This window comes from Thalassophryne amazonica, chromosome 15 (assembly GCF_902500255.1).
Source record: "Thalassophryne amazonica chromosome 15, fThaAma1.1, whole genome shotgun sequence".
NCBI classification, from domain to species: domain Eukaryota; kingdom Metazoa; phylum Chordata; class Actinopteri; order Batrachoidiformes; family Batrachoididae; genus Thalassophryne; species Thalassophryne amazonica.
Genome location: NC_047117.1, coordinates 1,553,836 through 1,685,847, shown reverse-complemented (window position 1 = coordinate 1,685,847; position 132,012 = coordinate 1,553,836). Strand labels below are relative to the sequence as shown.

Here is a 132,012-nt window from a genome sequence, read left to right as displayed (position 1 = left end):
TTTTTTTTGTCTTTTTAAGGTTGGTGACGGGGCATGTTTTTTTTTTTTTTTTGTCTTTTTAAGGTTGGTGGACTGGGATGTGTTTTTTTGTTTTTTGTTTGTTTTTTAAGGTTGGTGGACTGGGATGTGTTTTTTGTTTGTTTTTTAAGGTTGGTGGACTGGGATGTGTTTTTTTGTTTGTTTGTTTTTTTAAGGTTGGTACTGGGATTTGTTTTTTGTTTGTTTTTTAAGGTTGGTGGACTGGGATGGTGTTTGTTTGTTTGTTTTTTTAAGGTTGATACTGGGATTTGTTTTTTGTTGTTTTTTTTAAGGTTGGTGGACTGGGATTTGTTTTTTTTGTTTGTTTGTCTTTTTAAGGTTGGTGGACTGGGATTTGTTTTGTTTGTCTTTTTAAGGTTGGTGGACTGGGATTTGTTTTTTTTTGTTTGTTTTGTCTTTTTAAGGTTGGTGGACTGGGTCCCTGCGTAGTTTTTTTTTTTTTTTTTTTTTTTTTTTTTTTTTAAGGTTGGGGGTGGGTCCCTGCGTAGTTTTTTTTTTTTTTTTTTTTTTTTTTTAAGGTTGGTGGACTGGGTCCCTGCGTAGTTTTTTTTTTTTTTTTTTTTAAGGTTGGTGGACTGGGTCCCTGCGTAATTTTATTTTATTTTTTTTTTTAAGGTTGGTGGACTGGGTCCCTGCGTAGTTTTTTTTTTTTTTTTTTTTTTTTTTTTAAGGTTGGTGGACTGGGTCCCTGCGTAGTATTTTTTTTTTTTTTTAAGGTTGGTGGACTGGGTCCCTGCGTAATTTTATTTTATTTTTTTTATCTTTTTTAAGGTTGGTGTACTGGGTCCCTGCGTAATTTTATTTTATTTTTTTTTTAAGGTTGGTGGACTGGGTCCCTGCGTAGTTTTTTTTTTTTTTTTTTTTTTTTTTTTTAAGGTTGGTGGACTGGGTCCCTGCGTAGTTTTTTTTTTTTTTTTTTTTTTTAAGGTTGGTGGACTGGGTCCCTGCGTAGTTTTTTTTTTTTTTTTTTTTTTTTTTTTTTTTTTTAAGGTTGGTGGACTGGGATTTGTTTTTTTTTGTTTTTTTTTTGTCTTTTAAGGTTGGTGGACTGGGATGTGTTTTGTTGTTGTTTTTTAAGGTTGGTGGACTGGGATGTGTTTTGTTGTTGTTTTTTTAAGGTTGGTGGACTGGGATGTGTTTTTTTGTTTGTTTGTTTTTTTAAGGTTGGTGGACTGGGATTTGTTTTTTGTTGTTTTTTTTAAGGTTGGTGGACTGGGATGTGTTTTTTTTTGTTGTTTTTTTAAGGTTGGTGGACTGGATTTGTTTTTTTGTTTTTTTTGTTTTTTGTCTTTTAGGTTGGTGGACTGGGATGTGTTTTTTTTTGTTTTGTATTTTTAAGGTTGGTGGACTGGGATTGTTTTTTTTTTTTTTTGTCTTTTTAAGGTTGGTGGACTGGGATGTGTTTTTTTTTTTTTTGTCTTTTTAAGGTTGGTGGACTGGGATGTGTTTTTTGTTTGTTTTTTTAAGGTTGGTGGACTGGGATGTGTTTTTTTTTTTGTTTTTTTTAAGGTTGGTGGACTGGGATGTGTTTTTTTTTGTTTGTTTGTTTTTTAAGGTTGGTGGACTGGGATGTGTTTTTTTTGTTTTGTTTTTTAAGGTTGGTGGACTGGGATGTGTTTTTTTTGTTTGTTTGTTTTTTTTAAGGTTGGTGGACTGGGATGTGTTTTTTTTGTTTGTTTTGTCTTTTTAAGGTTGGTGGACTGGGATGTTTTTTTTTTTTTGTTTGTCTTTTTAAGGTTGGTGGACTGGGATGTGTTTTTTTTTGTTTTGTCTTTTTAAGGTTGGTGGACTGGGATGTGTTTTTTTTTTGTTTGTTTTTTTAAGGTTGGTGGACTGGGATTTGTTTTTTTTTTTTTTTTGTTTTTTTTAAGGTTGGTGGACTGGGATTGTTTTTTTTTGTTGTTTGTCTTTTAAGGTTGGTGGACTGGGATGTTTTTTTTTGTTTGTCTTTTTAAGGTTGGTGGACTGGGATGTGTTTTTTTTTTTTTTGTTTTGTCTTTTTAAGGTTGGTGGACTGGGTCCCTGCGTAGTTTTTTTTTTTTTTTTTTTTTTTTTTTTTTTTAAGGTTGGTGGACTGGGTCCCTGCGTAGTTTTTTTTTTTTTTTTTTTTTTTTTTAAGGTTGGTGGACTGGGTCCCTGCGTAGTTTTTTTTTTTTTTTTTTTTTAAGGTTGGTGGACTGGGTCCCTGCGTAATTTATTTTATTTTTTTTTTTTAAGGTTGGTGGACTGGGTCCCTGCGTAGTTTTTTTTTTTTTTTTTTTTTTTTTTAAGGTTGGTGGACTGGGTCCCTGCGTAGTATTTTTTTTTTTTTTTTAAGGTTGGTGGACTGGGTCCCTGCGTAATTTTATTTTATTTTTTTTATCTTTTTTAAGGTTGGTGTACTGGGTCCCTGCGTAATTTTTTTTTTTTTTTTTTTTTTAAGGTTGGTGGACTGGGTCCCTGCGTAGTTTTTTTTTTTTTTTTTTTTTTTTTTTTTTTAAGGTTGGTGGACTGGGTCCCTGCGTAGTTTTTTTTTTTTTTTTTTTTTAAGGTTGGTGGACTGGGTCCCTGCGTAGTTTTTTTTTTTTTTTTTTTTTTTTTTTTTTTTTTTTTAAGGTTGGTGGACTGGGTCCCTGCGTAGTTTTTTTTTTTTTTTTTTTTTTTTTTTGTCTTTTTTTCTTTTTCTACGGTTGGCTGGACTGGGTCCCTGCGTAATTTATTTTATTTTATTTTTTTTATCTTTTTTAAGGTTGTGCGACTGGGTCCATGCGTAATTTTATTTTATTTGTTTTTTAAGGTTGGTTGGACTGGTCCATGCGTAGTTTTTTTTTTTTTTAAGGTTGGTGGACTGGGTAACTGGTAGTTTTTTTTTTTTTTTTTTTTTTTTTTTTTTTTTTTTTTTATTTTTAAGGTTGGTGGACTGGGTCCCTGCGTTAGTTTTTTTTTTTTTTTTTTTTTTTTTAAGGTTGGTGGACTGGGTCCCTGAGTAGTTTTTTTTTTTTTTATCTTTTTTAAGGTTGGTGGACTGGGTCCCTGCGTAGTTTTTTTTTTTTTTTTTTTAAGGTTGGTGGACTGGGTCCCTGCGTAGTTTTTTTTTTTTTTTTTTTTTTAAGGTTGGTGGACTGGGTCCCTGCGTAGTTTTTTTTTTTTTTTTTTTTTTTTTTTTTTTTTTAAGGTTGGTGGACTGGGTCCCTGCGTAATTTTATTTTATTTATTTTTTTATCTTTTTTAAGGTTGGTGGACTGGGTCCCTGCGTAATTTTATTTATTTATTTTTTTTAAGGTTGGTGAATCGGGATTTGTTTTTGTTTTTTTTTTTTAGGTTGGTGCACTGGGTCCCTGCGTGATATTATTTATTTATTTATTTATTTTTAGGCTGGTGGACTGGGTCCCTGTGTGTGGTTTCCAGTCATCCTCTGGTATCATTTCCTTCCTGTGTTCATGTTGTCTGAATGTGACGTCGTGGGGAATCACTGCTCAAAGGGCCTATTTACATGAAACTGCATATGTAAATGGGCGTGGCCAGGGAGGAGTTTGATTCCACGCTCAGTTCCACTTTCAGTGGGACATACAAACGGAACGTGTGTGCATTCATGGCTATGCACACTTTGACACATCTGAATATGAAAGTCCACGTTAGTCTTTGTATATGAGGCCGCCGCTCAGGTGTCATATAATAAAATAAATCCTCTAGGATTCGATCACACTGCTTCAAACACTAAAATATCATCAAAGGTTCAGAATGATTTATTTTGGAGGATTTCACTGGCAGTTTTATTGTGAAATATTGCAGAGAAATGCAGATCTTTGTAAACAAGGATGTGACGTTTTGTTTCACGTCTGGTTCGGCCTGCGTGCTGGACTTTGTGTGTTTCAGACGTGTATGGGTAAAGACGTGACGCTGCACGTGTCGGCCAGTAATCCCGCCATGCTGCTCTACCAGAAGTTCGGTTTCAAAGCCGAGGAGTACATCCTGGACTTCTACGACAAATATTACCCCGTGGAGAGCATCGAGTGCCGCCACGCCTTCTTCCTGCGTCTGCGGCGCTGATGTCCTGTCCCATGTCCGTCGGGGGGATTTTACGACCCAGAAGGTTTCCTGCTCTGAACTCTGTAACCAGCCTTTGCAGGATGGTGCCTTGCTCACAGGCTCCTGGAGAGTCTCCACTGCAGTGTTGTGTGACAGCAGGAATCCATCCAGCAACCTTCACATTACCAAAGCGCCATCTGTTGGAGCAGAGCAGCACTGACACTCAATGCAGGATTAAAATGAGTCCCTTGTTGTCGTTCCAGCTTCATGCGTCTTTAGAAGGAACCACATCGGTTCCACTCCCAAACTTAACATTCCAACAGTACGTCCATATGATGTTTGTTCGTTGTCTCACCGCTGTTCAGCCTGTAGAGGACTTCCTGTCTGTCTTCAGAGAAAACAACATAATTGGGTAGAAGTTTGCAGGTTCAAGCCCCTGCTGGGAACTGCCCGCCTCTCACTTTGTATTTATTAAAACTTTGATCGTGCGATTCTTTTTTCTCTCTCCTTCTGCCTGTTTAAAATCAAATTAATAACGTGAATTATTCCTGCACGCTTGCAGACAAGGGGCGGGGTTTGTGTCAGACCTATTGGCCAAATAAAAACACTGGTTTACAGATTTGATTTTGGGCTCACTGAACACATGATTCAATATTGAACATCCAAAAGCTCTACTTTTTAAAAACAGGTTTTCCTTTGATCTCTATTACATCATAAAACCTTCAGTCTCCACCCACAGATCTGTACCAGGGCCCCGTCTGTGGTTACACAATGCTTTTGTGAATCCACATCGTCCTCAGAGCTTTGCTAATGATCTTTTCTTCTGTGCTCCAGTTCTTGTAGGACGTCACAAGCACAGATTAACGTGCCGTCAGGCTGAGACAGGAAGTCCTTCATTCCCATGTGCAGTGAATAATATGTATATGACACAGACATGAATGAGTGAAGCTCGTCAGCATCTCGCCATGTCATGTAGATCCTTCAGACTTTATTTTGAGTAAATGCTTCAGGGGAGCATTAGCATGGCAAAAACCTTTTAGCTTCAGGGGGAGCTCCGCCCCCCAGACCCCCCCGCCATTTTAAGCATTTTCCTTATTTTGCCTTTCAGCTTCTGGAGGGGCTCTGCTCCCCCCCATACCACCCACCTTTTTAAGCATTTTTCTTTTCTTTCTCTTTTTTTTTTTCTTTTCAGCTGACCCCCCCCCCCCCCCCCTCATTACAGCCCTCTTAACCCGCTGCCACTTTAAGCTTTTTTAATTTTATGTAGATGTAAATTAATATTCAAAGTTTTCAGCTGTTTGACAGTCAGGCTGTACAATATGGTCAAATGATCATATCAATATTTTCATATCAATATGATATATGATATGACTGATTTGACACAAAGTGCAGCAACAGTGAAAATTAAACCTTCTTAAACCAAACAGTAATAATTCCACACTCATCATAAGGTTAGGATACTGTTCCCTCCAAAAGGATTGGAACACTTGGAATTTCACACATTTTAATTTGTTTATGCCATTTTAAATACAAGAAATACAAAAAAAAAGAATAAAAATTTCTAAAATTATCTTCCTCAAACTCAAACTGAAAGCAAATCTCTAAAACTTTTATTGCCAGTTTTCTTCAGACAAGTCAGGGGATGGAAACATGAACATTTCCGAGTCACTGAATATGTCTTGGACTTTATTTACATCAATTATGAAGAAATACAAAAGTTTTTTTTTACCAAAACATCAAATCTAGTCTTTCATCTCAAATGTACTTTCTGTCAGATTGTAGCTGAACTTTCAGGTCTTCTTTTGAAGAAAATCCTCCTCTACACCACTTCATCAGGAAGATGGATTTTAGATTTTTAATTCATTTATGTCAAGTTGTACAGATTTGCTTTCAGTTTGAGTTAAGGAAGATAATTTTAGAAAAACAGTATATTTGAAATGGAATAAACAAATTAAAATGTGTGAAATACCAAGTGTTCCAATACTTTTGAGGGCAACTGAGAAACAGTGAGGAGCAACATCTTACATCTCATATATAGTGCAGCAGATAAGAGAATATTTAGAGTGGAATCCTGAAAATGGTGATACAAACATCAAATTCAGCACAAATAATCCATAGACATGAACTCTTTAAAAAAAAAACTGATTGGCCACTTGAATTTTCAATAGTCAGCCAGGAAGAATTACACAGGGGTCAAAATTGAAAGATGCTCCAATCATATAGAAAACTACACATTATTTGTCTGATCATAAAGATTCCAAAAAGGTACAGTTCAGACAATCTGTGACTGAATGTTAAGTTATGAGGTAAAAGCAGCAAGAATGGTGACAAAGGTCAGTTTCAGTTTGTACAGGCGTCAAAGCTTGTATCACCATTTGAAGAACTGTTTCAGTTATCTGCTGCACTAATAAGCCAACAGAGCATGAACCAGCTGCTATCTGTTAGCTTAAACGTGTATATAAGACAACCTGAATTAAAGGCGAAATGCTGCTTTTAACAACCTGGACCTCATTTCTGACATAAACTACGGTCGCTTACTCACCAATATAAGTTTGGTGTGATTACAAGTCCATAGTTCAAACGACATGTTCAGTTCAAATCTGGAGCAAACATTTTTCTTCTTCAACTAAGGTGGATTAGAACTTTTTGTGGTACACAGCACCAACTACTGGACAGGAGGAACCGAGCAGTCAATGTGACTGCAGGTCTTTCAACCAGATGTGTGGTGCTGTGGCATGTCAATCATCTGTGTCCAATCAGATTTCAGGAGAGTCCAGTGAAATCCCGGCGTCCGCTCTAGCTCCACCCATGCCAGGAAGTGTTTGACATTTGAACATTTCCTGTTTCACTGTGACTGAGAATTTGGTACTTCTTGTTTGAGTGTGAGCTTGCCACTGAGTTTCCGCAAGATTCCACAGGATCTCATCTGTCAATCCAGGAAGTGTTTGACATTTGAACATTTCCTGTTTTACTGTGGATTTGAATTTTGGCACTTCCTGTTTAGGATGCCCTGTACCATGAGTGAGCTTCGCGCCGCTGCACGCTTCGCTCATATTAATGGTGTCAAGCAGGTGCTGCCTGATGAGGGTTTGGACAGACGTACGAGCGTGTGACCAGTATTACGTTCGCCTGAACGCTGCCCCTCAGTATATTTCACTAAGATGTCTACGTTCATCAGAAATAAGTCACCCAGCGGGGCGGCACAATGTGGCACAGATGCAGCCAAAACTGTTTAAAATAAAAATGGATATTGAGCTATCATGAATTGTCATCATGGTTACCATGGCAACCAATCTTCAAAATTAAAACATAAAAATGCTCCAGTCATATTGAAAACTGCACCACATTTGATCATAAAGATTTCAAAACGGTATAGTTTGGAATATCTGTGACTGAATGTTCTGCAGTTAGGAGGTAAAAACAGCAAGAATGGTGACAAAGGTCAGCTTCAGTTTGCACAGGGGTCAAAGGTTAAAGTTGCTCCAGTTTTGGGGAAAAAGTGATGCAGATTAAACATTGCGTGCACCTGTAAATAATAGCAAGTAAATAGTTTTCCCCGTGCAAAACAAGTAGTTGTGGGTCACATCAGGTCTATTTGCAGAATTTAGGAAAGATCAGCGCACACTGATGATGTCATCACAGGAGCGACGAGAAAATCTTTGAGGTTTGATTGGCTGATTTCCAGTCTGATATTTCCCATATCAGATTGTTACCATGACAGTTGGTCCAGATTCTGTATCACATTTGTTACAAACCAGAAAGTTATAAACACGATGAGAAAAACCAAGTCGGACATGAACATACTGAACAGAATTATATTTTGCTTAAAGCTGAATTAATTTGATTTGATACAAAAATGGATTTACCGTGTGGAATTTATTAATGTGGTGTGTGTGCCCAGTCTGGATCGTCTGATATTTTGCCTTCATGTCTGCAGAATTTGGAAGCTGGAACATATCAGATCTGTGTAAACTTTCAACACTAAAATACAATAATCATTTCATAGCCGATAACGCGTTTCCTCTCAGAACGTGGCTGATGAAACCAACTCTCATGGCTCAGAATCACAGAGAAAATATTTACAGCTGCAGGTTGTCTCGTCAGTGTCGCCTGGCGGAAAACGCATTTGGAATCATCTCAAAGGTAATTATTTATAATATACAGCAGAGCATCTGAACGATAATAGCGAGATGTTAAATCTATAATTGTAGTGACTCAGCTGGGTTCAGTTGAGCTCCCAGGCTCAGAAATTATCCCGTCGAGTTGAGCTCCCAGGCTCTTAAAAGTATCCCGTCGAGTTGAGCCCCCAGGCTCTTAAAAGTATCGTGTCGAGTTGAGCTCCCAGGCTCTTAAAAGTATCGTGTCGAGTTGAGCTCCCAGGCTCTTAAAAGTATCCCGTCGAGTTGAGCTCCCAGGCTCTTAAAAGTATCCCGTCTTTGTCTTGTTGAAACATCCATTTCAAGGGCATGTCCTCTTCAGCATAAGGCAACCTGACCTCTTCAAGTATTCTGACATATCCAAACTGATCCATGATACCTGGTATGTGATATATAGGCCCGACACCATAGTAGGAGAAACATGCCCATATCATGATGCTTGCACCATCATGCTTCACTGTCTTCACTGTGAACTGTGGCTTGAATTCAGAGTTTGGGGGTCGTCTCACAAACTGTCTGTGGCCCTTGGACCCAAAAAGAACAATTTTACTCTCATCAGTCCACAAAATATTCCTCCATTTCTCTTTAGGCCAGTTGATGTGTTCTTTGGCAAATTGTAACCTCTTCTGCATGTCTTTTATTTAACAGAGGGACTTTGCGGGGGATTTTTGCAAATAAATTAGCTTCACACAGGCGTCTTCTAACTGTCACAGCACTTACAGGTAACTCCAGACTGTCTTTGATCATCCTGGAGCTGATCAGTGGGTGAGCCTTTGCCATTCTGGTTATTCTTCTATCCATTTTTATGTTTGTTTTCCATTTTTTTCCACGCGTCTCCGGGGTTTTTTTTTTTTGTCCATTTTAAAGCACTGGAGATTATTGTAGATGAACAGCCTATAATTTTTTGCACCTGCGTATAAGTTTTCCCCTCTCCAATCAACTTTTTAATCAAACTACGCTGTTCTTCTGAACAATGTCTTGAACGTCCCATTTTCCTCAGGCTTTCAAAGAGAAAAGCATGTTCAACAGGTGCTGGCTTCATCCTTAAATAGGGGACACCTGATTCACACCTGTTTGTTCAACAAAATTGACAAACTCACTGACTGAATGTTACACTACTATTATTGTGAACACCCCCTTTTCTACTTTTTTTTACTAATAGCCCAATTTCATAGCCTTAAGAGTGTGCATATCATGAATGCTTGGTCTTGTTGGATTTGTGAGAATCTACTGAATCTACTGGTACCTTGTTTCCCATGTAACAATAAGAAATATACTCAAAATCTAGATTAATCTTTTTAGTCACATAGCACTACTGTTATTCTGAACACTGCTGTGTATTGTATATGAAACATTTCACATCTGGGCACTTGGTCAATATTTTGACCAGCTTCAAAATGGCAAGTTGCCATTTGTGTGGTTGCTCTCTGTGAAGGCACTGGGACTGCGCTCTATAGTACTCATACATCTCTATGGTCATCCACACACTGCCACCCACTGGCCAGCCCCTGTAAGTGCAACACAAATTTCACAAACCCTGACATGGTGATCAGCTCAGGAACCCTTAAAATCTGGTAACTACCAAAGAGGAATTTAGCTGTAAAACTTTCCAGGTATTGATTACCCACAGGGAGGAAGTTGATTAATCGTGTCCACTAATCTGGACTCTAGTTTCAGTAAAATTCATCTGCAGTCACTTTCAGTTGATTCATGTGATCAGATTGGAAGCTGCAGGTATTGAAGGTGATGAACCACTTGACAGAGCTCACCAACAAAAACGCAGAGACACGTAGATGTGATGCTAGTGTGAAAACATGAAGTTGTCAGAGTCATGAGAAACATCAGAGACACACTGATGAACATTTAACACACCCATGTGTTTGCAGTTATATGGATGGATATAAAAACTTGCATAAAATGGCGCTAACAGTGCCTGCGTTAGCATTGTTAGAGGACCTTACAAATGGTGCAATCTAACGTGAGCGAGTATTCAGGGAACTCGAGGATGTACTTGTAAATGAGGATAGGGTTTCCTGGCTCAGCGGCATTCCTGCGGGAGCTCACTGAGCAGTCAGGAGTGTGCCAGTCAACCTTGTTCCACCAGCTGTGTGGAACACAATCATCTGAATGTCATCCAGGTGCATCACATTCCAACATTACAGCACATTTTGCAGCGAGAGCCGGTTTCCCAAATGTAATTGGAGCTACTGACTGCGCACATGTTGCTATAAAGGCGCCATCACATGATGAATTTGTTTTTGTTAAAGTAGACCTGCGTTGAAATAAATGTAGTCAGACCAAAAAATGACTTATATTTACACATAAGATCCTTCTGAATGTAGTAAAGTAAATCTGCCCAGATCTGTCATTCAACAAAGAAATCTTCATTTAAAAAATGACAAATTTACAGTTAAATTTGGCCCTTCGCAAAACTGTCATCACATCCGGAATGTTGCCGAGACGCAAGAGAGAAGACACTATCCCAGCATGCATTCCGCGCGCCAACTGTAATTTGTGGATTTACGTCAGTTTGCATCTCTTACAAAAGCACCTTTTTATTGTCTTATGCAGAAGGATCGACTTGTCTGCGGTTCTGCCTAAAATGTGAAGATAAAACAGAGTTTGAAGGGGAGGAGGGACAGAGTGAGACACTGAGGGACAGACAGAGGACTGGAAGAAAACATGTTTATCATCATTAAAAATCCACATGATTTATAGATTTCACATAATGTGTCTTTTTATTCATTCATTGATTTTTCTAGTTAAAAACTCAAACACATCATCACCTCAGTGGACATGTAAAAAAAAGTGTTTTTTAAAAGAAGTTCAAACTTTTTTCTTTTCATGCCCAAAGAATAAAAACGTCATAATTCATGCACGGAGGGTTAAAATATGGCATTACTTGAAACACTTTTTCTAATAGAATATTTCTTATAACTGCTCTGAGGCTAAAACAGGGTGGTTGAACCCGGGTGGGGGTCACCTGACAGCCAGGTCCGGTCTGGGTTGTCCTAGTTTGTCCAGCATGTCGCGACCTGTCCCAGCGGCCAGCAGAGACACCATGGCGTCGCAGCCGGAGCTCAGCGCCACATCATATGGTGTCTGACCTCTGGCGTTCCTCAGCCTCACACTGGCCTTACAGCTGGAATCACATGACCTGATTGTTACTTTAGCACATTAGCTTACTAATACAGCATTGTATGTATAGCGATTATTAGCATGTAATGCTAATGTTGATCTGAGAATCTAGAGTGGAAATTCAGTATTTGAGGTGATAAAGTGGTGCTGATGAGTAGAGCTCCATGTACACAAGTATTAATGTAGTACTACTGTAGTACTAGCTGAGTACAGACATGCTAAAGGTTTCAGTTATTTAAAGTTCTCATTTTGTTGCTTCACCTCAAACGAACCTGTTCACTCTGAGCTTTAAAACTAGATGTGATCATGATCATTCTTTAAATGAGTAACTGCTGAATCCATGTGGGCCTCTTACGGGCTCTGAGCCCTTTCTCCTGTGTAGGGGGAGAAGACCTTTGTGTCCAGGCTGGGAAGAGCTGCTGCTCCTCATCAGAGGCCCAACCAGGAGCTCGAGCCGCACGGGAACCGAGCAGCAACGATCTCAAGCTGCGGTTTAACACGGGATGAAGTGGAAACACAAAGCAGACCCTCAGCCATGCCGAGTGTTACTTTGACCTCTGCCAGTGGGTCCTCCTGAACCTCCTGATTCTGGGGCCACACATTAACGCCCCTCTGCATCATAAAGTCTGACCACCTAAACTGGCTCCAGTCAGGCACACATGGACCCCAACAGTCTCTTCTTCCACCTTTGCGTGTGATTAGTAGACCAGGGATCGGATCCGGCGCCACGAGGGGGCGTTTGGGGGCGACGCCCCCTCACGTCATCAACCTTGCCCCCTCGGATGTGAGTGTTATCAAAAAATAAAAATACAAAAAAGAAAAAGAAATACTGGAAAATATAGCAAAATATTATTTATTCAATAATATTACGTATTTAACAAATAAACCAAATTAATTTACTAAAGTAATTAATTTTAAAACAAACATGGCGTGTGTCTGTGTTCAAGCGATTTGATAGGTTGAGGGTTGCGCTTGTCAGTGCGGCAGAGGGCAAGGATCCTGAGTCCAGCGATTATGGCAAGGTGGACGAACTAAAGCATGCTCGATTTATTCAAGCAGTGTCAGAGCTGGAGTTCCTGGTCAAGTCCACCAAGCAAAAGGCAGATCATGTAGCACGACTCACTTGGGGAGGGTGTTAAGATTTTGCACACGAGTGTAAAAAGCCTAATGATCACAGACGCAGCATGCTGCATGAACGAAAGGCGAACTTAATAAGGCTGCCATTTCAGAATGACCTAACCAGGAAATTCAAGGGAGAGTGGCGAGATGTCCTTCTCAGAAGATTCAACGCGGCATCCAACCGAAGGCTTCAACTCTTCTGAGGTAGGCTAGCATCCAGTTTCCACACAGAATTTTATGTTAAGATATGGACTTTTATGGTAAGATAAAAGTTATGTATTGTTGTAAATACAGTGGTCTCTCGCTATAACGCGGTTCACCTTTCATGGCCTCGCAGTTTCGCAGATTTTTTTTAGTCCAATTTTGCATCCTTTGTTTTTTTTTTGTTTTTTGTTTTTTACAGTGCATTGTGTTCTGTGTCCTCATCAAGCAGCCGGTCACAGCACCGCGAAGGGAGAGTACGCGCATTGTGTTCTGTGTGTCTGTTTATAAGAATCTTCTCGCCCAGAAGAAAAAAGAGCGCCAACAACTACCCATAACTGTGTTCTTCACTCGGAAAAAGACACCTGCAGCGAGGTGTCACTCAGTGGAAAAAGGCGCGACAGTGGTGCGGCGCCAGGACGCAGAGGCGCGATCAGAGTAACTGTGAAATACTGGTCAGTCACTATTAATAATTTCTTATGTGTCCAACCTCGTAGGTTGATCGTTAAAATTAAATTCGTTAGTTCTAAAAGTCATCATAATTATTTATAGGAAAACATTCTATTTTTATTTCCAAACAAATGTTTGGGCCTGAAAACAGGTTGGTCTTATTTTTCTACTCAAGTTTGAACTTTGAGAGTGTTTACACACAAGAGAAAAGTGAGAAAATGTTCATGCCTGATTGAGAAAAGTGTATAAAGTGTGTAGTGAGGGGTTTTACAGCCTTAAAATGTCTATAATAATTGTAAAAAATAACGCTGTCTACTTCGCAGATTTTGCCTATTGCGGGCTATTTTTAGAACGTAACTCCCGCGATAAACAACGGACCACTGTATATCTACATGAAAGGTTTATCTTTGACCCGTTGTGTGACTGTCATGCCCAGTTGCGCTGTGTTTGCGCTTGTGATGGAGGGCTGTATGTGGGGTTAATCTACTGTCTCGTGTCGTTTCTCAGATCAGTTGTTGGTTTGGTTTTATGCAGGAGATCACTTGACCGAGGGTCTATACGTTCAAATAATAATTTAAAAAATACTGTCATCACTCTTTACTCTTAGTCAGTCTCTTACAACGGTGTAGCCGAAATACACGAGCTTTCTAGGAGCGCACCCAATTCATTACGCACGCTCAGAGGCACGTACCCTCCGGTGCACACTTTTTTTGGGGGGGGGGGGGGGGGGCGCAACCCCGCCCCCTGTGATAAACTCATCACCCCCTTAATATATTTTTTTTCTGGCGCCAGGCCTGCCAGGGATCAGGGATTTTTTACAATTAAGTACAACACATTTATATGAAATAAATGGAAGACATTTGCACAGGAAGTGAGCACAGTATAACTCCTCCCACTTCTGCCACAAGTACGAAAGACCTCCTGTGGCGTTCTGTGGTGCACCTCGGTGGTCTCAGTCTGTGGCTGAAGGTGCTCTGACAGAACATCAGTGTGGCATGCAGGGGGTGGGAGGTGTTGTCCAGGATGCTGAGCAGTTTCCTCAGCATCCTCCTCTCTGATACCTCCACCACAGACTCCGGTTCCACCCCCCAGGACCGAGCCGGCTCTCCTGATGAACTTGTTGAATCTCTTCATGTCTGCTGCCCCAGCACACTACAGCATAGAAGATGATGCTGGAGACCACAGAGTGATAAAACATCTGCAACATGTTTCTGCAGACATTGAAAGATCTGAGCCTTTTGAGGAAGTACAGTCGGCTCTGACCTTTCTGATACACAGCATCTGTATTTACAGTCCAGTCCAGTTTGTTGTCTCTGTGGACACCCAGGTACTTGTAGTTATCCACAATGTCCACCTCAGTTCCATTAATGATAACTGGGTTCGGACGGGTCTTCCTTCTTCTGAAGTCCACCACCAGCTCCTTCGTCTTAGATATGTAGAGCTGCAGGTGGTTGAGTCCACACCACTCCATAAACCTGTCCACCACACTCCTGTACTCGGCCTCCTGGTCACTGCCCACAATGACAGAGTCATCTGAGAACTTCTGCAGGTGGCAGGACTGTGACCAGAACCTGAAGTCTGAGGTGTACAGTGTGAACAGGAAGGCCGTCGAACTGCAGGAATGTCAAGTGGCTCTAAATAGTCCAGGTTATGGTCCGCTTTGCTGAGTTGGGGGGGGCTGTGGCACTGTGTGCTTCCTTGACATTAGCGTACAGCAGGTCTATAGTCTTACTGTCTCTGGTGTTACAATCAACAAACTGCCTGTAAGTGGGACGGGCAGAAATGGCACTTAAAGCACTGGGGGGTGCAGCGTCTGTACTAGCCTCGCTGTCGTGGTGATATCGTCGCAGGCCCACAACCTGTCTGCAACCAGTAGGATGTTCTCTGTTTCTCAAATAAAGTGAAGACTCATGAAATTAAAAACTGGTCTTATTCTGGACTCCAGGCCTCCCTGGTCGGGGGGAAGGGGGTTAGGAGCAGACCCTTGTCATGTGACCGGACGGCCCGGTGGCCTGGGCTCAGTGACTGTTGGGTCACGTTTGTGGACATGGGGTGATGTTCCTGAGGACGAGGCAGCAGCATCCTCGATGGCTGTCTGTTTGCTGATGATGTGTCTGCTGTGTACGACACTAAGATCTGAACTTTCCAGAAAGCCAATCTGGAACATTCCAAGACACAACCTTTCTTCTAACACCACGTTTCCTCTTGTGAGAAACATATTAACTCTACGTTCATTCCTTGATGTTGGCATGTTAGCATGCTAATGCTAATGTTGGATGACTCTTGAGTTGTGGTGAGTTGTACCTGAGCAGGATCTGAGCGCTCTGCAGGCCTTCAGAACCCAAAGCTGCTGCTTGGTGTAAAGCCGTGTTCTTCATCCTGAGGTGGAGGTGGAGGAGGAGGAGGAGGAGTTGTTCACCTTCATCACAACAGGAGGAATGTAGTTAGCATCGCCTCATCTTACCGTCCTGACCGCTGGTTCACGTCAGCGCCCCGCTGCACCAGCACAGGGATGATGTCATGGTGACCATTCTCCACAGCAACCACCAGAGCGTGGCTTCCATCACTGCTGCAGCAGGAGGGATCTGCCCCCTGGTGGTAATTTTTAACAAACACATGTCTGAGTACATGTTTTTTTTTCCCCATTTATTTAATTTTATATCACACCATATCCCAACAAAGCTGTCTCAAGGGGCTTCACACAAGCAAAGAAGGTTGGTGGCTGCACAGGTTCCTACCTGATCCAGGATCTGTGCGATGACATTGATCTGGCCCCGGTTTGGACCGAGCTCCTGCAGCAGCTGGAAGCAACAGAGAAGACAGTTTAGTTCCTCTATGATGTAATCGTGATGTCACTGAAGCTTCTGAAGCTTGACTGAGCTCACTGGAGGTTTAGGTGTCTGGACTGGTTTCTGGGGTTTGCCGAGTCCTGCGGACTGACCATTTCCTGTCGGACACAAATGACACCAGTCAGGAACTCTGATTCGTACTTTAATTCCAGGTGTATTCACATGACTCCAACGTTAGCATCTGTTTAAAATCAACAACATGAAACTAAAGTAGACTTTAGAAATGACCGGGAGGTCTGAGACCCGTCAGAACTTGTCCCTGGAGTCTGTAGCACGAAGCAGACGAGAGGCTACAACTCCCCCTGGAGGCAACACCAGCCAAGCTTACTTCCTCTGATGATGCTGGTACCCATTTCCAGCTGGGTGAACTGAGACCCGTGTCTGTGTCAAATCCAGATCTACATGTTGGTAGTCTGACTCCTGCTCATCCACCTGCTCTGCTCAGTTCTGACACCAACCTGCAGGTTCCACAGCGCCCCCTACAGCATCCATCTGAAAGGGAAGGAATGAAGTTCTGTTATGTCCCTATGAATCAGAACTCTGATTACAGACACACAGTTTAATGAGGTCCACATCACAGGACAGAGTCTCTTCAACAGGTCAAAAGTAACTGGACATTAATTCTTTAACAGCTTTCCACAGCTCTGTGGATGACACTGGAGCAGTGAGGGACAAGGCTGGGTAGGATTACTTTGAAATGTAATCCAAAAGTAATCAGATTACAAGTAATCCAAACATATGTACATACATACACGTAATCCACATGTATTCTTTCAAAGTAATTCTACCCAACCTTGGTGAGGGAAGCCACAAGGCAGCTCTGACCTAGAGGATTTAAGAGACTGGGTGGCCATGATTGGACAGACTACCCTTACCAAAAAAGTAGTACATGCAAGTATGTTTCAAGTATACTTCCAGTTTACTTTTTATATACTTATCAGTACTATTTTTTTGGTAAGGGTATGCTTATGACCTTTGACCCTCCGTTACGTGACAAAATCCTTTATGCTGTAAATAAATAAATAAATAAGCCGCTCTTAGACTTTGGATCAGTCTGGAACAGTCAAACAGACCTGGGGTGTTTCCTGCCTGGCTGACAAGAAGCTTATGGTCAGACTAACTTCATGTTGGTCCTCCTGAATCACGGCTGAAACCATCTGAGAAGACAAACGCCACAGAGCATTGAGTTCAGATGTCCTGTCTCCACTAGGGGGCAGGTTATTGTTCTTTTCTTCTGACAGGAAGACCTGATCTATGAACGTTTAGTGCGCAAAACCTGCGGGTGGTTTCTGTTATACTGCCCCTAGTGGTTCAAATGAGTACAACAGCTGGTGACAAAATGGAAAAATCCAACATGTTTCAAAAGGTTTACTTTACAGTAGTGTGTTGGCTGTAACTTCATCTTACTGATTTTGAGACAATTATCTTTACTTACGGTACGTCCAGAAAGTATTCACAGCACTTAATGTTTTCCACATTTTATGTTAGTTATTCCAAAATGGAGTAAGAACCCCCCCCCCCCCCAAAAAAATTCTACTCACAACACCCCACAATGACAACATGAAAAACGTTTTCTTCAAGGTCAAGGTTCAAGGTCTGACTTACAAGTTACTGCCACAAGTGTGAAAAAAATTCTCAATGTGATATAAATAGACAAAACTAATAATCATGTCTACGTAGAGCAAAAAATGTTTTCTTTCCAATAGTATGTGTAAAAAGTATGTATGATGCATTTTTGTACTAATGAATTGGCAATTTATGCCAAAAACAAGTGAAAAATTGCATTTTGCACTTCATGATGTCAGGAGGTCTTATCACACAGCATCAAAACATTGATGTATTTTAGGGTTTTAACCTATTGTGTATAAGATCTTGTTTTGCACGGGATCTAGTTTTTAAGGATTCCTCTAACTTTCCGGTTTCTAAGTGACCTGGTGTCTCATAATGTCTGGTGACAAAAGTGGCGACGAGTTTTCCAAACAAAGGTAAGATTTACTTGTATTGCTAATATATGGCACTAAGTATGGTACCGACATGCATGTGTTACAGACCATTTTAATCAACAAAACAACATAAAGCAGATAAGCCATTGGGAAGTGCTGAATCCCCAGTTTTGTAAAAGCTGGAGTCCAAATAGTGACTCCACCTACTGTGCAATGCAAATATGTGAAAAAATAAGACATTTTCTAAAACAAAACCCTTGCATTTTGCCCATTTTTATTGTAGATGCCTGAAAGCCTAACATGATGAGCCCAATAATATGCTGCATCACAAGTTAGAATATTGTTTTGTTTTTTGTTTTTTTAAGAATTGAACTTTGGGTCCTGGCACCACCTGAAAAATCACAATATACAGTATGTCCTACCATTAGTATCTCACACATTGTGCTAAGAAACATAAATCTCTTTGGGAAGAAGTTTAATGAATCAGTTGTGAAGTGGAACAGGGAGGAAAGATTCAGTAGGAAGGATGTTTCTCTGCTGGATCATCTGTGGGAGAATCATCTCGTGCATTCAAGTCACACATGTTGCTGTTGTATGAAGAAGCAGCTCTGTCTGATTTAACAATGGATTAACTCTTTTTTTTACCTAATGTTTACTGTTACTTCTCTTCCTCTATCAAATGCCATAAATGTGTGTCTAGTTCTCATGTATTGGTAATTATTATTGATCTAAAAGGAGAGATGTGTATTTACATTTGTTATGTTTGAGCATTGTCAGTGCCTTTAATTTTTCAATTAAGTTTCCAATTTATTTTCATTTATATAGCGCCAACTCACAACAGAGCTGCGGGTGACCTCAACTGCTTGGGGTGACCCTCTGCTTGGGCCATGATACAGACACAAATTAAAGAACAATTCACAAAATGAATATACAGGAAATGCAGTTGGTGCACAGGCCAGGAAGGTCTCCAGCACAAATATCACACCCATCTCTGGATGGAGCTGCACCTTAAACAGAGAGAAAAAAAAACAATCAGGCATCAGAGACACAAGAAACATAGTATAATTTGTCAGCATTAAACAACAAGAAAAACAAGAAATACTAAGGTGATTGCCAGCCACTAGCCCTAAACTTCACTAAAAGATCCAGAATTTAGGTTAAGTTGAGGCCACGGCACGCTCTAATTACTAATAAAATGAATTAAAAGAGTAAAAAGTGTAAAACAAAACTATGTCAGTATGCTGCCATATGAAAGTGAAAATAAGTGCATCTGAAGTCTGGACTTGAAAGTCTCCACAGAATCTGACTGTTTTATTGATGCAGGGAGATCATTCCACAGAACGGGCACGATAAGAGAAAGCTCTGTGACCCACAGACTTCTTATTCACCTTAGGGACACAAAGTAGTCCTGCACCCTGAGAACGTACAGCCTGGGCCGGTACGCAAGGTTTAATTAGGTCAGCTAGGCAGGGAGGTGCCAGTCCATGAACAATTTTATAGACGAGTAGTAGAACCTTAAAATCTGATCTCACTGAGACAGGAAGCCAGTGAAGAGACGCCAAAATGGGTGTAATGTGGTCAAACTTTCTGCTTCATGTCAAAAGTCTGGTGGCAGCATTTTGAACCAATTGGAGACCCCTAATGCTGGACTGCGGTAAACCAGAAAATAGAACATTGCAGTAGTCCAATCTAGAAGAGATAAACGCATGGATCAGGGTCTCAGCATCAACCATAGACAGGATGGGACGAATCTTTGCTATATTTCGCAGGTAGAAGAAAGCAGTCCTAGTAATATTTCTAATGTGGAGGTCAAAGGACAATGTAGGATTAAAAATTACCCCAAGGTTCCTCACTTTGTCAGTATGATGTAAGACACTCGAGCCTAGCCTAAGTGCTAACTGGTCAAATTGATGTCTATGTCTCACTGGACCAAGAACCATCATTTCAGTCTCATCAGAGTTTAAAAGTAGGAAGTTTCTAGACATTCAACTTCTCACTGCTGCTAGGCAATCTTCTAAGGATTTTATGTGGATGAGATTACCAGCAGTTATCGGCATGTATAACTGAGTATCATCTGCATGGCAGTGAAAGGTAATCCCTAAACGCAGCAATATGTGCCCAAGGGGGGCTATATAAAGGGAGAAAAGCAGGGGGCCTAAGACAGACCCTTGTGGAACCCCAAATTTCATGTCACTAAGGTTAGAGGTAGTGTTACTGTACAAAACACAGTGAGAACAACTGAAGTATGATGTCAGCCATGCAAGGGCACTCCCAGTAATCCCAAAATGATTTTCCAGCCTATCAAGTAGAATATGATGATCCACTGTATCAAACGCAGCACTGAGATCCAACAGCACCAGAACCGTAGTGGTGTCCAAATCCATTGGAAGCAGAAGATCATTCACCACTTTAGTGAGAGCCGTCTCTGTGGAATGATATTTTCTAAAAGCAGACTGCAGTGGCTCAAAGAGATTATTCTCAGTAAGATAGTCTACGAGCTGCCGTGACACCACTTTTTCCAGAATTTTATAGAAAAATGATAGATTTGATATCAGCCGATAGTTTTCAATACACTGGGGTCAAGATTAGGTTTCTTAAGTAATGATTTAATCACTGCAGATATGAAACATTTAGGAACAGATCCAGAAGTTAAAGAAAGATTAATAATTTCCAGCACAGTCGGCCCAAGAGTGGACCACAGGTCCTTAAACAGTTTTGTTGGTATAGGATCAAATAAATAGGTTGTGTTTTTTGTAGATGTTACGAGTTTTGTCAGCATGTCTAGTGAGATACTATCAAATTCTGTAAATCTAGGTAATACCTCAGTAATGACGCCCACCTCAATAGCAGGGTGTAGTGGCTGGATTAAGGCAAGCTGGGATATGTTTAACCTGATGTCTTCTGTTTTCTTCTCAAAGTAATCCAGGAAATCTTGTGCTGTAAAAGGAGAGCGAACTACAGGTGGTTGTCCATGCTTATAGTCTAAGACAGCATCACGCCATGCAAGGTGGAATACTTCTAATTTTGAACTACACCATTTCTTTAATAAATCCTTCACGGCTATTAAACTATCAACATTTTTGCTTTTTGCTTTTCAGATCTGAATTCCTGAAAAATGGTTACTTTAGAATCAATGAAATTTTATTGAATTTGTAATGTTGAAAATTTGGCCACTTTGGCAGTCAAATCTATGTCAGCCCTTGAACCTTTTAATAAGTATTCACAGCCTTTGTTCAATACTTTGTTGATGCACCTTTTGGCAGCAATTCCTCAAGTCTTCTTGAATGTGATGCCACAAGCTTGGTGCACCTATCTTTGAGCAGTCTGGTCCATTCCTCTTTGCAGCACCTCTGAAGCTCCATCAGGTTGGATGGGGAGCGTCGGTGCACAGACATTTTCAGATCTCTCCAGAGATGTTCAGTCAGATTCAGGTCTGGACTCTGGCTGGGCCACTCAAGGACATTCACAGAGTTGTCCTGAAGACACTCCTTTGATATCTTAACTGTGTGCTTAGGGTCATTGTCCTGCTGAAAGATGAACCGTCACCCCAGTCTGAGGTCAAGAGCACTCTAGAGCAGGTTTTCATCCAGGATGTCTCTGTACATTGCTGCATTCATCTTTCCCTCAATCCTGACTAGTCTCCCAGTTCCTGCTGCTGAAAAACATCCCCACAGCATGATGTTGCCACCACGCTTCACTGTAGGGATGGTGCCTGGTTTCCTCCAAACATGACGCCAAAGAGTTCAATCTTTGTCTCATCAGACCAGAGAATTTTGTTTCTCCTGGTCTGAGAGTCCTTCAGGTGTCTTTTGTCAAACTCCAGGTGGGCTGCCATGTGCCTTTTACTAAGGAGTGGCTTCTGTCTGGACAGTCTACCATACAGGCCTGATTGGTGGATTGCTGCAGAGATGGTTGTCCTTCTGGAAGGTTCTCCTCTCTCCACAGAGGAATGCTGGAGCTCTGACAGAGTGACCATCAGGTTCTTGGTCACCTCCCTGACTAAGGTTCTTCTCCCCCGATCGCTCAGTTTAGACAGGAGGCCAGCTCTAGGAAGAGTCCTGGTGGATCTGAACTTCTTCCATTTCCAGATGATGGAGGCCACTGTGCTCAATGGAACCTCAAAGCAGCAGAAATGTTTCTGTTCCCTTCCCCAGATTTGTGCCTCCAGACAATCCTGTCTCAGAGGTCTACAGACAATTCCATTGACTTCATGCTTGGTTTGTGCTCTGTCAACTGTAGACAGGTGTGTGTCGTTATAAATCATGTCCAATCAACTGTACATGTGATTTCTTTGTTTTTTAATTTTTCATAAATTTACAAAAATCGGAAAAAATTTCAAGAATTTCATCGATTTTGGAATAAGGCTGTAGCATAAAATGTGGAATAAGTGAAGTGCTGTGAATACTTTTAGGATGCACCGTATTTGCATAAAATGTGCAGTTTCACATAAAAGTCAATTTACCTACAAAACAAACTGACAATAAAACAGGAGCTCAGTGGGCCACATTATTTATAACCCAAAGCACCTAGCAACAGGATCTTAGCCAATGAGAGCACTCTGCATTATTGTACAAGCAGCATGATCTCTTCATCATCAGTGGAATTACATGATTTTTTTAATTCATAAAAACTGATGAATTCATCCACTAAGTTCTGATGCTTGAGGTCAGGTATTGCGTACCCGGCCCAGCCGGGGCTCTCCCAGCAGAGCCCTGAAGGGGGCGTTGTTCTGGGCATAGCTCCTCAAATGGGCGCACACGTGATCCAGCTGCTTCCTCCAGTAACCTGCCCCAGAAACACAGGTACTAACGTGTTATATTTGCCAGACACACACTGCAGTAGTTCTCAATAATATGAGCCGTGGTCCAGACTACAGGATCCCTGAAACGGAATATTGATTTCCCCCCAAAGCCAGTGAGGCGTGACTAAATCCAGGGCAACACAAGCAAACTTTATTCTCCTGGTTTGAACTCCAGCAGCAGCATTTTGAATCAACTGAAGTTTGTGACAAACCAGAAAGTAAAACTTTAACAATCATCAGTTCAAGATGAAATTAAACCGGTTCCTCTGCATCAGCCAAAGATCACAACACCACTCCATCACTTAAAACTTGAAGGATTATTAGAGTACCTCTGCCTGGGCTGATGGCGGTCAGCAGCAGGTGGCCGTCTCTCATGTGCTGCTTCCTAATGAGCTCTAGCGCCCTCTGTTGTTCCTTCCTCTCCAGCTCAGTGGATGACGGGTAGAAAAGTCCCACAGTCTGTGTCTGCTGGTCGGCAGTGGGCAGGGCCATGTTGATGACTCGGTGGGTGGTGTGCCAGGTGGTGTCACAGGAAGGCCCCTTGAGTGTTCTGATGCTGCTAGAGCAGTGTACCTGGTTGTGAGTAATGGCGCCCCCTGTGGACTGACTGCCTTTGGTGCATGAAGTAGGTGAAACTGGTGCTTCCAAAAATGCGCCGCAGGCTGCACAGTGGAAGGCGTATGGGTGTTCACTCGCTCCACAGCGGCAACACGTCACACGGTTGACTGCATGTCCAGGCTGCATATAGACAAATCAGTGTTTGCCTCAATGCTTCACACCACATGCTAACAGAGTCGTGAACCCTCGCTGGCTGCACTGTTTGTGGTTTGGCTGATGACAGTTACAAAGTCTACACTCTGATCACACATTAAAAACATTATTTGTTCCCATATCTAACACCTCTGATGGGATTGACTACATCCCTGATTATAGGCATTGTCTCCTGCACCAGGTTCATTTTCAGTTGTCCGATAGCGGGTTTAAACCTCACGTACAGTTTGAACCACTGGAAGGAGCTTTAAAGGTGTAGTAAAAGTTTTTCTTCTACTTCCATCAAAAGTAATCTTCCCTCTTCAGCCTCTCCTCCCCAACCCTCCCTCCTCTGCATCCAGCTGAACAATGGCACCTGGAGCCTCTCAACAGTACCCTGTGTGGGAAACAGTCACATGTACGTAGACTTTATTCCAACCACATTCTTGGTCAGAGTACTGCTGTCTCTTTGTCACTAAAAGTGCATATGCAGTCGCAGAGAGTGTAAAGCTCAGAGCACAGAGGGAGTGTTGCTTCATTCTCAGCATAGGACGACATTCAGCTGATTGTCCTATTTGATACTGACGTGTAAAATCATGTCATGACAAGTTTATATCTGTCTTAGAATTCAACATGTCACACATCAGTAGTCCTCACTCACTCATTTTCAACCGCTTATCCTGGATCGGGTTGCGGGGTCAACCGCTCCAGCAGGGGACACCAGGCCAGTGTGGAGATACGAGGGCTGTCAATAAAGTAACGGTCCTTATTTTTTTCAAAAACTATATGGATTTCATTCATATGTTTTTACGTCAGACATGCTTGAACCCTCGTGCGCATGCGTGAGTTTTTCCACGCCTGTCGGTGACGTCATTCGCCTGTGAGCACTCCTTGTGGGAGGAGTCGTCCAGCCCCTCGTCAGAATTCCTTTGTCTGAGAAGTTGCTGAGAGACTGGCGCTTTGTTTGATCAAAATTTTTTCTAAACCTGTGAGACACATCGAAGTGGACACGGTTCAAAAAATTAAGCTGGTTTTCAGTGAAAATTTTAATGGCTGATGAGAGATTTTGAGGTGATTCTGTCGCTTTAAGGACTTCCCACGGTGCGAGACGTTGCTCAGCGCTCTCAGCCGCCGTCGTCAGCCTGTTCAAGCTGAAAACCTCCACATTTCAGGCTCTATTGATCCAGGATGTCGTGAGAGAACAGAGAAGTTTCAGAAGAAGTCGGTTTCAGCATTTTATCCGGATATTCCACTGTTAAAGGAGATTTTTTTTAATGAAAGACGTGCGGACGGATCCGCGCGTCGGGACGCAGCCGACGCGGTGCGGCGGCACAGGAAAAACACCTCCGTGTTGATAACCATTTGTAAAATCCAGGCGGCTTTTGATGGCTTTCAGTGGAGTGAGTATATGAGAAATTGTTTAACAGGCAGGACATGTTCCAACTTGTCCTTAAGGCTTTCAACAGAGGTGTTTTTCCTGTGGCGGAGCGTCGCGTCGGCTGCGTCCCGACGCGCGGACCCGTCCGCACGTCTTTCATTAAAAAAAATCTCCTTTAACAGTGGAATATCCGGATAAAATGCTGAAACCGACTTCTTCTGAAACTTCTCTGTTCTCTCACGACGTCCTGGATCAATGTGGAGGTTTTCAGCTTGAACAGGCTGACGACGGCGGCTGAGAGCGCTGCACGTCTCGCACCGTGGGAAGTCCTTAAAGCGACAGAATCACCTCAAAATCTCTCATCAGCCGTTAAAATTTTCACTGAAAACCAGCTTAATTTTTCGAACCGTGTCCACTTCGATGTGTCTCACAGGTTTAGAAAAAATTTTGATCAAACAAAGTGCCAGTCTCTCAGCAACTTCTCAGACAAAGGAATTCCGACGAGGGGCTGGACGACTCCTCCCACAAGGAGTGCTCACAGGCGAATGACGTCACCGACAGGCGTGGAAAAACTCACGCATGCGCACGAGGGTTCAAGCATGTCTGACGTAAAAACATATGAATGAAATCCATATAGTTTTTGAAAAAAATAAAAAGGACCGTAACTTTATTGACAGCCCTCGTATAAGCTCTCCACCTAGTCCTGGGTCTTCCCCAGGGTCTCCTCCCAGATGGAGGTGTCTGGAACATCTCCCTAGTGAGGTGCCCAGGAGGCTTCCTTACCAGATGCCAGAACCACCTCAGTTGGCTCCTTTCAACATGAAGGAGCAGCGACTCTAATCCGAGCTCCCCACAGATGACCGAACGTCTCACCTTATCTCTAAGGGAGACACCAGCCATCCTCCTGAGGAAGCCCATTTCAGCCGCTTGTACCCGTGATCTAGTTCTTTCGTTCATGATCAATATTTGGTTTCTGTTTTGTTTTGTTTTTCACTTCACAGATGCCATAATTTCACAATATCCATCTTATCTGACTCTGGAAAACAACATCAGCATTCAGCTGCAACCTGGCGACACTGGAGATGATTATGAGCATCAAGAAGAATAAAAAATTTGCCTTGTCACTGGTTTGTGCCGAGTGTGAATATTGCTCATAGTGTGTGTGTGTGTGTGTGTGTGTGTGTGTGTGTGTGTGTCGTGCCTTTTTGTGGCTGAATATGCGTGTGGCTGCTATGGATGTGGGTGTGGCTGTTGACCTTGAAGCCGCACCAGTTGCAGTATCTGGCATCCCTGTGGTTCAGGCGTTTACATTTGGAACACAAAAGCATTCTGTTATCTCCTGAGGTGGCACAGGGGGTGCTGTTACTGCAAGACACTGCCTGTAACAGACAGCAGAGTCAAACTATCACACTTACCAACAGGGTGCACTGCACACCAACAAGCTCATCTCATGTTTCTGTCATGATATGATGGTAATTTGTACAATGGGACATAATCGCCTGAGGACATGACCAAAAGTCCACAGAGACACAAGCTTGAAGCAGTCATGTTGGAGCTAGCGGCGGGGCGGTAAACACGGCTTAGGTCAGAGCTGGCGGCAGGGGCGGTAAACACGGCTTAGGTCGGAGCTGGCGGCGGGGGCGGTAAACACGGCTTAGGTCGGAGCTGACGGCGGGGCGGTAAACACGGCTTAGGTCGGAGCTGACGGCGGGGCGATAAACACGGCTTAGGTCGGAGCTGACGGCGGGGCGGTAAACACGGCTTAGGTCGGAGCTGACGGCGGGGCGGTAAACACGGCTTAGGTCGGAGCTGACGGCGGGGCGGTAAACACGGTTTAGGTCGGAGCTGGCGGCGGGGCGGTAAACACGGCTTATGTCGGAGCTGGCGGCGGGGCGGTAAACACGGCTTATGTCGGAGCTGGCGGCGGGGCGGTAAACACGGCTTATGTCGGAGCTGGCGGCGGGGCGGTAAACACGGCTTATGTCGGAGCTGACGGCGGGGCGGTAAACACGGCTTATGTCGGAGCTGACGGCGGGGCGGTAAACACGGCTTATGTCGGAGCTGACGGCGGGGCGGTAAACACGGCTTATGTCGGAGCTGGAGCTGACGGCGGGGCGGCAAACACGGCTTATGTCGGAGCTGACGGCGGGGCGGTAAACACGGCTTATGTCGGAGCTGACGGCGGGGCGGTAAACACGGCTTATGTCGGAGCTGGAGCTGACGGCGGGGCGGCAAACACGGCTTAGGTCGGAGCTGACGGCGGGGCGGTAAACACGGCTTATGTCGGAGCTGACGGCGGGGCGGTAAACACGGCTTATGTCGGAGCTGGAGCTGACGGCGGGGCGGCAAACACGGCTTATGTCGGAGCTGACGGCGGGGCGGTAAACACGGCTTATGTCGGAGCTGGCGGCGGGGCGGCAAACACGGCTTATGTCGGAGCTGGCGGCGGGGCGGCAAACACGGCTTATGTCGGAGCTGACGGCGGGGCGGCAAACACGGCTTATGTCGGAGCTGACGGCGGGGCGGCAAACACGGCTTATGTCGGAGCTGGCGGCGGGGCGGTAAACACGGCTTATGTCGGAGCTGGCGGCGGGGCGGTAAACACGGCTTATGTCGGAGCTGGCGGTGGGGCTCACCGTTGGAAGGCGGCTTTCACAGCTCACACAGCTGGACAGGTGTGTTGGATTTCCACTTCCACAGCAAACACATATCACATGACCCTGAAAACACATGGAATCACGTCAAGACGCCTGTAGAAATCCACTTAACTTTGTAACTTTGGGGCTGTGGTGGTGCACAGTTATCTCAGACTATAGAAAGACTATTTTAAGCAGGTTATAAGGAAATAACAAATAAGTCCTCTCGAGGCTCCGAGACCCACTGGTGCCAGGACATATCTCCAGGATCCAGCCTGAAGAAGAAGAGAGTCCACGAAATCCCCCTGGAGAGCCTGGACAGAGACCATGTAAAGCAGGGGTGGGCAACTTGTTCCAGAAAGGGCCAAGAGGGTGCAGGTTTTCTTTGCAGCCACTGACTCCACCAGGTGATTTCAATGATTAACTGATTCCATCTGTTCAAAGTGATAATCAGTGAAATCACCTGGTGGAATCACTGGCTGCAAAGAAAACCTCCATCCTCTTGGCCCTTTCTGGAACAAGTTGCCCACCCCTGATGTAAAGTCTCAATCCCCCGCCCTTCACCCTATCACTTCACCCTTTCCCAAATTTTGCATGGTCCTTGTCCGCAGACACAGACAGGGAGCATGCACGGGATGATCAGGTGAGACAGGAGTTTTATTTTAAATATGAGATCTTAATGTTGTTGGAAGCAAAATAACCCAAATTAATGAGATAAAGTTTAGAAGGTTGTGGAACTGAAGTCTGAAACTGATTGAGTTCTGAGACCTGGATTCTGATGATACCTGTACAGTGAGGCCAGCTTGCTGCTGAAGATCAGGAGTGATGAAGGACTCACAGATTACACAGCTGCCACAGCTGACTGGAACTATGGTGTGACAGCTGGCACAGAACCCCGTCTGCCAACAAAATAACAAAATTACAACTGAGTACCATTCTGGCAGCACATGGCTTAGTGGTTAGCACTGCTGAAGGTGCCAGGTTCTCTCCCCACCTGTGTCCTTCCTGTGTGGAGTTTGTGTGTTCTCCCCAACCCCATGTTTGTGTGGGTTTCCTCCAGGTGCTCTGGCTTCCACCCACATCTAAAGACCTTCAGGTTAGATGGACTGGAAACTTTAAGTTGTCCGTAGGTGTGAATGTGTTTGTTTGTCTGTGTGTGACGCTGTGACAGACTGGCGTCCTGTCCAGGGTGAACCCACCTCACTCCCTGTGATTGCTGGGATAGGCTCTGCCCCTGACCCTTAACTGGAGTAAGTGGGTATAGAAAATGGATAGATAGCTATTTGTGATGTCACAAGGTGAGAGTGCTTAAGAAAGAGATCAAAGGAAAATCCAGGAGAGGATCACCAACATTTGGTCAAGATCCGCCTCACCCCACAGTGCTGCTGGTGACACAATACAACCCCTGGCAAAAATGATGGAATCACCGAAGAAATCAAGAAAAATAATTGTGGCAGTCAGTAACGGTTACTGTTTTAGACCAAGCAGAGGGAAAAAAAATTCAGAGGAAAAAATGATGGAATCATGAAAAACAAAAGAACGCTCCAACACATCACTAGTATTTTGTTGCACCACCTCTGGCTTTTCTAACAGCTTGCAGTCTCTGAGGCATGGACTTAATGAGTGACAAACAGTACTCTTCATCAATCTGGCTCCAACTTTCTCTGATTGCTGTTGCCAGATCAGCTTTGCAGGTTGGAGCCTTGTCATGGACCATTTTCTTCAACTTCCACCAAAGATTTTCAATTGGATTAAGATCCGGACTATTTGCAGGCCATGACATTGACCCTATGTGTCTTTTTGCAAGGAATGTTTTCACAGTTTTTGCTCTATGGCAAGATGCATTATCATCTTGAAAAATGATTTCATCATCCCCAAACATCCTTTCAATTGATGGGATAAGAAAAGTGTCCAAAATATCAACGTAAACTTGTGCATTTATTGATGATGTAATGACAGCCATCTCCCCAGTGCCTTTACCTGACATGCAGCCCCATATCATCAATGACTGTGGAAATTTACATGTTCTCTTCAGGCAGTCATCTTTATAAATCTCATTGGAACGGTACCAAACAAAAGTTCCAGCATCATCACCTTGCTCAATGCAGATTCGAGATTCATCACTGAATATGACTTTCATCCAGTCATCCACAGTCCACGATTGCTTTTCCTTAGCCCATTGTAACCTTGTTTTTTTCTGTTTAGGTGTTAATGATGGCTTTCGTTTAGCTTTTCTGTATGTAAATCCCATTTCCATTTCCCATTTTTAGACACAGCTGACTGTGAACAACCAACATCTTTTGCAACATTGCGTGATGATTTACCCTCTTTTAAGAGTTTGATAATCCTCTCCTTTGTTTCAATTGACATCTCTCGTGTTGGAGCCATGATTCATGTCAGTCCACTTGGTGCAACAGCTCTCCAAGGTGTGTTCACTCCTTTTTAGATGCAGACTAACGAGCAGATCTGATTTGATGCAGGTGTTAGTTTTGGGGATAAAAATTTACAGGGTGATTCCATAATTTATTCCTCAGAATTGAGTGAGTCCATATTTTTTCCCTCTGCTTGGTCTAAAAAAGTAACCGTTACTGACTGCCACAATTTTTTTTTCTTGATTTCTTATAGTTTTTCTTAAAGCCAGAAAGTTGCCATTTGAAATGACTTTAGTTTTGTGTCATGTCTGTGATCTGCTTTTTTTTCTACAAAATTAAACAACTGAACGAACATCCTCCGAGGGTGGTGATTCCATAATTTTTGCCAGGGGTTGTATGAATCTGGATGATTAAATCCCAGTCAGGTTTGATGAGCAGTACCTGTCCACGCTCAGCAGGGGGCAGTCTCTGTTCAGGAACTGGAGGAACCACAGCGCCACACTGAGTGCAGAAATGAGCATCAGGGTCTGCAGGACGATGAGACAAACACTTGGCACACCTGCACAGACAGACGAGTCGTTGCTGAAGGTGTTCCTGCTGTAAAGTATACGCTGACATCACTTAACCTTCTTTGTACCGCAGGAAGCCTGACTGCCGAAGGGTACGTGATGTTTTCACGGTGCTAAGCTCTTTGAGGAAACCTGAAATCTGTCAGACACAAAAAAGGAGATAAATCAGGTTTGATGGAGCTGTGGCATTAATGTTGCCACTCTTGAACACTTCTTCCTTTACCGCTGACAGAGATGCTCCGCAGGAACCAAGTTTGGGTTTAGGGGTCTGACTGCCCAGTCGGCTACTCCGGAATGGAAGTTGAGATGGAGTGGAACTTTTTCCTCTCATCTCTGGCTCTAAGAACAAGACAGGAAGCAGGAAGCAATGACACTTGATTAGCACCAGGTGGAGACAGCTTCTAATGCTGGAAACCTACTACACATGACTCAATACATTATCCACAGAATGTAGTCATGTATCAAAGTCAGCGTATCACATAAGAAACGTAGAACAACCTACACCTACGGTGCACGTCCACATCCGTACAGCGAAGGACAAGGAGCTCCGTGAGGATGCCATGTTACACTGAACACTAAAAACTCTACAGTGGACACAGACTGTTTGATGTTTCTGTCTTTATCACCGTATGCTTGGTTGTTTCTGGATTTATCACTGTCAAGAATTCATTCAGTTACTTTAAAAGTTACCAAATGAATCAAAGCTACAGTATAGCTGTGTGAGCTGAACTCTCGGGTACCTATCAGCACTGGACCTGGGAGCTGGAACGAAGAACCACCAGAGTTCTCAGCCAACCATGAGGTTCCTTCAGGCAAACACTGTTTGACAGGGAAGGAATGAATGAAGTGAAAATTAGCCTTAATTGGGTTTTAAAATTCTGTGTCACAGTGAATAAAGATCAGACATTTTAATGACCTTATGGTTCCTCTGCAGAGGGTTCTCCCTCATTTGTATCTGGGTCTCAGGTTCTACAGCTTCAACAGAGAACAGTTTGGTCACTGTGGCGCTTTCTCTGCCGTCGCTGCACACAGATGAGAATCAGAGGTTAATAAAGTGAATCTTTATTTCTGCAGATCTGTTTGCGGTCATCAGGGCTAACCACAGCCGCTGAAACCTGTTAGCTAACTGGATAATACATGTGAATAATTTTAATATTTTATTTATCAAAACAACTAATCCCAAATTCTTTTTGAATTCAAAGTAGAAAGTGTTGATGTTGCGATAAAGCTGCAGGTCACTAACTTACGTGTGAAACGTGACGATGTAGCTGCAGCGTTATCACATACGGGGTTTATGTTCCACAGATGTTTTTGGGAAAATGCAAAACATGCAGATTTTTTATTTTTATTTATTTTTTTGATACAGTCAAGCTAATGCAGCACAAATGCACTGTGTATCTGTGTAAATTAGGTTGTGTCAGGTCGATGGTGCACATATGCCAACAGGAAGATTGTTTTGTGATTTTTCTGTTTGTTTTGGCTGCAATTTTTGTCAAAGAAGCCAAAATGCAGATGCCTTTGAAGCCATTAACTCCAAACGGTTAACTCTACACAGTTAACTCTACACGGATAACTCTACAAGGTTAGCTCCAAACAGTTAGCTCCACGCAGTTAACTCTGCACAGTTAACTCTACAAGGTTAGCTCCACACGGTTAGCTATACGCAATTAGCGCCACACAGTGGCCACTTTATTTTCAGAAGGGCCGGTAGTTAGAAAATCAGATGGGCTTCAGTAGAAAAACTTCTGAACAATAACAGTGAAAAGTAGAAAATGTCTTCAGCTTTATTTAAAATAGAATTTAAAAAAATAAAATAAACACCAGCCTGAATGAATAGCATAAAAACATGTACTTATCTCAACATTGCAAGCACAGATAACAAACCATGAACAACAGCTACATTAGCCAACAAAACATGTCCTCCAACACCTTTTCTATAACATTATTACTGTAAATTGTTGCACAATGTTCAGTGGCAAAAATAGTTTCTGAAAAACATATAGATGTATTGTAGTGACCAAGGTAAGTGTTTGAAACACAAATGAAACACAAACAGCTTTCAGTCAGAAGTAATTTCACCGTCTTTTCCTGCCTGCTACACAAAGCTGTATCTGATGCAAATTAATGTCTGCCGACACAACTCCTACTTTATCCATGTTAATCCCTTTTCATGTCCCAGGTCCGGTGTCGCCGACTGAACAGTTCCCCCCTAAAAATTGGTCTGCCTTGCTTCACTGCGCATGCATCATTAGCCGCGGGTTTCTGCTTCAAACTGCGCTCCAGTCGTCATCTATCTCAGCGACAGATATCTGAAGCTTTTGTAATACAACAATCATTTCCACATAAATTCATCATTATTTCAGAATAAAAGATGGGTGAAGCCATCAGAGCCCTGCAGCTACACATGCTGCTAGCTGATGCGTTCACTGCGCGTCGGTCAATTCAAAGTGTCATCAAGTTTCGCCTCATTTCTGCTTAAAACGGCCTCCTTTCTGCTTAAAACTGACTTTAGAATTGTTAGATAATATCTGTGCTAATTCCTTATTTTATATTAGTGATCAAGTATTTGCTTTTGTTATTTGATTGGAAGTCTCTGAGATCTGGTTTAAAGTTTAAACATAGCATAATATTAGATACATCTGTGAGAGCCAGTAACATTAGAATTGTGAGACTAAACCACACCCACTGTAACGCCCACAGTGTATAAAAGTGTTGTGCAAGCTACGCTCGTGGTCCCCTCACAAGATGGGGCAGTACTGTACATAAAGAACCGGGAGAAATTACAGAATGATTTAAGAGGTTTTACTTTGTCATCTGATGGTTAATAATCACATTAATCCCATTTGATTGCTTTGGGTGAAGAGAGTCAGACTCAGAGAGTCAGACTCAGACGAGCTCCTGAGCTCCTAAATGACGCATGCGCAGTGAAGCAAAGCGGACCGATTTTTAGGGGGGACAGTTCGGTCTGCAACACCGGCAGCGAGTGTTTGCACACTGAGGTGCAACGCATATTTGATCCAGACATTAAAATTCTCTTTCATGTCCCCAAGAACTGCAGGTGCCAAGCGACCACCTGTTGTCATTCACATACAAATGATCAACGGTTAGATCAAAGCCTGTTCCAAGTCTCACCATCTTTCCTTTGCTGACAAAAACAGTGTTTCCTACTTACTTTATACAGTTATAGACTTTTGATTTCGGTGTACCCGTGATTATGCAGACCGCATAATCACGGGTACACCGAAATCAAAAGTCTACAACTGCTTTATTATATGATAAACAAGAAAACTGGGAGTTTGTCAAACATACTAAAACTGAAAAATCAATCTCAAGTTTCAACTCTTTATTATTACTGTCAAACTGCACCAACTGACATCCCATCGATTGACTGGAGATGCCTGTTAAGTCCGTGACGAAGAGTCACCAGGCTTGTTTTCGAAAGTTCGCCATTCGCCTGTCTAGCTTCTGCGTAAAATCGACCGAGTACTCCGTCAAGCATCCGTCTGTCATAAGTTTCAAAGTTGGGCGCATGTCCCTTTTTAGTAACGTACTTGTGAAACAGGTTGGCTGCTGTGTATTTCTGCAGGTGTTCACATCTTTTTCGTGTATAATTCATTTTAAGTCAGCGTTGCTAACAGATGCAATCCTGTCTTCTGCCATCTTGGCAACAAACTGACAGTCAAAGTAGGTGTTGTATCGCGTTATCTGATTGGTCATTATCGATAGAAGGCGTTGCTCGATTAGTTAGCGCTATGCTGCACGCGAGGTGTACTTGTTTGGCATGCGTGGTTTACTTGGCTCCACCAGCGGTCAACACAGCATGTGGTACAGCTCAGAAAGTGGAGAATAGGCCAATCAGAAGTTGGCAAAATCCCATACCATATAATCAGGTTGTTTATCAACTTGTATAAATGCTGTACATGTCTTGTTCAACAGCATGCTGCTGGTCGCCAGGGCCCTGCCTCCAAAGCTCCACACTGGTGACACCACGACCTCCACTCTGACCCACGACTTCTACAGTATGAACAAAACACTGAGCCTGAGCTAAGCCTTTTGCTATAAGCACGATTACTGTAAAAAGAGCAAAGATTACTGTGCAAAAGAGTCAGGGGCCCCCCAGTAAAAAGTATGGAATCCCCCAACAGACACATTTTCTGACTACTGGGTCTTCTGATAACAGGCCTGAAAAAAGCGCCGGATGTGGCCTTGGTGGCTACTATGTTGCTATATTACATTCCTAATCCTTATGTATTGATTTCTAACACAAAACTGTCAAAATGGCGTATAAGTGGGCAATTCTACGGTAACGGAATTACAATCTGAGCTGTGGTGTTTAGATGCCATATGTCCAGATTTTGCTGCTGTTGTAATTCCGTTACCATAGAACTGCTCAAATATAATAAGTATAAAGATGATTGAGTTCTGGCTTTACATGTTATTAATATTGCTGATGGTTTGGGCTCTTGGAAATTAGAAAAAAACAAATCAAAAGCTGCGATTACCGTTTGCCTTTCACTGCTGAACTTACCTTTGAAATTTTCATCCACTTCAAGTTCTGGATCACTGCCACTGACTCAGAACTTGAAGTGGATAAAATTAATTTTATATGATATCGGAATACTGTAGAACTCATAATATTTGCAAATTCTGCTTATTTTAGTGATAATTCTACTCTGATTTGTGGAAAAAAAAACAACGCATTTCAATGTCCTAATTACAAATAAAAGTGTGTTTATTATGTTTATTAGACATAGCAATATAAGTGTAGGAATGACAATCCACTACTTCTTTCCATAAGAATCAGCATCAGCACCTGGTGGGAATAACCGCACACATTCACAGGGTCAGTGCTGGTGACCGATCCTTTAACTGCTCTGATTATATACTCAGTTACCTTTGTACTCATATTTATTCCTCCTTTTGACAGTTTTGTGTTAGAAATCAATGAATTAGTAATGTAATACTGTTGTGAACGTTGTGCGTGTGTATTGACTGGCTAGTTACAGCTGGATATTCCTATCCTCTGTCAGGAGGTACTGGAGACTTGAGATGAAGTCTTATCCACAGCCTTTGGGTTCCAGGACTTTATTAGGACGTGCAAGTAATAAGTGTTTGTGTGTGTGGTTTCTGTAAAACAATAAAAGGAAAAAATAATTACAATTGAATGAATAATCATAATACAATCTAAATCTACATGTGAAACCAGCATGAAAAAAACACACTCAAATTCAGGCCACTCATAAGTGGTAGAATACCGCCCTCTTCTGGACAAAAAAATGTACTACCCTACTAAGAAAGGAATGTAGACATCTTTACTGAGGGCTCCTTATTCTGGTTGAAGACTGTATGGGTGCCGCCATTATGGTCGAACGCCCCACGGCCAAATAAACACCATAACCAAACTAACACCGCGCAAACTTAACAACTACATTATGCAGTGCAGTATTAAACATAGCACATGTAATGACAATAATATACAGGATACTCACGTTAATATTCACGCACACACACGGCACACATTCGGAGCAACAAACAATCAATTTGCAGGTTCAACAAGGCACAAAAGGTCTGGACAAGTCAGAGGCAAAGTGGGATGTACCATTTTACCATAACCTGGAGGGTGGGCGGAACAGCCCAACTAGTCCAGTCACAGGGGGTTTTATACAAATACAGTGACATAACAGCCACCAAAGCGCTTTTTCAGGCCTCCTGCCACCCTGGTGACATTGTTAATCCTCCCAGTTCTTATTGTAGATACTGTCCTTTACAAAGAACAAAACTGATATATTCCTCAGTTTGAATTTATTGAAAGTCACGCTGAAAACCAGGCCCAGGTCCCCAGAGACGCAGCCCACACAGGGACTCCATCTTCTGAGAGACTCCGAACATGGATGACAATTGGTTTTATTCAAGACAATGAAGGGGGGCGGGGTGGAGTGGGTGGGTTTTTAGTCTCACAATCCTAATCTTACTGGCTCCCCACAGACAGGGGGAGCCCTCCCTTTATCTGAAACTTGCATATCCATAATGGAAGTGAAACTTAACTCTTCTGTTGAGAGTTTGAACCAGGTTTCAGGCACTTCTAAACAGATAACAAAAGCAAGTACTTGATATCTATTATAAAATAATAAAATAAGGAATTAGCAGCAATATTATCTAACATTTTTTGACCTCCTGTGCCTTTCAGTCCACCCAGCTCCACCAGTTAGCTCCACCAGCTTGGTACCAGGAACATCTCCTGGTCCATGCTCTGCACATGGTGGTACCTTCAAAATTACACTGAAAAATCCAGTTAATTACATAAAAAGCAGCCCTTTATACATGTAATGGTGCAGAACCAACGTTCAATAGTCACAAAATGTACGCCGTTTCTTCTGCACATTCACAGGGTCTGTATGTGACCATCTTAAAATCCATCAAATTAAACTGCACATAACAATCAGCCTGGTGTTATTTACGAGAAATCATGCACTCCTCACTGCTGGACTCTTATTTTCTGGCCTGTCTCAAGTCTTTTATGACTTTGTGTGATTCTCTGCAGTCTGAGGGTTTATTGTCGTGCTCTGACCTTCACAAGATGGAAGTGGGGTTAACCTGTGTGTCACCTCTACTGATACATCAAATATGCACATAAAGATGTTGGCTCATGGTGGTGAATGGTACCAGGTGACAGCCACAGCTCGGACGGTCACATGGCCAGGTGGCAGCAGCACCGGTCCATTGTACTTCCTGCTGCTGCCTGCAGAGTGGCGCAGTGGTGCTGCCGGCTTTGACCCATCTAGACTGTAGTAGATCAGGACATCAGGAGTGTCTGAAGAGAAGACAGCATCGCTCAGAATACTGAAGACCCGCTCCACAATCCACCAAACCTCTGATACCGTACCTGTACCAACCACAGAGGCTGACAGAAGAGCTTCTTCTTTCAGCCTTTGTGGTTTCAGCACAGTTATCATAACTTTCAGATATTTATAGAAGAGCATGTGTTTGGAGAGCACAATGGGGCCTGCTAGCCATAGATGGAGGCCTGATAATCAACCACTGGGCCCAGAAGATCATGTTATTATTACTTACATGCACAAACCTCATCCACTGTCACTCATCAAACACAGAACATCTTAAAAGGAAAAACATCAACTGACAGTGATAATTTTGATAGGTTTTTGATTAAAAATATGATTGTATTATTAAACCCTTAACCTATATTTGTAATTTGTCACTAAGGACATTTGTCACTATTTCCCAAAATGAAAATAGCTAGGTGATACCATTGTTCAAATATGGTGACAAACGTCTTTTCAAAATACAGGCCAATCTCATTGTGACCACAGCTTTCAAAAATTATGGAAAAAATATTTGTAAAGAGGTTGAATGATTTTATAACTAAACATCATATACTCAGCAAACAGCAGTATGGCTTTAGAAAAAAATCATACTCCTTCATTGGCTTTAATTGATTTTATTGAACAAGTTACAAATGCAGTAGAGATGACGCAATACACTGTAGGGTTTTTCTTTGATTTACAGAAAGCATTTGATACCATAGATGATACTTTATTACTGGACAAATTACAGAATTATGGTATTAGAGGACTGGCCCTTGATTGGACAGCTAGTTATTTACATAATAGTATTAGTGTGTTTATTTTAGTGGGGTAAATTCTGAATTTTTGACGATTACATGTGGGGTGCCCAGGGTTTCAGTCCTTGGGCCGTTGTTGTTTTGTTGTATATTAATGATATAGGTTTTGGTTTCTAAGTCTGTGAGTTGTATTTTGTTGCTGATGATACAACTGTGTTCTGTAGTGGGGATCATTTGGGACAGCTCCTGGACATGATGGAGAGGGAATTACAAAATTTTAAATACTGGTTTGACTCAAATAAATTATCACTTCATCTTGGTAAAACAAAGTGTATTATATTCAGAAATAAGCCCAGGAATTTAAGTAGAAACTTATTATTGAATAATGCTGAAATTGAAATTGTATCCTAAACCAAATTTCTTGGAGTTTTTATTTATGATAAACTAAGCTGGAAAACTAAACTAAAATATGTTAAATCTAAAAAGTTATTGCGATTCTATATAAAGCACAATACTTCCTCTCCCAGCATTCATTGGTTATGCTGTATCATTAATTTCTTGTCCCATTCATGACCTACTGCATTGAGGTTTGGGGAAAAACATAAAACAAACACAAATCCAATATTTCTGTTACAAAAGAAAGCTATAAGAGTGATAAGTAAAAAACCATATTGTGAACCAATGAATCCATTGTTTGCTTGTTTTCACATTGTGAGATTTGGTTGATTATTTTACAATACAGACCATGTATAAAGTTAAAAATGGACTCTTGCCTCAACATGTCCAGGAGCTGTTTAAAATGAGGGAGTCCTGTTATCGGGACTCCTAAGGGGAGGTGATGGTCTAGTGGTTAAGGTGTTAGGCTTGAGACCAGAAGATCCTCGGTTCAAATCCCAGTCTGACTGGAAAATCACTAAGGGCCCTTGGGCAAGGTCCTTAATCCCCTCATTGCTACCAGTGTGAAGTGAGCACCTTGTATGGCAGCACCCCGACATCGGGGTGGATGTGAGGCATTATTTGTAAAGTGCTTTGCACGTCTGATGCAGATGGAAAAGCGCTATATAAATGCAGTTACCATTTATCATCTGTAAGGAATACTGGTATTTGATATAAGAAAGATTCAGATTACTGTAAAAAGTCATTGCGTTTCTGTAAAAGGTGTTAAACTCTGGAAAATTGTTCTGATAGTATTAAATTATCTGCTACACAGGCTTACTTATGAGTACTTCTTATAGTGCAAAAAATTAGGTGAACTGACTTTGTGGCTGTTCTGTTTATTTGTGTGTTGTATTACTGTTTGTTTTAGTGTGTTCAGATACTTTATGTCACTGATTGGTATTTGTTGTTATGAGTGTATTTATATGTGTGTATAGTAACTGGTGTAAGGGGCGGGCATTTATAAGTTTCTGCTTCAGCCTACGCCCTTTCGGCCGCACTAGACTGGGTAATTGTTTATGAGTTTTTGTTTTATTTTCTTTGTTTTCTTTTGTTTTGTAAATGACGACAAAATCCCATTGTCACGTTTTCCAAAGAGGAGGCGTGGACTGGGGACTCAGAGGCGGGCTCGTCCATCGCCCGGGCCGAGGTCGCTGAGGTGGTTGGAGGGCTCCTCGGTGGCGGGGCTCCTGGGGTGGATGGGGTCCCTCCTGGGTGCCTTGGGTCTCTGGATGTTGTGGGACTGTCTTGGTTGACATGCCTCTGCAACATCGCGTGGCGGCCGGGGACAGTGCCTCTGGATTGGCAGACCGGGGTGGTGGTCCCTCTGTTTAAGACTGGGGACCGGAGAGTGTGTACCAACTACAGGGGGATCACACTCCTCAGCCTCCTCCGGTAAGGTCTATTCCAGAGTACTGGAGAGGAGAATTCAACCGATAGTCGAACCTCGGATTCATGAGGAGCAGTGTGGTTTTCGTCCTGGTCGTGGCACACTGGACCAGCTCTACACACTCCATCGGGTGCTCGGGGGTTCATGGGAGTTCACCCAACCAGTCCACATGTGCTTTGTGGATCTGGAGAAGGCATTCGACTGTGTCCCTTGGGGCAACCTGTGGGGGGTGCTCCGGGAGCACGAGGTCCGGGGTCCTTTGCTAAGGGCTATCCGGTCCCTGTACGAATGCAGCAGGAGCTTGGTTCGCATTGCAGGTAGTAAATCAAACCTGTTTCCAGTGCACGTTGGCCTCCGCCAGGGCTGCCCTTTGTCACCGGTTCTGTTCTTTACCTTTATGGACAGAATTTCTAGGCACAGCCAGGGTGTAGAGGGGGTCTGGTTTGGGAACCACAGAATCTTATCTCTGCTGTTTGTGGACGATGTGGTTCTGTTGGCTCGTCAAATCAGGACCTTCAGTGTGCACTGGGGCGGTTTGCAGCCGAGTGTGAAGCGTCCGGGATGAAAATCAGCACCTCCAGTCCGAGGCCATGGTTCTTGACCGGAAAAAGGTGCCTTGCCCTCTTCAGGTCGGTTGGAGTGTCCCTTGGCCTCAAGTGGAGGAGTTTAAGTATCTCGGGGGTCTGGTTCACAAGCGAGGGCGGATTGGAGCGTGAGATCGACAGACGGATCGGTGCAGCATCTGCAGGTGTTGTGGTCGCTGTATCGGACCGTCCGTGGTGAAGAGAGAGCTGAGCAGGGGAGCAAAGCTCTCGATTTACGATCGATCTACATTCCGGACCCCTCACCTATGGTCATGTGATTTGGCCAAAAGAACGAGATCGCGAGTACAAGCGGCTGAGATGAGTTTCCTCCGCAGGGTGGCTAGGCACCCGCTTAGAGATAGGGTGAGGAGCTTGGTCACTTGGGAGGAGCTCGGAGACAAGCCGCTGCTCCTCCACGTCAAAAGAAGCCAGCTGAGGTGGCTCGGGAATCTTTTCCGGATGCCCCATGGACATCTTGCTGGAGAGGTGTTCCGGGCACGTCACATCGGGAGGAGGCCCCGGGGAAGACCCAGAACATGCTGGAGGGACTACTCTCTCGGCTGACTTGGGAACGCCTCGGGTTCCCCTGGAGAGCTGGGGGAGGTGTGTGTGGATCGGGAGGTCTGGGCTGCTTTGTTTGAGCTGCTGCCCCCGCGACCCGACACCGGATAAGCGGAAGAAAATGGATGGATGGATGGATGGATGTTTTGGAAATGGAGATTCTTTGTTAAGTATGTTTTGTGTGTGCTGAAATAATGACTTTGATCGAATGATTGATTGAGCATCTGGTGTTGCCACATGGCGACCGCCATTCCGAGTGACAGCAGCCATGACGGACGTTGGTTGGTTGCTTGCTGTGAAAAAAAAAATCATATATGTCAGAATACTTTCAGACAGCTGTATTTTGGCATTTGTGCTGCTAAATGTAGTGAGAAATAAACACTTTCAAATCTAAAAAGCTGTAACCAGATACTACCTCAGAGGTGATTTACAAGACACCTTATAAAGATGTTAGCAAACTAACGAGTGATGCGGGATCATCACCATGACACATTTACTGAAACAAATCCAACGCACATTCTGTCGGGCTGCAGGTGCAATGTGGCTGTTCACAAATGCAGGACTCCAGAACACAGATGTTGGAATAATAAAAGGCTTTATCTTAAGACGAAGCAGGGATTCGGTACACAGTATGGCAGGCAGAGAGGCAGAGGTACAAACAATCGAGAAGCTGAGGCGTGGTCCAGGCGAGCAGAGGTCAAAACACAGTGTGACAAAGTACAAGGGCTAAGACAAAGACAAAATCCAAAAATACAAAGCGAGGTAAAAAATACCGAGAGGCAATAGGACAAGTAACAAAGGCTGAAACGTGGATAACAAGATCACAACGAACTGGCACCGGAGTGAGGGAAGTGAGGGGCTTAAATAACAGGTGATGTAATCAATGTACAAGAGGCAGGTTGTTAGTGAAGGTTCTGGAAGGAGGTGTGGTCTGATCAAGCAAAGAAGAGCGAAGAGAGTCAAGAGGATGAGTGAGTGAAAAACAAAGCGGTGCAAAGCAAGAGGAGTAAGTAACAGAAAACCACTGGTGAAAATATAATGTGCCCAAAGACCAACAAAAGGACATGTGTCCAAAATAAATGGGCAAACTAGGAAACCGAGTGACAGACCTAGAAAGAGAACAAGAACAATACAATACTAAATAAAATACTATAAAACTAGAACAGGACTGAACAGGATACATGTAATAACAAACTCAGACAATAAACTCGAAAAGGCTAACAAAAACGAAAGCAGAACTGAACATGGTTGAAGTATTAAAGTAGCAGCAAAACAATGATAAAAAAACAGTAAATCAAACTAAAGGTTAAACAGGAAATAATGATAACCAGAAAACCATTAATGCAATAAATAACAAAGATAAACCCTAACAGAAACAGGACCACTGACAACAGGAACATAACCAGATAATGAGAAACCAAAACCAGATAATACCAAAACATAATGAAAAGAAATAACCAGAACCAAGCTAAGATTTAAATGACTAAAGTACAACTGTGAGAAAAATAAAACATAAAAATCATCAGAGAAGACCTGGACGGGGAAAAACCCAGACATGAACCCTGGGCCAGGGCGGAATCTGACACATTCTTGTATACAACGCTAGATCAGTGCCACAAAACTGCATAATAAAAAACCAAACACTAAAATAATAAAAATAATAAAAGACACAATCATATAAAATACTAATGATAAAACAGTTTATGTTGTGTGGGCCGCTGAAGAGGAGGTACTGCTGGCCCACCACCACCAGATGGCGCCCTGCTTGGAGTGCGGGCTTCAAGCACCAGAGGGCGCCGGAGCCACTGGGAGTGACAGCTGTCACTCTTCATCAGCACCAGCTGTCACTCAGCCAACTCATCACCATCTCCATAAAGGCCGGACTGCGACTCCACCTCCTCGCCGAGAAATCAACTACCAATCAGGTAATTCTCTCTGCTGACTCAAAACATTGAGTAATAATCTGAACTTCTTTGCAGCCATTTTCCTGTGGTGTGTCCTTATCTGTGGGATTGGCGTTTGGTGTGATCAGCGACGGCTTCGCTTCACACCCCAACCAAGATAAGTGGTTAGACAGGAGCTGCACGAGTGTGTGATTGGAGGTGGAGGTGCTCCCTCCTTACTGAATACAGACTGTGGGATTACTGAGTGTGTGACCTCACACTCATCAGGACTGTCTCTGTTCTCTGCCAGCAGTACCGGGTCTGACTGCTGAAGACAGCGGCCACCTGGGGCGCAGGGCTTGGCGGCTCCGGTGTCTTCAGCTCCGTTGGCAGTGGAAGCTGTGTGGATCTGGCTCTTCTCTCGCCAGGCGTCTTCTATCGTCGAGCCTGCCCACACGTCACCTGGTGTATGATTGACAGGCACTATATTGTTATTGTCTGTACGTCGTTGTGTGATTCACAACATTAAATTGTTACTTTTGGCTTATCCATTGACCGTTCATTTACGCCCCCTGTTGTGGGTCCGTGTCACGACACTTCACACCAGGATTTCTCGGCCAGCGTCATGGATCCTGAGGGGCGTCAACCATCACTTGAACAGCCAATGGAAGAGCGAGGTGCACAGGCACCAGCAGGAGGCGTGTTGGGTGAGCTGCAGCACACCTTAACCGCCTTTACCGCTCGGTTGGACTTAGTTACCGAGCAGAGCAGTGTTCTCAATCGTAGGATGGAGGCTCTCACCGCCCATGTGGAAGCGCGTGCTCAGGGCGCTGCTGCAGCACCTCCTCCTGCTGACCGTGTGCCAGAAACAGACATTCCGCTGGTCGTTCAACGAACCCCCCCACCTTCCCCTGAAGCATACATAAGCCCTCCGGAGCCGTACGGAGGCTGTGTGGAGACGTGCGCGGACTTCTTGATGCAGTGCTCGCTCGTCTTTTCACAGCGTCCCGTCATGTACCCCAGCAGACGCCAGCCGGGTGGCTTATGTGATCAATTTGCTTCGAGGAGAGGCACGCGCCTGGGCTACGGCGCTTTGGGAGCAGAATTCACGGCTCCTAACGGTTTATACTGAGTTTGTGAGGGAGTTCCAACAGGTGTTCGACCACCCTCATAGAGGCGAGACCGCTTCAAGTGTGCTGCTGTCGATACGGCAGGGGCGTCGGAGTGCAGCGAAGTATGCAGTCGACTTCCGCATCGCGGCAGCGCGAGCGGCTGGAATGCTGTTGCGCATCCGCGCCGCCTTTGTAAACGGACTGTCTCTGGTCCTTAAGGAGCACCTGGTGGCGAAGGACGAGCCGCGGGAGTTAGATGGTGCTTATTGACCTGGTTATACGGTTAGACAACCGATTAACGGAACACCGACGGGAGCGAGACGAGGGCGTGTCAGGCACAAGCCGTCCCTCTTCCTCCCGGGTCCAAAAGGAAGCCGACTTCCCCACGCTCCACTGCCAGGGCTCTCCACGTGACAACAGCTCACCCTGCTGACGTTGCTATGGAAACGAGCAGGGCCAAAAAACGATCAGATCAGAGACAAAGGAGGCTGATCCGTGGAGAGTGTTTTCTCTGCAGCTCTACCGAGCACACACAGAGAGAATGCCCAAACGGTCAATACAGCAGCACTCGTCCTTAGACACTGGGCTAACGGTGGGTCACAACACCCACGTGGGGAAACCTCGACGATCTGCACGAATCCCAGTCACAATCCTGAGTGGGGATCTAACCCTTCATGCCCCAGCACTGGTGGACACGGGGTCGGAGGGGAATCTGCTGGATAGCAGATGGGCAAAGGAGGGTGGGCTCCCTCTAGTGGCCTTACTGTCACCATTGTCGGTGCGGGCGCTAGATGGCACCCTTCTTCCACTAATCACACACCAGACACAGCCAGTGACATTGGTGGTGTCTGGGAATCACAGGGAGGAGATTGTGTTTTATGTAACACCTTCTACCTCCCGAGTAATTTTGGGTTTTCCATGGGTGTTAAAACACAATCCCCGGATTGATTGGCCGTCTGGGGCTGTGGTTCAGGTGAGCGAAACCTGCCACCGGGAGTGTTTAGGATCCTCGGTTCCACCCGGTGTGACAGCTAAGGAGGAGGTTTTAGTCCCCCCAATCTGGCGGCGGTGCCAGCCGAGTACCATGACCTTGCTGACATCTTCAGCAAGGATCTGAACTCACGCTGCCCCCGCACCGTCCGTACGATTGTGCCATTGATTTGATACCGGGCGCTGAAGTACCCGTCCAGCAGGCTGTACAACCTCTCGCGTCCGGAACGCGAATCAATGGAGACCTACATCCGGGACTCGTTAGCTGCCGGGTTGATCCGGAACTCCACCTCCCCGATGGGTGCTGGTTTCTTTTTTGTGGGGCAGAAGGACGGCGGACTCCGTCCATGCATTGATTACAGAGGGCTGAACGAGATCACGGTTCGCAATCGTACCCGTTACCCTCTGTTGGATTCAGTGTTCACGCCCCTGCATGGAGCCCAAATTTTCACGAAATTGGATCTTAAGAATGCTTATCACCTGGTTCGGATCCAGGAGGGAGACGAGTGGAAGACGGCATTTAACACCACCGTTAGGTCACTTTGAGTACCTGGTCATGCCGTCGGCCTCACCAATGCGCCCGCGACGTTCCAAGCATTGGTTATGACGTCTTGCGGGACTTCCTGCAATCGGTTTGTCTTCGTATATCTAGACGATATACTCATCTTTTCTCCGGATCATGAGACCCATTTCAAGCATGTACGTCAGGTCCTACAGCGGTTGTTGGAGACCGGCTGTTTGTGAAGGGCGAGAAGTGTGAGTTCCACCGCACTTCTTTGTCTTTCCTGGGGTTCATAATCTCCTCCAACTCCGTCGCCCCTGATCCGGCCAAGGTTGCGGCGGTGAGAGATTGGCCCCAACCAACGAACCGTAGGAAAACTACAACAGTTCCTCGTTTTGCAAATTTCTACCGGAGGTTCATCAAGGGCTACAGTCAGGTAGTTAGCCCCCTGACAGCCCTGACCTCCACAAAAGTCCCCTTCACTTTGTCGGATCGGTGCAAAGCCGCGTTTAGGGAGTTGAAACGCCGGTTCTCGACTGCACCGGTTCTGGTGCAGCCCGATCCCAAGCGCCAGTTTGTTGTTGAAGTGGATGCCTCTGACTCAGGGATAGGAGCCGTGCTGTCCCAGAGCGGGGAGTCCGACAAGGTTCTCCATCCATGTGCCTACTTTTCCCGCAGGTTGACCCAGCTGAACGGAACTATGACGTCGGCAATCGGGAACTTCTTGCAGTGAGGAGGCTCTGAGGAGTGGAGACACCTGTTGGAGGAGCATCGGTACCATTTAACGGTTTCACGGACCATCGGAACCTGGAGTACATCCGGACCGCGAAGCGTCTGAACCCAGGCAAGCCCGCTGGTCGCTGTTTCTTCGGGCGTTTTGACTTCCGGATCACCTACCGCCCCGGGACAAAGAACCAACGGTCTGATGCCCTGTCCCGGGTGCATGAAGAGGAGGTCAAGACCGAGCCGTCAGACCCCCCTGACACCATCATCCCCGAGTCCACTGTCGTGGCCACCCTTACCTGGGACGTGAGAAAGACCTCCGGGAAGGCCCTGACATGGAGCCCGGACCCGGGGACAGGTCCGAAGGACAAGCTGTACGTCCCACCAGAGGCCAGGGCTGCGGTCCTTGACTTCTGTCACGGTTCCAAGCTCTCCTGTCATCCAGGGGTGCGAAGGACCGTGGCAGTGGTCCGGCAGCGCTTCTGGTGGGCGTCTATGGAAGCCGACGTCCGGGAATATGTCCAGGCCTCCACCACCTGTGCCAGGGGCAAGCCGCCACCACAAGGCCCAAGGCCTCCTCCAGCCTCTGCCCGTGCCTCGTCGCCCCTGGTCTCATATTGGCCTGGACTTTGTCACGGGCCTCCCGCCGTCCCAGGGCAACACCACCATCTTAACGATAGTGGACCGGTTTCTCCAAGGCGGCCCACTTCGTGGCCCTCCCGAAAATTCCCGACGGCCCAGGAGACTGCAGACCTCCTGGTCCACCACGTCGTGCGTCTGCATGGGATTCCAGCAGACATTGTCTTGGATCGTGGTCCTCAGTTCTCCTCCCAGGTCTGGAGGAGTTTCTGCAGGGAACTGGGGGCCACCGTCAGTCTCTCTCGTCTGGGTACCACCTCCAGACAACGGCAGGCAGAGCGGACGAACCAGAACTGGAGCAGGCCCTCCGCTGCGTGACCTCCGTGCACCCGACGGCCTGGAGTGACCATCTGGCCTGGATCGAGTACGCTCATAATAGCCAAGTTTCATCTGCCACCGGCCTCTCCCTGTTTGAGGTGTGTTTGGGGTACCAGCCCCCATTGTTTCCGCTAGTGGAGGGAGAGGTCGGGGTGCCCTCGTCCAGGCCCATCTGAGGAGTGCCGGCGGGTGTGGCGTACCGCCCGCTCTGCCCTGCTCAGAGCCCGGACGAGGACTAAAGCCCATGCAGACCGCCGGCGTTCCCCGGCCCCTGCATACCAGCCCGGGCAGGAGGTTTGGCTATCCACAAAGGACATCCCCCTGCAGGTTGAATCCCAGAAGCTCAAGGACAGGTACATAGGACCTTTTGCCATAACCAAAGTCCTCAGTCCGGCCGCAGTGAAGCTGAAGCTACCAGCTTCACTGCGGATTCATCCAGTGTTCTATACCTCAAGGATCAAACCCTACCACACGTCAACTCTCTGCACCCCCGGACCGGCGCCGCCTCCTGCCCGGATCATAGATGGAGAGCCTGCCTGGACCGTGCGCAGGCTCCTGGATGTCCGTCGAAAGGGCCGGGGGTTCCAGTATCTGGTGGACTGGGAGGGTATGGACCCGAAGAACGCTCCTGGTGAAGAGGAGCTTCATCCTGGACCCGGCCCTCCTGGCCAACTTCTACCGCGGCACCCGGACAAGCCTGGTCGGGCGCCAGGAGGCGCCCGTTGAGGGGGGGGTCCTGTTGTGTGGGCCGCTGAAGAGGAGGTACTGCTGGCCCACCACCACCAGATGGCGCCCTGCTTGGAGTGCGGGCTTCAAGCACCAGAGGGCGCCGGAGCCACTGGGAGTGACAGCTGTCACTCTTCATCAGCACCAGCTGTCACTCAGCCAACTCATCACCATCTCCATAAAGGCCGGACTGCGACTCCACCTCCTCGCCGAGAAATCAACTACCAATCAGGTAATTCTCTCTGCTGACTCAAAACATTGAGTAATAATCTGAACTTCTTTGCAGCCGTTTTCCTGTGGTGTGTCCTTATCTGTGGGATTGGCGTTTGGTGTGATCAGCGACAGCTTCGCTTCACACCCCAACCAAGATAAGTGGTTAGACAGGAGCTGCACAAGTGTGTGATTGGAGGTGGAGGTGCTCCCTCCTTACTGAATACAGACTGTGGGATTACTGAGTATGCGACCTCACACTCATCAGGACTGTCTCTGTTCTCTGCCAGCAGTACTGGGTCTGACTGCTGAAGACAGCGGCCACCTGGGGCGCAGGGCTTGGCGGCTCCGGTGTCTTCAGCTCTGTTGGCAGTGGAAGCTGTGTGGATCTGGCTCTTCTCCTCGCCAGGCGGTCTTCTATCGTCGAGCCTGCCCACACGTCACCTGGTGTATGATTGACAGTCACTGTATTGTTATTGTCTGTACGTCGTTGTGTGATTCACAACATTAAATTGTTACTTTTGGCTTATCCATTGTCCGTTCATTTACGCCCCCTGTTGTGGGTCCGTGTCACGACACTTTCACAACAGTTTATTTATTTAAAATAAATAAACACGAAATATATCAGTCTGTGTGCAATGAATGTATACATTATATAAGTTTCACTTTTTGAATGGAATTACTGAAATAAATCAACTTTTTCATGATATTCTAATTATATGACCAGCTTCTGTATGTATGTTTGGGCTGCATTTAGTTCTGTGAACCTGATATTCTTTTTCAAATTCTCACCATTTTTGCATCCAGCACTATTTCCTTTAGAAATGTCCTTGACAAATAATATCAGTCTGTTAGGACGTCAGGTTATGTGTTACACATATACATGTGCGTCTGTATATATTTTCCAACTTATTCCCATTGATGAAACTTCTCATTTTCTGCCTGAAAGCTTATTAGGAGTCGAGTGTGTTCAGGGCTCCCTGTTTGTTTACTAAGTACACACACGTGTTACAGACCTTGAAATCCAACAGCAGGGGTTGATATTATACAAAGATTTATGAACATACAAATGAACCTGCTTATCCTTTATCATGATTTTCTCCATTGTGAGATATAAAGTGTCTTATCGTAGCGTTCGTGTGTATGTGCATTTTAACGCCTCAGCGCACGAGCGACGTTACGATATTCTTCAGAACGACAATATACGCAACATGCATCCAGCAGCAGACACGTTGCTGTCATAGACAACTGCCTGTAAAGTTTTTTGGCAAGTTATAACTTTATAAACACAGTAATTTGTAATGAAAGCCCTTCATTTGTGCGGCTCTTTCGGCGCCATGTTTGTTTTTTCGGAGAGAGCAGTAAGCTCCTCCTACCCCTCCAAACGGAGTGTGCATCCAGATTCACTCCAAACGGAGGGGTTTGTAGCCCTCCGCCTCGCTAAGAGAATTGAGACACCCCTCTGTCTCTCGTGCCCGCGCAAAACGGAGGGGAAGGGGTAAGAGGAAGGGCCAAGGGGTAGAATTGAGACTGGAAGAGTGCCGTTATTGAATGATTCATTGAACATGTTAAGTAGTGGAGTAAGTAATTGTTTCTGAAAGGTTTTATAAAATTCAATAGGTAAGCCATCAGGCCCTGGGACTTTACCTGAATTAAGCTTTTTATTGCTTGCAATAGTTCTTGTATAGTTATGTCATTGTCTAAAGCTTTGCGCAACATTTTCTGAAAGTTTTTTGAACTGAAGACGGTCTAGAAAAGCATCTCTCTCAGTGGAATGATCAAGACAATCTGACCTATACAGTGATTGGTAAAATTCTCTAAATACATCGTTACTACCTTGTGGGTCGTTTGTGATATTTCCCGATTGTGTAGTAATGCCATTAATGGCTCTTTCAGATTGCACTTTTTTAATTCTCCATGCTAAAAGCTTGCCCACTTTCTCTCCTTGATCATAAAAAACTCGATTCAGCCATAATAAACTTTTGGCCACCTTATCACTTGATAGTTTGTTGTATTCTGCTCTCAAGGCTAACAATTGTTTATGTTTGACAGGGTCCTCTTTTTTGTTTACGTCGGTTTCTAGAGATTTTATTTGTTTCTCTAATTTAATGATATCTGCCTTTTGTTTCTTTTTATGGGTGTTTGTAAAACTAATAATTTCACCTCTGATGTATGCTTTAAATGCTTCCCATCTAACAGATGCAGTAGTTTGACTAGTATTTGTTTCAAAATAAAGGCTGATTTTATTTTCATCATATTTGACAAACTCTGGGTTGTTAAGCCACCTAGTTTGCAGACGCCATTTAGGAGGACACCATTTTAGCTTCTCCAAAAACATAGATAAAGAAATGGGAGCATGGTCACTTATAACTATACAATCATACCAACAATCCTTTACGTTTGAAATTAATTCTTGTGATATTAGACAATAATCAATACGAGATCTTGATTTATGCAAGCCCGAATAACAGGAATATTCAAATTTATTCTTATTAAGTTCACTCCAAATTTCTGTCAGGTTCAAGTCTTTCATATATTGTAATATTGTTTTCCTAGATTGTATCTTTTGATTATCTGACTTTGTGGAACAGTCTAGCAATGGGTTCAAAGTACAATTGAAATCCCCACCTATAATATTAAAACCGTCCAAGGAGGCTAAAGTTAAAAATAAGTTTTCAAAAAATTTGGGACAGTCCTGATTAGGGCCATATATATTAACTAGATTCAGTGAAATAGAAAATATCTTCCCTTGAGCAATAACAAACCGTCCATGAGGGCCCTGAATAACATTTACAATTTGAAAAGGGATAGTCTTATGAATTAAAATAAGTACTCCCCGAACATAATTATTGTATGTTGCCTGTATGACTTGACCGGGCCATCTCCGTTGTATTAGTTTAATTTCAGATATTGTGAGGTGGATTTCCTGTAGGAAAATTATTTTAGAATGTAAATCTTTAAGCCTGGTAATAACCTGCTTTAGTTTGGTTAATTTATTAAGTCTCAGGCAGTCCCACAAGCCTCAGATTCTTGCGTCTCCCATGATTTTCTAAATCCTCCGTCTTCGACTCCAGATAGGTGATGCATTTAATCGCTTCAGCCAGCTGTGTTTGAGCACTGGTCAAATCATCTTCCGCAGACCCCATTCGTGTCTCAGCATCCGTTAGCCGCTTAGCATTAGCTGCTATGTCCTCCTGAAGTTCCGCAAAACTTCTCTGCACAGCAATAACAGAGCCGTTCATCTCAATCAAGCGCTTATCCACATTGTCCATTTAATTGCAAGTTCATCAACACTACTTAACCTGGTGTTGATTGAGGTAACGGTTGTTTGCAGCAGTTTTAGCTCGCTTAGCACCGTAGCGAGGTTGGCTTGCTGAAATCCAGTATTGGCAGCATCGGTAGCTAGCGCAGCGGAGGAAGGTGTTTTATTTCTTTGAGTGCCATGGGGTTTAGGACCAGTGCCACAATCTTCAATAGTCACTTGTTTAGACATCGTGTTGGCCTGGTTGTAAGCTTGAATTTGGAGGATTTTCAACCGAATTTGCAAAGTTGCGGAGGAGCATCGACACTAGGCTGCCATCTTGGTTCACGGCCACATAGCGCCCCGGCAAGTGTGAACTTTAATTTGTACCTCTGTTACTGTGCAGATACCTCTAACAATCGTTCAGTTCTGGAAATAAGCACCAAAATTAGCACACATACTCCTTAGACATTCCTCTTTGAAAACAACTGACTGGCCACTTGATTTTCCTACAGGTGACCAGGTAGCGGACAATTGAAGAATTACACAGGAGGCAAAGTTTAAAAATTATCCAGTCATATTGAAGACTATACCACATTATTTGTCTGATGATAAAGCTTTCTAAACGGTATAGTTTGAACGATCTATGATGGAATATTATGGAGTTAAGGGGTAAAAACCCTGACCCTGACCCTGACCCAGCTTAGACACACCAATTACTCAACAAGGACCAGATTTATCTGGATAAGGTGTCAGGTTTACAGGTTTCTCCTCTTCTTCTTTGTGTGTTTGTGTGCCGTCCGTGGGACAGACAGGGTTCTACCTGACTGGATAGAAACAGGTGTGTTGGTATCAATATGGTTCTTGGTTTGGCGTCTCTGGCGGTGCGTGATGGGAATGATGAGCGGGGCAACAACTGCTCCTGCTGCCATGGAAATGCCTGATTATGTGCTGGACAAAGCCTGCAATGATAGTTTGAGCTTCAGTTAACATCGGGTGCAAAACATGCAGCTAACACATTCTGTTTGACCAGGAAACATGTCCAGGTACACAGCAGAGCACACTAGTTATAGTATTACTACTGCAGCGATGATGGTAGTATTACAGTTCCTATGCAGTAAGAAACAATAACTTTATGCTGTATAAAGTATGTGTACTGCTTGTAATTTAACATGTTCACATTTTTCATGCTGTGATGCTAATGTGGCAGATTATTAAGAGTTGTAAAGATTTTTACAATCACTAAACACAGCATCCACAAAGCCACAGAAAAAGAATACAGTTACTACAGAGATGTTTCAAATATGACAAAGCCAACAGTTATTAACTTTTAGACAACAAACCCTCCAAACAGAACTGCAAGGGATAGAAAGAAAAGCAAAAGCAAAAAAGGAGTTAACAGGAAATTCTAATCAAATTACATTTCTTCTGCAAATCTGACTGTTAATTGTGTGAAATTTCAGACCATAAAATATCACATTGGTGGTAGCAAAATATTCTACCGGGATCTTTGCTGGAGTGAGACGCTGCACATGCATAGTGCGCTGAAAATTTTTTATGACCCTTACCCTATTTAAAAAAAAAAAAACAGTCCTCGTTTACTAAAAACTAATAATACAAGGAAAGCAGTGTATGATTCTTTTCCTCTCCACATCCATGAGCCTTTCATTTTCTGAAATATTTCAGCAAGCTCATCTACAGGTGTGTGAGAGGCAAATAAAGAAAAATGCTTAAAATGGCTGGAGGTGAAGAGTATCCTGGTTGGGGGGTCTGACACTGAAGGGTTTTAGCCATGCTAATGCTTCCCAGAACCATTTTCTGCATTGAATTAGCAAGGAGAATTAGGGAGGACGGAGGCAGTGGTTTATCCAACTCTTTACAAGCTGGACAAAATCTATCTTCATATTTCTGTGGGACCTATCAAAAAACTGTCGTTGGGCAAAGGAACTTATTAAAATCTTTGAAGTAGGTCTTCAATATATTTATAGAAATAAGTTATCCTGTAATGTTAAACAGATTAAGGAAATGTTGTTTGAAAATTATAAACAGAAGTGGGCAGAAGAAATTCTGCACAAACCCAAATTAAGAGTGTACAGTTTGATAAAGTCGGCCTACCAACCAGAGCCATATGTCACCCTTAACCTAACTAAAGCACAGAGATCTGTTTGTGCCCAGTTGAGATGTGGTATTCTGCCTCTGGTGGTTGAAACGGGACGTTTCCATTTGATCCCTGAAGAGAATAGGAAGCGTCACCTCTGTGACCTGGGAGAGGTGGAAAATGAAATCCATTTTTTGTTCTACTGTCCTTTCTACCATAATTTGAGGCATACGTTTTTTCTTAGAATGACCACTGAATGTTCCGATTTATTTTACTATATGACAGATGAATGTAGACTTGCATATCTATTTAACAAAAACGTTTTCCATATGGTTCAATTTATGTTGGATGCCTATCTGCTCTGCAGGGGCGCACTTTATGTTTGATTATGAAGCTATGACTGCACACTGAAACTGATTGATAATGAAGTATGATTTGAGTATTGTAAACTGTAAATGTCAGTTCTAGATTGGTGGATGTGGCATCCATCTGTTTATTGTTCTTTATTTTCTATGGTGTGTCTTATAAGCCCATGAGGGCTGGGCACCTCTTTGGTGTATGACACCTTGAAAATAAAAATATCATCATCATCATCATATCATATGCCAGCAGGTTCTGTTCCAGTGTGAGTCCAAAACTGTCGAGAAAAGGAACAGACACCGCTGAAATAACCTTAACCCTAACCCTACTCCTACGCCCAACCCTAACCTTAACCCTAACCCACTCCTACCCCCAACCCTATCCTTAACCCTAATCCTACCCCTAACACTAACCTTAACCCTAACCCTACTCTTACGCCCAACACTAACCTTAACCCTAATCCTACGCCCAACCCTAACCTTAACCCTAACCCTAATCTTTACGCCCAACACTAACCTTAACCCTAACCCTACTCTTACGCCCAACACTAACCTTAACCCTAATCCTACGCCCAACCCTAACCTTAACCCTAACCCTAATCTTTACGCCCAACACTAACCTTAACCCTAACCCTACTCTTTACGCCCAACCCTAACCTTAACCCTAACCCTAATCTTTACGCCCAACACTAACCTTAACCCTAACCCCACTCCTACCCCAACCCTAACCTTAACCCTAACCCACTCCTACCCCCAACCCTATCCTTAACCCTAACCCTAATCCTACCCCTAACACTAACCTTAACCCTAACCCTACTCTTACGCCCAACACTAACCTTAAACCCTAATCCTACGCCCAACCCTAACCTTAACCCTAACCCACTCCTACCCCCAACCCTATCCTTAACCCTAACCCTAATCCTACCCCTAACACTAACCTTAACCCTAACCCTACTCTTACGCCCAACACTAACCTTAACCCTAATCCTACGCCCAACCCTAACCTTAACCCTAACCCTAATCTTTACGCCCAACACTAACCTTAACCCTAACTCTACTCTTACGCCCAACACTAACCTTAACCCTAATCCTACGCCCAACCCTAACCTTAACCCTAACCCTAATCTTTACGCCCAACACTAACCTTAACCCTAACCCTACTCTTTACGCCCAACCCTAACCTTAACCCTAATCTTTACGCCCAACACTAACCTTAACCCTAACCCCACTCCTACCCCAACCCTAACCCTAATCCTACCCCCAATCCTAACCATGGCCACCCCGACCCCCCCCCTTCACTTTTAATTTCGTGCAGCCATCACGGAATGAATTAGAATGAATTCGTGCAGCCGTGACTAAAATGAGGCGCTTTTCATCACAATATCACGAACCAACAGATTAATGTATATTTCGTGCTGCTGAATCACGACTTGCTGTGAGACCAGGTTGAAAGTAACAAACAGTAGTTACAAAAAAAAGTATTGCTCTAAAAACAGCAGTTTAAAAGTAAAAATAGTTAAAGTTTCTCACGTCTGATCAGGTCTTGCCTCCAGCGATCGTTTACACAGCCGTCACCATAGCAACCTACACCATAGCAACGACGGATGTGCGGCAGTGGGCGGGCCTATTTATTTCAGAATAAAACCATGGTTTAAAAATGTAACAAATACAGAGAAATGACAAATGATGGAATGGTTGTGGAATGATTTACCTCTTTCTGCCAGAATGTTACGGAGTAAAGACTCTTTCATTAAAGTGGTTAAAGAATGTTTTATGTCAGATTTTAGTCAGCGGTCAGAATGCTTTTATGTTTTATTAGACCGATTTCTACCTGTTTTTACTATAGACTGTATTTTTTTACTAGTATTTTATAGACTAACTCTTTTGAGAAAGTTGTATAAGTATTTTTTATGTCACAAATTTTAGTCAAATACCATGATTTTATGCATTTTAGATCTATTCTGTTAATCCTTATTTTGCATGTTTTGTTTCTTGATTTTGTTTTGTTTTATTTATTTATTTATTTTTATTTTTTGAGATGACCACAGTGGAAACAAGTTTTATTTTTATTGTGATATCAACACAATGATTGTTTTTTGTATTTTCTGTACATGTATTTTTATTGCCAAATTCATCCCATCCAATCCAAACGAATGTTCGTGATATTAACAAAAAAAGCAAAAATATCATACACTGTTTTATTCAATTTGAAAACAATGAAATTTATTTTTATCTACCCAACAAATGTTCCATAAGTAAAAAATCAGTAAAAACGTTTCATTTGACTTCACGCTCATATTGATTTCCACAATACTTTTCAAACAAAATTGGGGAAATTAAAGAAAGTATCTGAGCGTTAAAGATTTTTGCTGATGTTTCAGTTGCTCATTCACACCCCGCATCAGTAGGTGGCAGTAAAGCATCAATAAGGTTTTTTTTTTTTAACCAACTGCCATATAAATGTCTAAGATGAAGATGATGAAGAAGAAATATGACGTTTTCAGGAGCACAACTTAGAAGCTAACAGGCTAACAAGCTCATATATTTGATATGTGTTAATATATTTAGTTTATATTTGAGACGAATGAAGAGAAACAAGAAGTGTTAAAAATGTCGGAAGTTAAGGTGAAGAAGGAGCCGAACCCTTCAGAATCCACTGACATTGAAAACAGGTCAGTTCGACAAAATGCTGAACTCCATTTAAATTGAGTTTAGTTTATAGTTTAATCTGATGTCATCATTTCTAAACTGTTAACACGGCGTGATTTAATAACTTCTTCATTCAGCAGGAGCTTATGGATAATTCGGCGTGCAGTAAACACACCACTTATTCCTCAATTTAATGAAATTCTTAGTGATTGTTTCGGTGCCCAAACCACAGTCTGATTAATTTCACGCACATCGTCAATAACATTCTGAACAAAATTAGAATTTCCATGAGCTTTTACTTTTTAATTCTTCATGTTCTTTGCTTTTAATGTTTGACCAAAAGTTGCATTAATGTGAATAAACTGCATTCAAACATTCTGTAGCGCTTCAGAGTTTCGATGTCTTCCCACTGAAATGCGTCAGATCTTTGATATTTCGAAGTGTATATTTTGCCGGATATGGCAAACACGCACCAAGCGATATTTGACCGGATCTCATCGCTGATTGGCTAGTTCAAATGACCTCATCCTAGAGGGCGTTTCAGCATGGCGGCGTCCTCCGCATTGAGTGTTTGTGCTAATTTTTCATCTTTGAGGTAGAGGTGGACGTGAGATTACACCAAGGATCAGCTCTGAGTCCTTTCTTGTTCACAACGGTGATGGACAGATGAGATCAGACAGGAGTCTCCATGGACTGTGATGTTTGCAGATGTCAGTGTGGTCTGCTTTAAACTTCATTACGATACCCAGGAAAATACTCAATATCATTTGCAATACCAATTGTTTTTTTTAACTAAATACTAGAATGATACAAATAAAATGGTATAAATAACATCAACAAAAGACTTTTTAAGTTGTCTGATGTAATACAAAACAAAAATAGCCACATAATTGTAAGCTATATGACATTTTGTTGCATGTTTTATGTACAGTTGTCAGAATTACCACTACCCCTATTTTTAAATACACATTTTAAAATATGGTCAAAAATAAATGCAAAGTTGTTGAACAGAAATAACAAAAAAATGCTTTTGTAATGAAATAAAAAAAAATATGTATGCTGGACAGTTCAGAATCACCTTTGTTGTCAATGCACAGCAAATCAGCACAACAAAATTTGCTTGTGCATCCTCAAAAACAATGCCCACCCTCACACATAACTCACACACACATACTTCAATAAATATTAAGAACATCGGGAGATGTGGGGGGTTCTGAGGTGAGCTCAGAGACCTCTAAATTACACCATTTCAGTTAGACATTTGTCTGATATTGTACTGTCCCTAACAAGCATAACTCATATTGCACTAATCCCACATTGTCATTGTCTCATATTGCACATGTCCCATGCTACACATATCCCATATTGCAGATGTCCCATACCGTACATGTCCCATATTGCAGATGTCCCGTACCGTACATGTCAAAGCAGAGAAAAAAACGAGCACTCACAGGGACCAGGAGTGGAGGTGCAGGGCTCAAAAACTAAGTCAATATAAAAATATAGCCAGCAACACTCAAGTGTCCTTCTTCATACCGTACATGTCCCATATTGCACGTCCCATACTGTACATGTCCCATATTGCACATGTCCCTCTAAAACATCAGTTAACATTTAAAATACCCAACTTTAATAAAAACCCTTACATAGCTAAAAAAAAAAACCCAATCCAGCATTAATAAATATACCTAAAAGTTAAAAATAGATAAAAGAACTGTTTTTTAGCCTTGTGTTGGGGCTTTGAAGGCCTGATAACACCTGCCGGATGGAAGCAAAGAGAAAAGGTGATGCGAGGGGTGTGTTCCATGATCCTGCAGAATACTGCTTGCTTGATGGAGGCAGCAAGTCCTAAAAATATCATCCAATGAGGACAGAGGGAGAGCAATGATCTTTTTCTGCCATTCTTATGACTTGTTTGATGGATTCCTTGTTTTCAGAGCATTTAGCAAACCGTTAAACCGTTAAAACACTCTCGATGGAGCAGTGATAAAAGGCCTTGAGCAGCTCAGCCAACAGGTTGTTCTTCTTAAGTGTTCATAGAAAATAAAGCCTCTGGTGCACCTTTTTGACCACAGCAGATGTTTACTTCCCATTTAAGATCCTGAGTGAACCAGGTGCCCAGAAATTTAAAACAGGAGACCCTCTGTACTACCTCACCTTTAATGGTTAAGGGGAGGGGTCATTATTGTGCTTCCTGAAGTCAACTGGGATCTCTTTAGGTTTCTTGACATTCAGGGTTAGATTATTTTCTGTGTACCATTCAACTAGCTTTTCAACTTCATCTGTGTAGGCTGCCTCATTGCCGTTGAAGATCTGTCCCACCGCAGTGGTGTCATCAGCAAATTTTATGATTGTATGTGAGGGATGGGTGGGAATGCAGTCATATGTATAGGTGGAATATAGCAATGGACTTGGCACACAGCCTTGTGGTGTGCCGGTGCTGAGAGACAGACTGGAGGATAGATGTGGGCCCAGTCTGGCTGGCTGTGGGTGGTCGGACAGGAAGTCTTTAATCCATGCACATAGAGTATCACTGAGGCCCAGGTTGAGGAGCTTTGTGACCAACTTACTGGATAGAATTGTGTTGAAAGCAGAGCTGTAATCTATAAAAAGCATTCTCACACTTGTCCCTCTGTTGTCGAGGTGCATTAAAGCTGTGTGGAGAGCCGTGATGAGAGCATCCTCTGTGGATCTATTTGCCCTGTAGGTGTATTGATGCTGGTCCAGATTGAGGAGAAGGACAGATTTTAAATGCTTCATCACCAGCCTCTCAAAGCTCTCAGCCACAATAGGAGTAGCCGCCACAGGTCTGTAGTCATTCAGGGTGCTGATGTTGCTTTGCTTGGGCACTGAAATGATGGTGGCTGTTTTGAAACAAGTTGGTACGGTAGCTTTGGACAGAGACCTATTAAAAATGTCCACAAAGACATCTGCCAACTGGTGGGCACAGTCTTTGACCACCATCCCTGGAATTCCATCAGGCCCCTCTGCCTTTCTGGTGTTCACAGACTTAAAGATGTGCCTCACCTCCTCTGCTGAAACACTGAGTGAGTTATTGCATCTTTTAGTGAATTTACACATTTATAAACACATCAAAGGATGCCAATAACTTTGTCCAGCACATATTATCTGTATTTTTTATTTCACTTTATAAAATTATTTTATTATTTTTGAATTTTATAAAAAATATACTTTTTTTTCATTATGCAAGACTGGTTTGTTTACATTTATTTCTGAAGATATATTAAAAGCCACCAGGCAGGAGGAGAAGAGGGAGGCCAAAGAGGAGGTTTATGGATGTGCTGAGGGAGGACATGCAGGTGGTTGGAGACAGGGTGAGATGGAAACGATCGATCTGCTGTGGCGCCCCGTAATGGGAACAGCCAAAAGAAGATGATGATTGGATATGTATGACAGCCTGATAGAAAATAAAAATCGGATGACTTGAAACAGCAGTTGTAATGCACAAAATATACAGTCATATTTTATGTAATAATAATAATAATGATGATGTACTGTAAAAGTGGTTCAGTTCACGTGTAATCAGAGATGTCCTGAACTCAGATCTGTCAGCCACTGCCAGAAATGTTGGAGCAACCCTGTATGTCAGCTTGCTTTTGGCCGTCTCAGTGAATCTACTGTCAGTGCCGGTGTTGCTGACTGAACGGTCCCCTCTAAAAATCGGTCCCCCCTGCCTTCACTGTGCATGCATCATCAGCCGCGGTTCACTGATTATCACCTCGTTTCTGCTTCAAACTGCCTCCAGTCATCATCTGTTTCAGCCACAGATATCTGAAGCTTTTCTACAACAATCATTTCCACATAAATTCAGTATCATTTCATCATAAAAGATGGAGGAAGCGATCAGAGAGCCACGGCTACACGAACTGCTAGCTGATGCGTTCACTGCGCGACGGTCATTTCAAAGTGTCACAGAGTTTCACCTCATTTCTGCTTAAAACTGACTTTACAATAATTTAAGAGGTTTTACATTGTCATCTGATGGTTAATAATCACATTAATCCATTTGATCCATTTGGGTGACGTGATGATTGAGTGGTTAAGCGTTGGGCTTGAGACCAGAGGATCCTTGGTTCAAATCCCACCCTGATTGGAAAATCACTAAGGGCCCTTGGGCGAGGTCCTTGATCCCCTAGTTGCTCCTGGTGTGCAGTGAGTGCCTTGTATGGCAGCACCCTCACATCGGGGTGAATGTGAGCAATTATTGTAAAGTGCTTTGAGCGTCTGATGCAGATGGAAAAGCACTATATAAATGCAGTCCATTTTGATTGCTTTGGGTAAAGAGAGTCAGATTCAGACGAGCTGCTGAGCTCCAAAATGACGCATGCGCAGTGGAGGCAGGCGGACCGATTTTTAGGGGGGCCTTCGGTCTGCGACACCGGGTTACTACAGCTGGTTTGACTGCAGTTAGATAAAACTGTAAACGGACAGTGCAAACTGACTGAATGAATAGTAATTATCAGTATCATTAATTAGCAGCATGATCAGTATACATGATCAGTAACAACACAGAAAACCTTACGTACCTTGCTATGATCCGCATTGAAGAAAATCGACGTCCGTTCTGTGTTTAAAAGGGGAATAAGAACTCATCAGGTCACTGATTCTTTGAGTTGTTTAAATGTAGCCTGAAAATAGCTTGGTTGTCTGTGACATATGACGAGCTGAATATTGATGGGTGATGTACCTTTGGGCCTGATACCAGGTTGATCTTAGTTTTTTTTTTTTTTTTTTTTGTAATAATATAATCATTTATATCTTTATAATTGTATCATTAATGTTTAACTAGTGTGTTATCATTGGGTTGTGTTTATAAAATAGGTAGCTGACATTTTTCAAGGGTGGTAATAAATTATGCAAAGTTTCTATAATGAGTTGAAACGGTGTGTGAGTCCAGAGTGTTTTTAGAACCTTAGCCCTCAACAGTTTTTAGAAGAGGAACTCAACCCTTTCATTTCCTGTTAATAATGTAATTTTTTTACACTTTAATTTGCTGTCTTAATGTATGTATAAATTGTTTAGGTTCTTGTTATCATATACACATTATTATTATTATTATCCATCCATCCATCCATCCATTTTCTTCCGCTTTATCCGGAGTCGGGTCGCGGGGGCAGCAGCTCAAGCAAAGCCGCCCAGACCTCCCGATCCACACACACCTCCCCCAGGTCCTTCGGTGGAACCCCAAGGCGTTCCCAAGCCAGTCTAGAGACGTAGTCCCTCCAGCATGTCCTGGGTCTTCCCCGGGGCCTCCTCCAGATGGGATGTGCCCGGAACACCTCTCCAGCGAGGCGTCCAGGGGGAATCCGGAAAAGATGCCCGAGCCACTTCAACTGGCTCCTTTCGACGTGAAGGAGCAGTGGTTCGACTCCGAGCTCCTCCCGAGTGACCGAGTTCCTCACCCTATCTCTAAGGGAGCGCCCAGCCACCCTGCGGAGGAAACTCATCTCGGCCGCTTGTACTCGCGATCTCGTTCTTTCGGTCATGAGCCAAATCTCATGACCATAGGTGAAGATCGGAACGTAGATCGATCGGTAAATCGAGAGCTTTGCCCCCCTACTCAGCTCTCTCTTCACCACGACGGTCCGATACAGCGACCGCATCACTGCAGATGCTGCACCGATCCATCTATCGATCTCATGCTCCATCCGTCCCTCACTCGTGAACAAGACCCCAAGATACTTAAACTCCTCCACTTGAGGCAAGGACACTCCACCGACCTGAAGAGGGCAAAGCACCTTTTTCCGGTCGAGAACCATGGCGTCGGATTTGGAGGTGCTGATTTTCATCCCGGACGCTTCACACTCGGCTGCAAACCGCCCCAGTGCACGCTGAAGGTCCTGATTTAACGAAGCCACCAGAACCATATCGTCCGCAAACAGCAGAGACGAGATTCTGTGGTTCCCAAACCAGACTCCCTCTACACCCTGGCTGCGCCTAGAAATTCTGTCCATAAAAATAATGAACAGAACCGGTGACAAAGGGCAGCCCTGGCCGAGGCCAACGTGCACTGGAAACAGGTTTGACTTACTACCGGCAGTGCAAACCAAGCTCCTGCTGTAGTCGTACAGGGACCGGATAGCCCTTAGCAAAGGACCCCAGACCCCATACTCCCAGAGCACCCCTACAGGATGCCCCGAGGGACACGGTCGAACGCCTTCTCCAGATCCACAATGTACATGTGGACTGGTTGGGCGAAATCCCATGAACCCTCGAGCACCCGATGGAGCGTGTAGAGCTGGTCCAGTGTGCCTCGACTAGGACGAAAACCACGCTGCTCCTCCTGAAGTGTCAGAGACACATGGCCGAAGGTCAGATGATACGACTACAAAGTCGATCATCGCCCTCCAGCTCAGGGTGTCCTGGTGCCACGTGCACTTATGGACACCCTTGTGCTCGAACGTGGTGTTTGTGATGGACAAACTCTGACTAGCGCAGAAGTCTAACCAAGACTACAAAGTCGATCATCGCCCTCCAGCTCAGGGTGTCCTGGTGCCACATGCACTTATGGACACCCTTGTGCTCGAACGTGGTGTTTGTGATGGACAAACTGTGACTAGCACAGAAGTCTAACAACTGAACACCACTCGGGTTCAGATCGGGGAGGCCGTACTTCCCGATCACCCCCCTCCATGTCTCACTGTCGCCGCCCACGTGGGCGTTGAAATCCCCCAGGAGAACAGTGGAGTCCCCAGTCGGAGCGCTATCTAGTACCCCTCCCAGGGACTCCAAGAAGGTCAGGTACTCTGCACTGCCGCTTGGCCCGTAGGCCGAGACAACAGTGAAAGACCTGTCCCCGACCCGAAGGCGTAGGGACGCGACCCTCTCGTTCACCGGGTGAACTCCAACACTTGGCAGCTGAGCTGGGAAGCAATAAGCAATGCGACCCCAGCTCTCCGCCTCTCCCCATGGGCAATGCCAGAAAAGTGGAGCGTCCAGCCCCTCTCCAGGAGTTGGGTACCAGAGCCCAAGCTGTGTGTGGAGGTGAGCCCAACTATCTCTAGTCGGTATCTCTCATCCTCCCGCACAAGCTCAGGCTCCTTCCCCCTAGCGAGGTGACATTCCACGTCCCAACAGCCAGGGGCTGTGAGCGCGGACCGGGCCGCCGGGCCACCCGCCCTCGACCGCCACTCAATCCTCTCTGCACCCGACCCCCATGGCCCCCTCTGCAGGTGGTGAACCCACAGGAGGGATTATTATATTATTATTACTATTTTATTATTATTTATGGTCCATAGAAAGTGAGCAGGAGATCCTGAAATGGATGCCTGCAACACATTTCAAAAAAAGATGGAACAGTGGCAACAAAAGACGGGGAAAGTTGATGAATGCTCAAAGAACACCTGTTTGGAACATTCCACAGGTGAACAGGTTAATTGGAAACAGGTGAGTGTCTTTATTGGATACAAAAGGAGCAACCCCAAAAGGCTCAGCCGTACACAAGCAAAGATGGGGTGAGGATCACCACTTTGTGAACAACTGCATGAAAAAATAGTCCAACAGTTTAAGAACAATGTTTTTCAACGTTCAATTGCAAAGAATTTAGGGATTCCATCATCTACAGTCCATAATATCATCAGAAGATTCAGAGAATCTGGAGAACTTTCTATACGTAAGTGGCAAGGCTGAAAACCAACATTGAATGCCTGTGACCTTTGATCCCTCAGGCGGTACTGCATTAAAATCCGACATCATTGTGTAAAGGATCTTACTGCGTGGGCTCAGGAACACTTCAGAAAACCATTGTCAGTTAACACAGTTCGTCACTACATCTACAAGTGCAAGTTAAAACTCTACCATGCAAAGTGAAAGCCAAACATCAACAACATCCAGAAACACCGCCGCCTTCTCTGGGCCCGAGCTCATTTGAAATGGACAGACACAAAGTGAAAAAGTGTGCTGTGGTCTGAGTCCACATTTCAAATTTTTTTTGGAAATCATGGACGTCGTGTCCTCTGGACAAAAGAGGAAAAAGACCATCCAGATTTTTACCAGGACAAAGCTCAAAAGCCAGCATCTATGATGGTATGGGGGTGTGTTAGTGCCCATGGCATGGACAACTTACACATTTGTGATGGCACCATCAATGCTGAAAGGTACATCCAGGTTTTGGAGCAACACATGCTGCCATCCAAGCAACGTCATTTTCAGGGACGTCCCTGCTTATTTCAGCAAGACAATGCCAAGCCACATTCTGCACGTGTTACAACAGCGTGGCTTCGTAGTAAAAGAGTGCAGGTACTAGATTGGCCTGCCTGCAGTCCAGACTTGTCACCCATTGAAAATGTGTGGCGCATTATGAAGCGCAAAATACGACAACAGAGACCCCGGACTGTTGAACAACTGAAGTCGTACATCAAGCAAGAATGGGAAAGAATTCCACCGACAAAGCTTCAACAGTTAGTGTCCCAAACGCTTATTGAGTGTTGTTAGAAGGAAAGGTGATGTAACACAGTGGTAAACATACCACTGTCCCAGCTTTTTTGAAACGTGTTGCAGGCATCCATTTCAAAATGAGCAAATGTTTGCACAAAAACAATAAAGTTTATCAGTTTGAACATTAAATATCTTGTCTTTGTGGTGTATTCAATTGAATATAGGTTGAAGAGGATTTGAAAGTCGTACGAGGTCTGTGAGAAAACTATCCGACCTTTTTATTTTTTTCAAAAACTATATGGATTTGAATTATGTGCGCTTGCATCAGACAAGCTTGAACCTTCGTGCGCATGCGTGAGTTTTTTCACGCCTGTCGGTTGTATCATTCGCCTGTGGGGAGGCTTTGAGTGAGCACTGGTCCACCCCCCTAGTCGGATTTTTATTGTCAGTGAAATGGCTGAGAGACTGCAGCTTTGCTCCATGAATTTTTTTTCAGAAACTGTTAGAGACAGCCAGTTGGAAACCATTCTAAAGATTCAGATGGATTTCGGTGAAGATTCTGCCAGTATCACACGGATTAAGGACCAATAAAACTGGATTAAAAACGGCCCATGGCGGCGGAGGGCGCACCGCGCCCCGAGCGGCCATCGACAGGCTGGAACGAGCAGATCACTTCCAAATTTAAGGCTCTGTTGATGCAGGACGTCATGTGACTAGCAGAGAAGTTTCAGAAGAGGTCGGGATCAGCACTTTATCGGCACATTCCACTGTTAAAGGAGATTTTGTAATGAAAGACATGCGGAGGATTTCGCGCGTCGGTGGTGCCGCTCATTGCACGCAAAAAAAAAAAAAAAAAACACCTCCGTGTTGGAAACCATTCAGAAGATTCAGACGGCTTTTGATGGCTTTTCAGTTGAGTGAGTATCCGAGAAATTGTTTAACAGCTGGGCATGTTCCAACTTGTCCTGTGAGACTTCCAACACGGAGGTGTAGTTTGTCCAGCGGCTGTGAGCGGCTGTGTCCCGACGCGCAAATCTATCCGCACGTCTTTCATTACAAAATCTCCTTTAACAGTGGAATGTGCCGATAAAGTGCTGATCCCGACCTCTTCTGAAACTTCTCTGCTAGTCACATGACGTCCTGCATCAACAGAGCCTTAAATTTGGAAGTGATCTGCTCGTTCCAGCCTGTCGATGGCCGCTCGGGGCGCGGTGCGCCCTCCGCCGCCGTGGGCCATTTTTAATCCAGTTTTAATGGTCCTTAATCCGTGTGATACCGACAGAATCTTCACTGCAATCCATCTGAATCTTTCGAATGGTTTCCAACTGGCTGTCTCTAACAGTTTCTGAAAAAAATTCATGGAGCAAAGTGGCAGCCTCTCAGCCATTTCACTGACAATAAAAATCCGACAAGGGGGGTGGACCAGTGCTCACTCAAAGCCTGCCCACAGGCGAATGACGCAATCGACAGGCGTGAAAAAACTCACGCATGCGCACGAAGGTTCAAGCTTGTCTGATGCAAGCGCACGATTCAAATCCATATAGTTTTTGAAAAAAATAAAAAGGTCGGATAGTTTTCTCACAGACCTCGTATTCTGTTTTTATTTACATTTCACACAACGTCCGAACTTCATTGGAATTGGGGTTGTAGAATTAATCATCTGTGTATAGTTCAACCTGCATTCTAATGAAAACCAAATCTGTTATAAAGAAGAAAAACAAAAGTATTCTTGTGAAAAATCTAATAAATATTGCCAAATGAATGAAAGTAATCTCATTACTGGAATGTTTAGTGTATGGAACACATATGCAACAATACACATTCAAATCTGTAAAACTAGAACACTAAAGAAATATGTAAATTGACATTAGACTCAATACGACTGTCTGACTATATTCAGAGATTGTATCAAACAAATCAATAATTAAACACTATAAATTTTGGGCTGGTGAAGCATCAAAAACAGCAGCCAAAAATATGTGCACTTGCCCAACACTTTTTTTTTCCCTGCCCAGGAGCCAGTAAAAGGAGCCCAATTAGGCAGAAAACCGCCCCTTCTGACAGCACTGATAATAGGTCTCCTTTAACTCATCCTTAAGTTATAAAGGTAAAGAAAAAGAAATCACATTTATGTTTCAGTCTTGACAGCACTTCCTCATCTCTATAAATGCACTGAACAAACATGTCGTTATTGGCACAGCAGAATCGCACCACTTCATTCCATTTAGCAGCAGCTGCCCCTGGACCTGCATGACTCTCCTTGAGTTTGCGCTGGCCCTGGTGCCCAGTGGGGTACCCACAATCAACGTAGCTCTGAGAGTTGGGACGTTTCATTCCAACCAGGCCACACGTTGGTCTCTCCAGAGCATCATACACCAGCCCATCGGGTGAAGCTCCAAGCCACGGTGCGCCTGGATGAATGATGAATCCGCATGGCCATAGGTTGAGATTCTTCATGGTTGCATAATCTTTTAAAGCTCCTGCTTCCATGTTGAGTCCTCTCCTCATCAGTGCAGTTTGCTTTGTGCCCCAGATGATCCTCTCTGCCAGATTCTCAGCAGACTTTTCTCCTCGCATGACAAACTTCTCTAACGTGAGATGCAGTCACCCTCTCTTTTCTGAGAAGATGCCACTCTGGTGCTGCACTTTGAGCGCTGTTTGAGGCTTCAGTGTGCCGAAACTGGGACAAGGTGACATGCAGTGAGCACACATGAAGCAGCTCCTGGGATGTTGGCACAAAACTACAGTCACTTGGAGGTACATGGTCGTCATCCAGAGGTAGTTTTGGAATAGGCGGGGCATCCTGATGCATGGTGAGTCCTTGAGGAGATGGTGGAGGATGGTGATAAGACAAGATGCTGCCAGCTTGAACTTTACCAAACACCGAATCAACAAAGAGGTTTGTTGGATGAGATGTTCATCTTCCAAATAAGTGGGAGTTGGTCTGCTTCAAAAGCAGCATAGTGAGCTGCAGGGTTGGAGGTTGAAGGAGCTGGAAGCTCAACAGTTGGTTTAGTCAGTTTCGCTCCTTTCACAGAAAAAATTAAACATGTTTAATTTTTGGCGTCCGTCACAGTGTTCTGGCATTGAGCTACATCGTCTCAGCACTAGGTTTCATCCACGTGGCATTGTCATGACGCCGCACGACGCAACTCGGAAGTGGGCTCAGCTAAACTGACAAAACCAACTGAACTAAAAAACATAATAAATCAATAATACTAACAACACTGTTAAACTAACATGAACCACAATAACATTTTAAACCCCAAACTCCCATGGTGCATTGCAGCACAATGTCCATTGTTTACTAGTTAGCTAAAATTGTGAATTTCTCCAAAAATATTAGTCCTGTCAACTTTCCATTTTCGCAGTGTTCATCCTTGGCCCAAAATACATAAACATACCAAACGGCAAATGTCAGCTCTCCCCAGTTTTTCCGTGATCTAAGACACACACACACACACACACACACACACACACACACACACACACACACACACACACACACACACACACACAGGCCACTTGGGTATTATAATATAGCTTGGTTGAACTTTGTGAATGAATGAATGAATGGATTTATTCGGCACACACACAAAGAACAGAAACATACCAATAATATGAATGTTATATAAACAAGCCTGAGAGTCCGAAAGGGTGTGGGCAGAAGCAAAGCTTATCAACGCCCACCCCTGCTAGAATGAGTCCAACAGCTATAACAGTCATAACAACATATACACAAATTCACAACACACTACATATCAACACAGACATACACTTCAATATTCAATTACATTTCAATTCATGTATAAGTATGTTATGTATAAAGCGCCAAATCACAACAAACTTGGCCCAAGTCACTCCATATTAACCCTGCCGACCCCCAGAGCAAGCACTAGGCAACTGTGGTGAGGAAAAACTCCCTCTTAGGAAGAAACCTCAAGCAGACCAGGCTCTAGGGGGTGACCCTCTGCTTGGGCCGTGCATATATACCTGTATACGTACATACATAAACACACATTATATACATACGAGGGCTGTCAATAAAGTAACGGTCCTTTTTATTTTTTTCAAAAACTATATGGATTTCATTCATATGTTTTTACGTCAGACATGCTTGAACCCTCGTGCGCATGCGTGAGTTTTTCCACGCCTGTCGGTGACGTCATTCGCCTGTGAGCACTCCTTGTGGGAGGAGTCGTCCAGCCCCTCGTCGGAATTCCTTTGTCTGAGAAGTTGCTGAGAGACTGGCGCTTTGTTTGATCAAAATTTTTTCTAAACCTGTGAGACACATCGAAGTGGACATGGTTCGAAAAATTAAGCTGGTTTTCAGTGAAAATTTTAACGGCTGATGAGAGATTTTGAGGTGATTCTGTCGCTTTAAGGACTTCCCACAGTGCGAGACGTCGCTCAGCGCTCTCAGCCGCCGTCGTCAGCCTGTTCAAGCTGAAAACCTCCACATTTCAGGCTCTATTGATCCAGGACGTCGTGAGAGAACAGAGAAGTTTCAGAAGAAGTTGGTTTCAGCATTTTATCCGGATATTCCACTGTTAAAGGAGATTTTTTTAATGAAAGACGTGCGGATGGATCCGCGCGTCGGGACGCAGCCGACGCGGTGCGGCGGCACAGGAAAAACACCTCCGTGTTGATAACCATTTGTAAAATCCAGGCGGCTTTTGATGGCTTTCAGTGGAGTGAGTATATGAGAAATTGTTTAACAGGCAGGACATGTTCCAACTTGTCCTTAAGGCTTTCAACAGAGGTGTTTTTCCTGTGGCAGAGCGTCGCATCGGCTGCGTCCCGACGCGCGGACCCGTCCGCACGTCTTTCATTAAAAAAATCTCCTTTAACAGTGGAATATCCGGATAAAATGCTGAAACCGACTTCTTCTGAAACTTCTCTGTTCTCTCACGACGTCCTGGATCAATAGAACCTGAAATGTGGAGGTTTTCAGCTTGAACAGGCTGACGACGGCGGCTGAGAGCGCTGAGCGACGTCTTGCACCGTGGGAAGTCCTTAAAGCGACAGAATCACCTCAAAATCTCTCATCAGCCGTTAAAATTTTCACTGAAAACCAGCTTAATTTTTCGAACCGTGTCCACTTCGATGTGTCTCACAGGTTTAGAAAAAATTTTGATCAAACAAAGCGCCAGTCTCTCAGCAACTTCTCAGACAAAGGAATTCCGACGAGGGGCTGGACGACTCCTCCCACAAGGAGTGCTCACAGGCGAATGACGTCACCGACAGGCGTGGAAAAACTCACGCATGCGCACGAGGGTTCAAGCATGTCTGACGTAAAAACATATGAATGAAATCCATATAGTTTTTGAAAAAAATAAAAAGGACCGTAACTTTATTGACAGCCCTCGTATACACTTATACACACATATACACACTCACATATATACCTATATACATACCCACTAACACATAAATAAATATACAATACATATATATACACATACATACATTTATACCTACACATACATATACATACATATTGACTGATTGATCATTTATTTTGAGTTTTACAAAATAAGCATTTTTTTGACATCTACATTTACCCACATTGGGTTGAAAAGAACAGGAGATACAAACATACACGCATACATACCCGTGCACTTAACCCGAAAAGGGGTGGGATGAAGACAAACTTATTTAATCCCACCCCCAAATACCCATACGTTATTACGACTACCGAGTGTGACAATATTCCTTTTTTATTACTATATAATTGATATCATATATTAGTGATGAGTATCTATAATAATAATAATGATGATGATAAAAACAATTCCCACCATAATAGACAGTAATAATGACAATAATTATTATCAATCAAAAAAAAATTTTTTTTTTTTTTATTTCTATTATTACCATTTTTTTTAATTGCTATTGATATTGCTGGTGTCATTCCTTAAGCCATTTTCATATGTCAATAAATTCCCCACATTTACTCAGAAAATTACTATTTAAAAGGACTATTCTTGTGTGTGTCGATGGTAATTCATTCTCTCTCTCTCTCTCTCTCTCTCTCTCTCTCTCTCTCTCTCTCTCTCTCTCTCTCTCTCTCTCTCTCTCTCTCTCTATATATATATATATATATATATATATATATATATACAATTATACTACATTCATTTTATTAATTTATTAATATTATTTCTTTTTTTTCTTCTTTTTTTTCCCCTTCCACTCCTTCCCCATTTGTCATGTGTGTGGTGCATTAAAAGATGCAAAGTATTTTGTAAACCTGCTGCCAGAGAGGGGTCGCCCCCTGACACAGGTCCACCCTTTGCTGAATGCCCTAGGCTCTGCATTAAAAGACAAGGTTTTGGAGTCTGCTGGCAGAAGGGGGAGACCTTTGACCAACAGACCCCCACTTGCCGACCCTGATCTGGTGATAATGATGTAAGTGATGTAAGAGGGGGAAACAAGGAGGAAAGAAAAGGAAAAGTCTTTTTATGTATCAATAAACTTACATATGTACATATTTATATAAATGTAAACATATATATATATATATATATATGTGTGTATATATATATATGTGTGTATATATATATATGTGTGTATATATATATATGTGTGTATATATATATATGTGTATATATATATATGTGTATATGTGTATATATGTATGTGTATATGTGTATATATGTATATATATGTGTGTATGTGTATATGTGTATATATGTATATATATGTGTATATGTAGGTATATGTATGTATATATATATATATGTATATATATGTATGTATATATATGTATATATATATATATATATATATATATATATAATTCCCCCTCTAAGTTATTACCATCATCACCATACTTCTATTTGACTAGCATTTCAACTACAGGATCATGATGTATAAAAATAATACTTTTGACCATGGTTACCACACCGGCAATAACAGGTATTATGCAAATATGTTAACATCTATTATATTAACAAACATATAGTAAGATTTTATTATCATTATTATTTTTTTATATATAATATAGTTTACAATTATGGCTATGATATATATAATTAAATTGATGTACAGGATAATTCAAGGTATTTTATGAAAGTCTGTGTATCCTAGCGAGACCCCTTCTATTGCTGACAAGGCAAAAAAACAAAGGTAAATTAAGTAGAAATAAATTAAAAAGACGTGATGATCACACACCTCTCTCCTCATTCATGTATTTCAACAGAACCATTTCTTTGCATCTTTTTTTTGAATTGATGGATGTTAGGACATCGCTTGAGCTGAGGTGCCAAACTATTCCACAGCTTAATGCCACACACGGACACACAGAAACTTTTTCTGGTAGTTCTCACTGCCTTGACTTTAAAGTTACCACATCCCCTCAAGTTATAGCTTCCTTCTCTCTGGGTGAAGAGACTCAGAATATTACTGGGTAATGAGTTTTTACTGGCTTTATATAATAATTGTGCAGTGTAAAAATTAACCAGATCTGGCATTTTCAACAATTTGGATTGCAAAAATAGACTATTTGTGTGATCAAGATATCCTACCTTATAGATGATTCTTATTGCCCGCTTTTGGATTATACAGAGGGGATGTAGCAAACTTTTGTAATTGTTACCCCAGATTTCTATACAATATGTTAAGTAAGGAGAGATTAAAGAACAATAAAATAAATATAATGCATTATGATCCAGAAAATATTTTGCTTTGTACATAAGAGACATTCTTGGAAACTTTTTAATGTATGTGGCTGATATGAGACTTCCAGCTTAATTTACTATTGATGGTTATCCCTAAAAATTTGACTTCTGACACTTTATCTATTTCGACACGTCTATATTTATTGGTAAATTAGAATTGACATTATGATTTCCAAAAAACATGACTTTAGTCTTATTTATATTTAGGGATAATTTTACTTTACTTTAACTTTATAATTGCATGTTTTATTCTTTAATGAATAAAATAATTTTTGGTTACTTTCCTTGGACCGATTATCTGCCTGGATGGTTGCTATCCAGGGCCCACTGTGGTTTTGTGGTGGTGGATGTGGTGGGGCGGGGCTCCAGCACACTTCAAGACCAAACCATCTCATAAAGTTTGTTTTCTGAAACACTTTACAGCTACACTAATGTTGATTTCCAGGTAATTCCTTGGAAGTGCTTTGGGATTGCACTTCCAGTTGGTGATCTTCATGTGTAAGCTGGGAGCTCACCGAGTATTTTTGTGCTGTGGACTTGGTGTCAGTGATCAGATCCAAGTCAAATAACTGTTTTGATGCAGGAAATTGAAAGAAACCGACTGTTCGCTCACTGTTTGGATTTGGTATCCAAACTTTGGAAGGTTCTGGGAATTTACATTGGAGAACTTCCAGCTTCCCACTCCCAACTGTGCTTTTCAGGACAGTGAGGAAGGATTATCAATGTAGCAGAAGAACTGTTGTCTTTTCAAATGACTGTGAAAAGCCTAAAAACACTCAGAGAGGAACTGTCCAGGTACATTTAAATTTGGAATGAAGTCAGAGCTGCAGGTTTGATTTCTGTTTCTTTATGTGTTTCAGGATCAAGGAGCTGTGTCAGCAGTTTCCTCATGGGATCACGGACCAGTTGATCCAGAACGACATGCCTCATCTGGAGCCCCAGCAGAGAGCCATGGCCATCAACAAACTGCTGTCATTGGTCAGTGTGTCTCTGCCTCCACTCTCCAGATTGGCCTGTCACCTTTAAATGACACGCGCTTTGGCCCGTTTCAGGGTCAGCTGGATCTGCTGAGGAACAGCTCAGGTCTCCTGTACAGAATGAAGGACTCTCAGAGTGCCAGGTATGTGTTAATTCACCCTCTACAGGCAGACAGCAGTTACTACATGCCTGTCTGTTGCTCCACCTTTTGACAGAATTTCTGGGTGGGTTTTTGCGTTCTCAGCAAGATGAAAGGCTCAGATAGTCAGGAGAAGCTCGTCTATCAGATCATCGAGGATGCTGGGAACAAAGGTATGAACTGCACCGCCGCTGGAGCACAGAACTGGTGTGTTCATGTCATCCATCACCAGAAAACATCAGCACTTGGACCAACAAACTCCAGGTCTTGAGTCCAGCTGTCTGAAGCTGCACAAAGAGCACGACAGCCACACGCGCCTGACATCAGCAGTTTGACAACATACATGCACTTTGCCTGCACGTACTGTCACCTGCAACAGCATCACTAACAGGACTGTCTTTATGGTGCCACGGAAAAGAAAAGAGTTGCTTAAAGAACAACTTTAATGTTTTTATTGTGTTTAATTAAGTTTTCTCTGGACAGGAATCTGGAGTAGAGATATCCGCTTTAAGAGCAACCTTCCTCTGACTGAGATCAACAAGATCCTGAAGAACCTGGAAAGCAAGAAACTCATCAAAGCCGTCAAGTCTGTAGCTGTGAGTCTGTTGTCATGACACTGAAGATCAAACTGTTTCTCCTCGAACCTTTACACATTCATTAAGTAAAATAATAATAATAATAATAATAAAAACCAGAATGTGACACAAGCTGCTGTTGCTTGTTTCAGTTTTTCTGTTGATGTCTCCAGGCATCTAAGAAGAAGGTCTACATGCTGTACAACCTGCAGCCTGACCGCTCTGTGACAGGCGGAGCCTGGTACAGCGACCAGGACTTTGAGTCAGAGTTTGTTGAGGTTCTCAATCAGCAGTGCTTCAAGTTCCTGCAGAGTAAGGTACAATGATAGCAGAAACTAATGCATGTTTGTTTGTTTTTCAATGTATGTTCTGTGGTTAAGAGACTGGTTGGATTTACTGTCAGATCTCAGAATAAACTATGAAAAAACTAAACTGTTTATGGGATACAGCTGTGGTGGACGTTTCTACAGTCAGAATGTGAATTAAATGTTCCCTCAAAACATATGACTTTCCACTATTATAAAAGTGCACATTTTAGTGTGAACTTTTATTGTGAAAAGTCCAAAGAACTAAGGATGGGGCCAATCCCATCCAGTATCGGTACCGGCTTACATTACCAAACAAATTCAAGTATCGGAAATTTCCGATACAACCTACAGGGTTTTTCGATACCAGAGAGGAGCCACATCTGTGAAAACTTCTCAAGTGCTGCTTGCTCTCTGCTCTACTTGTTGAGCGTGAGGAGGGGAGGGGGAGGTTTCTGAACTGAGGCTGAGCTGTTTGAGAGAGGAGAGGGTTCTAACCGCGGTGGGTGACAAATTTCCACCCAGCTCTCGAGTTCAAATTGGCTGTGCCACCGAGCATGGATTTTCTGAAAAATGAAATGAATTGTTGCTGAAAATGTGTGCTGAAAAGTCAGCCACTTCAGCGTCCTGTGAAGCTGTGAAACCTATGAGCTCATAGCGCAGCAGAACAGTTTCTGTCAGCTGTATGGGGGGGGAACCCTCTTCAAAATCCTTCAGTTTTAATCAGTTTAAAGTTCCTCATGTGCATGTAGGTGATGATACATTTTGAAATTTATGACTTATTTTACAGTTGAAAAGCTTTGTGTTTCCAAAAAAAAAAAAAATACCAGCAAAACGGGAGTTGTGTGTTGAAGACCCAGCCATGACCCATCTTCAATGCTCTTAGGAGGTTGTTTGCCAAAATCTCCCTATACATGAGCCCATCCATTCTCTCTTCAATACGGTGCAGTCGTCCTGTCCCATTTGCAGACAAGCACCCCCAAAAATGATGTTTCCACCCCCATGCTTCACAGTTGGGACGGTGTTCTTGGGGTTGTTCTTATCCTCTAAACATGGTAAGTGGAGTTGATTCCAAAAAGCTCTATTTTGGTCTCATCTGACCACATGACCTTTTCCCATGCCTCCTCTGGATCATCCAGATGGTTACTGGTGAACTTCAAACAGGCCTGGACATGTGCTGGCTTGAGCAGGGGGACCTTGCTGCCCTGCAGAATTTTAAACCATGACAGCATTGTGTGTTACCAGTGGCGCAGCTAACCAAAAAGTTAGCTTTGATAACTGCTAATCCGTTGTCTGAAAAGTTATCTTTTATAACGCTTAACCGAAAAACCACCAAAACAAATTTCGGAAGCTACAGCTAACCACTAACTGATAACTTTCAGTATTGTCTCCGGTACACTCTCAGCTACTGACAAGCCAATTTTGAGTTTAAACACCAGCAACGCTTCTGATAGAATCAAAGGTGATCACAAACCCAAACACAGCCAATGAGTCAGTGCTTCTCTTTGTGCGCCCTGCCCACTGCTATAGGGAAGCGTCATTTACCTTGACAGTGGTCTAGCCATGAGGCAGACATCTTGAAAAGGAAAGTAGGTTTGATTTATAAACCAAACTAATCCGGATAGTTTAACTACATTAATGTCAAGTCTGTCATTTCTACAAAGTGAAAATATAACACATCTTTTAATTTTACAATTATGCACTAATTCTGAAGTTTTGAACATACTAACACACACAGATGTCAACCTGCATTATGGGTAAACTGAGCCTCAATTTCAATTCAGTTTATTCACTTTATATAGCACCAAATAACAACCGAGTCACCTCAACGCACTTCATACAAAACAATTCAGAAAACAAAATAAAATGAATTAAAAGATTAAAAAGCATAGTAAAAGAGTTAAAAAGTAAAAAGCATAGTAACATAATATGCCAGTTTGTAATATGCCATCCAGTAAATGGGTCAAAATGCATAGAACACTGCCATCTACTGGATGGCGGTGTGAATGATGCCCAGTTATATCACATGGTTGTTGCTGCCTGGCTGAATCACAACTTAACAGGGTTTTCAGTTTTGCACATGCCTTTTTTTTTACATTTATTCTTTATTTTTATTCACAGATCACATTACACAGCCGATGTTGGTCATCAGGAGAAAGGAATAAAAGGAAAGGAGAAAAACGGCATAAAAAACCTTGCTGTTACTAACAATACTATTACTGTGTAATGTTTAATAAGGTGCTGAGAACAAAACTGCAACATATATTTTGTATATTTGTAAAAAGACAAGACCAAGAAAGAGAGAGAGAAAAAAAAACTATAATAATAAATACTACCCAATGAACAGTAAATCAAAAAGGGATGTATGGGCTAATAACAGGAAGTGGATTGTTTTGTAGGGACATATACAGTTGTTTCATTTTGCGATATGTACAGTGAGGAAAATAAGTGGCAGGGGTGGTGGCCAAGTGGTTAATGTGCTTGGTTTCAGTTCAGAAGGCTGCGTGTTCAAATCCCACCCCTACCACATTTCTCCATGTAATGTGGAGTTGCGTTAGGAAGGGCATCCGGCGTAAAACCTGTGCCAATTCAACATGCAGATCCACCTTGGATTTGCTGTGGCGACCCCGAGTGCAAACAAGGGAGCAGCCAAAGGGACTTACTACAGTGAGGAAAATAAGTATTTGAACACCCTGCGGTTTTGCAAGTTCTCCCACTTAGAAATCATAGAGGGGTCTGAAATTTTCATCTTAGGTGCATGTCCACTGTGAGAGACATAATCTAAAAAAAAAAAAATCCAGAAATCACAATGTATGATTTTTTTAATAATTTATTTGTATGTTACTGCTGCAAATAAGTATTTGATCACCTGCCAATCAGCAAGAATTCTGTCTCTCACAGACCTGTTAATTTTTCTTTAAGAAGCCCTCTTATTCTGCACTCTTTACCTGTATTAATTGCACCTGTTTTAACTTTTGGCAAACAGCCTCCTTCCCTCAGTAAGAGCATTGAAGATGGGTCATGGCTGGGTCTTCAGCATGACAATGACCCCAAACACACAGCCAGGGCAACTAAGGAGGGGCTCCGTAAGAAGCATTTCAAGGTCCTGGAGTGGCCTGGCCAGTCTCCAGACCTGAACTCAATAGAAAATCTTTGGAGGGAGCTGAAACTCCAAACCTGAAAGATCTAGAGAAGATCTGTATGGAGGAGTGGACCAAAATCCCTGCTGCAGTGTGTGAAAACCTGGTGAAAAACTACAGGAAATGTCTGAACTCTGTAATTGCAAACAAAGGCTACTTTACCAAATATTAACATTGATTTTCACAGGTGTTCAAATACTTATTTGCAGCAGTAACATACAAATAAATTATTAAAAAATCATACATTGTGATTTCCAGATTTTTTTTTTTTTTTTTTAGATTATGTCTCTCACAGTGAACATGTACCTAAGATGAAAATTTCAGACCCCTCCATGATTTCTAAGTGGGAGAACTTGCAAAATCGCAGGGTGTTCAAATACTTATTTTCCTCACTGTATATAGTACATACAAGACCGAACAATCCTTTTTAAACCAACGAAAATTAGCCAAAGATAAAGGGCAGAGAAGGAAGAGATGATTTAATTTATTAAGTCTGTAGGATGTGCCTGTACCTTTCGTACATAGGAGACCCATTTTGACCATGACCTTGTGAATTTATTCATTTGTAAACGGAGTGAGAAGGTAATCTTTTCCATTATATAAATTTCATTAACAATATCCATCCATACCTCTATTGTGGGGTGGTCGGATGTAGCCAGTGTCGGGTGATAGTTTTCTTGCTAGCAGAAATCAAAACACCAAATAAGTATTTGTTGAGTATTTGTCTCACAGTTGAGCCTGTGAGAAAGTTAACTTCTCCCATAATAAGTGTTTTGAAATGAAATGGTATTTTTATATGGAACATGTTTTCTAATATTTTGTGTATCTCAGACCAAAAACTTAAAATTACTGGACATTCCCAAAATATATGCCAGTGATTAGCACCCCAGCTCCCGCACAACCTCCAGCACAATGGGTCTCCTCCTGCAAAGTGAACTTTCTGCTTAGGGGTCACAAAGAATCTGATTAGACATTTCCAAATGCCTTTTTTAACAAATGAAAAATACATATTTTACAAATACACATTTATTTGTAAAAACCAACACACGTTAAGTTTTGTGTTAGTTAAATGAATCAACCAATCAGTGATCACAAACTCAGTTTACCCATAATGCAGTTTAGCATCTGTGTGTGTTAATATATTAAAAACTTCAGAATTAGTGCATTCTTTTAAAATTAAAATATATGTGTTATTTTCCCTTTGCACCAATGACAGTTGACATTAATGTCATTAAACTATCCGGCTTAATTTGGTTATAAATCAAAACCATAAGTCAAACCTACTTTCCTTTTGAGGCATTCGGTCTCACTGCTGGACCGCTATATGCTGTAAAGGGTAATGACTTTTTTGTTTTGTTTTTTGTTTATTTTTTTCTTTTTATTTTTCTGTAGCAGCCTGGTGGTCAGGCCCCTTCTACTGTGGTAGAGTTGAGCTCAGTTCCTCTTAGCTGCATCACTGCTGCAAAATACATAGCAGACAGGAGCCAACAGGGTTTATAAATGTTTTCCACCCTTACTATGTGTAAAAAAAAAAAAAAAAAAAGTTAGCAGTCTAAAAATGATATGAACTAAATTTATCAGAAGCTAATTGGTCCGCTGATTCAATTCAGTTTCAATTTATTCAGCTTATAAAGCACCAAATCACAACAAAAGTCTCAAGGCGCCTCACACAAAACAGTTCAACATAAAAATTAAAATAAATAAGTAAAAATTAAAAAATTCAAGTACATAATTAAAAACAAGTAAAATAATAAAACAGATACAAAAATAAAAACTATTCATAAGAAAGAGAATACAAATGGGTTTTAAGTCTTGACTTTAAAAATGTCCACGGACTCCGACTCCCTCACGGTCGCAGGAAGACTGTTCCACAGAGCGGGTGCATGATTTAAAAAAAAAATGGTATTTGAAGTTAGCTGAAAAACTAATCTGCTAACAAAAAAGTTAGCTTAGATAATTAGCGGTTAGCAGAGTAGCGGAACTGTGCCCACCACTGTGTTACTAATGTAATCTTTGTGACTATGGACCCAGCTCTCTTCAGGTCAATGACCAGGTCCTGTGTAGTTCTGGGCTTTCTCAGAATCATCCTTACCCCACCAGGTGAGATCTTGCATGGAGCCAGCTGCAGCCTGCCACTCGTCTGGAGTCACTGGAAGAACAAATACTTAATCCTTATAGGCAGCTACAAGACCTCAGGAAGCATTAAATGTATAGACACCTCGCTGCACCTGAAGGCATAGGCCAGGGAGGCATGGCTGTTTCCATTTGCAAGGTCAGGGACACCTTCAGGCCAGCTTGCATAGACTATCTCCAGCAGGTGTCCTTTTGTTGAATGGAGAGGTGTATCCTTTCCAAGATTTCATCATAGAGCTCCGGGGGCATCCTCGGGTGGTTCTTGAGGCCTCAACATTAGTGAGACGGAGCTCCCTGGAGATAAAAGTGGAGTGACCAAAGTGCCATCTCCTCCTCTGTTTGAGCCATTCTTGCACCGAGATTCTTCTGGGCCTCCTGTGCGTGACAGCACTAACTTCCTCCAGGCCGGCTGTCTCCACCACATCCTCCTTTCTGAGCAACTCTATGGCTCAGAGCCCAACTAAGCATGCAGTCACAAAGTTCTTCTGCTCTGGATTCATCTGGATGTTGTGGAGCAATCTGGAGCAATGTGAACTGTATAGCAGCTGATGGTTGGATGGCTATGGGGGCGTGTGGAGCCGATGATTCACAATGGCTCGCAACAGCACAGGACAATATGCGTAACTATTCGTCATAATTCACCAGTGATTTGTGGTATTAATTGTAACACGTGGAAACAGGATGCGACAGCTCCTGACGCCTCTGCCACCAATCATCAAATTCAATTCACATTTGTGATCGGCGGCCACAAGTTTATATTTGTGGCATTCCTAACTTATGTGTAAATGTAGCATTACTCACTCCACTGGCTTCCAGTTCGTTTTAGAATTGATTTTTAAGATGTGTTTTTAAGGCTGTTAATGTCCTTGCACCCTCTTACCTGTCTGAAATTTTAACTCTCTGCATTTACAGTGTGGTATTACGGGCGTCTGGTCAGCTTTGCTTCGATGTTCCGAGGTCAGAATGTAAACTCTGGGGTGATGGTGTTTTTGCGGTCACCTCTTGATTTACATGCTGTTTCTGACTGAGCACTTTTTAAATCTAAGCTAAAGACGTATTTATTTAAACTGGCTTTTAACGCCTCATGGAAGGTGACATGTTCTGTTTTTATATGCTGTTTTAATTTTATTGTATGTGTGTTTTATTTTTGTGAATGTTTGATTTTACTGTGAAGCACTTTGGAGAACGTCTGGCTGCTGTAAAGTGTTTTATAAATAAATAATTAATTGAAAGAGTGGTGATAGGAGCAGACTTCAATGTGCATGTTGGCAAAGAGAACAGAGGTGATGAAGCAGTTGGTAGATACGGTATCAAGGACAGAAGGTGGTTGATTTTGCAAAAAGGATGGAAATGGCTGTGTTGAACACCTACTTTAAGAAAAGGGAGGAGCACAGGGCAACATAAGAGTGGAGGAAGGTGCACACAGGTGGACTACATTCTTTATAGGAGATACAAGCTAAAAGAAATCGGACTGTAATGTGGTGGCAGGAGAGAGTGTAGCTAGACAGCACAGGATGGTGGTTTGTAGGATGACTTTAGAGGTGAAGAAGAGTGAGAGCTCAACAAAGGATCAGATGGTGGAAGCTGAAGGAGGAAGACTGTTGTGGTAAATTCAGTGAGCAGGTGAGAAAAGCACTGGATGGAGGGGAAGTGATTTTGGACAACTGGAAAAGTATTGCAGATGTGGTGAGGGAGACAGCTAGGACAGTACTGGGTGTGACATCTGGACAGTGGAAGGAAGACAAGGAGACTTGGTGGTAGAATGAAGAGGTCCAGGAAAGCAGAAGGAGAAAGAGGTTGGTGAAAAAGAATTGGGATAGTCAGAGAGATGAAGATAGTAGACAGCACTTTATTAAATGGGTTAATATTCTTTATACTTCACCTTCTGCTACTGTTATCACCAGTGGACTAACATCACCCTGTTTTACATTACACAGGAGGACTAGGCAGGGATGCCCACTCTCCCCATCTCTCTTTACGATGTTTATTGAAATATTAGCAGCGGCCATCAGTCAGAATAGTCAAATTAAAGGAATCCAAACACCAAATACACATCATGAGATCAGTCTCTATGCAGATGATACTCTTCTTTTTTTGCGTGATTTACCATCATTACAAGAAACTATGAAAGTAATAGAATAATTTTCCCAAATCTCAGAATATTCGATCAACTGGAATAAATCATCAGTTTTACCACTACATGCTGACAGTTGGGATGTGATTGCCACCTCACTACCTATCCTTATCCGTACTGATCATATTACATATCTTGGTATAAAAATATCCTCCAGGCTGTCAGATTTATTTGGATTAAATTTTACTCCATTACTCAAAACAATAAATGATGATCTCCAGCAGTGGCTAAATCTGCCCCTCTCCCTTATGGGCAGAATTGCGATTATAAAAATGACAGTACTCTCTTTTTCAAATGGTTCCATCCCAACCAACCTCTACCTGGTTTAGTTCATTAGACTCCATAATCACTAAATTTTATTGGCAAAACAAAGTACCAAGAATCAAATTGTCCACTTTGCAACAACCTAAAGTATTAGGAGGTCTGGAAGCTCCACATTTCATTTATTATTCATTGGCCAACCAGTTACAATATATATACAAATGGAGTCACCCCAGCACTTCAGATATAACATGGATAGATATTGAACAAGCAATCTGTAATAATAATTCAGTTTCTGATTTACCATTTCTTAGTACATCAATCAAACATCATCCTTGTTTTCAGTCATTAACAATAGCAGCATCTCTGACAGCCTGGTGGAAATTTCGCAAAAGTACTAATATCATTTTCTCGCCTTCAAAATGAACCCCGATTTGGAATAATCCTGATTTTATAATAAACAAACAAACAAAAAAAACTCTTAATGTTAACACATGGATTGAAAAGGGCATCACACATCTTCAACACCTTGGTTACAATAACACCATGATGTCATTTCCTCAAATGGTTCAGAAGTATGGCATCAGGGAGTCAGACTTTTTAACATACTCCAAACGCAATGTGATTTTGAGGGAAAAAAAATTAACATTAAAGCATTCAATTTAGATCTACCCCCTCCAGTTACACAATTGATTGGCATCTCTTCTCCTGTAAAACCTTTATCTAAAATTTATAGAATAATTTCCTCATCATATACAGGATTATCCATTCCCTCGGTAAAATGGCAAGAAGACCTGCACATCACCCCTGATGCCAACCTCTGAACTCAAATCTGCAAAAATATCTACTTGATATCCAATAACACAAATCTACAACTCAGTTTAAAGTAATTCATAGATTTCACTACACTGGGGGAAAAAATGTGCATTATGGGGCTTATACCTTCTCCTGTCTGCTCTCAATGCACTCCAAACAAACCAGACAGTTACATTCACGCCACTTGGGATTGCACACCGGTAGCACAATTTTGGAAGGAAGTCATACAATCACTATCCCGTTTTCTGGACTGTCACTTTCCACTATCCCCAGTTGTTTGTTTACTAGGTGATATATCAAACATGAATCTACGCAATGATGAATATAATAAACTACTTCTTGTAGCCCTAGCTGTCACCAAAAAAACATTCTTATGAACTGGAAAACAAAGGGAAACATAAACATTGCATATCTTGTATCTCTGGATACTAAGGAATTAGACACACACCTCATCTGGTTTGGACGAGCCAGTTACCTTCAAAAGTGATTTAGTAACTTTTGCTTGACCACCAACCATAACTCATACTCTAGTTTCAGCTATATATACACAGTTGCATAAATACTCACACATACCTAATTGGTACGCGCACGGACACACACACACATTCGAAATACGCATATCAGTACAGATATATAAACATAGACATGCATACATATTTGTACATGCAAAACACATATGCACACTCACACATGTCTGTTCTGTTTGTTTTCTTTAATCTCTGTTGTCCATCTGTCACTTTTGTCCTTAGTGTATGTTTGTTTTTGTTTGGGTGTTTGTCTGCCTGTTTGTTTGTTTACTCTGTCATCCCCCCCCCCCCCCCCATCAAGGGGATGTATTGATTGTTTTTATTGATTAAATAATAAAGTTGTCCTCCGAAGAGGGGGTGGTGGCAGGCAAAAAAAAAAAAAAAAGTAGACAGCAGTACAAGGAGATGTGGCATAGGCTAAAGAAATGATAATTTGCAAGTGGTACAAGAGGTTAAATAGTAAGGAAGGAGAAAAGGACTTGTACCGATTGGCCAGACAAAGAGACAGAGCTGGAAAGGATGTGCAGCAGGTTTGGATGGTAAAAGATGCAGATGGTAATGTGCTGACAAGCGAGGAGAGTGTGTTGAGAATGTGGAGGGAATAGGGACGTGATGAACAATGGTAACGTGTAGAACGAGAGTAACTACAGAGGAATGAAGTTAATCTAGTTACTGTATACGGTTTCTTGCCAAGAAAGAGCACTACGATGCAATGTTTGCTCTCAGAATGCTGATGGAGAAGGATAGAGAAGACCAGGAGGAGTTACATTGTGTGTTTCTTTCTTTTTTTTAAATATTTATTTCATTCATTTAAAAGAAAAACAGAAAAGCAAAAAACAAAAGCACCACAATACCAGAATGAAAAGGAGCAGAAAGAAGAACAAGTCTTATGATTTCTGCCCCTTTTAACAATACAATCTTTCAATATACAGCATCATAGTCAACATTATTTAACAGATTGCATTTCTTTAACTTGTCACATACCACTGACCCATTTCATAATTATGACCAGAAATTAATAGATTACATCACTGACAGGTTACATTTAAACTTAAGACACTCCAAACATTATTAACAGTTTACTTTTTTTTTTTTTGACTTTCTTGCAGCCCACTGACTTACTTCATAGTTTCATACTTACTTAATACATCTAATTTAATATGTTTTTTAAATAATTTAAGCGACCTTAATTCTTTAATTTCTTTATTAAGATTGTTCCATAATTTGACACCATTTACTGCAATACTCCTTTCCTTTACTTTGGTTCTAAATCTTGGTTTTTTAAAGACTTCTATTCCTTTCAATTTATAACTACTTACTCTTTTTTCAAACATATTTTGAATGTTTGTTGGTAAAGTATTTTTATTAACTTGGTACATCGTTTGTAATATTTTCAAATCAACTAAATCATGAAATTTAAGTACCCTATACTTAATAAACAATGGATTAGATGGATCTCTAAAACCACTGTTACAAATCACTTTTAAAGCTCTTTTCTGCAAAATAAATAAAGGTTGTATATAGGTTGTATATGTTGATCCCCAGATTTCTACACAGTAAGTTAAATATGGGACAATCAATGAATTGTACAATGTTAATAAACCATAACTATTTAATGAATATTTTACTTTATGCAAAACAGCAATGGCTTTCGCTATTTTTCCTTTTATGTAATTTATGTGTGACTTCCATGTAAGATCTTCATCAATCATGACTCCTAAAAATTTCATTTCTTTTACCCTTTGTATATCCATTCCATCTATTTGTAATGACACATTATTTTCTTTCGCTCTATCATTAAACAATATGAAATTTGTCTTATTAATATTTAGTGACAATCTGTTTATATCAAACCAATGTTTAACTTTTTCCAACTCTGTATTTATCACTTGTGCTACTTCCTGTATATCTGATCCAGAGTAAAACAGCGTTGTATCATCAGCAAATAAAATGCTGCCAAGCACATTGGATACATTCACAAAATCATTGATATACAAAATAAACAGTTTGGGTCCAAGTACCGATCCTTGTGGTACTCCATAAATAATGTTACACAATTCTGATTTGGTATTATTTATCTGAACAAACTGTTTTCTATTTTCTAAGTAGCTTTTTACCCACTGATGTGCAACACCTCTTATTCCATATTGTTGTAACTTGTGGAGCAATCTTGAGTGGTCTATAACATCAAAAGCCTTTTTCAGGTCAATAAAAATACTTACAAAATAATCCTTATTATCTATTGTTGTTGATATTTTCTCTATTAGTTCCATAATTGCCATAGCTGTCGAATGTTTTGTTCTGAATCCATACTGAGCATTATTTAAAATATGATGTTTCTCAATAAATTTATCCAATCTTGTTACAAAAACTTTTTCCATAATTTTAGAAAACTGTGGAAGCAATGATACTGGCCTGTAATTAGAAAAATTATGTTTGTCTCCATTTTTATATAATGGGACTACCTTAGCAATTTTCATTTCATCTGGAAAAACCCCAGTTGACAGAGACAGATTACAAATATAAGTAAATGGTTCAATAACAATTTCTATTATACTTTTTACAGTCATCATGTCTAAATCTTCATGGTCAGTTGATCTTTTGCTTACACAGTTTTTTACAATATTTCTTATTTCATCTTTTTCCACATTGTCCAGGAAAATACTATTGACCGTATTTACCAATGTACATAATTTATCTTCTATTATTGGTTTATTTCCCACCAGACTTGACCCTGCATTTGAAAAATAATCATTAAACCCATTTGCAACTTCTTTTATATCATATATCTCTTTATTTCCTTAACAAAGTAATTTGGAATAGTTTCTTTCGTTCCATCACTATCAATCACACTTTTTATAATTCCCCATGTTACCCTCATATTATCTTTACTCTTATTTAGTTTTTCACTGTAATAATCTTTTTTTGTTTCCTAATTATTGTTAATAGTTTATTTTTATATTTTTGTATTTATGTTCTGATTCCTTTGTTTGCAATTTTAAAAAGCACCTGTATAAATAGTTTTTCTTTGCACAAGCATTTTTTATTCCCTTTGTCAGCCATGGTTTATTTACTCTTTTCTTACTAATTTCAATTAATTTACAATTTTTATTGTATGATTTCATCAATATTTTCATAAATGAGTTATATGCTACATTAACATCACTGACATAAACTTCTTCCCAGTTTTGATTTTTAAGGTCATATTTTAATGCCTCTAAGGCTTTTACTGACTTATCTCTTTTAAAGTTTATATCAGTTTTTTTGTTGTACCTATTTTTATATTTAAATATTGAAAAAATTGGTAAATGGTCGCTAATATCTGTCATGAAGATCCCATTCTTAATAATTTCATCTGTTCTGTTTGTAAATATATTATCAATTACCGTTGCACTTTGCGATGTAATTCTGGTTGGTTTTGTTATCAAGGGGAATAACCCCAAACTATACATTGTATTCACAAAATCACTTGATCTTTGGCAGCTGGAGCTTTCTATGTTAATATTAAAGTCCCCACACATAAAAAGCGTTTTGTTTTTAATTTGATGGAATAATTCAATTATTTTATCTGTAAATTTCACAACACAAGAATCTGGTGCTCTGTATACACAACTAATTAAAATATTCTTAGATGTTTCATGTACAAGTTCCACTGTTACAATTTCTATGACATCATTCATAATTGTCATTTCTTCAACAATTGTACACATCAGATCTGTTTTTGTATACAGAGCAATACCACCTGCCTTTTTTATATCTTCTGTTTACAAAATACAGCTCATATCCCTCCATTTGAACTTCATCCATGAGATCATCTTTAAGCCAAGATTCAGTGATTGCAACAATACTAAATCTATTTTTAAACTGATTTAAATAATCTTTTATTTGTGACATTTTACAATACAAGCTTCGACTGTTTATATGTATGAGTGACAGGGTATCTTCTGCAATTTTTTCACTATTCAGCTGTTCTACTGTATAATACTCACAACCAATCGTTTTTAAGTCAAATATACTTTCATCAATATTAGTGTCTATGTCATATATTTTATCCTCTGTTTCCATGTTTGATCTGATTTTTTGTTGGTCCAATTACCAACAGATGTTATATTTGATTGTCTATTCAGGTCTGTATTTTGTAAGGTCCTCCATGTTTTTGATTTGTATACCGTTTGTTCCTTCTTTCACTCTAATCCACACCCTACAATTCCAGACCCATGTAGCAACAATATGTTTCTGTTTTCTTAGTAGTCTTGCTTCCCTAGCAATATCTGCATTTTTTTTGTTAGATGCTCATTTATATAGACACTCGTTCCTTTCAAATTCTTTGCCTGTCTTAATAACTCATATTTATATTTTCTGCTTGTAAATCGTATAACAATGTTAGATAGTTTATTTTTTCTATCTTTAGTTGGAATAGTATAACAGTCTGATATTGTGTCTTGATGGATGACAACACCTTTTTGATATAAAAAGTTTGTAACTTGTTGTTCCAACAAGTTGGATTCATTAATGCTTCGATCTTAAATATGATCAATCTATCTTTGTTAGTTGGCTATGTACCACAGGCTTTTAAGGTGGCAGTAATTAAACCATTACTTAAAAAGCCATCACTTGACCCAGCTATCTTAGCTAATTATAGGCCAATCTCCAACCTTCCTTTTCTCTCAAAAATTCTTGAAAGGGTAGTTGTAAAACAGCTAACTGATCATCTGCAGAGGAATGGTCTATTTGAAGAGTTTCAGTCAGGTTTTAGAATTCATCATAGTACAGAAACAGCATTAGTGAAGGTTACAAATGATCTTCTTATGGCCTCGGACAGTGGACTCATCTCTGTGCTTGTTCTGTTAGACCTCAGTGCTGCTTTTGATACTGTTGACCATAAAATTTTATTACAGAGATTAGAGCATGCCATAGGTATTAAAGGCACTGCGCTGCGGTGGTTTGAATCATATTTATCTAATAGATTACAATTTGTTCATGTAAATGGGGAATCTTCTTCACAGACTAAGGTTAATTATGGAGTTCCACAAGGTTCTGTGCTAGGACCAATTTGATTCACTTTATACATGCTTCCCTTAGGCAGTATTATTAGACAGCATTGCTTAAATTGTCATTGTTACGCAGATGATACCCAGCTTTATCTATCCATGAAGCCAGAGGACACACACCAATTAGCTAAACTGCAGGATTGTCTTACAGTCATAAAGACATGGATGACCTCTAATTTCCTGCTTTTAAACTCAGATAAAACTGAAGTTATTGTACTTGGCCCCACAAATCTTAGAAACATGGTGTCTAACCAGATCCTTACTCTGGATGGCATTACCCTGACCTCTAGTAATACTGTGAGAAATCTTGGAGTCATTTTTGATCAGGATATGTCATTCAATGCACATATTAAGCAAATATGTAGGACTGCTTTTTTGCATTTGCACAATATCTCTAAAATTAGAAAGGTCTTGTCTCAGAGTGATGCTGAAAAACTAATTCATGCATTTATTTCCTCTAGGCTGGACTATTGTAATTCATTATTATCAGGTTGTCCTAAAAGTTCCCTGAAAGCCTTCAGTTAATTCAAAATGCTGCAGCTAGAGTACTGACGGGGACTAGAAGGAGAGAGCATATCTCACCCATATTGGCCTCTCTTCATTGGCTTCCTGTTAATTCTAGAATAGAATTTAAAATTCTTCTTCTTACTTATAAGGTTTTGAATAATCAGGTCCCATCTTATCTTAGGGACCTCATAGTACCATATCACCCCAATAGAGCGCTTCGCTCTCAGACTGCAGGCTTACTTGTAGTTCCTAGGGTTTGTAAGAGTAGAATGGGAGGCAGAGCCTTCAGCTTTCAGGCTCCTCTCCTGTGGAACCAGCTCCCAATTCAGATCAGGGAGACAGACACCCTCTCTACTTTTAAGATTAGGCTTAAAACTTTCCTTTTTGCTAAAGCTTATAGTTAGGGCTGGATCAGGTGACCCTGAACCATCCCTTAGTTATGGTGCTATAGACTTAGACTGCTGGGGGGTTCCCATGATGCACTGTTTCTTTCTCTTTTTGCTCTGTATGCACCACTCTGCATTTAATCATTAGTGATTGATCTCTGCTCCCCTCCACAGCATGTCTTTTTCCTGGTTCTCTCCCTCAGCCCCAACCAGTCCCAGCTGAAGACTGCCCCTCCCTGAGCCTGGTTCTGCTGGAGGTTTCTTCCTGTTAAAAGGGAGTTTTTCCTTCCCACTGTCGCCAAGTGCTTGCTCACAGGGGGTCGTTTTGATCGTTGGGGTTTTTACGTAATTATTGTATGGCTTTTGCCTTACAATATAAAGCGCCTTGGGGCAACTGTTTGTTGTGATTTGGCGCTATATAAATAAAATTGATTTGATGTCATACGTCATAGAGTCCAATGGACGTCAACCTTGTTTGACCTTTACTTTGGAGACCAAACATTCAGCACAGTCAAAACTATTCCATTTATTAATCCTTTTATTTCAATCAATAATTTGCATCACTTTTTACCAAAATTGGAGCAACTTTAACTTTTGACCCCTGTACAAACTGAAACTGACCTTTGTCACCATTTTTGCTGTTTTTACCCCAAAACTCCAGAACAGTTGTTTTGCTCCGCCGCCCCACTATTAGGATTCTTTCAGGTTCCATGAATTCAGTAGATTTAATTTTGTGGAATGACTCCTCGGTGTGGCCTCAAACTGTTCTGAGGTCAGGTACGTTCTACAGGTTTAGTCTTGAGGATTCAGGACGTTGGTGACATGACCCTCAGAGTGTCTGTGTTTCCAGGCAGATGCGGCGAGGGACAGTAAACAGAGTCCCATGGTCCAAAGGAACAGCTCCTTCGCCACCTCACATGAAGTCTGGAAATACATTTGTGAGCTGGGAATTAGCAAGGTTATGTCATAGCTCCACCCACGTCTTCACATCACACATCTTCAGAGCGCTTGGCTAAACACTGGCGTTTATTCAGTGATTGACTGACAGGTGTGACCCTGCAGGTGGATCTGTCCATGGATGACATTGAGACCATCCTTAACACACTCATCTACGATGGGAAGGTGGAGATGACCATCATTGCTGCCAAGGAGGGCACTGTGGGCAGTGTGGGTGGGCAGATGAAGTTGTACCGCGGTGTCAATGCCATCATCCAGCCCACAGGTCTAGTGAAGACGCCGTGTGGACTCTGCCCGGTAACGTGCACCTGTGTGTGCAGTTTAACTCGGAAAGGTGACGATGTGCCACCGTCTAACGTATCTGTTTGATGCCTTCAGGTGTTTGAAGATTGTCATGACGGTGGTGAAATCTCTCCGTCCAACTGCGTCTACATGAACGAGTGGTTGGACTTCTGACGGTGACCTAACTCCGAAGAACTGTTTAAAGTTGTTTTTGTTTTGCTTCTTCATCACAAAGTTTAGTAAAGTTGAAATTGTGAAAGAACTCTGTTTGAGTGATGCGATGTTTTGGGCTCCAGACAGACACGCCCCCTGCTAGTGAAGAGGTGTGGCTCAGCTAAGTGGATAAAAATGGAGTCGACGTCACGTGTACAACTCATCCAAGATCACCATGAAACCTAAAAGAAGGATCCAGACATGATGCGTCATCTGCTTACTGTGGATGTGCAGGAGACCCCGAACCTCCAGACCCACAGAATCTGGATTTGAGGATTAGTTACCATCATGGCTCTAAAATCTATTGTTCCTGGATGAGTCCTGGTTACTATTTAAAGAGTGAAACATTTTCAGCTAATTGCTGTAAAAGTTTGACCGTGAGTACCACAACAACGGGGGTGTGGCTTTGTGCTGTCATTTATTTCATTTATATAGCACCAAATCACAACAAAATTGCCTCAAGGTGCTTCACATAAGTAAGTTCTAACCTTAGCAACCCCCAGAGCAAGAACACAGGAGACAGTGGTAAGAAAAAAAACTCCCTCTGAGGAAGAAACCTCAAGCACACCAGGCTCAAAGGGGTGACCCTCTGCTTGGGCCATGATACAGACACAATTGACAATACAAATATAGAGGAAATTTTGGGAGTCAGGCTGGTGCACAGGACAAGAGGCTTGCCGAAGAAGACACCCACTCCCATTTCTGGATGGAGTCACACCTCAAACAGAGAAAAACAGAATCAGGCATCAGAAAGACAAGAAATACAGTATAATTTGTCAGCATTAAACAACAAGAAAAACAGAAGAAATACTAGGGCGATTCTATGGTAACGGAATTACAATCGGCGCACATTTTTAATGGGGAGCTAAAATATGGCCAGATTTTCCCATCGTTGTAATTCCGTTACCATAGAATCACCCACTAAGGTGATCGCTGGCCGCTAGCCCTAAACTTCACTAAAAGACCCAGAATTTAGATAAAGTTGAGGCCGCGGCACGCTCCGTTTACTAATGACATGAATGTAAAAGAGTAAAAAGCGTAAAACAAAACTATACCAGTATGCTAGCCCTACAAAAGGGAAAATAAGTGTGTTTTAAGTCTGGACTTGAAAGTCTCCACAGAATCTGACTGTTTTATTGATGCAGGGAGATCATTCCACAGAACAGGGGCACGATAAGAGAAAGCTCTGTGACCCACAGACTTCTTATTCACCCTAGGAACACAAAGTAGTCCTGCACGCTGAGAACGTAAAGCCCGGGCCGGTACGTAAGGTTTAATTAAGTCAGTTAGGTAGGGAGGTGCCAGTCTGTGAACAATTTTACAGACTAGTAGCAGAACCTTAAAAACTGATCTCACTGGGACAGGAAGCCAGTGAAGAGACGCCAAAATGGGTGTAATGTGGTCAAACTTTCTGCTTTGTGTCTGGCAGCAGATATCCCAGAATCTTTTGCACACCAGGGAGTTGCTGCGGTCTAACAGCGCAGAGAATCCACATAACAATTGTAAATGAACATTATACAACCAAAATGTACATTTTCATGCTTTTCATCATGTTAATAAGAGACTGCTGCATAAGACCCTGAAAACGTGCTAAAACAAATATTCCAAATAATCCGTGTCTGCTACATTTAATCTGTGTGAACTTTAATAAACACAAACTGAATTTCAGACATCTTATATATATTACTCTGGAACAAAGAGGACAAGTGTTGTAAAGGACAAAAAACAGGATGTTAAAGTGCAAACTTCACTTTCCCCCCCGAACAATGTGAACAGGAAGTGATCGCGGCTCACAGCAGCTCCCACTGAAAATAACGGAGAGACAACCTGAGCTTCTCACATGTTTACATAAAAAAACACAATAGCAATGTCTGTAAACCCAGAGAATATATTCATGAGAGTTTTAGGCACAATATAAAAATAGTTTTATGTTGCAATGTTAATGCTGTTGTCTGTGTGCAGCGGTTAAAGTGCAGCGTGATCAGAGCATCTCAATGCAGTTCTCAATGACATCTTGCAGCACGGCGAACTCTTCGAAGTTTTGTTAGGTTTTGCGGGATTTGAAACCTCAATTGGGCGAATGTGTGGATGGCAGTGTGAATACCATGCGCCATACATTTACTTAAAGTGCTGAACACACTTAATAAACAGAATTTGCAGTTTTTAAATTGGCTTTTTTACAAATAAAAATTGACACATTTACAAATACAGATTTATTTGTAAAACCCACCACGTTTCAGTAAGTTGTGTGTGTTATACTGACCAACCAACCACTCATATCTGTCAGGAAACTAATTTACCCATAATCAAGGTTGGGTAGGATTAATTTGAAAGAATACATGTGGATTACATGTATGTATGTATATACATTTGGGTTACTTGTAATCTGATTACTTTTGGATTACATTTCAAAGTAATCCTACCCAACCTTGCCCATAATGCACTGCGGCATGGGTGTCTAAACCCTAAAACCTTTCAAATTAGTGCATTGCTTTAAAACTGAAACATATAGCTGATATTTTCACTTTGTAAAATGACAGACGTGACATTAATTTAAATAACTTGTCCGGAATTACAGTAGTTTGTTTAAAATTTTCACCATAAGTCAAAACTATGCCTGTGCATGACTTGGATGATATGCCGGCAAGTCTGTGTGGTGTGAAGAGAAATTATCTTATTTTTCTCCCCTTTCTTTCTCTTGGGTAATCAGCTCTTCTCTCCCTGCAGAGGACAGAGCTGTGCCTCTCATAGCTGTCTGTCTGCTACAAAGCATGTAACAGACAGGCCCTGAATTCTTTTGATTTCAGACTTCACAAATGTTTTTAACTGTTAACCCTAATTTACTATGCCCACAAAAATATGTTAGCAATATAAAAATTATTGGACCTAAATTTATCGGAAGGTAATCTGTCCACTGATGGTTTTCAAAGTTATCTGAAAAGCTAATCGGTTAATGAAAACATTAGCTGTGATAATTAGTGGATTAGTGGTACTGTGCCCACCACTGTACCTCAGTAGTGGCGCCCACTTCAATAGCAGGGTGTAGTGGCTGGGTTAAGGCATGCTGGGATATGTTTAACCTGATGTCTTCTATTTTCTTATCAAAGTAATCCAGGAAATCTTGTGCTGTAAAAGGAGAGCGAACTACAGGTGGTTGTCCATGAATAAGTGTTGCCACCGTGTTGAACAAGAACTTTGAGTTATGATTGTTTTTCTTGATCAAATCAGAGTAATAGGTCCACTTTGTAGCCAGTAGTGCATGTTATAGTCTAAGATAGCATCACGCCACGCGAGGTGAAATACTTCTAATTTTGAAGTACTCCATTTCTGTTCTAGACATGCAGCTGTTGTTCTCATTTCAGACACGAGAAAAAGTGGCAGTAATTAAACCATTACTTAAAAAGCCATCACTTGACCCAGCTATCTTAGCTAATTATAGGCCAATTTCCAACCTTCCTTTTCTCTCAAAAATTCTTGAGAGGGTAGTTGTAAAACAGCTAACTGATCATCTGCAGAGGAATGGTCTATTTGAAGAGTTTCAGTCAGGTTTTAGAATTCATCATAGTACAGAAACAGCATTAGTGAAGGTTACAAATGATCTTCTTATGGCCTCAGACAGTGGACTCATCTCTGTGCTTGTTCTGTTAGACCTCAGTGCTGCTTTTGATACTGTTGACCATAAAATTTTATTACAGAGATTAGAGCATGCCATAGGTATTAAAGGCACTGCGCTGCGGTGGTTTGAATCATATTTGTCTAATAGATTACAATTTGTTCATGTAAATGGAGAATTCTTCTTCACAGACTAAAGTAATATGGAGTTCCACAAGGTTCTGTGCTAGGACCAGTTTTATTCACTTTATACATGCTTCCCTTAGGCAGTATTATTAGACAGCATTGCTTAAATTTTCATTGTTACGCAGATGATACCCAGCTTTATCTATCCATGAAGCCAGAGGACACACACCAATTAGCTAAACTGCAGGATTGTCTTACAGTCATAAAGACATGGATGACCTCTAATTTCCTGCTTTTAAACTCAGATAAAACTGAAGTTATTGTACTTGGCCCCACAAATCTTAGAAAACATGGTGTCTAACACAGATCCTTACTCTGGATGGCATTACCCTGACCTCTCGTAATACTGTGAGAAATCTGGAGTCATTTTTGATCAGGATATGTCATTCAAAGCGCATATTAAACAAATATGTAGGACTGCTTTTTGCATTTACGCAATATCTCTAAATTAGAAAGGTCTTGTCTCAGAGTGATGCTGAAAACTAATTCATGCATTTATTTCCTCTAGGCTGGACTATTGTAATTCATTATTATCAGGTTGTCCTAAAAGTTCCCTGAAAAGCCTTCAGTTGGTTCAGAATGCTGCAGCTAGAGTACTGACGGGGACTAGAAGGAGAGAGCATATCTCACCCATATTGGCCTCTCTTCATTGGCTTCCTGTTAATTCTAGAAGGGGGGGGCACAACCATGCGGGGGAAAAAAAAAACGGGGGTGGGGGGGGGTTCGTGGTTACGTTTTTGGTGGGGTTTTTTTGTAGCTGCTTGTGTTTGCAGACTGACTTCTATCACTCTTTCTGTCTTCTATCTCAGTTTCTGTTCCTACCGAGCAGCGGGTGCTGCTGAGCTGCTCCACCGTCACAAAGCACTCACAGGCGGACAAACTTCACACGAGCCTCGCGCCAGTCCCAGCTAGCGAGCTAGCTAGGTAGCAAGTTGCACATAATGGCAGACAATTTGAATGTTGTGGACTGGATTTTGGTGAAGCCATTTGATAGTCTTCCTTATGAAGAAGCCGTGGCTGCTGTCATGATTTCAGCTCTCAATGGTTTGCAGGCCAAAGTTAAAGCAACAGCCCCCAGGTCAATGTTTGTGCATTGTTATGCACACAGACTGAATCTGGTTCTGTCTGCACGCAGGGGGTTTCGCCGGGGAGTAAATCACTCTAGGACCGCCACTGTTTGAAATAATCATGTTATTCATGAAGCAGTTTCAAGTCAAAAAAGAGTATTTCAATTAACAATAAATGACCAAGTTTAAAACAAAACCTTTCAGATAATTAATATAAAATGAAATAAAAACAGTTTTTAAACAAAATAGGTTTCAATATTTAATGTAAATCTCTGATTAAAAAAATCAAGCTCCACTTCCTCCCCAAGGTGCATCCTGAGGTCACGGTGGGGCCACAGGGCAGCACATACGGCCTGATGACATCAGTTAGATATGAAGGCGCAAAATCACGAGGTCAGAACTTTAAAATCTGCTCCGACCTTTGTAGGAAGCCGGTGAAGGAACCCCCAACACAGGTGTGAGGGAATCATCTGAAGAGGCCTCGTGGTCGTTCACACCAAATCGAAAAGAAGAGTCACCGCTGGAGACGGTGAATCATCCCAGCATGTGCCACAGGAAGGATAGGTCTAATTACTGGAATGTTCCATAAATACTACACCGATCAAAGTACTTTCTCCACAGTCAGTGTTAATTATTCATAAAGGATGACCATCAAACCAAGACAAACCATGCAGTGTGAACATTTAACCAGAGTCTGGAGCAGCTGGGAAACTGTTTTCCAACCGTTCTTTGTTTGTGTCTGGACGGGATTCTCCATAGGATCACGACAACTGTGGAACCAGAGACTGAAAACCTGCTGGACACCCAAGTTCTATGTTTTTGATTTCAGCTGTTGCCTGAAAACTGAATTGATTCTTAAACTCTGTTTCATCTGTTAAAAGGAACTGGAGATGAGCCATTACTGGCCACGCCCTCTTTTGCAGAGTGGGTGTGTTTCATGATGTGATGTCACAAAAGGTGTGAGGTTTGTTGGATGGCCAGATTATGAGTGCTGTGGCAGTGTAGTGTCAGTTGGTGTCACTAACTAATGTCACCTTCATTCTTAAATGGTAAATGGGCTGCATCTATAACGCGCTTTTCCATCTCCATCAGACGCTCAAAGCACTTTACAATTATGCCTCACATTCACCCCGATGTCAGGCTGCTGCCATACAAGGCGTCACTACACACCGGGAGCAACTAGGGGATTAAGGACCTTGCCAAGCCTGAGTTTTCTGGTCAGGCTGGATTTGAACCGATGATCCTCTGGTCTGAAGCTGTAACCATTCGACCATCACTCCTCTTCTTCAGCCATGTGTGTGTTTATCCAATCAGAGGTCACATTAAGCTCCAGCATTTCCATCAGAGCTCATTAAGATGCTCCATCAGACTGTAATGGGCTCTGCTGACCATCAGCACGGCTCACGTTACACAGCAGCAGGCGCCATCCAGACATCGCCTCTTCTGACTTTATGACCTCACATAGCTGCTAAGAACACCTCCCTCCTTTCAGCTTCAGGGTGTTTTTGTTGTGATGACAGTGATATGACTCTACATGCATTCAGCGATTGTCAGTACATCTTGTCAAATCACTGCTTATGTACCATTTCTAATAAAAGTGATACATGCATGTGTTGCTATTTCACATTTATGTAAAAAAAACAACTTTATCCACTGCTCACACAAGAAAGCCAATAACTGGATCATCATGGTCTCCTTCTGTCTCTGAGGACGACAGACTGCGCCGGAGAAGTCATTTTGTTGTTGAACAACATTCTGATGTCTGAGTGCAGTCTGTCGCAGTGCCTGCACAGGAAGGCACTTGGTGGTGCAGAGGCAGAAGCTGCTCCCATCCTCTGTCATTCCGTTCTGTTTAGTCACTGTTGTTCTCTTTCTCCTCCGCTCTCTGTGCACCTTTCTTGATGGTGTGCCACCGTTTTCTACCGTTGTCTGCAGTGGCCTCCATGTACTTGGGCTCATCTCGGTAGGCTTCATGACCATCTTGCAATCGTCTCTTGCATCGCAGCGTTGGACAGCCGGCTGGTCTGGAGCCTGATACAGTTTCACCATATAGGATGTCTTTTGGGATCCTCCATGCGGTGGACATGGCTGAGCCTTCTTAGGCGTTGTGTGGACAGGAGTGCAAACATGCTCCATGTTCGGTACTTGATCGTGCCAAGATATGCTCAGAGTGCGCCACAGGCACCGAAGGTAGAAGCTGTTGAGGCGACGCTCTTGTCTTGCGTACACTGCCCACATTTCACTGCCATAGAGTAGGGTGGTCAACATGCAAGCAATGTACACAGAGATGGAGTGGCCTTGCTGATGCGTTTGCCCATCTCAACCTTGAGGGACAGACTGTTGGAGCTTGTCGAGCTGAGGTTTGTGAATTCCTCGACTTCCAGAGTGTAGTGGCCAATGGTAATGTTGGGTGTCTCCCTAACATCCTGCCCCGTCACGTTAGTCTTCTTTGGGCTGATGGTGAGACTGAAATCCCTGCAGGCATCCACCAGGCAGTTGATCAGCCTCTGGAGTCCTGCCTGTGTGGGAAGCCAGAACAGCATTGTTGGCAAACGGCATCTCTCTCAGCGTCAGCTTACAGATATTGGTCTTTGCTCTCAGTTGTGAGAGATTAAACAGCTTGCTGTCTGACTGTGTGTGGAGAAAGACTCAATCATCTGATGCACTGAAAGCATAGGTCAGCGACAGAGAGAAGAAAATGCCAAAGAATGTGGGCACTAGTCCCTTTGCTTCACTCCACTTGTGATGGAAAATGGGGTGGAGGATGAGCCGTTGAACTGTACAAGGTCTATTAGACAATAAACTGACCCTTTTATTTATTTTTTTAACTATATGGATTTGAATGACGTGTGATTACACCAATCATGCTTGAACCCTCGTGCGCATGCGTGAGTTTTTTCACGCGTGTCGGTGACGTCATTTCCCTGTGGGCAGGCCATGAGGCTGAATTCCTTTGTTTCACACGCTGCTCCAGACGGCGCGCGTTGCTTTATCAAAATTTTTTCTGGACCTGTGAGGAATATCCGAGTGGACACTATTCGAGAAATTAAGCTGGTTTTCGGTGAAAAGTTTAACAGCTGATGAGAGATTATGGGGTGTTTCTGTTGGTGTAAGGACTTCCCATGGAGCGGGACGTCGTGCAGCACTTCCAGGCGCCGTCGTCGGCCTGTTTCGACCTGAAAACATCCTAATTTAAGGCTTAATTCACCCAGGACATCGTGAGAGAACAGAGAAGATTCAGAAGAGGCCGGCATGAGGATTTTATGCGGACATTCCACTGTTTAAGGACATTTTTAAATGAAAGACGTGCGCGCAAATTCGCCGAGTCGTTTCCGTGACGACTCGGCGAATCTGTGTGCGCCGCGACAGGAAAAACACCTCAGTGTTGAAAACCATTTGTAAAATTCAGGCGGCTTTTGATGGCTTTCAACAAGTGAGTAATTGAGAAATTGTTTAACAGCTGGGCATGTTCCAACTTGCCCGTTAAGGTTTCCAACGGAGGTGTTTTTCCTGTCGCGACCCCACCGCGGTCGGTCCGGCCCGACATGCGACTCTGCCCGCACGTTCTTTCATTACAAAATGTCCATTAACAATGGAATGTCCGAATAAACTCCTCATGCCGACTTCTTCTGAAGTTCTCTGTTCTCTGATGACTTCCTGGATCAACAGAGCCTGAAATGTGGAAGTTTTCAACTTGAAACGGTGAGACGCTGCCACCTCGAAGCGCAGATCGCCGTCAGGCGCCGTGGACCGTCCTTACGGCGACACTACCAGACCAAAATCTCTCATCAGCCGTTAAAATTTTTACCGAAAACCAGCTGAATTTATTGAATGGTGTCCACTCAGTTGTGCCTTACAGTTTTGGAGAAATTTTTATCAAACAAAGCAGCAGTCTCTGAGCCATTCCTAAACAATGAAAAAATCGACGAGAGGGTGGGCGACTCCTCACTCAAAGACTGCCCACAGGCGAATGACGTAACCGACAGGCGTGAAAAAACTCTCGCATGCCCACGAGGGTTCAAGCATGTCTGATGTAATCACACGTGATTCAAATCCATATGGTTTTTGAAAAAAATAATAAGGTCGGATACTTTTCTAATAGACCTCGTATAGTGTCTTTTATGTCCTTTTGGTATGAACGATCACACTCAGCAGCTTTGGTGGGCATCGTATCTTCTCAAGGAGCTTGAAGAGACTGTTCCTGCTGATGAGATCGAAGGCCTTGGTCAAGTCTATGAAGGCAAGGTACAGAGGCTTCTTCTGTTCTCAGCACTTCTCCTGCAGCTGTCTCACTGTGACGATCATACTGATCGTAGACCTCTCTGCTCTGAAGCCGCACTGAGACTTGGGATATACTCGCTCAGCAAGCTGTTGTAGTCTCTTCAGCGCTACCCAAGCAAATACCTTCCACACAATGCTAAGCATCAAGATGCCCCAGTAGTTGTTGCAGTTGCTGCCATCTCCCTATTCTTATTTAGGGTGATGATGTTGTGTCAACATGTTGTGGGGAACTGAACCTGGTCCTAACGTTCCAGCTCACAAGTCGCAGGGTTGGTAGTTTCTTTCTTCTCTTTGTTGTTTTTCCTGGTGCAGTGTTGCAGGTTTACTTATCTGTTATTCTTACCTCCAAGCACCCATTGAAGCAGACAGACTGTGGGGGTCTGCACCTTACTGCCATGAGCTGCCTGGCTTAAGGTGGGTAGTAACTGACCAATGGGACAACGGTGCTCCCTCACACCAACAGAGGCAACCAGGGCTAATTTGAGGGGGAGCAAGCCGGAGCGCGCTCTGGAACCTCGGATGCGCGCTCCCGGAGCCTCTGACGTTGGCTCCGCCAGCTATTTATACTGGATCCGTGATCCACCACCTCTCTGACTAACAAATATATATATATAAAATCACCGCCTGCTGTGAGGAATTGCGCCAATCTGGCAACAGGTCCAGAGGCTACGCTCGCTGTTTTGATGCGGATGTGGTCCGTAGCGCAGAGCTCCGTGGCCACCGAGAGAGGACTTGGATTCTTTGCGGGTCCTGCATCCGTACCCCCGGAGGCAGTGAGTGAAGGGAGAGGTCTGTGTGTGTCTGTTTATAATCTCGCACAGAAGAGAAAAAAGAGTGTTTATACAAGAGAGAAAAGTGAGAAAATGTTAATGCCTGTTTGAGAAAAGTGTATAGTGAGGGTTTTACAGCCTTAAAACATCTATAATAAGTGTAAAAAATAGCGCTGACTACGTGGATTTCGTTTATCGCGGGTTATTTTTAAGAAAGAAGGAAAGAAACTCTGCGGCTTGCTGTGAGGCTGCTCCTCGCTCTTTCCCAAAAAAACTGTCATAATTGTCTTTAGAAACCAGTCACCATTTGCTTTATTATACATCTGTGTAGTTAATAAGTAAAATAATCTCCATGGACCCTTGCGCGCGCACGTAAAAGAAAAAGAAAAAGAAACTCCGCTCCCCGCTGCTGTGGTGCTGCTGCTCGCTCCAAAAACTCTCATAATTGTGAAATAAAGGACAAAAGAGACATAAGTCCTGCTCACAGGCTGCTACCAGAGACAGGACATGTTCACATCTTCAGTCAAACTCCAGACAGCTCCACGTCACTACATATTGAGTCCCTGATTGGTCATCGCAGCACGACGAGATGAAAAAGTTCAGATTTTTCAACTCGGGGAGGAGGGCAACACGACGTGATGCGACGCAATATCGCGCTACAAATGCGCAAAACGCTCAAAGTCGCTTCACTCGCGTCCATCGCATCGCGCTACTCGGTTTGGCGCCAAAACGCGTCCTTACATAGGCATTACATGGCAACCTGTGGATGCAGTCGCTCGCGTAGCGCCCGGTGTGAATGCGGCATTAGAATGTAACTCCCCCGCTAAACGAGGGACGACTGTACATACAGGAATTTGTACTCTATCCGGATTTGGTGTGACTAGTGTTATTAGACCTACAATACATGCCCAGTTTATTTTCAGTGTGGCGCACAGCGTTGTTCGCAGCCTTCCCCCCCACTCTTCTTTTTTTTCTGCATCGGAGCCACCCATCCTCTGCGCTCCAGGACCTCCCACTTTACAAATTAAGCACTGGAGGCAACCCATAGCATCCTACCTTACACCAAATGCATGAGACTTAGCACTCATAAACGGCTGCCTCCTGTGTTGTTCTTGTCACTTTTCAGCAGCATCGATGTGATCACTCCAGGACGCAGAAACTGGGTGGGGTGCATGGAGACTCTTGGCTGCACAGACACCACAGTCACCCTCTCTGCTTTGTTGATGTGATCCAAAGGAATGCAGAGCAGTATGTTTGGCACCAGCATGGCCGCAGGAGTTGCCAGAAGGGTGACTAGTAGTCCATCTGCCTTAGGGCCTCCACTCCAGATTTGTGTCGGGTTTACTCCTTAGCCTTTCCCATGAGTGGGTATTGCCGCAAGGCAGCAGGGGTTTGAAATAAATGTTTTCCTTCTGCTAGATGGGCTGTCTTCCCAGACTGATGAGCCCCATCTACTCACAAGCAACTGGTTTGAGGTGCCAGTAGCCTGCCTTTGCCCTTCTCCTATCAGTAGAAGCAGTTCTGTCACAAGCAGGCAACAAAATTGGACTTGGTTGTCAGAGGCTATTTGAGACACACACCAGGAGGAGCATTTACGGACAGTTGGAGCTTATCCCCACTGCCATCTGTGGCTATAATAACCCTGGAAGACAATATTTTTTTTTATATTATGATACATTACACATCATATGGACCATTATTAATCTTTTGATTGATATGCACACATAGGCATTTCAAGAAGGGATAAGTATGTCAAAATTCTGTGAATCTGATGCACTGCTTTATTTTTGTGAGGCACAAAACAAACTGACCCAAGTCCTTGGAACAATATAGTGCCAAAATGGAAAGTACTTCCCAAAAGATTCCTGTTGACATTAACTGTATTTTCTGACCCAGGAGGTTTGAAGGAACAAAATGATATGGGGGTGCACCGTTGTCCATACTAGCCCATGAACTAATGTTTGGGGAGCAGAAAGAGGGGGAGACTATGTAAGAGGTAGAAAGATTGTGCCAAAGAAGGGCTGAAGCTATTCCAAATTAGCAACGAGCAATTAGCAACGGGTAATTTCACTGCGTTCACCCCAGACGGGAACATCTGACCACACTCCATGGAGGCAAGCATGCAACATTGACGTTGCAGGGGGCACACTAGGATCCAGTGTGAATACAGACACTGAAGAGGATCTCAAGGTCGGGGACAGCCAATATCCACGACTTTCCTTCAATGACCCTCTGCTCCTGGAGAACCAGATTCCAGGTTCAGCAGCTTAACATACAAAGCACAGAGCAGTTGTGCACACTCAACATAACTCACATAACTGGCTGAGCCTTATGTTCCAGCTCATGTCCTGTCCAAGGACAGGTGGAGACAACTTTATGCTGCAGAATCTGAGGAGAAGCACCGACATCCTTAGAACCTGGACAGGACTTAGACTTCTTATTGATTTGTGGTGTTGAATTTGTGTCTCACTTCTTGGCTGTTTTTTTTTTTCATTTTTGTCTGTCATTTTTTAAAACCTATTGTTTCAGTATTTTATATTATAAAACACTTTGAAATAATTGACTTAAAACATTTTACAAATGTGTTTTCGCATTTATTATCATCATAGTAAAGTAAGTTTTTTTCTCGTCTCCCTTTTTTCACACCAGGTCTCCTGCGGATCGACATGTTGATTTGGCACATGTTTTACGCTGGGTGCCCTTACTGATGTAACTCCATAGGGAGTGAGTGCGATGGTGCTATCATCATTATTATTATTATCCTTCCGTCCATTTTTATACCCACTTACTCCAACTAAGGGTCATGAGGGCCTGGAGGCTATCCCCGCAGTCATAGAGCATGAGGCGGGGTTCACCATGGTTACTCATTACTCACACTCATCTTCAACTGCTTATCCGTGATCGGGTCGCGGGGGCAACAGCTCTAGCAGGGGACCCCAGACTTCCCTTTCCCGGTCCACATTACCGCCTCTGACTGGGGGATCCCGAGGTATTCCCAGGCCAGTGTGGAGATATAATCTCTCCACGTAGTGCTGGGTCTTCCCCGGGGTCGCCATCCAGATGGATATGCCCGGAACATCTCCCTAGGGAGGTGCCCAGGAGGCATCCTTAACACATACCTGTACCACCTCAGCTGGCTCCTTTCAACGCATAGGAGCAGCGGTTCTACTCCGAGCTCCCCACGGATGACTGAACTTCTCACCCTATCTCTAAGGGAGACACCAGCCACCCTCCTAAGGAAGCCCATTTTGGCTGCTCGTACCTGCGATCTAGTCCTTTTGGTCATGACCCAACCCTCATGACCATAGGTGAGAGCAGGAATGAAGATTGACCAGTAGATCGAGAGGTTCGCCTTTTGGCTCAGCTCCCTTTTCTCACAACAGTATGGTAGAGTGAATGCAATGCCACCCCTGCTGCACAGATTCTCCGACCAGTCTCATGTTCCATTGTCCCCTCACTCGTGAACAAGACACCGAGGTACTTGAACTCCTTTACTTGGGGCAAGACCTCATTCCCTACCTGGAGTAGGCAATCCATGGGTTTCTTGTTGAGAACCATGGCCTCAGATTTAGAGGTGCTGATCCTCATCCCAGCTGCTTTAGAATCAGCTGTGATCCGATCCAGTGAGTGTTGGAGGTCACAGGCGAATGAAGCCAACAGGACCACATCATCTGCAAAAAGGAGTGATGAGACCCTGAGCCCACCAAACTGGAAACCCTCCTCCCCCTGACTACGCCTTGATATCCTGTCCATGAATATCACAAACAGGATTGGTGAAAGGTACAGCCCTGGCGGAGGCCAACCTCCACCGGAAACAAGTCCGACTTACTGCTGCGCACCCGAACACAGCTCTCACTTTGTGAGTACAGAGATTGGACAGCCCTGAGAAGGGACCCCCTCACTCCATACTCCCGCAGCACCTCCCACAGTATCTCCCGGGGTACCCAATCATACGCCTTCTCCAAGTCCACAAAACACATGTAGACTGGGTGGGCATACTCCCAGGCCCCCTCCAGGATCGTTGTGAGAGTGAAGAGCTGGTCAGTTGTTCCACGACCAGGACGGAACCTGCATTGCTCCTCTTCAATCAGAGGTTCGACTATCGGCCTAACCCTCCTTTCCAGCACCCTGGAGTAGACTTTACCAGGGAGGCTGAGTAGTGTGATGCCCCTGTAGTTGGCACACACTCTTTGGTCCCCTTTTTAAATATGGGGACCACCACCCCAGTTTGTCACTCCTTAGGCACTGTCCCAGACCTCAACACAACGTTGAAGACACGTCTCATCCAAGACAGTCCCTCCACACCCAGAGCCTTCAGAATTTCTGGACAGATCTCATCAAGTCCCGGGGTCTTGCCACTGCAAAGTTGTTTGACTACCTCAATGACTTCCACCAGGGAAACTGATGAAAATCCTCCATCAGCTTCCAACTCTGCCCCTACTATAGAGGGCGCTCCGGTCTGATGCAGGAGTTCCTTAAAGTGTTCCTTCCAGCACCGGATTACATCCTCAGTTGAGGTCAACAGAGTCCCAACCTTACTGTAGACAGCTTGGATGGTTCCTCGTTTTCCCCTCTTGAGGTGCCTCACGGTCCTCCAGAAGCACCTTTTTGCAAACTGAAAGTTCACCCTGGTTATTATTATTATTATTATTATTATTGGTGTTTGTTTGTGTGGCAGCTGTTTTTTTCCCAGTATAATTTTACATGTATATAGTAAATCTTAATCTTGTGTGTTTTGTTTGTTTATCAAATGTCCTATTTGTTTTATCGGCTTATTATAATTACAGTGAATCCATGACTTTTTCAACAGCACTTTGTTTTTCCACATTTTGTTATGTTACAGCCTTATTCCAAAAGGGGTGAAATAAATTTTTTTCCCCTCAAAATTTTACCCCGTAATGACAAATGTGGGAAAAAGATTTTTATTATTTATTTATTTTTACATTTTTGCAATTTATTAAAATAAGAACTAGAAATCACATGGATGTAAGTATTCACAGCTTTTTGTCATAAAGCTCAAAATTGACCTCACGTGCCTCCTGTTTGGACGAGGTTGTAAAAAGAAGACATGGCTTAGTGTTTCGCACTGTTGCCTCACAGCAAGAAGGTCATGGGATCGCTTCCCGCCTTTCTGTGTGGAGTTTGCATGTTCTCCCGTGTCTGTGTGGGTTTCTTCCCACCATTAAAACCTGCTTAGGTAGGGTCTGTTTCCTTTCTTTGCCCCTGACCAAGGCAGTGTCTCTACATCTGGAGTTGGTCCCCAGGTGCCGGTGTGGCTGCTCATCCAGGGTTTTCATGTATCCCATAATCCCTTGCGCGCCAGAGAGTCGCTGCAGTCAAAACACATAGAAGATCCACATGATAACAATTACAATAATATTATACTACAAAATGTATTTTTTTTATACTTTTCATCACGTTAATAAGAGACTGCTGCATGATACCTGAAAACTTGCTAAACAATGTATAACAAATAATCCGGTGTCTGTTACGTTTAATCTGCGTGGAATTTAATAAACGCAAACCAAATTTCAGACATATTTATATACGGTATATTAGTCTGGAACAAAGAGGACAAACGTGTTGTAAAGAACAATAATCAACACGTTAAAGAGCAAACTTCACTTTCCGACCTGATCAGGAAGCGATTGTAGCTCACAGCAGCTCCACTGAAAATAGGAGAGACAGACTGTGATTCTCACAGGTTATATAAAATAAACAATAACGTCTATAAACCCAGAGAATATATTCACAAGAGTTTAGGCACAATATAAAAATAGTTTTATGTTGCGATGTTAATGGTGTTGTCTGTGTGCAGCGGTTTAAAGTGCAGCGTGATCAGAGAGTCTCAATGCAGTTCTCAATGTTACTGAGATCTCACAGTGCGGCGACCTCTCTGAGGTTTTGTGGGATTTGAAACCTGAAAAGCCTCAATGGCCCCTAGTGGTTGGATTGTGTCTAACTGCAATTACGTAGACGGTTAAATGCAGAGGACAAGTTTTTGTTGTATATATGCACAATGGACAGTAAGGCTGTTCTTCTTTTCACTGATCATCCTTGAGATGTTTCTACAGCTTAATTGGAGTCCACCTGGGGTCAATTCAGTTGGTTGGACATGATTTAGAAAGACACACACACCTGTCCTACCATATAAGGTCCCACAGTTGACACAAACCAAGCATGAAGTCAAAGGAATTGTCTGTAGACCTCAGAGACAGGATTGTCTGGAGTCACAAATCTGGGGAAGGGCTCAGAAACATTTCTGCTGCTTGAAGGTCCCAATGAGCACAGTGGCCTCCATCATCTGTAAATGGAAGAAGTTCAGATCCACCAGGACTCTTCATAGAGCTGACGCCTAAACTAACTGAGTGATCGGGGGAAGGACCTTAGTCAGGGAGGTGACCAAGAACCTGATGGTCACTCTGTCAGAGCTCCAGCATTCCTCTATGGAGAGAGGAGAACCTTCTAGAAGGACAACCATCTCTGCAGCAATCCACCAATCAGGCCTGTATGGTAGAGTGGCCAGACGGAAGCCACTCCTTAGTAAAAGGCACATGGCAGCCCACCTGGAGTTTGACAAAAGGCACCTGAAGGACTCTCAGACCAGAGAAACAAAATTCTCTGGTCTGATGAGACAAAGATTGACTGTTTGGAGGAAACCAGACACCATCCCTACAGTGAAGCATGGTGGTGCAGCATCATGCTGTGGGGATGTTTTTTCAGCAGCAGGAACTGGGAGACTAGTCAGGATTGAGGGAAAGATGAATGCAGCAATGTACAGAGACATCCTGGATGAAAACCTGCTCCAGAGCACTCTTGACCTCAGACTGGAGCGACGGTTCATCTTTCAGCAGGACAATGACCCTAAGCACACAGTCAAGATATCAAAGGAGTGTCTTCAGGCCAACTCTGTGAATGTCCTTGAGTGGTCCAGCCAGAGCCCAGACCTGAATCTGACTGAACATCTCTGGAGAGATCTGAAAATGTCTGAGCACCGACTCTCCCCATCCAACCTGATGGAGCTTCAGAGGTGCTGCAAAGAGGAATGGTCCAAACTGTCCAAAGATAGGTGCACCAAGCTTGTGGCATCATATTCAAGAAGACTTGAGGCTGGAACTGCTGCCAAAGGTGCATCAACAAAGTATTGAGCAAAGGCTGTGAATACTTATGTACGCGTGATTTATTAGTTTTTTTGTTCTCCATTTTTTAAGTCTGTAACATAACAAAATGTAAAAATGAAGCGCTGTGAACGCTTCTTGGATGCACTGTGTATTTTTTATTATATTATGACTTTTTCTTATTGTGAAATTAAAAACAGATTTGTTTGTTTGTCAAATGTCTGATTTGTTTTATTGACTGTTTTAATAATAATGTATTTTATTATTATATTATGACTTTTCTTATTGTGAAATTAAAACATTTATTATTTGGGGGGGCGCGGGGCGGGGGTGGGGGAGCAGAGGGGTGGGTCAGTGCGGAATCTTTCCCGTCATTCCTGCGGCGGGCAGCAGCAGCAGCTCTGTTCTTGTGGTGATTTTGTGGATCCGGATCGTCTCGGTCTGGACTTGGGACTTGGACCGTCTTCCTCAGAGGTAAGCGGATCCTCTTCTTCCTTCCGAGCCCATTCAAAACCCTGATCCGGTTCTGGGTGAACTTGAGTTCGGGGTCGGACTGTGAATGTGCGCCGGGACCCTGTTGATCCGGTTCGGTGTCCCGGTTGGCGGATGGAGGATAACGGTGCGCAAAAAGCAGGCGTGGCCGCGGGAACCAGAACCGCGTTTAGCGGCGCAGATCTGCGGCTTTTTCCTCCGGTTTTTGGGCCTCCGGTGGCCCAGATGATCCGGATCAGACCCACGCTCCCAGGAACAGTTTTCGGAGGAGCCTGTTTACAGGGCCGGATCCGGATCAGGTGAGGCCCGGGACTGTAGCCCACGTGATGGTGTTTGGAGTTCAGAGACAGATTTTAGTCCACTTAAAAAAATACATAAATAAAAGGTGGATTGTTAGTTTGTGACAAATCGATCTACTTCCGAAACAAATCAGAAATAAATAAGTATTATGAGATATAAACGGATATAAACAGGTAGAAAATGGTAAATGGACTGCATTTATGTAGCGCTTTCCCATCTGCATCAGAAGCTCAACGCGCTTTACAGTGATGCCTCACGATCACCCATGTATACAGACACACACACACACACACACACTGATGTCAGGCTGCTGGCGTGCTCACTACCCACCAGGACCAACTAGGGATTAAGGACCTTCCCCTAGGGCCCTTAGTGATTTTCCAGTCAGGCTGGGATTTGAACTGAGGATCTTTGGTCTCAAGCCCAACGCTTAACCACTAGGCCATCACCTCCCCTGATATATAAACTGATATAAGATATTAACAGATATAATAGATATATATAAGATATTAACAGATATAGATATAAATAAGATATAACGATATATAGATATTAACAGATAATAAGATATAAGAATAAGATATAACAGATATATAAGATATTAACAGATATAATAAGATAATAATAAGATAACAGATATAAAGATATTAACAGAATAAGATAAACTGATATAAGATATAACAGATATAATAAGATATTAACAGATAAATAGATATAACGGATATAGATATTACAGATATAATAGATATTAACAGATATAATAAGATAAAACGGATATAGATATAAACTGAGATATAAACTGATATAGTAAGTCCCTTCCCTTGTTTGCACTCGGGGTCGCCACAGCAAATCCAAGGTGGATACTGCATGTTGATTTGGCACAGGTTTTACGCCGGATGCCCTTCCTGACGCAACTCCACATTACATGGAGAAATGTGGCAGGGGTGGATTGAACCCAGAACCTTCCGAACTGAACCAAGTGCATTAACCACTGGCCACCAAAGATAAAACTGATATAATAAGATATAAACAATTATAATAAAATATAAACTGATATAAGATATAAACAATTATAATAAGATATAAACAGATATAATAAGATATTAACATATATAATAGATATAAACAATTATAATAAGATATAAACAGATATAATAAGATATTAACAGATATAATAAGATATAAACAGATATAAGATATAAACAGATATAATAAGATATAAACTGATATAATAAGATATAAACAATTATAATAAGATATAACAGATATAATAAGATATAAAAATATACAAGATATAAACTGAAGATATAAAGTGATATAATAGGATATTAACAGATATAAGATTAAACAAAATATAATAAGAATAAAAATATACAAAGATATAAACTGACGCTATAAACTGATATAATAAGATTTAAACAATTATAATAAGATATAAACTGATATAATAAGATATAAACAGATATAATAAGATATAAAAATATACAAATATATAAACTGAAGATATAAAGTGATATAATAGGATATTAACAGATATAAGATATAATATATACAAAGATATAAACCTGAAGATAATAAAGTGATATAAATAGGATATTAACAGATATTATAAGATATAAACAATATAATAATAAAAATATACAAAGATATAAACTGAAGCTATAAAACTGATATAATAAGATGTAACAATTATAATAGCTATAACTGATATAATAAGATATTAACAGATATAAGAATAAACTGATATAAGATATAAACAATTATAATAAGAATAAACTGATATAATAAGATATAAACAGATATAAGATATAAAAATATACAAAGATATAAACTGAAGATATAAAGTGATATAATAGGTATTAACAGATATAAGATATTAAACAGATATAATAAGATCTAAACAGATATACGATATAAAAATATACAAAGATATAAACTGAAGATATAAAGTGATATACTAGGATATTAACAGATATAAGAATTAACAGATATAAGTATAAACTGATATTATGAGATATAAACAGATATAATAAGATATAAAATATACAAAGATATAAACTGAAGATATAAAGTGATATAATAGGATATAACAATAAGATATAAAAATATACATAGACTATAAACTGAAGCTATAAACTGATATAATAAGATATAAACAATATAATATGATATAAACTGATATAATAAGATATAAAACAGATATAATAAGATATAATAATATACAAAGATATAAACTGAAGATATAAAGTGATATAATAGGATATTAACAGATATAAGTATAAACAAATATAATAAGAAATAAAAATATACAAGATATAAACTGAAGCTATAAACTGATATAATAAGATGTAAACAGATATAATAAGATATAAACTGATATAATAAGATATAAACATATAAGATATTAACAGATATAAGATATAAACTGATATAATAAGATATAAACAAATATAATAAGATATTCTCCATTTTAATAGTAGAAGTCTTCCTATGAATTCGCCCAAAATTCAGGATTGTTTAAAAAGTGTCAGTAACCTCTTTTCTGTCATTGCAGTTACAGAGACATGGTTGAGGGATGAGCACATGGACTTGGTCCGGCTCGATGGTTATGGTCTTTTTGTTGTAAATAGGATGAATAAAGGGGCGGTGGCGTGGCACTTTATGTCAGTTTAGTTATCAGTGTGAAAATTGTTAATGATATTCCCTTTGACAATGTCATGGAATGTGTCTCAGTGGAAATTAAATGTGAAAATTCAAAAAAACATAATCATAAGTTGTATTTACAGAGCTCCTGGATCAAACACAAATATTTATGTGGATAAACTGACATGTATGTACAACAACTTTAAAAATAATAAGCTTTTGTTTATTTGTGGCAGACTTCAATATGGATCTCCTCAACCTCATAGTCACATATGATGAATTTATTAATTCTGTATTTGTATGGGCTGTATCCAGTAATACTCATCCAATCTAGGTTAACTAGGAATTCATCAACACTTATTGACAATGTATTGACCAAACATTACTGTGGGAAACATAATGGGTGGACTTCTCATAGTGACATCAGTGACCAGCTGCCTGTTTTTGTTGCTTTCAATCATTAGTCGATACAAATTGACCATATTACATTACAAACTTCACAAGAAATAACAGAGGAAACTATGAAAGCTTAGGACGGATTTAAGACAGCAAAATTGGAGTGAGGATGTAGATCAATCTTACAATCATTCATTTCTATTATTTTCAATGTATAATGATAGACATTGCCCTTGTGTGTGAAAAGATGGAAAAGAAGCTAAGCAAAGATAAACCTTGGATCACTAAGGGACTTCAGAATGCATGTAAAAGAAACATTTTTGTACAAGCAGTTTTTAAAATCTAGAACAACTGAAGCCGAGATACGATAGACATATAAAACAAATAACATACATTATGTGATTCGTGTAAAAGGCAGTATTATAGTGATTTACTGGAAAATTTAAATGAATATAAAGAGTACTTGGAGGTTTTTTAAATGAAATCATAAATAAAACAAAAGTTGTCAAAGAATATCCTGCCTATTTTTATCAAATACTGACACAATTGTTAAAGAAAACAAAGCTATAGCAGATCATTTTAATGGTTATTTGTTAACGTGGCTAAATAAATTATGGCTTCATTTTGGTAAAACTAGGTGTATCATTATTTGGGAATAAATCAGGAACTTAAGGAAAAATCTATTATTACACAATATTGAAATTGAAATTGTAGCAGATACAAAATTTCTTGGTGTTCATATTGACGATTGTCATGCCCCGCCCAGTTTCAAGGCTTCAGCCCTTAGTTTTATCCTCTTTATTTGGTTCTGTTCCTTTTGCCCCAGCCTTGTTTTATTAATTGCCTTCTTCGTCATGTGTTTATTCTATGTTCTATTTTACTTTGGCACGTTCTTCCCTTGATCAGCTTTTACAAGCCGAGTCAGACGTGGTCCACTCTTTTTCCAGAACTGAAGAACATACAATCTCATTTTAAGCAGGGCCAGGTTCTCCATGCATCGAAGATCCAATTGAGTTTTTGTTTGAATCGGACATCACCGCTGCCTGTTCAACCGCACCTCAGTACATAACAATTTTGGACGCAGCCTGGTGCGCATCAGTGCAAAAACCCGGCCTCACCATCTCAGCCGGTGGAAACCAGGATCACAGCCACGCTCAGCACCCATTCTGGCCCTTCACAGGCACCACCTAAGCCTGCGCCACGTAAGACTCATGTGGATTCCACACGCCCACCACGGGCCAAAGCGGAGCCGGTCTCCACTGTTTTGACGCCATCAGCGCGTTGGCACCTGGAAGCCCCAACCACGCTCACGTCTTGGACTTCCTCATGCCCGACTTCTCAGCATCTCCGTGAAATGACACGGCTGTTCCAAGCCTACCACCTGTACCAGCCCTTCGTAAGCCTCGTGTAACCTGTGCCACGAAAGACCATGCGCTCCGTGTGCCAGCGGCTGAACCAGTCTCCACGCTAGCGGCATCTGCGGCACCAGCGGCTGAACCACTTCCACGCGCACCGCGCCGCGGCTGCTGAACCAGTCTCCGCACCTGTGGCACCTCCAGCCGAACCAGTCTCCGCGTGCAATGCGCCAGCGGCTGAAGCAGTCTCCGCGCTAGCGGCACATGCGGCGCCTCCAGCCAAACCAGTCTCCACGCGCAATGCGCCAGTGGCTGAACCAGTCTCCGCGCTAGCGGCACCTCCAGCCGAACCAGTTTCCGCGCGCCCCGCGCCAGCGGCTGAACCAGACTCCGCGCACAGCCGCGCCAGCGGCTGAACCAGACTCCGCGTGCACCGCGCCAGCAGCTGAACCAGACTCCGCGCCAGCGGCGCCTATGGCTGAACCTGTCTCCGCGCCAGCGGCGCCTGCAGCACCTGCGACCGGACCAGTCTCTGAGCACACTGCTTCTGTGGCACCAGCCGCCGGACTGGCCTCAGCACACATTGCTTTTGCGTCACTTGGTGGGTTAACCTCAGAGCATGCCGCGCCGCAGGCCAGTCTCGATGCCTGATGGTGCGTCGATCGTACACACGCTGTTGGAACCTTCCTCTCCTGAGCCTCCTTGTCCTGCTCCAACTTTACTGTCGCTCAGAAGACGACGCCCGAGGACACAAACGGAGGGCGGTTAGTGACTTTTCATTTGAACCTCTGTTTTTTACGGGTTATTTTGTGCTTTCTTTATGTGCCTCATTGAATATCTGTTCAAAGCCCCACGCCCACTCCTGGGGTGGGCCATGAATGACCATGACACACAATTATTGAAGGTCCTGACTTTGATACTCGATATAAATAATTGTGTTCCTAGGGGATCACTCCAGGGTTTGGTTGTGGTTTCTGGAAAGTAATTCACCCAACATCTGTCCTCTCTCTGGTCCCATGATTACATCGATTAATCCCTATTACCCACAGAGTTTTTGCAGTTCATTCGGCTCTCTGAGAAGCACAGGTTATTCTGGTTGATTCTTGTGTTGGTCTGCTCTTGGTTTTTGTTTTCTGTCTGCATTACAGCTCATGAGTGTGGTTCTTTGGGGTTCTCTTTTTTATGGTTTTGTTCAAATACATTATTCTGCATATTGACTGTGCTTTTTGGTCTCTTTTAGTTATTTCCTTAGGGTGTTATGCATATATCTGAATATCATGTGTTTTGGAATCTTACGTTGGTTTGATCTGGTCTGGTAGCGGGGATGTTGAGGCACTTTATTTTTCTTTATATGGGCTGTTCGGCATGGTGCTTCTCCTTATTGCCCAGTGCTTCTCCATTCTGTGGGACTCTTCCTTAGGAGGTTGGTTGCTCCACTTGGTGTTTTTGGGTACTGCATCACAAATCTGGCCCAGAGGGTTCTCTGCACCGCCCTAGGGGTCAGTTCGTCCCATAATCACACTTCTGAGTGTCCTTGCTTGATGTTACATTCCAGGTCCACCCTCCTGACCCAGTTAGTTGATCACGACCCGCCTGTTTTCTGGGCTCTGTCGGCCATCCCTTGGGGGCGTCCTGTTTTTTTGGCCCTGTTTATGGCTGTCCTGCCTCTGTGTGCACCACCGTACTGGGCCCACCGGCCGCCCACCCAGTGTCGGGTTGTTTTGGGCGGGTGCCCTGGGGCAACCGCTTGGGGGAGGGGTATTGTCATGCCCCGCCCAGTTCCAGGCTTCACCCTTATTTTTCCTCTTTAGTTGTTCTATTCCTTTTGCCCCAGCCTTGTTTTATAATTGCTTCTTCTCATGTGTTTATTCGATGTTCTATTTTGCTTTGGCACATTCTTCTTTGTACTTTTATACTTCAGCCATGGGCCAGGTTCCGTTCTAGTTTTGTTCTATCAGTCTGTGTTTTCATGGTTATCTTTAGTTATGGTTTGCCTATTTTTGCTGCTCTCATGTCTGTAATATGTAGTACTGTGATGCCAGGTTTTGTTACACTTAGTTTCTGTTTTTTCTTTTAGTTTTGTCTGTCTGTTCCACTTGGTTTTGTCACAGTGTGTTATCATCTTCTGGTTTGCTTTTCAGTCCTGATCAATGTTAGATTCCTGTTCATGTTTTTCTTTGTATGGCTCTAGTTTGTCTTGTCTGTAATCTCGTCACCGCTCACTTGCACCTGCCTTCATTCTCTCTTTGTCTGCACTTCGCTCACGTCTCTAAGTTGTCATGTCCAGTTTCATTGTTATCACAGTCTCTTTCTGATCACTGCACCTCTCATGTCCTGCACCTGCACTTTGTCATCACTGTTGGCCAGCCCCATTCATCTGTCATTTACTTGCCCATTTGTCACTGCTTTCTGCATCTCTTTTGGCTCTTAGTTGTCACCTGACCACCCCCCTTCCAGGCCCTTTCCTCCTCCACGTGCACCTCATTATCTTATTACACCTGTTCTGATGTATAACTGCTTCAGTTCACTTCTCTCTGCTCGTTTGTTGAGATTCTCTCACTTACCAGCACTTCTCTCGCCTCCCGCTCAGTCTGTCAACGATAGATTAAGCTGGAAAACACATATTAACTATGTTAATCTAAGAATTCAAAAGCCATTGCAATTCTGTGTAAAGTCCAGACTTCCTCACCCAACATGCATTAACCAATTTATATCAGGCATTATTATCACTTTACCGGGCGTCGCTAGCTGGTATCGTAGATTTACGCGATGCTATCTGGCTATACCCGCCCGCTGTGTGGTAACAAATGATGTTCATAGCGCGCGCAGCCCAGAAACTGTCTACAGAGGGGGGAAAAAAAAACTGTCCGCAGAGGTAAAGATGAAGAAGGCGAGATGATTTTGAACAGCACTAAAGCAGAGCCAGCTTGATAGGACGCACTGCCGAATTTGGAGAGCAGCACGCCGCCAGGTGACACGACAAAAGTTAAGTGAGCCAAGGTTTTATGTACCGTTACGTGTTATGTATCTCAGTAAAAAGTGATAATATGCAAATACATGCTTTTGGAGGGCGGTAGCATTTTCTGAGTCCCTCCATTCACGCCCAGTCGCACTCGAGGCGAATATCTGTCACGTTGTGCGACTGGGCGTGAACGTCGGGCCTCTGAAAATGGATACCGCCCTCCAAAGCATGTTATTGTATTATTACTTGTTCCATATATGAACATATTGTGTCGAAGTTTGGGGTAATACATATAGAAACTAATACTAAACCAGTTTTTCTGTTTCAAAAGAAAGCTACGTATAAGAATTATCAGTAATAAACCATATCGTGAGCCAACAAATTCGTTATTTGCTTGTCTGCAGATTTAAAATTCTGGGACTTGGTTGATTATATTTACAATACAGATTCTCTCCATTCTCTACATGTCCAGAATCTAGTAAAATGAGGGATTCCAGCTACAGTTGAGAGGAACATTATTATTTGAGAAATTGAAGATCCGGTACAACTGCTCATTGTGTTTCCATCAGGTGTTGTTAATATTTGGAATACCTTGGCCTGATAAGTATAAAATGTTTGCTTTTTGTTTGTTGTTATTCGTGCTGTGAAAATTATGAACAAACTGTTAAATCTGATACACGATCCAGACTGATTGACATGGTAACGGTCTGATATAGGAAAATATCAGAGTAGAAATCAGCCAATCAGAGTGCGCATAGCATCATAGCCATATGATTAAAACAGTGTGAGTCAGGTATCATCGGTATATTTTATGCGCAAAATAGTTTGTGGGGGAAAAAGACAAAAGTCAGGTTCCAAGGTCTGTTAAAAACTGTTTCAAATCCTGATCCAGAACATTCTGAACCTGTTGTTTAAATCATAAATTAAATATGTAGTTAACTGTCTAATGTTTTAGCCAGATAATCCAGGACCAGGGTCTCGCTAAAACCAAAATGTTAACTTATCAGTTGACTACATTTCCCAACATGCCCCAAGCCACAACAAATCTTTACAGAGTGTTTTTTTTGTTAACATAGATTTAAAATGTGCAGATTGATAAAGTAGTTAAGACTAGAGTGCCTTTATTGAGAGAACGGCGTCAACTCAGAACACAGCGCCATTTTGGTTCCAACTCGCTCTGAACTACTGAATGAACCTTTATGTTTCACATTTTTAAAATCTTTTAACCACAAACAGAAACACATCCAGGTCCAGGTGCTATCAAAATATATAAAAATAGTTAAGATATCAAATTTATAAGTTATGATGATTTATTTAATTATTTAAAGCCTGATTTATGCGTCTGCAGCTCTGTAACTCTGTGTCATACAACGACGTGTGTGACAGTTTTAAAGTTCTCTGTCTCTGGATTTGCTTTATTCTGGACTAATTTGACCCTCAACAAGTTTTTCTTTCTACAATCATCACCTCCAAATCAAAGGGAAGCTGAACATTTCCTCTTTTACTGACTTTGTGCTGTAAATGTGATGAGGACTTTTCTGATCCGTTATCAGCGTGTAAACTGTAAAACTGTTAAAATATGAAGCAGTGAAAGCAGCAAAGTGTCAAATCACAGCCTTTTGCTGCGTCTGATTTAACAGGTTTCACGTCAGGCTGCAGGTCCGAGTCTGAACACGGTGTGAAAAAATAAACGGTTGGACTTTTAATAACGTAAATGTCTCCGGTCCCACATGTAAGGGGTTTAATGGAAATACATTGTGATTGGACGAGACATTTTATCAGATGTGAGTGAAAAATCTGTTATATACGATGTTTATTCCATGGAAAACAATACAAAAACTTTAGGACTTTTTTGTCTGGTGACTGTGAATATTTGGTTTATATGATGATGGTTTAGGTGAGTTTTACTGGACATGGGACTGAACAATAAATTGACCTCTCAAAGCTTTGATGATGAAGTCGCTTCCATCCCACACGCTGACTTTATTTTACCAAATGTTTCTTCTGTTCAGATCTGAAGTGAATCTGTACATCTTGAAGCCCTTGTTGTGTCTATTTGTGCCTCCAAACGAACAACAACCCGACATTTTCCAGAGAATAAATGAATAAAATAGCTGATTACATACAGACACATTAACAGTCAACACTGTTTGGAACCAAGATGGCTCCGGAGTCACGTGACCTGTTTTTGTTTTTTTCAACTCGTCATGGTCCCCACTCTCTCTATTTCAGCACTCTAGTACTTGTCCCCACTCTCTCTGTCTCGGCACTCTAGTTACTTGTCCCCACTCTCTCTATCTCGACACTCTAGTTACTTGTCCCCACTCTCTCTGTCTCGACACTCTAGTTACTTGTCCCCACTCTCTGTCTCGGCACTCTAGTTACTTCTCCCCCTCTCTCTCTCTGTCTCGGCACTCTAGTTACTTCTCCCCACTCTCTCTGTCTCGGCACTCTAGTTACTTGTCGCCACTCTCTCTATCTCGACACTCTAGTTACTTGTCACCACTCTCTCTATCTCGGCACTCTAGTTACTTGTCCCCACTCTCTCTGTCTCGGCACTCTAGTTACTTCTCCCCACTCTCTCTATCTCGACACTCTAGTTACTTGTCCCCACTCTCTCTGTCTCGGCACTCTAGTTACTTCTCCCCACTCTCTCTATCTCGACACTCTAGTTACTTGTCCCCACTCTCTCTGTCTCGGCACTCTAGTTACTTGTCACCGCTCTCTCTATCTCGGCACTCTAGTTACTTGTCACCACTCTCTCTATCTCGGCACTCTAGTTACTTGTCCCCACTCTCTCTGTCTCGGCACTCTAGTTACTTGTCGCCACTCTCTCTGTCTCGGCACTCTAGTTACTTGTCACCACTCTCTCTATCTCGGCACTCTAGTTACTTGTCGCCACTCTCTCTATCTTGGCAATGTAGTTACTTGTCGCCACTCTCTCTATCTCGGCACTCTAGTTACTTGTCGCCACTCTCTATCTTGGCAATGTAGTTACTTGTCGCCACTCTCTCTATCTCGGCACTCTAGTTACTTGTCCCCACTCTCTCTATCTCGGCACTCTAGTTTACTTGTCGCCACTCTCTCTATCGCGGCACTCTAGTTACTTGTCCCCACTCTCTCTGTCTCGGCACTCTAGTTACTTGTCACCACTCTCTCTATCTCGGCACTCTAGTTACTTGTCACCACTCTCTCTGTCTCGGCACTCTAGTTACTTGTCCCCACTCTCTCTGTCTCGGCACTCTAGTTACTTCTCCCCACTCTCTCTATCTCGACACTCTAGTTACTTGTCCCCACTCTCTCTCTGTCTCGGCACTCTAGTTACTTGTCACCGCTCTCTCTATCTCGGCACTCTAGTTACTTGTCACCACTCTCTCTATCTCGGCACTCTAGTTACTTGTCCCCACTCTCTCTGTCTCGGCACTCTAGTTACTTGTCGCCACTCTCTCTGTCTCGGCACTCTAGTTACTTGTCACCACTCTCTCTATCTCGGCACTCTAGTTACTTGTCGCCACTCTCTCTATCTTGGCAATGTAGTTACTTGTCGCCACTCTCTCTATCTCGGCACTCTAGTTACTTGTCGCCACTCTCTCTATCTTGGCAATGTAGTTACTTGTCGCCACTCTCTCTATCTCGGCACTCTAGTTACTTGTCCCCACTCTCTCTATCTCGGCACTCTAGTTACTTGTCGCCACTCTCTCTATCTCGGCACTCTAGTTACTTGTCCCCACTCTCTCTGTCTCGGCACTCTAGTTACTTGTCACCACTCTCTCTATCTCGGCACTCTAGTTACTTGTCACCACTCTCTCTGTCTCGGCACTCTAGTTACTTGTCCCCGCTCTCTCTGTCTCGGCACTCTAGTTACTTGTCGCCACTCTCTCTATCTCGGCACTCTATTTACTTGTCCCCACTCTCTCTGTCTCGGCACTCTAGTTACTTGTCGCCACTCTCTCTATCTCGGCACTCTAGTTACTTGTCACCACTCTCTCTGTCTCGGCACTCTAGTTACTTGCCGCCACTCTCTCTATCTCCGCACTCTAGTTACTTGTCCCCACTCTCTCTGTCTCGGCACTCTAGTTACTTGTCCCCACTCTCTCTGTCTCGGCACTCTAGTTACTTCTCCCCACTCTCTCTATCTCAACACTCTAGTTACTTGTCCCCACTCTCTCTGTCTCGGCACTCTAGTTACTTCTCCCCACTCTCTCTATCTCGACACTCTAGTTACTTGTCCCCACTCTCTCTGTCTCGGCACTCTAGTTACTTGTCCCCACTCTCTCTGTCTCGGCACTCTAGTTACTTGCCGCCACTCTCTCTGTCTCCGCACTCTAGTTACTTGTCGCCACTCTATCTATCTCGGCACTCTATTTACTTGTCGCCACTCTCTCTATCTCGGCACTCTAGTTACTTGCCACGACTCTCTCTATCTCGGCACTCTATTTACTTGTCGCCACTCTCTCTATCTCGGCACTCTATTTACTTGTCGCCACTCTCTCTATCTCGGCACTCTAGTTACTTGTCCCCCACTCTATCTCGGCACTCTAGTTACTTGCCACCACTCTCTCTATCTCGGCACTCTATTTACTTGTCGCCACTCTCTCTATCTCGGCACTCTAGTTACTTGTCGCCACTCTCTCTATCTCGGCACTCTATTTACTTGTCGCCACTCTCTCTATCTCGGCACTCTAGTTACTTGTCCCCCACTCTATCTCGGCACTCTAGTTACTTGCCACCACTCTCTCTATCTCGGCACTCTAGTTACTTGCCACCACTCTCTCTATCTCGGCACTCTAGTTACTTGCCGCCACTCTCTCTATCTCGGCACTCTAGTTACTTGTCGCCACTCTCTCTATCTCGGCACTCTAGTTACTTGCCGCCACTCTCTCTATCTCCGCACTCTAGTTACTTGTCCCCACTCTCTCTGTCTCGGCACTCTAGTTACTTGTCGCCACTCTATCTCGGCACTCTATTTACTTGTCGCCACTCTCTCTATCTCCGCACTCTAGTTACTTGTCCCCTACTCTATCTCGGCACTCTAGTTACTTGCCGCCACTCTCTCTATCTCGGCACTCTAGTTACTTGCCGCCACTCTCTCTATCTCGGCACTCTAGTTACTTGTCGCCACTCTCTCTGTCTCGGCACTCTAGTTACTTGCCGCCACTCTCTCTATCTCGGCACTCTAGTTACTTGTCGCCACTCTCTCTGTCTCGGCACTCTAGTTACTTGTCGCCACTCTCTCTGTCTCGGCACTCTAGTTACTTGTCGCCACTCTCTCTGTCTCGGCACTCTAGTTACTTGTCGCCACTCTATCTCGGCACTCTAGTTACTTGTCGCCACTCTCTCTATCTCGGCACTCTAGTTACTTGTCCCCCACTCTATCTCGGCACTCTAGTTACTTGCCACCACTCTCTCTATCTCGGCACTCTAGTTACTTGCCACCACTCTCTCTATCTCGGCACTCTAGTTACTTGCCGCCACCTCTCTATCTCGGCACTCTAGTTACTTGTCGCCACTCTCTCTATCTCGGCACTCTAGTTACTTGCCGCCACTCTCTCTATCTCCGCACTCTAGTTACTTGTCCCCACTCTCTCTGTCTCGGCACTCTAGTTACTTGTCCCCACTCTCTCTGTCTCGGCACTCTAGTTACTTGTCCCCACTCTCTCTATCTCGGCACTCTAGTTACTTGTCGCCACTCTCTCTGTCTCGGCACTCTAGTTACTTGTCGCCACTCTCTCTGTCTCGGCACTCTAGTTACTTGTCGCCACTCTATCTCGGCACTCTAGTTACTTGTCGCCACTCTCTCTGTCTCGGCACTCTAGTTACTTGTTGCCACTCTCTCTGTCTCGGCACTCTAGTTACTTGTCGCCACTCTCTCTGTCTCGGCACTCTAGTTACTTGTCGCCACTCTCTCTGTCTCGGCACTCTAGTTACTTGTCCCCACTCTCTCTATCTCGGCACTCTAGTTACTTGTCGCCACTCTCTCTGTCTCGGCACTCTAGTTACTTGTCGCCACTCTCTCTGTCTCGGCACTCTAGTACTTGTCGCCACTCTCTCTGTCTCGGCACTCTAGTTACTTGTCGCCACTCTCTGTCTCGGCACTCTAGTTACTTGTCGCCACTCTCTCTGTCTCGGCACTCTAGTTACTTGTCGCCACTCTCTCTATCTCGGCACTCTAGTTACTTGTCGCCACTCTCTCTGTCTCGGCACTCTAGTTACTTGTCGCCACTCTCTCTGTCTCGGCACTCTAGTTACTTGTCGCCACTCTCTCTGTCTCGGCACTCTAGTTACTTGTCGCCACTCTCTCTGTCTCGGCACTCTAGTTACTTGTCGCCACTCTCTCTGTCTCGGCACTCTAGTTACTTGTCGCCACTCTCTCTATCTCGGCACTCTAGTTACTTGTCGCCACTCTCTCTATCTCGGCACTCTAGTTACTTGTCGCCACTCTCTCTGTCTCGGCACTCTAGTTACTTGTCGCCACTCTCTCTGTCTCGGCACTCTAGTTACTTGTCGCCACTCTCTCTGTCTCGGCACTCTAGTTACTTGTCGCCACTCTCTCTATCTCGGCACTCTAGTTACTCGAGCTCTTCCTCCAAAACATGTGTCAAAAAAATCTGTTAATCGTTACACTGAACCACAAACAGGCACCGGGTTCTGTTTGGAGACGTCACGCCCTAAAACACTTTGGGATTCAAAGGTTGTCGGTTCAATCCTTTGACCACAGAACCCGCTGGTACCAAGTCCTTGTCCACTCGATCTCACCCCCCAGTTAGACTAAATGAGTCTTCTGCTTATTCCATGAAAAATCTGTGTAATTGATCCCTGTGGTATTGATTGATTGATGTGGTATTGATAATTGATTGCTGTGGTATTGATTGATTGATGTGGTATTGGTTATTGATCTCTGTGGTATTGATGAGATTGCTGTGGTATTGATAATTGATTGCTGTGGTATTGATTATTTATCACTCTTGTATTGATAAATGATCACTGTGGTATTGATTGATCTCTGGTGTTCGTTATTCATTGCAGTGGTATTGATAATTGATTACTGTGGTATTGGTGATTTATTGCTGTGGTATTGATTCTTGATTGCTCTGGTATTGATTATTGATTGCTGTGGTATTGGCTGTTGATCGCTGTAGTATTGATGAAATTGCTGTGTTATTGATTATTGATTGCTCTGGTATTGATTGTTGATTGCTGTGGTATTGGTGATTTATTGCTGTGGTATTGATGAGATTGCTGTGGTATTGATTGTTAATCACTGTGGTATTGATTCCTGATTGCTGTGGTATTGATAATTGATTGCTGTGGTGTTGGCTATTGATCACTGTAGTATTGATGAAATCACTGTGGTATTGATTATTGATTGCTCTGGTATTGATTGTTGATTGCTGTGGTATTGATAATTGATTGCTGTGGTATTGGCTATTGATCACTGTAGTATTGATGAAATCGCTGTGGTATTGATTGTTGATTGCTGTGGTATTGATTATTTATCACTCTTGTATTGATAAATGATCACTGTAGTATTGATTGATCTCTGTGGTGTTTGTTATTCATTGCAGTGGTATTGATTATTGATTGCTGTAGTATTGATGAGATCGCAGTGGTATTGGTGATTTATTGCTGTGGTATTGATTCTTGATTGCTCTGGTATTGATTATTGATTGCTGTGGTATTGGCTATTGATTGCTGTAGTATTGATGAAATTGCTGTGGTATTGATTATTGATCGCTCTGGTTATTATTGCTCTGGTATTGATGCATGGAACTGGGGGTGCTGTACATTAGATTTTTGTGAACCAAGATCAGGATCTCAGCATGTTTGGAGAATGTGAGTCTGTGTGGGCCCAGAGGTACTGGCCCCCCCCCCCCCCCCCCCGAATACTTTGTTTCCTTCCACGCCTGTTTTCACTCACTCATATGATTTTTTTTTTCTTTTATTATTGGTTTTTGTTGTTTACTGTTTCAGTTGGACTTGTTTACTTTCTTCCTGTCTATCATTTAAGAGCCAGCACAGTGCCCCCTGAAGGCTGGCACAGGTTAGAGTGAACAGTCTGAGAAACCACAGCTCTGATTCCTGTTGGTTAGTCCTCATCCCAGGCCAGCTGGACCCAGGTCCATCCCTGGACTCTGGATGGTTTTTATGTAGATCGTGTAGTTTTGGTGAATCACACGTGACAGAGTTAATGGATTAATTAACAACATCACCAATGATAATCATCTCAGCCAGTGTTACTGACCGAACTGTCCCCCTTAAAAATCAGTCCCCGCCCCGCCTTCACTGCACGTGTCATTTCAGAGCATCTGCAGCGATTCACCAATTATCGTCTCGTTTCTGCTTCAAACTGACTTTAGAATGATTTAAGAGGTTTTATTTTGTCATCTGATGGTTCATAATCACATTAATCCCTTTGATCGCTTTGGGTGTAGAGAGTGGGACTCAGAGAGTGGGACACAGACGTGTGGCTGTGGCCAGTGCTTAATTTGTAAAGTGGGACGTCCCGGAGCGCAGAGGATGGGTGACTCCGGTGCAGAAAAAAAAGAAGGGTTGGGGGGGGGGGGGGGCGAACAACGCTGTGCGCCACACCGAAAATAAACTGGGCATGTATTGTAGGCCTAATAACACTAGTCACACCAAATCCGGACAGAGTAGAAATTCCTGTTTAATGATGTACAGTGGTCCCTCGTTTATCGCGGGAGTTACGTTCTAAAAATAACCCGCGATAAATGAAATCCGCGAAGTAACCAGCACTATTTTTTACAGTTATTATAGATGTTTTAAGGCTGTAAAAGCCCTCACTACACACTTTTCTCAAACAGGCATTAACATTTTCTGACTTTTCTCTCTTGTGTAAACACTTTTTCTTCTGTGCGAGAAGATTATAAACAGACACACACAGAACTCTCCCTTCACTTACTGCCTCCGGGGATATGGATGCGGGACCCGCAAAGAATCCAAGTCCTCTCTCGGTGGCCACGGAGCTCTGTGGCTACGGTCAACATCCAGATCAAAACAGCGAGCGTAGCCTCTGGACATGGTGCCAGATTTGACGCAATTCCGCACAGCAGACAGGAGTGCGGCGGTGTGATTGGCAGTGAGAGCAATCGCGGTGATTTTATTTTTTTATATTTTGTTAGTCAAGAGAGGTGGCGGATCACCGGATCCAGTATAAATAGCTGGCGGAGCCAACGTCCGAGGCTTGCTCCCCCTCAAATTAAGCCCTGGCTGTGGTGCTCTGATCGCTTCCTCTGTGTTTTACGATGAAATAATGCTGAATTTATGTGGAAATGATTGTTGTAGAAAAGCTTCAGATATCTGTGGCTGAGACAGATGATGACTGGAGGCAGTTTGAAGCAGAAACGAGGTGATAATCAGTGAACTGCTGCGGTGAAGGCAGGCAGACCAATTTTAGAGGGGACTGTTCGGGCGGCGACACCGGTCCTGAACCAGGACCACCGCGTCCCACACGTGTGAGCTGTTGGGGTGACAGCTGTGACCTCTGACATCTTGCTGCCGGGTCAGACTCAGCGTATGGAAAGATGTCCTTTCCAAGCAGAAAAGGATTCTGGGAAGGTTCCTCATTCCTGATTCATTAATGGACTTTGGACTCCCTCAGGACTCAGTGAAACTCTAATGGCTTTCTCTCCTCTGATGTCCTCCATTAGCTTGGCTCAGCTGGCAGCCAATAGGAGCCCGGTGCTGTTTCCATCACAGTGACATCACAGAGAGCAGCTCAGACACATCACGCGTTTCCGTGTCCGAACCCACCCTGAACCCTGTGAGCCGAGTGGGCGGAGTCACTTTTGACTCCGCACAGCAGGTTTTTAAATAAACAGTCAGTACTTTAAAACAGTTTCAATTCATATTCTGGAGTTTGTCCGTTTGAATGAATCATTTCACTCATCAATCGATTAGTGCGGCTGTCGGAAAACCTAATGGGCGATTTACCAGATTGAATTTGATTTAATTCAAATCGATTTAACAGATAAATGATGGATGAAGCTCACAGACAATAAACATACAGAATAACAGTAAACATACAAAATAACAATAACAACAAACATGCCAAATAACAATAAACATGCAGAAAAACAATAAACAACAAACATACAATAAAATAACAATAAAAATGCAGAATGACAACAAACAAACATGCAGAACAACAATAAATATGCAAAATAACAATAAATATACAGAATAACATTAAATATGCAGAATAACAATAAATATACAGAATAACAATAAATATACAGAATAACAATAAATATGCAAAATAACAATAAATATACAGAATAACATTAAATATGCAGAATAACAATAAATATACAGAATAACAATAAATATGCAAAATAACAATAAATATACAGAATAACATTAAATATGCAGAATAACAATAAACAACAAACATACAATAAAATAACAATAAAAATGCAGAATGACAACAAATAAATATACAGAATAACATTAAATATGCAGAATAACAATAAACATACAAAATAATAACAAATAAATGTTCAGCACAACAACAAATAAACATGCGACATGATGACAAGTAAATGTGCAATGCAACAATAAATCAAAGTGCTGCACAATGGAATCTGCTGAGTCATCAAGAAAACAGAGACGTGAACTTGTCCACGGGTTGGACAAAGTTTTAGGAAGTAGTGGAGTTGCATCTTATCCCCCCTTTTTTTTTTTTAGTGCAAGATTTCAATCTTTAGTAGTATAAGCGCACGGCGCATCTGGTTCCACTGCTACTGAATACATGTGCTGCCCTGAAGCTGAATAAAGACGTGATTCATCATAAAGACTTGATTCATCTTCACGGCTTCCTGAGACTTTGTCCACATCGTCTCAGTGCTTCAGTTTTTCTTCTCACGATGACCCTGCAGGTTAAGTGAAGCTGGTTCTCCTTTATGGTGCCTCTTGTGTCAAAGTGAACCTCTGATTTTACAGTCGTGATGGAACTTCCTCAGTAAAATATTTTCCTCTGTGGCCGCCTGTTTTTATTTATTTTTTATTACTTTTATTGTGAAACACTTTCAGGAAATGAGTCATCAGTGGTAGCTTCATGTGTGCTTCCTGCACTCTTAGACAGCAGACACACGTTTCAGTCATTCGGGCCTGCAGACTGGGTTGTGATGTCACTTCTTGTGTTGTCAACAAAAGAAATTGTTTTCAGCTGTTTGTGATCTGGTTGTGGTATTTTTGAAGAACGTGTTTCCTGATAAATGGCAGTGGTACTACTTCCTGGAGCTGATGATGAGGGGTGTGGCCACCGTTACCCTGTGACCTGGGTTCAGTTTATTGGTGCTGTACGCAGGAATCGAACCGTCGACAGCCCGCCGTCTCGCCTCAGTGTTCACTCTAAAAGTGTTTGATGACTCTTGTCGTCCCACAGGCCTCAGCGTGGTACTGCCCATGTGACCTTGGCTCTGGTGACAAGGTCAGAAGTGAAAGGTCATGATGACAACTGTGGCCACTGAGTTTGACCACATGGAGCTGCAGCAGCACTACAGCAGCAATGACACGGTCAACAACCGCTGGGACGACGACTGGGACAACGAGAACAGCTCGGCCCGCCTCTTTGAGCGTTCCCGGATCAAAGCCCTCGCAGGTAGGACCGCCTCCCTAACAGGTGACGGGCCACAGACTGTGGACAAACCGGACCAATCAACTAATCAAAACAAATGTGGCCGTCTGAGCACTGCCCGACTCCACCCAACTCCCCGCTGACCCATGAATGGGAACAGGGGTGGAGCATGGGCAACATGCCCACTTATAATAAAGTACCAAGCTAGCATAGGCCAACAAGCCCTAAAGCAGGTTTAACGATTAAATGACACATGTTTGGGGAGTGGGCGGCGGCTTTAACAACACTTAGCATAGGTACGGGCAGTAGTCGTGTGTGTGTGTGTGTGTGTGTGTGTGTGTGTGTGTGTGTGTGTGTGTGTGTCTGTCTGTCTCTCTGTGTGTGGTTTAGTGTGTGTGTTTGTGGTTTTGTGTCTGTGTCTGTCCGTGTGTGGTTTTGTGTGTGTGTGTGCGCGCGTGATTTTTGTGTGTGTGTCTATCTGTCTCTGTGTGTGGTTTAGTGTGTGTGTTTGTGGTTTTGTGTGTGTGTGTGTGTGCGTGGTTTTGTGTGTGTGTCTATCTGTCTCTGTGTGTGGTTTAGTGTGTGTGTTTGTGGTTTTGTGCCTGTGTCTGTCCGTGTGTGTGGTTTAGTGTGTGTGTTTGTGGTTTTGTGTGTCTGTCTGTCTGTCTCTCTGTGTGTGGTTTAGTGTGTGTGTTTGTGGTTTTGTTTGTGTGTCTGTCTCTGTATGTTAGGTTTTTGTGTGTGTGTTTCTGTCTGTTTGTGGTTTTGTGTCTGTGTCTATCTGTCTCTGTGTGTGGTTTAGTGTGTGTGTTTGTGGTTTTGTGCCTCTGTCTGTCTGTCTCTCTGTGTGTGGTTTAGTGTGTGTGTGTTTGTAGTTTTGTGTGTCTGTCTGTCTGTCTCTCTGTGTGTGGTTTAGCGTGTGTGTGTTTGTAGTTTTGTGTGTCTGTCTGTCTGTCTCTCTGTGTGTGGTTTAGTGTTTGTAGTTTTGTGTGTCTGTCTGTCTCTGTCTCTCTGTGTGGTTTAGTGTGTGTGTGTTTGTGGTTTTGTGTGTGTGTCTGTCTCTCTCTGTGTGGTTTAGTGTGTGTGTTTGTAGTTTAGTGTGTGTGTGACTGTGTGTGTGGTTTAGTGTGTGTGTGTGTCTGTGTGTGTGTTTTTTTTGTGTGTGTGTTTGTGGTTTTGTTTGTGTGTCTGTCTCTGTATGTTTGGTTTCTGTCTGTTTGTGGTTTTGTGTCTGTGTCTATCTGTCTCTGTGTGTGGTTTAGTGTGTGTGTTTGTGGTTTTGTGTCTGTCCGTGTGTGGTTTTGTGTGTCTGTCTGTCTGTCTCTCTGTGTGTGGTTTAGTGTGTGTGTTTGTGGTTTGTGTGTGTGTCTGTCTGTCTCTCTGTGTGTGGTTTAGTGTATGTGTTTGTAGTTTTGTGTGTGTGGGTGACTGTGTGGGTGGTTTAGTGTGTGTGGTTTTGTGTGTGTTGTTTAGTGTGTGTGTGTGTGTGTGGTTTTGTGTGTGTTTGTGGTTTTGGTCTGTCTCTCTGTGTGTGTATTTGTGGTTTTGTTTGTGTGTCTGTCTCTGTATGTTTGGTTTTTGTGTGTGTGTTTCTGTCTGTTTATGGTTTTGTGTGTCTGTCTGTCTGTCTGTGTTTGTGGTTTTGTTTGTGTGTGTGTGTTTTTGGTTTGTTGTTTGTGTGTTTGTGGTTTTTTTGTGTTTGTCTGTGTGTGTGTGATTTTGTGTGTCTGTGGTTTTGTGTTTGTGTGTGTGTGTTTGTGGTGTTGTGTGTCTGTCTGTCTCTGTGTGTTTGGTTTTGTGTGTCTGTCTGTCTCTGTTTGTTTGTGGTTTTGTGTGTGTGTGTGTCTATCTGTGTGTTTGGTTTTGTGTGTGTGTTTGTAGTTTTCTGTGTGTGTCTGTCTGTGTTTGTGGTTTTTTGTTTGTGTGTTTGTGGTTTTGTGTTTGTATCTGTCTCTGTCTGTGTGTGTGGTTTTGTGTGTCTGTCTGTCTGTATCCGTGTTTGTGGTTTTGTGTTTCTGTGTGTTTGTGGTTTTGTGTTTGTGTCTGTCTGTCTGTGTTTGTAGTTTTGACTTTGTGTGTGTGTTTGTGGTTTTGTGTTTGTGTGTGTGTGTTTGTGGTGTTGTGTGTCTGTCTGTCTCTGTGTGTTTGTGGTTTTGTGTTTGTGTGTGTGTGTTTGTGGTGTTGTGTGTCTGTCTGTCTCTGTGTGTTTGTGGTTTTGTGTGTATGTCTGTCTGTCTGTGTTTGTGGTTTTGTGTGTGTGTGTGTGTGTTTGTGGTTTTGTGTGTGTGTGTTTGTAGTTTTGTGTGTGTGTGTGTGTCTGTCTATCTGTGTTTGTGGTTTTTTATTGTTTGTGCGGTTTTGTGGTTTTTTTTGTTTGTGTGTGTTTGTGGTTTGTTTGTTTGTGGTTTTGTGGTTGTCTGTCTGTTTGTGGTTTTGTGTTTGTGTGTGTGTTTGTGGTTTGTTGTTTGTGTGTTTGTGGTTTTGTGTTTGTCTCTTGTCTGTCTCTGTGTGTGTGATTTTGTGTGTCTGTCTGTCTCTGTGGTTTTGTGTGTGTCTATCTGTGTGTTTGGTTTTGTGTGTGTGTTTGTAGTTTTCTGTGGGTGTCTGTCTGTGTTTGTGGTTTTTTGTTTGTGTGTGTTTGTGGTTTTGTGTTTGTGGTTTTGTGTGTGTGTCTGTCTGTGTGGTTTTTTGTTTGTGTGTGTGTTTGTGGTTTTGTGTTTGTATCTGTCTGTCTCTGTGTGTGTGGTTTTGTGTGTCTGTCTGTCTGTCTCCGTGTTTGTGGTTTTGTGTTTGTGTGTGTTTGTGGTTTTGTGTTTGTGTCTGTCTGTCTGTGTTTGTAGTTTTGACTTTGTGTGTGTGTTTGTAGTTTTGTGTCTGTCTGTCTCTGTGTTTGTGGTTTTGTGTGTGTCTCTGTCTGTCTCTGCGTGTTTGGTTTTGTGTGTGTGTGTTTGTAGTTTTGTGTGTATGTCTGTCTGTCTGTGTTTGTGGTTTTGTGGTTTGTGTGTGTTTGTGGTTTTGTGGTTTGTGTGTGTTTGTGGTTTGGTGTGTCTGTGTCGCTGTGTGTTTGTGGTTTTGTGTGTGTCTCTGTCTGTGTTTGTGGTTTTGTGTGTGTGTGTGTTTGTAGTTTTGTGTGTGTGTCTGTCTGTGTTTGTGGTTTTTTTGTTTGTGTGTTTTTGTGGTTTTGTTTTTTTCTTTTTTGTGTTTGTGGTTTTGTGGTTTGTTTGTTTGTGTCTGTGTTTGTGGTTTTGTGTGTCTGTCTGTCTGTGTTTGTAGTTTGTGTTTGTGTTTGTGTGTCTGTCTGGTTTTGTGTGTCTGTCTGTCTGGTTTTGTGTGTCTGTCTGTCTGTGTTTGTGGTGTTGTGTGTCTGTCTGTCTCTGTGTGGTTTTGTGGTTTTGTGTGTGTGTCTCTGTCTGTCTCTGCGTGTTTGGTTTTGTGTGTGTGTGTGTGTGTTTGTAGTTTGTGTGTGTGTGTGTTTGTGGTTTTGTGTGTGTGTGTTTGTAGTTTTGTGTGTGTGTGTGTGTCTGTCTATCTGTGTTTGTGGTTTTTTATTGTTTGTGCGGTTTTGTGGTTTGTTTGTGTGTGTGTGTGTTTGTGGTTTTGTGTGTGTGTGTTTGTAGTTTTGTGTGTGTGTGTGTGTGTCTATCTGTGTTTGTGGTTTTTTATTGTTTGTGCGGTTTTGTGGTTTGTTTGTTTGTGTGTGTGTTTCTGGTTTTGTGGTTTGTTTGTGGTTTTGTGTGTGTTTGTGGTTTTGTGTTTGTGTGTGTGTGTTTGTGGTTTGTTGTTTGTGTGTTTGTGGTTTTGTGTTTGTCTCTTGTCTGTCTCTGTGTGTGACTTTGTGTGTCTGTCTGTCTCTGTTTGTGGTTTTGTGTGTGTCTATCTGTGTGTTTGGTTTTGTGTGTGTGTTTGTAGTTTTCTGTGGGTGTCTGTCTGTGTTTGTGGTTTTTTGTTTGTGTGTGTTTGTGGTTTTGTGTTTGTGGTTTTGTGTGTGTGTCTGTCTGTGTGGTTTTTTGTTTGTGTTTGTGGTTTTGTGTCTGTCTGTCTCTGTGTTTGTAGTTTTGACTTTGTGTGTGTGTTTGTGGTTTTGTGTCTGTCTGTCTCTGTGTTTGTGGTTTTGTGTGTCTGTCTGTCTGTCTCCGTGTTTGTGGTTTTGTGTTTGTGTGTGTTTGTGGTTTTGTGTTTGTGTCTGTCTGTCTGTGTTTGTAGTTTTGACTTTGTGTGTGTGTTTGTGGTTTTGTGTCTGTCTGTCTCTGTGTTTGTAGTTTTGACTTTGTGTGTGTGTTTGTGGTTTTGTGTCTGTCTGTCTCTGTGTTTGTGGTTTTGTGTGTGTCTCTGTCTCTGCGTG

General features: G+C 42.6%; 4 protein-coding genes across 7 annotated transcripts in view; 3 read left to right on the top strand and 1 right to left on the bottom strand.

The window, feature by feature from the left end:
• The window catches only part of kat14 (lysine acetyltransferase 14), a 26,255-nt gene extending 21,584 nt beyond the window's left edge, over positions 1-4,671 (top strand). The window contains exon 11 of the mRNA XM_034189265.1: positions 3,895-4,671. Coding sequence (XP_034045156.1) covers positions 3,895-4,068 — 174 coding nt within the window. The 3' untranslated portion in view covers positions 4,069-4,671. The remainder of the gene's footprint in view (positions 1-3,894) is intronic.
• A 5,863-nt stretch (positions 4,672-10,534) lies between these two features.
• On the bottom strand, positions 10,535-55,362 carry dzank1 (double zinc ribbon and ankyrin repeat domains 1). 4 transcript variants are annotated; one of them, XM_034188465.1, is made up of 20 exons: positions 55,291-55,362; positions 52,127-52,265; positions 37,074-37,221; positions 31,327-31,432; positions 31,151-31,229; positions 30,634-30,749; positions 30,468-30,549; positions 30,283-30,368; positions 28,255-28,368; positions 27,470-27,553; positions 26,090-26,212; positions 23,035-23,443; positions 22,586-22,689; positions 17,035-17,118; positions 16,420-16,453; positions 15,998-16,059; positions 15,851-15,913; positions 15,577-15,704; positions 15,417-15,491; positions 10,535-11,346 (listed from the first exon to the last, which is right to left on the bottom strand). In XM_034188465.1, the coding sequence occupies exons 2-20, from the start codon at positions 52,233-52,235 to the stop codon at positions 11,184-11,186; spliced, it is 2,169 nt and encodes a 722-aa protein (XP_034044356.1). In that variant the 5' UTR covers positions 52,236-52,265; positions 55,291-55,362; the 3' UTR covers positions 10,535-11,183. The 4 variants fall into 4 exon arrangements, with proteins under 4 accessions (XP_034044356.1, XP_034044358.1, XP_034044360.1 ...); XM_034188467.1 differs by lacking the exons at positions 37,074-37,221; positions 52,127-52,265; positions 55,291-55,362 and adding exons at positions 35,415-35,537; positions 35,900-36,004 and having other exon boundaries at positions 30,283-30,400; positions 30,479-30,549; XM_034188469.1 differs by lacking the exons at positions 37,074-37,221; positions 52,127-52,265; positions 55,291-55,362 and adding an exon at positions 35,900-35,991 and having other exon boundaries at positions 30,283-30,400; positions 30,479-30,549.
• An 880-nt stretch (positions 55,363-56,242) lies between these two features.
• On the top strand, positions 56,243-90,925 carry polr3f (polymerase (RNA) III (DNA directed) polypeptide F). The gene is made up of 9 exons (XM_034188873.1): positions 56,243-56,432; positions 73,349-73,466; positions 73,541-73,608; positions 73,711-73,778; positions 74,089-74,201; positions 74,354-74,497; positions 90,291-90,398; positions 90,503-90,694; positions 90,776-90,925. The coding sequence occupies exons 1-9, from the start codon at positions 56,371-56,373 to the stop codon at positions 90,851-90,853; spliced, it is 951 nt and encodes a 316-aa protein (XP_034044764.1). The 5' UTR covers positions 56,243-56,370; the 3' UTR covers positions 90,854-90,925.
• A 17,374-nt stretch (positions 90,926-108,299) lies between these two features.
• Positions 108,300-132,012, top strand: part of LOC117525724 (spectrin beta chain, non-erythrocytic 1) — a 141,468-nt gene continuing 117,755 nt past the window's right edge. The window contains exons 1-2 of the mRNA XM_034187651.1: positions 108,300-108,400; positions 127,479-127,694. Of these exons, the coding sequence (XP_034043542.1) occupies positions 127,541-127,694 (154 nt within the window). The 5' untranslated portion in view covers positions 108,300-108,400; positions 127,479-127,540. The remainder of the gene's footprint in view (positions 108,401-127,478; positions 127,695-132,012) is intronic.

What these genes read in the sequence shown, in the direction of transcription:
- dzank1 (XM_034188465.1), bottom strand. Translation starts at nt 52,235, where the DNA reads ATGGCAGCAGGAGCAGTTGTTGCCCCGCTCATCATTCCCATCACGCAC. An exon ending in GCGGAGCATCTCTGTCAGCG is followed by an intron (nt 30,550 to 30,633) that starts GTAAAGGAAGAA and finishes TGTGTCTGACAG; the next exon opens with ATTTCAGGTTTCCTCAAAGA. An exon ending in GTGAAAGCCGCCTTCCAACG is followed by an intron (nt 26,213 to 27,469) that starts GTGAGCCCCACC and finishes TGTCTGTTACAG; the next exon opens with GCAGTGTCTTGCAGTAACAG.
- polr3f (XM_034188873.1), top strand. Translation starts at nt 56,371, where the DNA reads ATGTCGGAAGTTAAGGTGAAGAAGGAGCCGAACCCTTCAGAATCCACT. An exon ending in TCAACAAACTGCTGTCATTG is followed by an intron (nt 73,467 to 73,540) that starts GTCAGTGTGTCT and finishes GGCCCGTTTCAG; the next exon opens with GGTCAGCTGGATCTGCTGAG. An exon ending in CGCCGTGTGGACTCTGCCCG is followed by an intron (nt 90,695 to 90,775) that starts GTAACGTGCACC and finishes TGATGCCTTCAG; the next exon opens with GTGTTTGAAGATTGTCATGA.